We start from the raw sequence: 105,000 nt of genomic DNA on the forward strand, positions 1-105,000 counted from the left end.
TGGGAAAAAAGTAGAAAACAGACACAAATACAGAGAATAGTGCAGGTGCACTGTGATGTTGGTCTTTCCTTGGTGTTGCGTAGCTGGGCGCGTGCAGCATATGTTGTGATATTTTAATTGCATTTCTTTTAGTTTTGTTCGGGTGCTGATGTTTTCTGTGATGTTGTGTTAGCCTTTTGTGTGGTGTTGTGTAGCAGGGTGCTGTTGTTTTGCAATCTTTTGTGGCCATTTATACATGGTTGTGTGCACATTTTTGTGGTGTTGTGTCGTGGTGTGTGTGGTTTTGTGTAAGTGTATGGTGTAGTGCTATGTGGACATTTTTGCAGCTTTGTGTAATGCCTCATGGTATTGTGTAACTGTATGGTGCGTAGCTGTTCATATGATTTGTGCGGCATTGTGTAGCTGTTTCTGCAGCACTGTGTAGCGGTTTGTGTGGTGTTGTGTAGCTGTTTCTGCAGCACTGTGTAGCGGTTTGTGTGGTGTTGTGTAGCGGTTTGTGTGGTGTTGTGTAGCTGTTTCTGCAGCATTGTGTAGCGGTTTGTGTGGTGTTGTGTAGCTGTTTCTGCAGCATTGTGTAGCGGTTTGTGTGGTGTTGTGTAGCTGTTTCTGCAGCACTGTGTAGTGGTTTTTATGGTGATGTGTAGCTGTTTCTGCAGCATTGTGTAGCGGTTTGTGTGGTGTTGTGTAGCTGTTTGTGCGGCATTGTGTAGCTGTTTCTGCAGCGTTGTGTAGCTGTTTGTGTGCCGTTGTCTAGCTGCTTATACAGTGATGTGTGGCTGCTTGTGCGCCATTGTGTGGCTGTTCATGTGGCAGTGTGTGGGTGTTCATGCAGCGTTGTGTAGCTGTCTGTGTGCCGTTGTGTAGCGATTCCTGCAGGGTTGCGTAGCTGTTTGTGTGGCGTTGTGTAGCTGGGCGGGTGAGGGAACACCCCCCCCCCCCCCCCCCCCACTGCAATCACAGGTTGAGCTGCGCACTTTGACTGCGTTTCCTGAGCTTGATGAAAGACATGGTAATACTGAGCGTCCATGACCTTCAGCAGTGATTAGGGACAATTAAGTCCTGAAAGGCAGTTTAAACGGCTGGAGAATTGACTCACGCGCTACCCAGCCGCCGGAATGAGCGAGCGCGGGGGTCACCGTGTCACTTCCTAAATATAACAGCTGTGACTGACAGCGCGGAGTGGGCGTGGCTTAGAAAAAGGGCACGACCTCGTTCTCCCTTCCCCCCCCCCCCGTCAGGAGGCTGGCCGGCCCGACGTAGCCTCCGTTTCTTTTTTGCCGGCGCCCGTCGGAACCTCTCCTCCCGTTTGGCGGCGACACGCTCCGACGTTCCGTTGTTGTTGTTGTTGGCGGCGGCGGCGGCGGCGATATTAATATTAATCAAATAAAAACAGAAAAAAAAAGAAGCCGAATAAGGATGAAAATTATTAATATTAATTCCGCCCTGAAAGCGAGGGGGGGGGGGGTCTGGGTGGGGGGTGGTGGGGGGGGTGATTGAAAGTCGTCACGCGGCGGTTGATGATGTCTCCAGAGCCGCGCCCACGCTGGCTGACAGGACGGGGACGACGGCGCGCGGACGCGTGCGCGCTCTCTCTCCGATGCGCTCGCGCGGTGCTTGCTCAGACGATGGCGGCTGGGAGATTCTTCCTTAAGATACGGCTTATTGGAACAAATTACGCCTCTGTCGTTTTGGCAATATCCCTCAGCAACAAATGATTCATTATGGCCAGTCAACCATTTAACATACATACAGCTGTGTCAGGCTCATAAAAATAAATAAATAAAAAAATAAACTGGTGAAACAATCAGGGGTAGTGAAGGGTGGTGTGGTACGGAATTGATTTCTATGGTAACGAGTCATAGTCTAGCAACGGAGGTGTATTTGTCAGCATTTGGGATTTTTGAAAAAAATGAAGTTAGCGCACTCTTTTTTTTCTTCTGAATCGTCAAATCAACCGCGTTCGTTTCCTCCATTCCATTCTCCAAAAGTGTGGAAATTAGAAAAGGGTCTCTTAAACCTTTAAGGTGTAAGATCACAAATGTGTGATTGGAATGTTCTTCACTGAACATTCTAACGCTGATGTCACAATCAATGCTGGTAATTGAAAGCAATGGAGTTCTAGAACACTGACTTGAAAATTTTGAAAGAACACTCTTTAAAAAAAACCTACACTTTAAAGGGCTGATAAGCTCTGCGGTAGTGAGTTACAATCTTGCTGTGGGGTGCGTGCCATGCTGTGTTTGATACTCTCAGACAGCCGAAGCTCACAGTGCTTCTTGGGCTTGTATGAAATGGGCCCTCTGTGGGTATTTGTAAATTAAGAGTGATTAGCTGGGAGCGGGGCTGTGTAGCCTGGTTCAGAAACAGGGCATATTTAATGAAGCGCTGGGGGGGGAACCGGAGACGAGCTCCGACCCGGGACGGATTTCGGGAATCCGAGGGAGCGGCCGAAGCACCTCGCCTCTGCTCTGAGCCTCGCCCGTCTAAGTCCTTGTCCAAACATTCACCTGCGCGAATAAGAGGAGAGGTTTATGCCTGGCGGAAGGAGGGCGACTCCCCCCCCCCCAAGCTCAACCCCAACGTTTGTTTGAGAAGAGGGCTTTTTTTCCTACCCCTGTCCCCCTCCCCGCCCCCTCCAACCCGCTGGAGGAGATTTGGAACTGAGGCGGGAGGTTCGGTCCACAGCCCCAAAGACTCACCGGATTCCCGCCATGTAATTTAGCGAAGGAGAGGATGGCTTCGGTGCAGAGACAGCAGCGGGGGCGTCGGGCTGCGGCCCTGCCGGGGTTGCAGCGTCTGGGGGGGGGGGGTGGGGGGGGGGGGTTGTGTGTTTTTTTTTCTTGCTGCGTTTCAGCGCTCGGGAGCCTAATTAAAGTCGTTGACTGAGTAAACACACCTTGTTTCCCGAGGCCCAAAATATCCGAGGACTGAAAGGAGAGCCGATAAGGACCGGCGGAGACCGCGGACCTCTCAGGCCGGAGTTTCACATCCCCGTTCTAAAAGGAGACGCTTTTACTCCACAGCGTGAGTCACGCTTCTCATTTGCGTAAATGCCCAGAACCGAGCCGATGATGTTTTTTTTTTTTTTTTTTTTTTCAGAAGGCAAAAAGGATATTTTTTTAATGAGTGCTGCAACACAGGCCTGTTTGGAAGAGGAGTAGAAAGGGGCCTACATTTATAAATGTGGAACAAAAAACATAGGCAATAGAGCGTGGATTAGGTTTGATCACACGCAAGTAAATAGGTAAAGAGTCTGTTGTCATTGGTTCAAATAATTGTCCTGTGACATCAAATTGAAACTTTTCTTTCCAGTAATGTGACTAAATTTTAACTAAGAGCCTTCAATGGCAGGTTTGCTGATGAAACACACACACACACACACTCACACACACACGTCCTCCTTGAGAAAAATCGTCCTCACTATGAAGATGTGTTACTAATGTGCGAGTCTTGCACTCCTGTGCCATCGGTTCAAGTATTTTTTCCCTACTAGTAACAATTGAATATTCCCTGGAGACCTGCATGCTACTAGCTAGCTTCAGTCACTCAGACGTCACTGAAAATGCTCCACACTGCTTGTGTTTCATCGTATTTCACGCTGGGTTGGACTGGATTGAAATAACTTCAAACATACTGCGATGTGCATCGTGGCAGTAGTTCACATGTGCGCGCGTGTGTGCGTGACCGTGGACATGTCCATGTCGGTAAGATCGCTTGGGCACTGACGCGCGTTCACTTCGGAAACAAACTAACTCTGGGGTTGAGGAGCAGTCTAATGTTTTGACGAATAATGACGTCAAGGATTCCTTATTTGTGTGCTCTGAAATGGGACCATGCTTTGTGTGCGTGTGTGTGTGTGTGTTTTTGGTGTACGAGTGTGTGTGTGTGTGAGAGAGTGTGTGTGTGTGTGTGTGTGTGTGTGTCCATGTGTGTGCATGCACGTGTGTGTGTGTGTGTGTGTTTGGCCCTGATATATCGGTAATTGCCAACAGATGTAGCAACGTCCGAGGCCAAGATCTATTTGTTTGTGCAGTCTGATTTTTCAGACTAAACTGGTATCAGACGGCCCCAGCTGGATTATATCAGGCTCCGCAGCTCCACTGAGGCTCCACCTGGCAAAACAAGATGGACGCGTGCGACGGCTCCCCCCGCACCTCTCTTTACAAACGCGCGTTTACCGAAGAGGCGCGTACCGGGCGCCGCCATTGTTTTTAGTTCCCGAACCGCCACGGCGGACTGGTGACTTATTAGACGCCAAAATAAAAGCGCGCCGCCCACTTTCCTGCGTGTCTGAAAAGGGGAGCGGGTGAGATATGTACTTTGGCTGAGCAGACGGGCGGGGCTTCATCTACAGTTTAGAGGCAGCGAGAGGGCAAAAGGGGAGGAAAAAAAAACTTTCCCTCCGAGCTCTGGTTTAAATAAAAAGCAGTCTCTCGTTGGAAATGGCTATTAAAACCATTATTTTTTCCGTGCAAAGTTTTTTTTTCTTTCTTTCTTTAAACTGGCAGGTGGCTTGGAGTGAGAGATCTTTGCCTTGCCACATATGCATCTCTATTTGATGCGTTTTCTCACAATAAATGGATCATAAATTATAGATGCAGTTTTTGCCGAGCTGCTTGCATTCGCGTTTTGGGTTCGGACGGTTCAGTGTTTTTTTTTTTTTTTTTTGGGGGAGGTGATGGTCGTGCTGTTACCCGAGGAAAAGGAAGCAGCACGCTGGTTCATTACTCTGCGCTTGCCAGGAGTTACCGTGGCAGCCGGCAGCCCCTGGAAAGCGAGTCTTGGCTCCGGGTTCGAAAGCGTAGCGTGTCTGACTGGCTAAACAAAGAGCCGTGTGTTCCGCACAGGAATGCTAATGATGGGGAGGGGTGGGAGGTGTGGAGGGGAGAGGGCAGCCTGGGGTTCACACACTTTTCTGGAACCCGAAGCTGGCCCCTTCCCCCCCACAGGTGCGTCACTTGCGACCGACCCTTGACCCAGTTCGGCCTTCCTGACAGGTGAGAGGGTGGGGACCAGCTTAAAAGAGGTCACCCCTCCCCCTCATTCATGGGACCCCAGTCCCTGGGCCCCCACTGCTGCTGCCAGGTGGGGTGGCGGGAGAAGGGCGAAGGGAAAGGGGGGGGGGGCGTCTGAGGGGCTTGTTGGCAGAGTTGGGGATGGGGTTCTTAAGTTCCTAATCCACCCAATAATCAGTGGATATTTCCCCGATTCAGCTCCTGTTTTTGAAGTCCACTCTGATTGACCGAAGAGGGGGGCCATGTTGATGGTAAAAGAGCTGGCCGATCTACCCCGGCCGTGTAGGGGGCAGAGAGTGCCGGGGGGCGGGGGGGGGGGGGGGGGGGGGGGGGGGGGGGGGGGGGGGGGGGGGGGGGGGGGGGGGGGGGGGGGGGGGGGGGGGGGGGTAATAGCTGATTCTCTGAATCCCATCAAATTAACTACACACCCCTGCCTCACAGAAGACGCCTCATTTAGATTTGCCCCCAGGGCCTTGCTGTGAGTGAAATGACCGTAGGCTTTGCAGGTCTCCAGCAAGTTCTGAAGCCGCGAAAGTTTGTCTGAAAGCTTAGTCTCCCTGCGCCACCGGGCCTCCTGGCCTCGCAGGATTACCGTCGCGCATCGCAAGAACCGGGCGCTGGTCTCGAAAACCGCGTGAAGAAAAAAACACACACCACTCCTCCTTAATTTCCCTGACCCCGTTCGGCTTGGTTAAAAGGCTCGAAAATACGGCGGGAGACCGCGAAGAGGCACGGCCCGCCCTGGCCGTCAATCCGTCTCCCGTTCGTTTATACCTGCCTCCCCCGATCTGACATCGGTAACGTTCCCCATGCAAAACAGCATCAATCTTTTAAGAGGCATAAAAATTGCATGCGTGCGGGAGAGGCTGTGTGACTGCTGGCATTATCTCCGCCGGTCCTGATACTTCATAAATAAACCCGTCGGCGAGACGCGCACGCCACTCCTGAGACTCGGGCGGAAGACAGAAACAGGAACAGGAACCGCTGTCGCTGTTTTTAAGTCTTCGCCGTTTCCGCCCGCGTCTGTGTTTTACCTCCGTAGAGAAGGCGCAGACAAGGTAACTCAATCCTGCAATTAGTGTGCGCAGAGCAACAGTGGACATGTACTCTGTTTACTGCATTTTGTGTTGATCATTTGGGCCTGAATTCTGCAGGTGCTCAGTCAGTCTTGTTTGAGCTCTGAAAATGTGGCAAGTTTTTTATTTTTTTTTTGTAAAGTTTTATTCAAGAAAATAATTCGTCTAACTGTAGCATGTTAAACTATTTTATTACTGGTCTTTCAACATTAAGCAAAAAAAAAAAGGGGGCCTGTACGTTCGCCAGCTTTACCTCTTCAGCTTCCCAGTTGCCGGACGGGGGGAATTTCCTGACCGTGGAAACAGACGGGAAAACTTCCCAAGAATTTTCTAATAACTGCATGAGAATGGCGGGTGGACTGAGAGCCAAGGCAAACGGGAGGGCCCCGTTTTAAGAGTGTTTATTTTTAAAAAGCGTGGCCGAAGTAGAACCACCGCTCGGGTTACAGGTGCGCCACTTAACAAACGCGCCTTTCTTCTGGAGAGGGGCCTGCCATCTTTTTTTTTTAAAGCCCTCTGCTTTCTTAAGCATGCCACGGAGAGTTGGGGTTTCGCAAAAGATTTATTAATTTTGGTGGGGGAGGTTGGGGTTGCACCTCTGCTGTTGCTCATCCAAAATGGTGGCTGCCGGCGGCCTCGACGACCACAGATCTCTGCATATAGCGCTTTCTGAGTCTACTAAAAACACGAAAATGGGGAGGACAGGGCTGGGCTACATGCTGGGTGACAGCAGTTACATGCAGAGAGGGGTAGCTCCAGGTGCACCTGCCCTTTTTGCCCCAATTGCCTGATATACCCCTTTTGATTTTATTTTTAAAATAATGATAATATTTTTTATATTATTATTATTATTGCTGCCATTCATTTTCACTCATTTCTTTTGGTAAAATATATGCTGTACAAAAACTGGGTGTTGCAAGGCAATGTTTCTATGTCGGCGTGTCCTTTTCTGGCTTTGAGCACCTGCCCCTCAAAAGGTCTACGCGCGACCCTAGGAGACGGCAGGACAACAGTTAATTGCGTCTGTGTACAATGGCATTAATAGACAACTGGGAGGATCCGTCTCCTTCACATCAGCACTGGTTTACAACGTGCTGCAGACGCGCACGTTTAGCCACGAGCTCGGAAAAAACAGGGCCTGCGCTGCAGCCGTTTCTCGCAGTATCGTTCGTGCATATCTGAACCGAAAAACGCGGTTATTATGATTCAGATTTTACTTGAAGGGTAATAACAACGGCGTTCCACGATATACGAAAAAGAACAACCGACGTAGTCCCTGAAATAAACGGTCTGTTATAATTTTTCTTTTTACTTTTTTATTTTTTACAAACCATTCTTTTTTTTAGAATGCACCTGGTGGCACGCGCGTGGTTCTCCGTCGTAAGCGCTGCAGCTTTTTTTATTTTCATTTTTTTGCGTAAAAAGACGCCTTCTCCCTGGGTTCTTTTGTTCTGACAGCTTCTTTGAAATGGCCGATGTCACCTCTGAGCGCAGGAAGAGCTGTGGGGAGAGAGAGGGACCCAGGGTGATGAATTTCATTAAGAAATTAATAATTTTTTTCTCGAATCCGCTGGGTGTCTGGCTGTTTGCGGTTCGGCGCGCGCCGTCTTCAGCCCCTCGCATCCTCTGAAACCCCCATTATTTACTAAACAGGATTTATAACAAGGGAAGAATGATTACCGTGAAGACTGGAATAAATCCTCCTGGTGAAAGAATATCCGTCATAATTGATGTGTTGCAAAGCAGATTACACACATTAGTGCACACAGTTTTAAATATGACAGCTCCAACTTAACATGACAAATTCCATAATGTGGGGGGGAAAGGTATTGGGTATTTCACTTTATGGGTATTAACAAGCATTGGGAGTCGTAAGAGAAGAGGTTCCCATTTGTGTCACCTCCTAATCCTTAATTGTATTTTATTTGTTACACTCGCAGGGCTCATAAGTGTCCTGTAAACAGTTGCTGCTTGGTGACTCCCCTGCAACCTAATCCAAACACGGTATTAAACGCTTAAATACATGCCTCAACTGCCAGTGACAGCTAGCGGCAGTATTCGCAGGTGAATATGTATGCGATTTATATTTGTCTGTTTATTTGAATGCCATTAAAGCTGCTTAGGGGGAAGGGAAAAAAGCAATAATATAATCAGAAATGTAAAGTATTACATGCTGCTGCGTGGAACAAATATACAGTATCTTTTTTCTCTTTGGCACCAGCCTAGACAAGCATCTGTAGTCATTGAAATGTGCTTAAGACAGAGCCTGTAAGACTTTATTTTAAGCTGCTACTGCTGTTGTTACTCAGGACAGAGGCTATTGTCTACGTGTAGGACTTCATTGTGTTATTTTACAGATAACAGGCATTTAGCAGATGCATCTGTCTACAGAAATTTGCAAAAGTGTACATGTAAGGCTTCAGAAGACAAGGAGATGCCACGCAGTCAGTCAGTAGTTAATACATAAACCTACAACGTAAAGTTAAGTGCCATAGCAGGTGTCAGGGGAAGGTTGTGTATGACCTGCTTTAAGTAGCAGTTGGGTTTGAGGATATAGTGCTAGTTGTATAGTGTATATTAGTGTAGTATTAAACTCATGATAAATGCCCACTCAGTCAGGTATTAGTTGAGCCAACAAGCAGTAATAAAAAGATAATGTGTATGTAGTCTACCTTTGCTGTATTGTTTGATAATACTTGTTATATATTTTGTCTTGTGTGTGTCATTTTAAGACATTTAAAGCAGTCTCTTTTTTTGCTTTGCTTTTATTCTGGTAAAAAAAAAAAAAAACAGTGGACTCGACTGCATGTTTATAAGAAGCAAATGCCTTACAAAATGTGTTGTTACCTACACACCCAGTCTTCCAGCGACCTTCTAATTAACACTTCATCTTAATCACTCTCAACATGACAGGGGTAATGAAACTTCGTCACATATTTCATGTTCATCACAACACCATTTTTTTTAAACAAATGTGTTGTTGAAGAAATGGAAATGTAACATTATTACATATGTGAACATTATTCAAATGAATTAATTCAGAGAGGGCACCTTATTGAGTCACCCTGGAAAATTATAAGAAAACAGGTCACTGACTCATTGTAACTGAGCTATGTGCATATATATTGTTTATGTTGTTTCCACTCAAATTAGTTGCAGTGTGCATTCTTTGTTTTTTAGCAGATTTTCCTCACACTTCAAACAGTGAGCTACTGCTGTACATCTAAGCAGCCTGTACAATATTCTCATACTACTGTATAACCTACTACTGTTGTGAATGTTAAATACATGTTCTTCGAGCTGGTGTGTGGGAGCTGCTGTTAAATTTTGATTAGCACTAAACTGATTTTGTTAAGCTACAACGTAATTTATTGTGCTTAATCACTTCATTTGAATTCATTCCATTATCCGTGTTTATTATGTCTGATGTTTGGAAATCCTGTAGTTTCGCGTTTTCCGGCAGTGGCAGGACTTAAATTTGTGTAAATACTGACCTCTAGTGGCCAATATAAATTTCCAACCCCAGAGTTCGAAGACGTTTTTGTTTGTTAATGTCATTTTTTATTGTTATTGGAGAAGGACAGTTCCTTTTATTTTGGATCCTGGAGACGTTTGTGAATTCATGTACTTATAACCAACTGTTTTGGTCACTTCTTATTTTGGAGATGTTTTGTGGAGAATTGTCTGTATGTATTGCAATCGGCACAACTAACAAACCAACCAACCGTCCAGCATCAAATTCAACAGGTAATTTAAAACCATATTATATTCATGTTGCCTTGTTTTTCCCCCTTACCGCTACTCTCCGAAATGAAAAGGCGCGTGACCGCAGTGATTTCCATCCACAGTTTGGACAGCAGAGCTCTCCTGTCATTTAAAATATGAACCCTCCGGGAGCAGCATTAACTGACAGAGCCCAGGACGTAGAGATCATAAATATGTATCCTCCTCTTTCCGAGTTCTGAGGCTCATTAGAACATCACCGTCTTTATGTGCATGCACAGGTATGAGGAAATTAAATTTTAAACTTTTTTCTTTCTTTCTTTCTTTTACCACCAAGACTTTACCGCCTGTGACAGGGGAATTTAAATCTTTAAAATCGGTCCAAAAAAAAAAAAAAAACGCAGACATACTCTGCAGAGAGTTGGCGCGTAATAGGGTCAGGTCCCTGCATTTAATAAACAATTATCTATTAATTATGAATGAGTCCTATCTCCAAAGGCTTTTGGGCGAGTGGCTGGGTGGAGATTGAATGAATAATGCAAACGAGATGCCTATCAGAGAGCTCAGGCAGCAGGCCCACGCAGTGCCAATTATCTCAGCGCGCTAATAATCATCCCAAACATGACATTTACTCAGCTACCCTGCGTGGAAAAGGGAGAGAGATCAGAAAGGGAGATGGGATTCAAGGCCCCCATATATTAAACTTTGTATTTGCCCGCGTCCTCAAGTGTTTTAGGGGTATTGAGTGCGGAGAGACCGGTCGCTACAGACCTGTTGCTCTCCACGTTTTGAATTACAAATCGAATCGCCCGTTTTTTTTTTCTTCTCTCGCCTTCAGCCGGACTCGCCAAGGTCACGCGATTTTTTTAAACAAAAGGTTAAGAGAGGAAGTATCAGGGCCTGGAGGGGGATTAGCATAGTTTTCAGAGAGACTTTAAATTAAACAGAGACAGGCGCCTGCAAAAAAAAAAAATGGTCTGTTTTTCTGCTCCATTTGAATACAGCCCCTGAAATATTAAGGAAGGGATTGGATCTTTGGCCCCCTCAGATCAGAAAAATACCAGCAGAGCTAAATCTATTAAGTGTCAGGCGGCTGGTCGGCCGCCTCTTCCCGGCCGCGCTCCCCGGGCTGCGTTATAATAACCCTCCCATTATGTTTCCCTCAGGCGCGAGCGCGCCGGCTATAATGGGATCAGCGCCAAGACCCGCGGAGGAGCGAGGAGATCCGCACTGTTAGACCAGGGGCAGGGTGCTCTCCACTGTCTCTCTTTATTAGTGCCTGCTTCCTTCCACTGCAGTACGCCACAGATATACTTTCACATCACTCACACTCATGCTCAGACACACACGCGCGCGCACATGCACGCACACGCACACACACAAATATATACGTGCATATACCGCATATATGTACACATTCACTCTGACAGATATATGGGCAGGCCACACACACACATGCACACATATGTGCTTGATTGCGTGCTCACATGCAGATTCATACAGCCAAATGTGCAAACACGTGTGTGCAGCCATGTATACACATGCACGCACACGCACACACACACGCACACACACTCATAGGTCACACTAATGAGAATGGGCATGGGGTTGCACCAAAAGTAGTAATGTAGTATGTGTTTAATAGGAATATGTTTTTCTTTGAAAGTGAAAGAATTTGCATGTTTAAATAGCTGATTCCAGCACAAATGCTTACCGGCTTTACTACAATGTGTGCAGTAATGAACCAACATCGCAGATCATTTCGAATGACTCTCTTTTATTTATTAATGTCTCTCCGCCAAGCCTGTGGCTCGGTAAAGCAGTTTAAAAATACTTTTAATGGTGACTGTATTGTGGAATAGAACCACGCTCTGTGGAGACACCTTTGGTCTTGCACACCCATCTGTTGTGCATTTGAAGGAATCTGTTCAAATAATTGGCAGTCAATTTGTTTGAAGTTATGTTTTAGCATCTGGTTCAATCCAATAAATCACATTCATATTATACAATTCAGTCCAGCTGCATGTTTTAATAGCATTGTGTACCTTTGCTCATGCTATGGCTCCAAGCCAGGATGAAGTAATTCTGACATTGGCCTACTGGTTGGGTGTGGTCCACCTTATTCAGGCCAAAGAACCAAATGTAGATTTAAAAGCATGTATTAATCGCCAGTTTAATTTTTACACACTATGGCAGTGCTCTGTCTATGGCATTGAGCCTAGAGGTCATGCGCCACTGTTTTTAAAAAAATTAGAGTGAAATCAATGTTGTCAAAGTTTAAAAATCTCTTATTTTCTTTACCATTATATGCTGTAGCGTCCAGTGCATGTTTTTTTCCCAGCCCAAATGTCAATAACTATTTTAAGGAGGACTGTCAGTATCTACAGTACATCAGAGGAATCCATGCCTTTTTGCATGGGTCCACCAACTTAACAAGAAAGGCTAAAGTATTAACATGTGCGATGGCTAACTTTAAGAGCACGGCAAGTGCCAAGTTAAAAATAACTTAAAGGGGCTTTTGGATACGCAGCGGAGGGATATTGAACTGGTTAATCTGTGGTTTCTAAAAAAAAATAAAATAAAAACATTATAGAGTTAGTTCATGAATGATGGTGTTGTGTCTGATCTGACAGCCAGTGCATCCTGTAAAGGCACCGAATTTTGTTTTTGAGGGCGGACATCAGAAGGATTTGCGGTTGGAAACCTCCGCCATGGTCCTCCCGGTGCACTTTTCTCAAGCTGCGTTCAAGCCTTCAGTTTTTTTTTCTGTCTGTGATATCCCAAATAAGGCGCAGAGAGCCTGTGCTTATGTGGCTGGCTGAAGAAGAAGCCATTTGTTTGTTGGATTCAAGAATAGAAAATTACTGGTGGGCACGGAGTGTTCGGTTCTTATTAAAGGGAAGAACAAAGGCTGTAGAGTCCAAGTGAGAGTCCCAGTGGCTAAAAAATGTACATTACATTGCATTCATTTCTCAGGTGTTCTTATCCACAGTGAGAGTATGAGAACATAATTGCTTTCAGCTTATTTCTATGAGAAATAATGCCGGACCTGCCTAACAACTCGGACCAGGGAGTGTTTGTGTAACATCTCTAAAGCACTAATGCGAGTTAACTACGATATCCGAGAACCAAAATACGAATCCTGAATATATACAGATCACACATACGTTTGCACATTCTGAGTTCTTTGTGATGTAGTCTACGTCTCGTGGAGAATAGGTGTGGGTGTGTGTGACTGCACTAATAATAAAAAAATCGATATTTTCCTTCTCTAATTGCACTGGTCCGCTATCTGCACACATCTTGTACCACTTTGAGGTTTGCTTGTCTATATCTGATAATGAGTGTGCGCTTCAAACCTGTTTCTTCATTGAGGTGAGATGCAAACTGAATCTTTCAAAATATTATCAAAATCACAGCGGCTAATAACACTGTAAAACTCTTAATTGGGAGAGGCTTTGATGAGAATTGCAGGGTATCTTTAGAATTGCATTAACATGTTTTAGTCTAGACTGTTTGTTGAATTATTAATGCATTATTTTAACTTTGACACAAAAAGGGCGCCTGTAGTATTTTCTCTCAATACTAAAACAAGTCTTTGCTCAGTTTTAATGGTTTCAAGGAGGTGACAGTATAAGAAGGGGAAACAAGTGGTACTGTTTGTTCTTATTTCACTTAAGCAAATGATTTGATGGTTATTACACAGAAATGCCACATTTACTAGCCTGCAGTTAGCAAACATTTGTATCATCTTCAGTATGAAAAATCAGGATTTATTTCCATATTTGTTTCTTTAGTTCTGATTTAACTGCCACAGATAATCCTTTGCATCATTCACTGTGCCACCACTTATTTATGGATATACTGTACGCCAGCCTCATTACTAATAAGTCTTAGAAGCTAGCCCTTCAGTACTGATAGATTGTTATTCATCATATTATTCTAGTCAGTCACAAGCACACAGAAGCATTAGGCCCTGCTATAGCAAAAAAATAAAAAATAAAAAAAATAAACCAGCTGTCTTAGGATATACTGTAAGCAGTCTTTATTATGGTGGAGGGGTGTATACAAAGTATGTCTGTCTGGAGGTACCACGTGTTCAGTTGGTTCCGTATTCCATATGGACTGTGACCTCACATCCTGTCACTCATAACTGTGATGCGCGTGGCCTGTTTATCAGAGGCAGACTTCCTTTGTCTTCAGATATTTGCGTTAGCATTTCTGCTAGCCTGTTTACGTCTATACAGGTGGTCTAGAGGAGGCTTCTATGAGCATCTCTGTCAGTGGTGCATTTCTGATTAATGTTTGATGGCGCGCCAGTCAGTTACTATCTCTCTGACCTTACGACAATGAAAACAAAGCAAAAATAAATGAGAAAAAAATTAAATTTATGGCTGAGCAATTTGATAAGGGAGACTTATGTAATTCTTCTTTGTTGCGCAGATATAAATAAGAATGTTATTAACTTCAAGCCCATCTCATGTAATTATTTTTTTTTCTTTTAATAAAATGGCATTATGTACAAGCTCGTACCATCCGCCTTAGATGTTGTTGTAGTTGCTGAATAATTTACGATTCATTGTCTGAGTTTATGGGATTTCGTAAACTAATTCACAGCTCTCCGTCTCATGTGTTTGTTAAGAACTGCGTATGCATTTGGCTAATGTTGCATGTGATTAAGATTTCCACTGTTGATACTTTAAACAAAATACATCAGGCATCCATTGTCAAAGTGCATTGTTAATCAAAAAAACACTGCTCAGAAGTAATGATTAAACTTCACATTTGAATTGCGCAAAGGAAGAAGGGTTATAATGTAGTAAGTGTAATAATTTTATATTTCTGTTTTGTTTTGATACTAGCTGTATTTTGATAACGAGCTGGCTATGAATAAAAATGCTTAAGTTTGTTTTAATAATGATTTATGGAAGCTCTGGACATCCTTAAGTAGTGCCATTCTATCTTTGTTTCGCTACACTTAGATTCGCCGTACAGACAAAGGACCACATTGGACCACTCAAGCATACCTTTTCAATCTCAAATTCAAAATGATTTGTTTGGATTACGCCATACTCCAGCCTGATATTGCAGATTCCTCCTATCCTCTATTGAAAATCCTCTATTCTATCTTTTCATATCAGATGGATTTCTTTGTGTAGGAAAATGTTGTGTTGTATGGTGCTAGCACAAAAGGCAGAGAAATTGAATTTATGAAAAAGGGGGTTTATTGTTTTGTTTTTTTTTCCCAAAACCCCATGCATGATAAAAAATAAAAGGTTACAGTAGATATTGTAAGAAACTTTAGAGAACAGGGATTAAAACAAGTATAAATACATAAACATATATATATATATTTTTATACACGTATTAAGGCAAATCATGCTTAGAAGGCCTTGTTTAGTCTTGTTGCTAGTATGAATGTTACATTTGCATTGCTGTATGTCTTTGGCTGAGAAGGAAGGCGATCGGTTTTAAATAAGGACACAACAGAGGAGAGACCACAGAAGGGAAAACCAACAGGTCCAGTTTAGAGGCTGTAATCTCCATTTTCTTTTAAAAAAAAAAAAAAGGGTATTTTTGTCTCTGAAACCCTTTTAATCACTGTCACTATTTACAGATAGTCTTGTCAGAGTCCCAGGGCTAACAGGAGCGCACACCACAAGGCTGAAGCTCTCCCTTTTTCTGTTACCATCTTGTTTGCCATCAGTGCTGGCGCTGTCCAGGAGGGGGTGCTGTGCCATCTCTCAAAACTACCATAGAGATGAGAGAAGACTGGGAATTGGGAAACAGCAGTATGTAGGAGGAGTCTGACAGCCGACGCCCCACGGCAGGTGGTGGGCGGGGTGTGTGTGGGAGTGGGTTCGTTTTTTAAATTTTCATTAGAGGTCGTTAGAGGTCGTCGCCGTCGTCGGTGCTGAAGCTGTTCCGTCGGCTGCTGCCCTTGGAGGCCGGCGGGGACGCGGCGGACAGCAGCGGGTCGGCGCCGAAGGGCGAGAGCGGGTCGTCCATCAGGATCTCGTCCAGCCGGTGCTCCTCCTTCAGGGTGGCGCTGAAGAAGTCCGTGAAGTGCGACAGGGGGTCGGAGAAGGTGGTGGAGCCGTCGCCGTGGTCGACCGGCGCCGCCATCTGCGTCATGGCCGCCCGCTGGACGTAGTCCCCGTTCAGCTCCTCCGGGTACAGAGGCTGTTGCTGTTGTGGCTGTGGCTGTGGCTGTGGCTGTTGTTGTTGCGGCTGCTGCTGCTGCTGTTGCTGTTGTTGCTTGAGCAGGTGTGAGGACAGCTCCACCGCCCCCAGAGAGGAGGCCATGTTTGGCAGCCCATGGGCACGAGCCTGGATCTCCAGCTCCTGAAACAAGCCACACATTCTGGGATTAGTCTCGGTACAGTTTACTCATACACACCAGAAGAGCTCCTGATCCAGACTACAAACTCGGGGATTAGTTTCAGTACAGTTTACTCAAAATGTTACATAATTTAAAAAAAGAATTAATTTTAAAATAGACAAAGATAGTGTTAATGAAAGTGTTCATGACACATGAAAAAACAAAAGCAAACAGCTTAGTTCTGCTTTTGATCCTTTGTGTCCTCTGTATGTAAAGAAACAAAGGACAGAACTGGGAGATGTATGTCATATATAAGAAATATTCATAAGTCATTAGGAGAAAGCTCTGGACCTCTAGGGAAACATGCATATATGTAGAGTCAACATTTTATATCTGACATCTTACTGAATTTAACCTAAATCGCGAACTATCTAAACGTCATCAGCGATTGTCCGTTATGTGAGATGAGCAGGGAAAGATGCGGGTTAGCTTTAGTTCGCTCGCACGCGCACACACACACACACGCGCCACCGCAATCCTTCAGTGCGTAAGTCGCACTCACAAGCGCACTCCTAAATGTCATTTAAGACCGAGCACGCCCTCGACTGCGATCATTAATCAAAGCGCTGCGGGTCAGCGTCGTGGCGGGCGGATCTTCGCCAGCGAGAAGCCCGAGACGCGGCGTTTGCTGCCGCCGCGTGACAGCCCAGGTACCCCGAACGGCATCCCTTCAAATCCCCAGGACAGCTATTAACCTTTATGCCTCCGTTTCTCTTTGCTGCTGCGGACTGTGCTAAAACAGTACAGTGTCGAAAAATTAATAAAAGAAAGAGCGGCCATCTATATTAATATTATTATTATTATTAGTAGTAGTAGTAGTAGTAGTAGTAGTAATATCATTATTATTGGTATTATTATTATGCTGTTGTTGTTATTTTATTATTATTATTACAAACAGAATATATTGAGGCATGGTTGCACTATTGTAAGTGCTCATTGAGTTTAAAGTGAGGTGGCTGAAATCATACTGAACTCATACTCTTCTCTGCGTGTGGAGTAAGGTTGGAGTAATCATCAGATTTTTCCCGTAAGCGTGGAGTAGATTCGCGGCTCTGCCGTGTTCGCGACGCGTGACACTGGGGGCTCTGGAGGGGCGTCGCTCATCCCGAAGTTGACGTGGCGTCTCTAATGCCGACGAGCCGAAGGTGTGCTGACACGGGGGTGGGGGTTGGAGGGGGGGTAGGGGGGGAAGGGCCGGGATGCCTAAACACCGCATGCAGTAATTAATTTTGCGCATAATTGGGATGTCTCAGCGGGTGAGGAGCTCCATAATGTCTCCTGTACAAGTATGTCAATAGCCGCTACATTTTAATGCATAATTTCATAGAGGGGAGAGGCGCATTACTCTCTGACAGTGTCAGGCAGCGTAATCTAATTTGGGCCCTAATTCCTCTCCTGATGGAGGCTGTGGTTTGGTATTTATTAATCAGGTAATTACTGCAGCCGGGGCACGACTGGGGGGGGGGGGGGGGGGGGGGGGGGTTTACATTGATGAGAACATTGCAGAGGTTTCTGAGTGAGGAGGGGTTCGGTTAAGTTAGGGAGGGTCAGCGGGGTCTCCCAGGATGGGGGGAATTTGGGGTGGAAGGGGGACTTGGATGGGAGTTAGGGGGGCAGTTACAAACATAGGAGCGGTTATCAGGGAAAAGGGGGGGCGGGATTTGGGAGTGGGGATTGGGAGGCATGTTGGGGCCTTTTTGGGTGGGTTTGGTGGGGTTCAATGGGTTAGCAGCTTCAAGCAAGGAGGAGGGGAGTGGATAGAGGTTTGGGCATGGGTCAGGTGGGGTTGTACAGGCGATGGACACACACTCATCACTTATGTAACGAGTGTGTGTGGGGTGGACAGGGGTTTGTAAGCAGGTTGAGTAGGGATGTAACAGAGGTGTGGGGGGGGGGGGCAGGGTTTGTAAATAGGTTTGGTGGGGATGTAATGGGTGTTTAGGTGGGGTGGACAGGGGTTTGGAACCAGGCTGATGAGGATATAATGGCTGTGTAAGGCAGTGGAGAGGGGCTTGTAAGTAGGTTGCGTGTGCATGTAATGGGTGTGTAGGAGGGGTAGATGAGGGTTTGCAAGCAGGTTTGGTGGGGATGTGATGAGTGTGTGCATGGGGTGCATGGGGTTTTGGAGGCAGGGTGGATGAGGATGTACTGCGGGTGTAGAATAGGAGGCAATGTTTTATTTTATTTTTTTTGAGGGGAGGGGAGGGGAGGGGAGGAAGGGTTTTCCACCCACCTGGATCCTCAGCAGCAGCCTCCTGTTGGCCAGCTCCAGCTTCTTCTGCCGGGTCTCCAGCTCCCTGGCATGCTGCTGCTCCTTCTGGAGCCACTTAATGTACTCCACCGACGCCTTTAAAATGGTGCCTTTGTTCCAGCGCATATCACTGCAGGGATGTAAAGATAACCTTTTCACAAGTGCGCGCGTCAGCAGAAAATTCCCCCTTCCAAAGGGCCCCTCTCCTCTTCTTCTCCTTTTTTTTATATTAATAAGAAATGATGATTTACAATGCTATTATTCATTCGCGGACATTACCCGCTCCTGAATGGGGAATTATAATAGAATAGTTAAGTATATCTGCAGAAAAGTCGATTCTCTGGCCCCCGTGTACGGCAAAAAAATTAATCCCGGAGTGAAAATTGGTGTCAGGAGAAGTAAAAAATGTGACTTTGGGAGGGAAGCAATATACGGGGTAGTTCTGATACCATTACTTTTCTTCTTTTTCTTTTTTTAAATAAAAAAAAGAACGGCTGTTAAAATTGTCCCTTTCTTTGGAGTAAGACGTTTGTCTGATCACAGCTAATAATCTGCTTTATCATGTCCTAATAGCATGACCGAATGGGTAACCTTCCCTTTAATTTCTATCAGAAGTTCAATTGCTGAGAAGCAGTGGCTTCGGGCGCCGGCTCCCCCCCCCCCCCCCCCCGACACCCCGCCCCCCCCCCCCCCATCCCATTCGTCCCGTCTTTGTGCGTAAACTTTCATTCAGATAGCCGCCTCGTTTCTGTTTGAGTTCATTTTCGTCCTTCAATGGGCTCTGAGCATTGCACCGCGGCGCACATTAGCGAGATAAGACGCATCGCCCGCCCGGACACCGCGTGGAAAAAAAAATGAGCACAATGCCGCTGTCTGTGGGGTACGGCCGATGTGTGATGTGTTTCATTGAAAGGTTCGCTGAATAGGACGAGTGCGAAGAGTGGGAACGGTTTCGTTCGATTCCATTTATTTTAATAAATGTTTTCACCTGCCCGAGCGCACCAGCGTTGGCACTTTGGCCAAAACTCGCGGGAAACAGCGGTGGCAGGGGTGGGATTCGTGGATATGGATAACAAACGCCGAAAATAAACAATACTGTGCCCTATTATGTTACCCGTTATGCTATTTTATATAAAGAAATGTGTTTCCCCACCCAGGTACAAAGGATTCCGGATGTCTACTTAATGAAATAGAATATAAATAATAAAATACGTACGAGCCATACTTACGGGTCATTAGACTTCGGTATCAGCGTCCCAAGTTCCTTGATTCTATAGTTGATGTTGTATCTTCTTCTTCTTTCAACTGGCGAGGAGACAGACAGTTTTCATGTTACCGTAGTTCATGGGAACAGGTGACCTTTGACCTTCGGTCCTGCACAGGGCCATTGGTCCTGATCCTCGGAGTGGTTATGTGTGATGCTAGGCTGCCATGCCAGTGTACAGCAGGCTATGCCTAAGCATAGTGGTTCCCAAAGTGGGGGGGGAGGAGGGGGGGCACAGTGCTGGGTCATGTGTGTATGTGTGGGAAGGGTTTGGGGTACAAAGAATGTTTTACTGATGTTCACTGATCATGCAATGGGTGTGTGTCTCTGTTGGACTTAAATTACCAAAGGGGGCCCAGACCGAAAAAATTTTGTGAACTACCACCGGCTTGTGTAACCCAGTTCCTCACATGAGCATCTTGTGATGAGGAAGCCCTCTTTTATCAATAAAGTTTTTTCCCGGAAAAATCTGCCAGCACAGCTTTGATTAACTGAATGCCACTCACTGATTGGATTGGATCACATGACAGATGGTACACCGTACAAAATCATTCAAATCCACTCGGACAGTACCAATCCAGAGCCGGGTCTTATCATACTGATTAGAGAGGAATCCAATTAATGTCCTGTCCCCTTGACTAATTCCCCATAACCCCCCCTCCCCCAAACGAATGTCATCTTTCTAAAAGATCATAGTTACAGCTCTTATTCTTTCATGTAAAACTAACCCTTTAATGAAAGCTCGCTTATCACTTCATAAAATCCCTATGAGAAATGCAATAGTTTTCTTGGATTATACGTTCAACCAATAAAACTGTCCTTATATAAAGTTGAGTTGTATGACTTGCAGTCTGTTAAAGCCCAAACTGGAGACTTTAAATGCCCTAGCGAAATCTACATTGCAGTGTCATAATACAGCACTAGGTGGCAGTAAGGCAACCCTTTGTCTTTTACTAAGAAAAATTCTCAAGGCAGATACACAAGACAATGTGCTAATGGATTACAGTAAGCATATTTACATAATGCCAATTAGTACGCATTGTTACCAGTTTGACTATTTAAAAAACACTTTGCTCTGCTAAGAAGCTTAGTAGTTATTTTGTTTATAAGACTGTATGAGCATAAACAGTACTTCCCAAAATTTTGGGTGGAGTAAGCTTACTCTGCTTATAAAAATAAAACAGAAACTGCATAATATGAGTAGTTTAAAACTACAATGATAAATATTTCATGAAGTGATACACATGATTATAAAGTGGCAATGTTGAAATCTTAGTTTTCATGGAAAAATAATCTTACTTAAATTATGGTTGTCCTTTTTCTGTCTTTCTTTGGCAAGAACTCTAGTGTCCAGTTCTGTAAGACAAGAAAAACAGGAGGTTGGCATGAGAAAAAAAAAAAGAAAAAAAGAAAAAGCATAACCTAAAGTACCCCTGCTGAACAAGGCATTAAACTGCACATACTGCGATTCTTCTCAACTCTCAGACAAACAGCGTATATGACCCCTGACCCCTGACCTCTGTGGCAGTGAAAGGCCTTTTCTGCTCTGGAACCACGGCACAGAATGCAGGGACAGACTGCTCTGTTTTTTCGGGATCGCTACACATTTGCTAACACTGAAAACCGCCCCTGCCCACAAATTATCTCGGCTTCCAAAATTTGCTGATGCACCACAAAGGGGGAGAAGAACCCTCCAGCCCTCGAATCCACATACTTCCAAATGATATAATTGGGACCTTTGATTGGATTTCTCAATTCACTTTTGTTGATTAAATAAGGTCACTTAAACTCTGTGTAACGACCCATTGTCTGGCCGTGCACTTGCATTAAAAAGACAGTAATTCACTTATGTTCTAGCTGGAGTGAAAACGATCTGCAGGCATCCCTTCTATTTCCTAAATCAATTAGGTTTACTCCATGCATGACATTCATATTTTTTTAAAAACGGGCACAAAGTGTGCTTTGTGTCTGTTCCAACAGACACGGACAAGTAGTACATGCATCCCCACACTGGCCTGAACCACTGATAATGAAGTGTGTGTGTGTGTGTGTGTGTGTGTGTGTGTGTGTGTTAAGGGGGGTACCATTCCAAGTCAAACACTAGTTTTTTCATAAGAAATGGCTTGCACTTGGTTGTTGTTGTTGTTGTTGTTGTTTTTACCTTTAATTTAATATACTAAGGCCTGCTATTTTTGTTCCATATGTATGTTGACATAGTGGTCATTTCAGGTGTCACTGACCACTCAGACCATAGACTCTCATTCATTTTGCTTTGCGTGTACTCTAACTCCAAGCTGCACAAAAATTTGCAACACATAAAATTCAAAACACTCATGTACTGGAAACTAGATGGCTCACTTTTGTTCAAGCATGCACCCTTTAAGTTTACCAAAATGTTTTTTACCATGTTTCCTAGCTACAAACTTTGTTTTCCGTTTCTTTTCCAATGCACTACCATTTTTTTAAATAACCAATTTTAATTTCTGAAATTAAACCAGAAATTACACCCAATGCAGCAGCATTGCATAAGAGGTAAGGGAAAAGTCTTATCACCAGAAGGTTGCCAGTCTGATTCCCAGGTGGGGTGCAGCCATTTTATTTCCTTGAGCAAAGTATTTAAGTAAGCCAGGTGTTAACCTGAATCGTTTCAGTAAACACACAGCTGTATACTGAGTAATTAAAAATGTTATCTGTGTAATCAAGCATCTCGTGTTGTTAGCAGTAAAGCAAGCGTCGTTTCATGTCAAGCAGCTCTTCGGATTTGATTAAAGAATACCGACTGAGACGCAGCAATCGCGATTCTGCGGGCGGAAAAGAGCAAATACAAAAACAAACACACACATAGCTAGCGGATTGTACGGGGACGTTTTGGCACTCGCAGCATCGGCACAATCAATTTGCGACGAAAGTACAGCTAAAGATCAATGACGGTGTCCTGCAATGTGGGTAATGGACCATGGAGAGCAAATGAGAGGGATTCCCTTGTTGATAATCAGTCAAGCTCCGCGCGCCAGTCAGCGTTGCCGAGCGCGTGCGCTGGCTGCTGATCCCAGAGCAGGGGTACAGCGCCGGCACGGCCGCGCCCCGCCCCGCCCACTGATTGGCAGACAGGGGAATACATTATCGGACCGCGAGTTTTAATAACGTCCCAGTGATTTATGGCCGCTGAAAGGCTACACGCTTGTAATGCCCTTTGTCTTCATTTCAGTCACTTCCCAGTAGGTTTGTCTTCAAAACACTCATTAGACGGATGGCCGATGCTTGTAATGTCCTTGTTATTGCCGTTTTTTTTAAAAGGTAAGCAATAAAATCAATGAAATCATCTGAAGACTGAGACAAATACTTGTTCAAAAAGTAAACGATCATTTAAACTGACAGTTACTATGAATGTTGCACTTCATTTTTTTTGTGTGTTGGTTAATTTCATACTTTTCTAAATGTAGCTGCTCAGCAAAAGCTTGAAATGTGCGAGACCTGCGCAAAGCCCTGTCCAAAGACCCTGGCCTCAGAGCGGCGGCATCTGCTAGTGAAGTCATGTGATGTGATGCGTACCTGTGACTTCCTGTTTTATAGTGGGGTTTGTGGGACATGAAGCACGTGTCATTCCGTTATTAGCGGCAGGCATACCTTGGTCACCGCCGTACACATCCAGCATGCCGCTGTTCAGAGAGACCTTGGGAAGAAAGAGAGAGAGAGAGAGAGAACAAGAGAGAGGACGTTAGTCTGGGGTGTAAGGATCTGCCAATAACTTCAAGCATTAGCATTTCTCTTCATAAATACTGTGTGGTGATTTAGTTTCTGTGGGTTGCCAGATTAAAGAAAATGACAAACACTTGAATTCAATTGTGGGTCAGATGTAAGGACAAATACTGACAGAATCCAAACCAAAGGGTAATAATTGTACACATCAAACAGAACTCTGTAAACACAGTTATTATCACATCTACAAAACAATAACAAAACTTACATTTTCTAAACCAATGCTATTTTTCCCCAAAAAAATGTTCCCCTTTAAATAATTTAAATAAATTCTGGAGGTGTGAAAAATGCTTTGAAGTCAGAGAGGCTGTGGATGTCAAAAGTTGACTGCTCTCATCCTCCAGTGACCAGTTTTTCCCGCCCCAGGGCCTAATGGTTTGAGTGACGGATGAGCGGAACCCTTGATGTCTCTTTCCCCAGGGATAGGGTCTGTAGCTCCGCCCACTCTGCCGAGGTCACTGCCTTTCTGTTACCAATGCCGCCATCGTGAGCTCCCTGACACTCAGACGACCTGTGACCGCGGTCTGCTGTTGTTCTGATTAAAATAGCGTTCGGGATGAAAGGGGCTCCTCTTCAGACGACTCCAAAACGACCGCTCATTACTTGTGCTTTCCCCCACATGTGAAGCTCCCGTTTTTTGGTCCAGCCTTAAATCTATGATCTTAATTTTCATCCACTCAGGAGGGGGGTCTGACTCCCTGTAACATGGAGGAGTCAGAAGAAGAGAGGAGCTTTACTTAAGATTGAATTCAGCATGCGGCTTTGCCTTGGAGACTCTGTGCAATATCTCCATTCCTTTCCTGTGCGATATTAGTTTTGTCTGCGCTGTCATCCTGTATGTTTCCATTTTGTTTGCACACCCTGCTGTATGTTAGGTTTGTTTGCTGCATATCCTTCTTGTGTAACAGTACACTTTTGTCTGAAGGTTAACACAGTCTTGTAACTGGTCCGACATGAAAATGACACGTGAGCTTCTTTCAGTATTGAATTTGTGGACATCCAGTTTGTTCATCCTCTCGTGTCCAAAGCCAAAAAAACAAGCTCAGCGAAGAGTGAAACGTTTCAGACCGTAACGCCACCGTCGGCAAGGTTACACCCATCACTTAAGCCCCTCCCCTTCTGCGTTCAGGTGTGCTGATGCGGCGAAAAAGATGCCGTGCGCTGTACCCCGCGCCTAATTACGATTAACAGACCCACCTGAGCGTGGTGTCTTTTTGAGAACCCCCCAGGGAGCGTGGGTTCTGCCTGAGAGCTGTTCTGAGCTGAGCTACACCCCCCCCATCCCCCCTGCCCCCCTCCCACTCACCAATACTGAGAATCTTTCTCAAATGCATGCTGTCATGTTCTCCTTCTGAGTTTCTTCTAAGACTCCTGCTACTGCAAAAGGCTCAGCTCTAATTGTTCTCTGGGATTACGAGACCCTAGATGTGATAAGTGCCTCTATTTTCCTGCTTGCAACTTGATTTGCTTCATATCGGGTAACCCGCTGGGTAACAATGACACTTAGCTCTCCAATACACTGAGAAGTGGCTAGAGTTTATCTTGGTGTAGGTTGCAAACATTTCCATGTGTGTACATAGTGTAAATATCCCGGGTCAAATGGGTGGTTTGTAATTTTATTCTGAATTGGCCTGGAAAATGAAAATATGCAGCAATAAAAAAGTCAATAAATATGGACAGGGAGTGTTTTGACTTATCACATCTGGAGATAATGTTTGAATATCAACACTGTCCTGACATTGATACCAACTCACTGGGAACACCTAATTTGTTTAAATTTTCTGTCTTTTAGTTTTATTTTGTTATACTGTTCTGTTTAAATTCAATGACATGCTCATAGGTTTCTACTAAAAGGAGAAAACAGGCTTCAGAACTTAGCCTTTTGACCTGCAGTGTCATAAATACTCCTAACGCTAATTTGAACCAGTTTTTGTCACACTACAAGCAAGCATGGGCAACACATTCAGAAGAAAGGGTACCAGAAGGCTCCTCTGTGTCTGCATAGAGGAACCCTGTCTAGTTCAAGGGTTCTTTGTCAGGCCAAATTGTTCAATTTTGGGATCTTTCACACTTTTCACACCTAACTTGCCATAGAGGGTTCCATAAATAACTAAAAAGGGCTCTCCTATGGATACGAGCCAAAGAAGCCTTTTTTTTCCCTGAGAGTGAACTTATAACCCATCACTGGCATCTCAAGTTTAATTTATAAATACCCTGAGGGGAAAATGTCTTAACTCTCAGTTCTTAGGGCATAAGTTAACTATTGCCCTCAGAAATGATCCATTGATTATACTAATAAATTTTTTTTTAAATAAATGGTGAAGTAACAGTTTTGCCAAGTGTAAGGAAGAGTCTGTGATCTCAAAAAACCAACTGAAGCATTAAATCAATTTCAATACTTTCTGTCAGGTTAAATCTGCCTAAATCTTATAAACCTATTTGTTCTCCTTTTTCATGATTATCGACTGTTCATTCACAAGAACGTTATATTGTCTCTTAATAATCATTTTATTGTTGTTTTTCAAAAGTGTCTCAGCCCCACGATAGCAAGCTATTCCGCACTGCACTCTGGGTGAGGTCCTATCCACAGCCTCACTAAGCAGTGAGTTTGGTATTACTGAGCAGACTTACTGTGGACACATGCTGGAATTGGAAAAAAAAAAACGAATCACTAAACATGTCACTTTGGCCTGTTGGTAAGGGTAGGCTCAGCAGCATGCTTCTTACCAGCAAAACAAAATGCTAACGCACACGCAAACAAATTAACACACACAAACACATGCACATACGCATGCACGCGCAACATACGCAGGTATACACACATGCACACGTGCACACACGTCATACATGCATGCACACACACACACACACAGTCACCTCTTTTTTAGGCTTCATTGCTGCTAAAGTCCTCTATGCATTAAATAGAAAGAGTGGCAGTCAAGCCCCAGACGAGTAAACACACCTTTATGTGACTTTGCCTAATTAACAGAATAGCACAGTTCAATACAATCATGCATGTGGACAGTTGTCAAATTAACATGCGAAAAATGGTTGTGTGTGTCAAGTGAAGAGTTTTCTCACATCCGAGGATATTCGCAGGTGACACTATAGATGCCGCTGAATTCATTATATCGCAGAGAGGGACTTCAACAGATTCATCACATTGTCTTTCTGCTCATGTTAGCGGTATAGAGTAATGGTGTCATAAAACAGGCCTTGCTCTGTTTCTAATTAATCCCAAACAAATAGAACAGAACTAATAAGTCATAAGTTACACTTCTGTAACTGTGTGATCACTAGATGGGCCAAATGGCCTGTTCTCACTGCCAAATATTTGAATATTCTTCAGTTCAAACAATACTTTGGCACCCCACCACCTCCCCCCAAATGTACTTTCTGCAATTTTTATTCTACACTCCCCTAAATATTTGGCTTGAACTAAATTCGTGAAATGTGTTAATCAGTACTGCAAGTGAAAAGTGTTGAGTAATAATTTTTTTTCCCAATACTTACATTGTTTTGCATTAGGATGTTGGGTTCCATGCGTCCCAACCCGTCATCTTGGAAACCGGATTCAAGGCTAATTAAGTCGTCAATAACTTCGTCCATCGGAAACTAAAAAGAAAAATAATTACAGCGTGCACTTGTCGTTCTTGTTAACAGTCTTCTAGATATTATACTTTTTTCTTTTTTACTTTCTCTGTTGCTGCATCATCGTTAATATAAAGTTCACATGTATGAGGATATGACCGAGAGCGGGGGGGGTGGGGGGGGTGGGGGGGGGGGGGTATATTCTGGAATCCTAACCCTAAAGGGGGGCTGGGGGGGTGTCAGGTGACTCACCTCACTGTCGTGACTGGCGGCGAGCGTCAGCAAGGTGACGGGGCTCCCCGGGGTGCTGCCATCGGCGTGCACGGGGGGCAGGTGCCCGTTCCTCATCGGCGGCTGCCCCGGGTGCGGGTGGTTCACCGGGTGGCCCTGCCCGCCGATTTTGGAGCCCAGGGTCAGGTACTGCTTCACCTGCTGCGCCTGGGCCTGGTGGAGGTGGAACTTGGGGTTCTCCAGGTGGCTCTGTACCTGTGCCAAACAGACGCGGTCAGTTCGTACTGTCCCCAAGGACGGAGTGTAGCACAGTGGGTAAGGAACTGGGCTTGTAACCGAAAGGTCGCAGGTTCGATTCCCGGGTAGGACACTGCCGTTGTACCCTTGAGCAAGGTACTTAACCGAAATTGCTTCAGTATATATCCAGCTGTATAAATGGATACAATGTAAAATGCTATGTAAAAGTTGTGTAAGTCGCTCTGGATAAGAGCGTCTGCTAAATGCCTGTAATGTAATGTAATGTCCCCGACACAAGCCTTGTGCTCAGTTCAGCTCACAACTCAGACAGCCACAGTTCCACATAAACTGTTCTTCTCCATGGCCGGAATTCAATCACCATGTGCCCTTACCTGTGACTCACAAATAAATGCGGGAGCACTATTTCCTGAATTCCACGACATTGCATTATCTTACTTTAAATTACTTTGTCTGTCCAACTTTTGAAATACACAGGCACTTTTAAGTCAGTTATTGTCAGACATTGATTGAATCCAGGCAAATATGTATGGACAAGCAAAGTCAACTATTGACAACTGTTATCCCACAAGCACAAAAGCCATTAATACTTGCTAAAAAAGAAAAAAAAGCATTGCTCCTCCTGAGAACCAATAACTATCCTGAGAGCTTCAACTTCATCAGGCAGCAAAATAAATCTGGATTCAGGGTTAAAAAATATTTTTGGCAATTATTTACTGTAACCTGATATGACCTGTTATCCTGAACATCACTTTCACGTGGTTTTTGAATCCACAAACACTGACAGAACTGTACAAATCAAGTTGTCTTCACAGGTTTAAAAAGTTGATTCTTCAGACAATGACGGAAAATGCACAAGCCACTTTGCACGATTTAAATGAAAAGCTGATGTAATGACCTACTGCAACCAACCAATCGAAATAAGCTAATTATAAAATCGCATTAATTTCACATTTTCATCTCCAGTAAATTTTCCGGATTATTTTTCTTGTTCATTTAAAAAAAAAAAATGGATTGAAAACCAAGGCGCTCTGTTAGCATCTGTTCGAACTCGACGTGTCTTTTCGGAGTCCTTACATTCGAAACTCTGGCACTGTCCCGCATCTTGTAGTAGCTGCAGTCGGTTAAGTGTGGCATTCTCAGCGCAAATGTCTTCAGTTTGGTGTTTAAGAACTTTTGTAGGATCCCAGGGTATGGCCTTCTTCTCAAGCTGGCCCTTAGCGACTGCCCATTGAGAACCTCAGCAGGGCATTTATAAACTAGCCAGGCACGCTAAGTGACCTAATTAGTTAAGGCTAGGTCATCCCTCTATTGTGTGCCATGATAAGCACTTCAAACAGAAAACTCAGAAGATTACTTCAGTTCGTTCGGAACAGGGTATCTGAACTTTGTATACAGCATTAATTTGCTGGAACCACCCTTTTTTTCTATTTTGCAAGAAAACGGGCCAATCGCAAACTTGCCCTTTCCTTGCGGGGCAGTCAAACACAACAAGCCGGTTGTTCTCCGTGGTTTTTAAATAACCTCGCAGCCATTTTTACCACGGCACATTGTGGCTCATTGTCTGGTGTGTAAGGCTAAAGAATAACTGAAATGAGCTGTTCTCTAATCTGATTTCAGTCTGCTGTATATCTTCAACCCTATATATAGAGGAAAACTGTTTTCTCTTGTCTTTCTGTGTTCCATGTCATCAATGGGTGATCTTCACAAAGCGCATCATTGTAGCAAGTTGGTAAGTGCCAGTGAATGATTGCTGAAATATTTTTGGAAGCATCACAAAAAGAATGGCAACATCTTGCTTAAGCACACAAAGACACACACACAAACACAACCAACACAAGAAAAGCATTGATCGGTCTTGGCCAGAGAGTTATCTTCAATCAACAGCTGTCTGGCCTAGTGTAGCTGCCACCATCTTATCAAGTTGTTGATTTGTCTCTTAATGGTTTAGAAAGTGAATTAGATCAAGCCTAGATTGAGCCTATAACCTTCTGGTGATGAACCTAGTTCATTGACCACTGTGCAAGACTCCTAATGGACATGCAATGCAAAGCTCGCTATGACGACAAGCCCCTCCCTTCAGTTTCCCTTGCTGTTATAGTACAGTACAAAATGTTAAATAAAGGTAGCCATTGTGATGTCACTGTACTATATGTAAAACACCGTTGTGATGTCACAGTAATATATCTGGAAAACTATTGTGATGTCACTGCACTATATTGGAAAGGCTTTCCATTTGCATTTGCTACTGGAATTTCTTGAAGAGAGCAAATAAACAAACATGCATTCACTTCTGTTTGTCATACTTGGACGAAAAGTCAAGTGAAATTTTTTTTTACAGTCAAAGGCCAAACAAGCAACCTGCCTTCTTTCTCTCCATTAAGATTTCTCCGGCACATTACGGGACCAAATTTTTTTGTCCTTGGCTTACATTTTCTGTGAACTGTCAATGCAGGAGACATGCTTATTAAGCAGTTAAGAGTCTAATTGAATTAACTGATAGTTCTTCAATGAGTAATGCAATCTGAACAATGGCCTGTCTGTGGGTGGAAACCAATAGGAATCTTAACAACAACAATGGCAAGATACAGTTAAATGCAAACGTATTGGGACAGGGGCACAGTTTTTGTTGTTTTAGCTCTGTACTCCAAAATATTGTATTTGAAATAAAAAAATGAATATAAGGGAAGACACCCAGCATGTGTGTCTATGAGTCGCAGACTTCAGCCAGTCATCAAACACAAAGGATTTGCAAAGTACTAAATGTGATGACTTCACTTCAGATTATGTTAATTTGTCCGATTACATTTGGTCCCCTAAATTGGGGGACCATGTATTAAAAAGGCTGTAATTCCTGCTGGGATCACCCAATATGGATGTAAGCCGACAGTCTGCACTTTAATCTCATGTTCATTGTTTTATTTCAAATCCACTGTGTGTGTGTGTGTGTGTGCGTGTATGTGCATGTGTGTGTATGTGTGTGCGTGCGTGTGTATGTGTTTCTGTGAGTGTGTCTGTGAGTGTGTGTGTGTGTGCGTGTGTCTGTGAGTGTGTCTGCATTTGTGTGTGTGCACGCATGTGCATGTGTGTGTGCGTGTGTGTGTATGTGTGTGTGTGTGTGCGCGCGTGCATGTTTGTTGGATATGTACACAGTTTGTTGATTATACAGCCTGTAAAAGGGAATCCACAGAGGCCTCAGCAGGTGTGAAATCCGTCTTCATTGGCTTCCTCTACGCACTTGTTGTTTAATTATGTGTGGCTGTTGCTGTCAAATAAACACCTGTGACATTTTACTCCTTTCGACAAATATTTCACAAATTAAACAAATGGTGTGAAAGAATTCTCGTGGCGGTTTTTCAATTAGTGTTTGTGGAATGTGATTTTAACTGCTTCCAAAGTGTGTTGCAGTATGAAGGGTAGAACAATAACTGTTGCATCTTTTTCATAATTTCTTTTTTTTTTATCAAGTTTCAGTTTCACTTTCAAGTTTTCATAATTTCTGGAAAATTTGAAGTGCCAGGCCACAGGAGCATTGCGACACCGTGACTGTCCTCAGCTCAATTTGATAAAATAAACTATATTCTATATTTAATATATGAATTCTATATTAAGAAATCAATGCAGAGAACTAGCTCTAATGAGTATGTTGGAAAATGGTTTGTTACTCAAATTCAAAATCAATGAAATATCAATGAAGTCATAACCAAACTTTGAAGTTCCCATTACTCTTCCTGTTTTTTCCCCCTTTTCTTTTGATTGTGGTCATTTCTAGTAAGTTATCTCACAACCAAGGAAACTTCCCCCCAGTGTGTGATTCACACAGTATACATGGACAGAACTTTCAATATTTGCTTGTACGTGATTAAGCATATGCTGTCTGCCTAAACACAAATATGAAAATGCTATCCTTTCTAAAGCCTCCCTGTCAGCAGTTTAGATGCATGTTGCCTTTGTGATTTAAATACTTAGTGGCATCTGACAAGTACACGCTTTCATTTCAGTCCCCACACCTAGATCTCCTTTTAGCAACACCTACTAACCTTGTTACATCTGCTTGCTCTGTAAATCACACAATAAATTAATCACAAAATATCAAGATAGAAAAATAATAATGATCAGTTTTGAAGATTCTGCTGACTATATTTGGTCAATTTAGCAGTGATATTGAGATATTTTTCACAGATTCCTGACTGGATTTAATTGACATCTGTTTTTGACAACTTTGACATAACATATTATGGCTGAACTAGTAAAAACATAGTTAAACAAATTAAAAAACCGACTCTAGAATGCACACAGCTGTACTTTGTTTAACAGTGAAGATGTTTTAGTCTCAGCAATGAAAGTTATCTTGATTGTGTCTTTCTCCTGCATTGCTGAAAATGCGTTAATTGCTTAAACCATGCTGGGAACACAGGAAGTCATTTCACTTCTCGTTATGAATAATATTAATTATCTTGCAGATGTATGCAGCTGATATAAAATGTGTTAGAGCCACTATTAATTTAGCGAAAGCATCGATACGCTAGATGTACAAACAGGATGCAGTCTGAAGCCACAGATATCTTCTGTGGCTTCAGATATAAGATATCATATATTTGGAATCAGCAGTGTGCTTTACAAAGGGTAGGATGCACAAAGATAATAGAACAATGTAAACAGGAAGGAAATACACTATCTTCAAAATCAAAGTAATGATCTTAGTGATTCTAATGATCATGAATATTAGATACTACAAATATTCATTCTAAAAACAGATTTTAATGCATTTTTCAGTTTAGAGTGCTTAAATATTTTAAAACCACAAGCCTCTAGAATGTAATGAATGCCGTCTACAAATCTTGCACTAATGATCCGAACACCATATCAAGTGCATAGAAATTCAACAGGAAAAGTACTACATTTTGCTCACAGCAAGGTTACGACATCCAATTTCTATCATTAATAATGCGGATACCGGTATGATCTTTAAATTGAATAGGGCGGCACACGCTTGAATTACCTTATGGAGGTGAATTAAGGTGAATTATCGACTCTCAGCTCCACGTGCTGCATTTCAAGTCCTTGGGGAACGGTTAATGGTGGCGAGTTAAATAAAAATATTGCTCAACTGCGTGTCATTGCTTGTCCGCCTGTTGCAGTGGTAGTTTCACTTCAGAAAACACTTCGTTGTGAAACAGTGAAATTAATGATTTTGAAATATAAAAGTCATCGTCAACACAACCTTGATCTCAGCTCCAGCTTCCTCTTTGGGTTTTCACGGTATGCTAGGTATACTTTTATGGTATACGCTTTAGTCCTGTTATTAATGCACATTCCTGTGCGTTTAAAAGCATTGAAAGTTGTGTGCTGCATTTAAACGCGCACGTTCGCGTGTTAAACAGTACTGCGTTTAATGCTGCGTCATCCTCCGGCCTTGCAGCGTCTGCAAATCGAACGGCTTTGCGTGTAACCACGTATCACAGTTCCTCAACAGGATAACGGAAAAAAAAGGCACACATTCTCAAGATTCGTGATGATCGTCAGCAGAAATAATCTCTCCCTTCGAGAAAATCAAAGCTGCTCTCAGCTTAACTCCAATCAAGAGCATGACATTCTCTAATCACATAACTGTGCATGCTTTCTTTTGAATTTGTGTTTGCGGTGGCACAAATTCGTACAGTGCATGGCATGTCCAACAACACGCATCATTTCTGATTATACAGTCTCAGAGCATGGAATCACGCAGTGAACAGGCTTATCTGTGACTGCATTGTGTGACCTAAATCACAGTCAGTCACCACCACTCTCATTCAGTTTCTCACTGGTGCTAATCGCTACCGACGGTGCAGGGCATCTCAGTTCAGGTTAATATTGCTCAGTGTTAATTTAGCAGGGTTTACATGATTTGAACAGAGATCGAACTTGCTCCTGCAGAGTAAAAATGCACTCTGTTAGTGTTGATTTAGCACTGAGTATTCGACGGTGACACTCCCCCTCCCGTCTGTGTTGGTAGCACCCACTCCTACACTCCCGGCCTACGCCACGTTCTCTCCGATGCGGTAAAGACGTAAAGGTGGCGCGTTACCTACCGGCAGCAGCTGGATTTCCGTCAGAGAGATCACTTTCACCAGGCAGCAGCAACTCATCGCGTCCAGTTCGGTGGCGACAAGGCGACAGCGAGAGAGGGAACGGCGAAGAAGAGAAAAGGACAACGGAGCACGTCGGAGAAAGAGAGAGGGATGTGGTCACAGCGGGACAGGAGAGGTGGCGGAGTTACTCAACTCCATCGGGGGGGTGGGGGGTTGGGGGGGGGGGGTTGCCGTGGGATGCGTTTCCTGAGTGGCCCTGCACGGAGAAGAAGGAACGACACAGCAACTTTGGGAGGAACAGGCTTCCTACCAGCGCGTTCTTTTTTACGCACCCCCCGGAGAGGGTCCAGCAAGGGGAGGCCAAAAGGCCCAGTGAAAGTTCAGATGGGGTTGGGGGATTCGGGGGACTGGGGTGGGGGATGGGGTGTGGGGGGGGGGGGTGGGGGGGCAGAACGTGTTCCTCCATGCCCCCATGTTCCTGACACTCGGTCCGGGCAGTCTGACTCGGCACATTCCCCTTCTGAGTACCTGAGGTATCTCTCGAACACCCGCTTCCTGTTTCTGTCCCGCTCGAGCCCCGAAAACGGGGGGGTGGGGGTGGGGGTGGGGGTTGGGGGGGGGGGTGCTCGCTGGAAGCTGCAGAGGAAGAGCGCGTCCCGAACGCGGCAGAACAATGCCGTGGCAGAGGTCACGCGGAGGTCAGAGTGCAGGCACGCTCGGCCTTCTTTTCGGAAAGGAGATGTGGAGCCAAAATGGGGGTGGAGGGCTGCAATGACACACTAACCCCCCCCATACCAACACACACACTCACACAGCGCCTACAGTTACTGTAAAAACTATCCACAATGTTGAAAGCAAACATTAAGCAAGCATTACGGGAACAAGATCTTAAAAAAAGAAAAAATACACATCACTAAAAACAAACTTGCGAAAAACATCTTTTCTTTTTTTTTGTATGAACTTAATACAAATTTAATGTGCAACATCCCCTGATGGATGGTTATCATGTAGTCAACAACATCATGAGGACACGTCCATGAAATTTTAAGAACCTGTGTACTGACTTTTCTGGTTCCTTGAATATTTCTGACATTTTCCTGGGGCACAGTAGTTAACATGGATGACCAATCTGCCATCCCACTGCTTTTATAAGTGGACTAACACAACAGAATAACGGGAACGCGACTGCAGAATGGACATCCAGGAAACCGGACAAGTGCTGTTGGAAATGTTTCATGGCCGTTCTATCCGTATATGTTCTGGGAACCAAAATGACTTTTTCTGCCAAGTCTCCATTCTTGGAAAACTGATCTTTCACCGCAGCAATCATACATTAGGTTTTCGCAGAAATGATCTTTTTGCTGTTAAAAATAAATTTAAAAAAAAACAGAATTTCCTGCATCTTCTCCTATTCCGCTGCACAAGTTGCACAGTCAAGAAATCCAGCTGTGTGAGCACATGGGATTACATAATCCACGAACGCAGCAAGTCTGGCCCAATTTACAGTTTGTCAATACGCGAGCGTGATGGACAGCCAAATTGCTTTTGACACACATAATCGAGCCTGTCGCAGACGATTACGCGTGCGGTTGACGAGGCCAACTGTACGGCACATTATAATGACTGCACTTTAAACGCATCGGTAAACATGGCATCTCGACAAGGCAGCGACAGCACGCGTTAATGTTCTATTTAGCCGGCGATCAACTTGCATCTTTTCCGTCTTACAGTAACACTGCATGTCATGCATTCTATGTCTGTGACATTTTAATTGGCCGTATCCTCAGACACCAAAGAGACTTTTATGTTGTTATTATTGGGTTTTTTCCCCCGTTTTTTTTTTTTTTTGCAGTAGGAAATGCTTGAGACAAATTCTATTTAGTGGCTGTGGCATCACCAGGAACCCTCTTTGAACTAAATGGCTTTTGACTCTGATTCCGCCATTGAATTAAAATTATTTACATTTGTGGACATGACATTTTAATGACTCCTGTGTAATTGAGTGAAACTCCAGGGGGGGAGGGGAGAGGGAGGGGGGGGGGAGGACATAGCCAAAGAGAGCATAAATCTTTTCTTTCTTTCATTAAGTCGCATGATATACCATTCAGCTCGTTAGCTTCCACTGATGATTTATTTAATCGTTTATTTAGTTTGGTTAGTTTGTCAGTTGCGTTTTTTTTTTTTTTTTCTCGTATTTGATTTTTTTTTTTCTTTTTTCCTTTTTTATTTGCACGGAGGAAGTTTTAAGTCTGAATAACAGACGGGGGGGGTAGGGGGGGGGTGGGGGGGGGGGGTGATATCAGGATCCCCGCGTGGATCTCCGTACCGCAGAGGCCCTTTGGATGGTGTTTACCCCCGGTGAAGAGCCGGCCCTGGTTATTTCCGCGCTCTGTCGGGACCGGGCTCACCTTTGTTAGTTCCACATACAGCATCTATAAAACATGAGAGACTTCCTGTAAGAGCCGGGGCCCGCTTCTGAGACGAGACTTCAAAGTTGGGCGCCCACATCTGAGGGCTGTTTTATCCGAGTAGAAAAGGAATGCGTGATATCTGCCACGCTTTAATGATTTGTATATAAATTAAAGATTACAGCGATTTTAGCCCTATTTTGTGTGCCAAAGAGTTTTTTAGGTGCTCGGCTGAATCGGATATACAGACCACTGTATGACTAATATCTTTAGTTGTACAAAATCAGGGACTGTACGCAGGCCAGAATATTGCAGAAAATGGAAGGTATTCATGTTGTGGCTTTCTTTCCAAAATTACTTCACCGTGGGTCTTGAAGGGCCTCCTCAGTCTGGCAGAGTACACTAATGTAGACAAATTGTGCTCAAACCCAAACTTTTATTTCAGCAAATGTTTAGCATTTCTTCCCAGCCGTATTCAACAGATTGTCTCTGAGTAATGAGTAATTAAGGTCTGTTCACTTAGAACATTTCAAAACCAAAGAGCAACTTTCAAACCTCTTTGAAAATCATCTCTCTTTTTTTTTCAACGCCGTGAGACACTAAATCATAATTACCCCTAATTCCCATTTGTCACATCTGTTTCTGCGACTGGTTTGAACAAGGGAGGTGTCCCCTTATTGGCCACTTGCCAAAACCAAAGAAACGCTCGCAAGCAAAAAAAGAACTGCAGACATGACCGCCAGCCATTTTATGTAAAACGATTTCAAACGCACTAACAGGGTCTATCCCAATCCTTTCAGAAGAGATGCAGTTAGAAGGAATAAAGTAATATGATTTTCCCTTCTTAAATCAATTTTGAACTCCCCGACATGAATCACAAAAGGGCCCTTCAGATGGCAACCTGAAGGCTTCACAGACTTCATTAGTTCCCAGCTCTCCAATTAGCACGGAGATGGATTTGACCGTAAATCAAGCGCGAGCTCGCCAGCGTTCTCTTTGTGAGCAGCATCGCGTCACTCACAAACCGCTGAATCCATCCACGGTACCTTTTTTATTGGACCCAACGTGCCGCTTGGAATGTCTTCCCTGTTTCTCAGAACCCAGCGCTTGCAGCTTGGCCATGTTCATTTTTGTTATAGGACTTATACGGCCGACTCTGGGAAAAAGCCACCAGGAAAGTTTGATTCCATTCTTGGGAATTTCAGATGTTTTCTCTGTGCGCCAATAACCTGATTAATAATTTTTATCCACCTCCCTTCAGTTTTACTGAATCGGTACACAGGGGGAGCAGTGGCTCATGGGGAAGTCTCAGTGCAGTGGACGCAGCTTGAAAGACTCCTAAAATAGTCTCTTAACTGTGTTTTCAGCCCTCTTTAATCTCCAAGTTTTTTTTATAGGTGAAGAAGACGAACTGTGAAAATTTCACACCTGGAGCAAGGAATCGATGATAAAAAATTAGGAAGTGTTCAGCGTGCTTTTGATTAAAGAACAAGAGCAATCTCAGGGGGTAGGCTAAATTGTGTGTAGTGGGCCAGTAGGCAAAGCTCAGGGAAAAAAATGTGAGTGTATATTTCAGCAAGACTATTTTTAATTTTTTTTAAATACAGAAATTCAGTTCGTGAGCTCCTCTTTGGGAAGCCGTGTTTGGTGATCTGTAAAGTACATCCAGACGTTTTCTGAATTAATCAGAATTTTTAGACTAAACTCATTATGAATTCTTTTATCACTCAACATGTTGAGATAAAACTAATATTATTCAGCCACTGTGCGAATAATTTTGTTCATGCTCAAAGGAAAATTATCATTATCAGTAGGTATCAGAGCAGTCTTAGTAATTGCACTGTATTACACTAAAAATTACACAGATATTAAGCCATATTCATGAGTTTTGGAGAACAAAGTGTTCCCAGTCTGTGTTTTGTAGAAATCATACCAGACATTTACCTACACTGTAATTACACAGACAGTAGTTATATAAGTGGTATAATAATGCTATAAAATGTTAATATATGATTACATTATTACCATTACATTGTTGCTGTTTTTACACAGATTCTATCGCATATTCTAATTACATGTTTTGTTTAGCATGTTTTGTCTTAGTATCCATGGCAACAAACCAACTCACTACCCTTTGTTTGATGCAACTCTTGTTTCTGCGTGCTATTCTGTGGCCTTGTGGTTAGAGTGTGTCCTGTACAAAGTGCTTAGGCAGTACGGAGATTTTGTGTGGGTTCAGGCTGAACATGCAGTAAATAGCTCTTTTCCAAAACTGCTGGATTCAAATGTAGCTCAAGCCTTCACATGAATGCACCAGTCAAAATTAAGGTAGTAGCATTCCACAACTTTCAGTTTTTAGCAGAGTAAAATATATTTAACTTTTTTTTTTTCAAGTGTACACAAAGTGCATTTGTAGGCTAAAGTTTGCCAGCCACTGTTCAAAAGCTTTTCCTGGAGATGTATTAATTACACCCTTAATTAGATTTGAGAAAATGAAATAATGCAATAGCTGTTTAATGGGAACTAAGCAGAAAATTGGATCAGCTTTGACCTTACTCGAACCAATGATACACAGTTTAAACTGGTACAAAGGCACGTTTGTGATGCGTATCTCTAAGACATGCCATTTGGATGTAGATGTTGTGACTGATTAAGAGCTGAGGCACTGCCCTTGTGTAGGCTACATCTCGGCTCATTAAGCCAGGGCGCAAACAGTATAGCAGTGAGAGAGCACTTGGCTCCTGTGCCAGGCCTCGTACACTGAACGTCTTCTTTTGAGTTCAAGCGCTCGGGCAAAACTGGGCCCTCTTTCACGCTCGTCGCTGAAACAGACCAGCACAATTTGAAGCGTGCCATATCAAATTATCTTGTGCATTAAATTCTGGCTTGCTCCATTTCACAAACATGAGTTATGATTTGATGACTCAATCCAGCATTGAATCGTCTTGCATAACTGTGCACACCCGCTCTGCTATAAAAGGGAGTCGAATCGCATGCCAAAAACAGGATCAGACTCCTCATATAGACCCGCAGCGAGGTGAGGTTACCCTTTTTTGGATCACATAACACACTGAAATTGACAAAACAGTATTTCCCAAACTCTCATGATGAAACCTTGCCGCAGTTTCCATTTTCTACCACCAGAGGCCGCCAATTCCCCGTTCCTCGTGTTTCCTAGTGAAGTTATTATTAGTCTCACCTGTTCTTCTCTGAATTTAAGTTCCTTGATCTGTTTGTAATCGCCTGGTCTCAGTGTTTCGCACTTGTATCTGCGCTTTCCTTGCCTTTCCTTGTTTTCTTGTGTTTTTTCACGTTCGTGTTCACTCACTTATTCCTCACCGTGTCACCGTCCCTGCACTGACACTGAGCCCTGACCACCTGTAGCTTTTGTTTTTATTTTATTTTTTTGAGGTCTTCGATCACTAAATCATGGCAACACTGGAGAGGGCATATGTTTTTATTATTAGGACTCATCATTGGGGGTTATGTAAAACATGATCCTACTCAGCAAATCAAAGATTGCCAGAGTGGCCAGAGTGAAGAGATGAAGCCAGGCAGAGTTAGGCAGATAAGTTAAATGCATAAGAAGAGCTTTATTCACTTAAGAGTGGTTCATTAAATTCTGCTAAATTTTAAAATGGTGCTGAGCCCCTACTATTTGCTCTCTTTCTAATAGTGTCACCATACTGAAATATTAAATTGAATTATTTTTAATGACTTCCTGGGGCATGTGACAGCAGCTTAAAAAAGGACCTGGCAGCAGGTCAAAGTCAAATATGATATAAAAAATATATCGCAACAGCCTCTCTATTATAATTCTGCATTTTCAACTAGGTAGTTTTACAAGTTAGTGGTTAACCTGGCAAAACTGTGCTTGTGTAGCCAACAAGAAAAGGTTGAGTGAGGAAGACTCCAGGAGGGGGGGTGGGGGGGCAGCAGCCCCAGTTTTCACCCCCGCTGAGGAGCTTGTGCAGCGGCACTATGCAAACAGGCCACCGGGTCTGGGGGTGTCTGCTCTGCACCAGCAGCTGGATGCAGCTTATATTAGTGGTAGGTGCAGTTCATCTTTCAGTACCTCTACTAAAACCCTTCGGGAATTTCCATCCATTGATCCATTATCTATACCTGCTTACCCTGGGCAGGGTCGCAGGGGGGTGCTGGAGCCTATCCCAGGAATACACCCTGGACAGGCTGCCAATCTATCGCGGGGCACACACAGTATTCCTTCGGGATTTCCCCTAGGCTCGTTAAACCCTCCTTCCCACCCCCCCACCCCCCAACCCCCCATCATGCAGACTGACTGGTCATCCTCTTTCCCACCTGCCTCTCCCACAGAGTAAAACAGAAGGCCACTCAAACCGCCAATCCCTCAAACTGTGAGACCCTCTCCACTGACACTCATTTGTAGGGGGGGAAGTGCTTATCAAAAAGACATGTTTACAATGTTGAATACGTAACATGCAAGTAATTTCAAACAGGGAACACAGTAGCTCCCAAGAGAGGTCCAGTGCAGCTGGTGCTGGTACTTGAGGGATGGCATTCGGAAATGCTATAAAAACATTAACAAGTCTGGCTAAGTTGCGAACTTGCTTCGTGAAACCAAAAATCCTGGGTTTTTCACAAAATATCAGCAAACTGATCAGGTTAACTCGTACTCATTAGCTATGTATGTGAAACAGGGCCCTGGTATAGACTTGAGTTAAAACAAACAAAGCAATCATGGGGAGCACAGGACCCCCATAAATCTGTTTCTTAAAAAAAGAGGCAGAAAACCAGGCAAAGGTCATGGCTTCACAAAAATCATGCATGCACTGATGAGGAGTAAAAATTGATTATTGTAGCACAATAGTCTCCCAATTATCAATTAGTAACAGCAACTGGTGGTCGTATGTCATTGGCAAGTTGGCTTTTTGAATTTTTCTTCTCGTTCATTTGAACCTTCACTGGAGCGCAGACATGGGCGGTCTCTGAAGCACAGAGGCTTTCAGCTGTTTGTTTGGGACACAGTGAGTGCTCTCTCTTAACCGCCCGAGCCTCTCCGGTCCGGAATGAAAACCGAGCTCATTCATGCACTACTACAGCGCTATAAATACCCTGAAACAAAAGCGCTTTTGTGCGACCGTGCAAATCCTTCATCGGCGGACGGCGGACGGAAGCATGAACTTTCTCTGGAATCGTGCCTTTTTTTTTACCTCCTGACATTTTTTGTCCACTTTTTCAGATATGATGAACTACAATTTTATAAGTTAATAATAGAAATCTTAATATTTTTTTCTCTAAAATTCATTTCGAGATCAACTCGCCAATTGTCCCATTGGCTGCATATTTGATCAATATAATTCCCCGAGAATTTGCTTAATCGGCTGCGTTGCATTTCTAAACCGGCTAGATGTTAGAAAAGATGAAGATGCATGGAGCGGCCACGGTGCTGGAGACCCAGAAAAGGCTGAATCACGGATACAGCAGGGGGAGGAGAGGCCTTTTCTGCTTCGGTGATTTGAGTCCATATTTCCTAACTGCCGCCATGATCGAGACACCAGATAGTCACAGAGAAAATCACAACTGGATGGGCGGACCATGATAAACGAATGGCTCCATTACCCATTCAGATAGAGTGTCCGCTTTCTGAATTATGCTCCTCTAGATCTCTGAAGATTGATTTGAGACAAAGTGTGCATGCTGTTGTTTTGTGTGTGTGTGTGTGTGTGTGAGTCTAAGATATACTGAGGCAGGTGCGCTTTTTTTTTTTTGTCATTTGCAATAGTTGTTGACAGAGAAACATCTATGAAACAACATTGGAATGGCTCATTTACATGACTCTAAGATGAGTTAACGCCATACACTAATATGAGATAAGTGGGAAGGGTTATTTTTTTTCCCCATTTCAACTATGCGTCTTTTCTTTCGGTCTATTTACAACAACGGGAGAAATTTGAAGTGAATGTGAATGAATGAGAATGCTGTTTAACAACGACTACTCATTAATTAGCTCGACAAAGGACACTTGATGTTTAATGAAACGGAAATTTAGCAGGGTGCCCTCGCCGAGACGCGGCGTTCTCGATGACACAACTGCGGAGCTATTCGTGACCGCGGCGTGAGGGAAGTTTCGGTTAGCGCTGCTCCGGGGGAGCGCGTAGTCCCGACATTCCTGAGATTTTTTCGGTTGTAAACTTTTTTCTTTTTTTTTTTTTTTTTGCGCGGCTACGGCGTTAGCATGATCTGATCTGGAGAAGAAAGAGCCCGCGTGAGGCTAACGGGGGTAGACAGTCCCTCTTTCATCACAGCAGGCAGCCCTTTGGACCAAAAGAAAGACTTAAGGTTCGTTAGGGTATTAATTGCTTGACATGGCATTCCCAGGTATGGAAAATCCTTAAAAAAAACGTTTCACTTCTTTTCTTTTCTTTTTTTTTGTCTCCAAAGTTCTGAGGTGTTTGACAATCTGATATGTGGAATTTTCATTCCTAGCAGGACACCATGCAAGAAAATTTGCGCCTTTTTTTCCCTTTCTGATGACAAAGGTAATCCAGCTCTAAAACCAATGTTGTGTTGTCTCTGGAGCAAGGGGTTTCCAATCTTATCCAAAAATTGCCAGTGTGGGTGCACTAAGATACGTGATTCTATTTATCAAAATCTTAATTGAAGACTACGACTAGCTGAATCAGGTGTCATAGTGCTGGGCTAAAACCAAAACCTGCACCCACACCAGAACTTTCCGGATAAGACCGGCAACCCCTCTCCTCTGGAGGAATGTGCAAGAAGTCCAGTTTCTGTCAACCCAACAGTCTTTTCTCCGATTGTGCCCCAGGGCCAATCAGATTAAGCAGTGCTCGATATCTGCGTTTCTGGGCTTAATCACACGTGATTTAATGTCTCGGGGCCCTGAATCGCGTCCTCTGACGTCCAGGCATCTCGTGAATTCGGCCGGCGGTGCCTGCGGGCGGGGAACAGTCTCTCAGTGTTCCCGTGTGGAATGCCACAGCACACGCTGGTGCTTTTTGGGCCGCAGGACAGCCAGAAGCCAGATTGCTGCTCTCTTAACTCTGCTAACGCTGCCCTTTGCCTGTGAATCTTCACAAGGCTTTTACCTTTGCTAAAGTTGCGATATATTTCTTGACTAAAATAAGCCTCATCTTTTTTTTCTGAGGAGCTATTGTGCTTCAAAAAGCAGAGATGCACGCTATTGTTTTCAGGTCAGAGTCCATTTGGACCCCGTTCAGCAAACATTTTTGAGCCAGCAGAACCATTATCAAATGATTTAATTTTAATAAAGTTATGATATTTTAGCATGTAGCACTTTTTCCACAATAGTTTTTAATTGTGAGTCCTGTGGAGGAAGTATATTGTGCTATGCAGACAGGCACTGTCTGGGACGCCCAAGCACGGGTCTTGCGATGGATTTTAACACGACTTCCTCCATGCGCATAGGAACTGAAGACGTGTGCAGAGGAAGTGAAGACGTGTGCAGAGGAAGTGAAGACATGCGCATAGGAAGTCAAGACATGCGCATGGGAAGTCAAGATGTTTGCAGAGGAAGTCACAACATGTGTGGAGGAAGTGTCATGCGAGCCGTGCATGTGAGCCGTGCCCGGCATTAAGGCCTGCCTCAGTCACTCAACAACTGTGTTGTGAAGCTAATGCTAACGCTACATCTAACCTGTCAAGGTAACATAACATAACATAGCATAACATAATGACGAGAACAGGCCATTCAGCCCAACAATGCTCGCCACTGTCCTACCACTAAAGGGTACCCAGTGCTCACCGTTAACCTAGAAACTAGACAGTATTTACAGTAGCAGCGTATTGAGCCCGGTCTTGAAAACCCCCAGAGTGTCTGCCTCTACTGCTTGATCTGCCAAGCTATTCCACACTGTGCCTACTCCCTGTGTGAAGTAAACTTGCACCTGGTCACTGGGCAGGGGGATAGAGTGTAAAATAAATTTTTTTGATTACCCTTATCCCACCACACCCCCCACCCTCATGATCAAAAACAAGGAAATATCATGAAATATTAAAAATGAAACACCGTTCATCTGTCGTCAATATTTAGCAGGCTAATTCACTACTTCTAAGATTTTGAGAAATGGCAGTTTAGATTTACATTTAGTCCAGAAGTGCAGTTTATCTATTCAATTTTTTTTAATATATGAATTTATTTTCTATTTAAATCATTGTTTTGTAAAGTACTTTGGGCTACATTTGTGGATTAATTCCATTATATAAATCAAGGTATTATTTTACATTTATCATTTATAATCTTATTTTAACAAAGTGTCTATCTTTTTATTTATTGACATTATTTATTTCAAGTTTCACGCTGTGAAAATGCTTGCGCCCAGCACGAGGATGCATCACATTCCTACGGGTCACAGTGACGCCGCTGCACAAGACCAAACACCCTGACCAACACTGCATCCTCCACTTTTTTCTCTTTACTCTAGTTTACCGCCATTTTGTACACGCTCTTATCCAGAGGGGCTTGCAATGTAAACACAAGCGTATAGAACAGAGATCAGCGTGCAATAATTCTCCAGAGGAGGAAAGCACACCCCAAAGAGAGACAGCACGTGCAACAAGTGCAGACTTGATTGACAACTTGTCAACGACCCTCCTGAACTTTTAACTAAAGTTACACAAACAGGAGCAAAACTACTCCAACGAGCTCAATCCTCATCCGTGATTTCAACCTTCAACGAGCCCTTCTGAGCTTGTACAGAGCTAGCATCATTGCACATCAAACCATTTTTTACCCACGTACATTATTTCCATTGTTTACAGATCCAACACTGAACACATGCCAGAATTAAACCAAACTCGCCATGTCAACCAGCGCAAAAAACACTAAGTAGAACAGCAGTACAGAATAAATAAAGAATTATGCTTTCCTAATAAATCTAATTTCTCAGCCAGTTCCTCTGCCATATTCCACCGTCCCTTCTACGCAGGCATATCGAATTAACTCACCTGTCCGTACCAGTTATATTCCAACATTTTGACAACGAGGGAGACAAACTGCTCTCAATTTTTCTAACAAAAAAAAAAAAACTCTTCTTCGCTCTTCTTTCTTCCCTCCGTCCACGCAAAAACCACTTTCCCCTCCCGTCCAGGTCGACACACGTCCAAAAGGGGGTCTGCCTCCTCCAGCACTGCACGGGCTCCAGGCCTCGGCTGCACGAGCCTTCGTGGAAGCGTTGCCCTTTTAGTGCTCGGACCTGTTGATAATGAACCTGAACCTATTATTTTGAGTCAATGAATTGAAAGAAATGGGGTTTAAGAAAGCAAGCCACAGGGCCAATTACCGGCATTCTTTGATGTATTACTCGCCGGTGCTCGCCAAATCACTCCTTGCGCTTTTGTCTTGATCCCTTGTGTTATTCATTAATTATCGTGGCGGGGTCGAAGGTCGGGTGGCTAATTGCGCGGACGGCCTAGCGTGGTGGGGGATTCTCAGAGCACTGCCACCCTCCCTGGCTGTGCCCAGCCACCTTGCATTATGCCAATTAATCCAATTCTTGGCATTTTTTTGTCCGGCCTCCCAGCTTCTCTTTCTCTTCATGTTTCATAATCTCTCTCTCTCTCTTTCTCTCTCTCTCTCGTTCCCCTAAGCTCTAACGTTTTCATCTAGAGGCTTTTGGGGATGTGGAGGAGCTGTCACGTTTGTCTTTTTCTGATCCTCTTGGGGGGAGGCTTTGGGGGGTGGGGGGCGTAGGGTGTGTTATTCCATCATTCTGGCCCACTGGACACTGGTGGCATCAGCCCAGAACCGAGATGGTCAAATAAACCCAGAACCCCCCCCCCCCCCCCCCCCCCCCCAAAAAAAACACACACCGCCTCTGCCCCTTGTCATTCTGAGACCCATCCAGAGCCCACCCCCTACACACACATACACACACACACATGCACAGACATGCACACACACACACACACACACAAACAAACACCTCCTAACACCCACTGCAACAACTATGGCCTCCTACCCCTCTTACTCCTTTGTAAGCATCAATACTCGATACTGACTGACACCCACTCACTAGTGGTGGATAATTCTTCTTAATAATAATATTTCCCAGTGATTACCCGTGCTGTGGAAGTGCTGTTTCTATTGTTTGGTTTTGGTGTCATTTGCAGTTTAGTGAAAATGTTTTCTGGCCTTGTTCAGCCGCATGTAGTGTTATGGACAGCGCATGCCCATCAGGCAAAGGCTATTCACTGTCTGTTGCTCAGGCTAAGGGGTACGGCCTGAATCACAGTGGGAGTGAGTACAGTAGCGGGGCACCTGTTGACAGTTGGCCGCTGACATGTAGCTCGAGTTTTGAAATCAGTGAGTCATAGAATGTTTCGCCACCTCCGGATTGCTGATGCCACAAGTTTTGCCAAGCTTTCCATTTTCTTGCTAACGAGGGTGTTTAAAACACAGATGTGCGGATGTACAAAGTCGGTCAAGAAGTCATCTAGCTATATCTAGCCATTTTACATGCTTTATGATTCATTGATATGGTAGCAAGGTCCCTGTACTATAAAAGTGGATTCCTGTCTTTGACTTGGTTCTAGTGTCTCACAGATAACTTCTGTCCCTCTTCTTGTACAATTCCCTTGGTTTTCCTTTTTCTGTTATATTTCACACACAAAAGCACACTGAGATACTGTTCTAGTGCTCGGATGGGCCCACAGTTTGGTATCCGTTAAGGCCCTGTTCTATTGTATGGATTGAAACCATAGACGGGTATTTGTTAAGGCACTGTTCTAGTTCATGGATGGAATTCATGGTCTGGTATCTGTTAAGGCCCAGTTCCAGTTCTATTACATGGATGTGCTCCACAGTCAACAACCTATGGGAGCAGATCAGGCTAAAATAAAAATAAAAATTTTTTAAAAAGCATGAAATTTTAAAAAGCATAAAATCTACAGCAGACCTTGAGCAGGTCCTTTGGGATGAACAAGATCAACCAGATAATGAAGAGTTAACACGATGAGTCAAGTCTGACAGTAAGGAGTGGGTGTAGAGCCACAGAGGAACTCCTTGTGAAACACAGTACAAAAGAATGATTATTTCCTGAATGGTTATCGGCAAGATTTTTCACCACTGAGAGAGGGGGGGAGATGCACTCAGAACAGCAGCAAGGTGTGTAGGGGCGGCGTTGAAGGAGAGTCGGACAAAGGCGGGCGTTTTCCTGGCATTAAGGGTTTGCCAATTGAATGATTTCTGCCACCCAGACGCCCGTTAATTCCGCAGTTCCACCGGAATTTCGTTATCAAATAGGCGAATTGTCGTGAGAATGTCGTTTCCTGCCTCAGCGATAAGGGCACTGCACTGCAGAGTCTTCTGCCCCTTCCCAGAGAGGCGAAGTGAAACTCAGGAGAGGATCTTAGACATACAGCCGCAGACAAAGCAGCCGTATTTAGCGTTTACATACTGTGTTCTGTCATCTGAAACATTCAGAATTACACTATTGTTATTTTACAGATCTGGAGTCAGTTATAATGTGTTCTAAACTTTGACTCATAAAGAAATTCTAAATTCTGACCTCACAAGCCCAGGTTGGAGAAGTGAGCCCAAAAAAACAATTACATTCACTAAATTATACATTTCTGAGTTTGAATTCAGGACAAATTCTGAAGGAATCAGTCCTATGTAGTCAGTATGGTTCTGCATACATTCAGAGCTTGCCACAGGCATAAACACTTAATGCAGTTATTTGGGGCGACAGCCATTCCTAGGCCAGACAGTTCGATTTTCTATTATTATTATTTTTGGAACACTTTGGGGCCATACAGCATCCTTGTGCAGAGCCCCCAAAACCCTAGGGCCGGCTCGGCATACATTCACTGAGATTATATAACTGGAAGGCTTTGGCTTTAAAGGTGATCGATATTACAATCCTGGTGAATAAATGTCAGGATTTCAGGAGCTTATAATTAGCTCAGTTAGTGATGTTATTTTACTTTAAGCTTTTATAATGCTTTGGCATATTGTAATAGTTCAAAGAAATCAAAGCTATTCACAATCCAGAGGTTTAACCCTTTGGGGGCACGAATTAACATTCATGTGATTCAAAAAACCATGGACTTGATTCAATAAACAATTTTGTTTCTTTACAAATCTGCCTAAAAAGTCTAATTGTCAATCATTGTGAAGAAAAACAGAAATGGTTGCTCTTAACTATATGAGTAAGTACCTACTTAAATTACTCCTATCCGAGTAATAAGGTCATCAGGTATAACTTTAATGTTCTTTTGCAGTGCTGATATATGGATGCACTGCTGTTTTTTATTTATGATCATTCATAATTCCAATATAATATGGGTGGCAGTGTAGCATAATGCTTAGGAAACTTGGCTTGTAATCGACAGGTTGCAGGTTTCACTCTGAGGTAGGACACCACAGCTGCGACCTTGAGCAAGGTACTTGAATTCCTTCAGTCTATAACAAGCTGATATAATGGATGAAAATGCAAAAGGCTGCATGAGTCACTCTGAATAAGGGCATCAGCGGATTACCTGAAATGCTCTGTAACGTCTCCCTTTGTGGTAAAAGTATCACAGAGCATCTCAGGTCACTCTAAGATGCAATAACACGAGCATATTAAATTAAATTAAAGGCGACCTACTGTTGACTGTACTTTCTAGGTTTTTTTTTTTTTTAATTTAGTTTAACTTAATTGAGATTGCTGTACAGACTGTTCTCTCTACATAAAACATATGGGGAAAAAATTCTCCACAAAGTAAAGGAATGCTGAAAGCTCTTCCTGTCTCTTGGTGCCACGGAAGACATCTCTAGAAACTACACAAAATGGGTCCAAACTACAGAAGACTCAGACGTATCAGTGTGAGTGTGGGTTTGCTGACCCAAACAGCAATTATTAATAGAAAAAGGACATTTTTGCACCTGTAAAACAGGTTATAAAACCTGTACCCGAACATATTCTGTATGTTAACATTTTATTGAGATTCACAAATCTAATGATAAGTACTGATTCCTCTGTAGTGCTCAGTTGCCTGCAGTTTTATCCTCATGTGACCCAGTAGAAAAAAAGTTCAAGTCTTTTCAATTTTTGACACAAGACGAGTGTCTTGGATGACAGAAAAGCATGTTGTGTAGAAAATATTGTCAAAATATGATTTTGTTTTTGTTGAAGGTCACTTGTAGTGTAGGTGTGAGCATAATAGAATATATGGTTCCTAAGTTAAAGCCAGAGACTCATGTCCTCTACAGGGGTACAAAAATGAGTCGCTGGCTCTTGGGAGGTTAAGTTTAGTCGCTGGCCTGTGAGAAAGTGAAGGGGATGAATTCCCATGATTCAGGTGGGTGGCTGACACTGCGGTGATTTGAAACGCCATGATTTGATTCGATTCAATGATTCAAAACCAGGAGGAGGGCATTATGAAGGGATGTCGGTCGATGCCAGTTTTTAATTGCCGTTCTAATTGAGTTTAAAATGCAGAGGCGTTGGCCAGGGGTACGGCTAACGTGGTTAAGCTTGATTAGAGCACACGATGTACCAGAGATCAAGCCTGTGCCACAGCGATCTGCTGGACACTGGGGACAGCCTGACCGGCTTCATCTGGCAAGGGCTTTGTATGGGACAGTACTGTTTTAAAGCAAAAGAATCTGCCTTTTGTTGTCTTTCAGCAGAGCACGCTGAATTAAAACATGGATTATATGAAAATTATATTTGCCAAACGATCACTGCTAATCACTGGTGACCGGCTGATAATAGACACCTTGTTTTCCTTGTTTTGCTCATGAATAATGGAATGTTAGTGGAATTAACTCCCAGTAAAATTGCCTGATTTGCTTTCTAATGCAACATGTACCACGTATGTTTATACTTCCAGCATAAAACAGGAAAATCTGCAGTCGTACATACAGTATCATATCGTATCTCATAAATATCACTTTTTTATTAATACACAGTTATATTTCTAGTGTTAATTCACTCTGGACCCAAATATACTTTTTTAGAGCTGACCTAACCCTAACACTGGCCATTTTACTGTGCACCAAGTAAATACCAAAGTATTAGTCAAGCCCCGTCTCTATATGGCCCAGACAAAAATGACTAAGTCCCTTGGTACAGATCCCCTCCGCTGACATGAAGCTCCCCCTTGCACAGCTGTGCACGGCCTGGCGTTCCCTGCCTCGTAGTTTCCCTTTGAGTCGCATTAGTTCCTGGACTCGGTTTCAGTGAAAGAGGCCGCCGACTTCACTCAATTAGCCCTAATAGGATTAGCCGCTGGTATGGGCCGGGAGGTTTAAATGGGAAAGGAATCTTGGCAGACACCTGCCGCAGGAACGGCAGTAATCTCATAAAGTCCAGTATGCGGGGCCTCCTTAATGGGCCGTTGATTCCAAGGGGGGGCCTGCAATTTATTTTTTTTGCGGGCCCCTTGCACAGCTGCCCAAAATGAGTGGTGCCTCTGTCCTGGGCCGGCACGGCGGTCGGGACGCGTCCCTGAGTACAGGGGGTGATGGAGAGGAGGGGATGGGGTACACGTTGAAATGTCCAGTGTTAATTATATATCACGCTACATATATATATATATATATATATATATATATATATATATATATTCATTGCTATTAAATATATTTTCAATTATATTTATGATATATATTTCATTCTATTTTTTAAGCGTCATTTTAGGAGGACAAAAAACATGCATTCATTTCCGCTATGTGATCTTGCAGGTACACATGCTACTTTTAAAATGTTAGCCAGCACTTTGACTCACATGTAGTCAGGTAGATGCACTTATGTTCTATCACACTGTGAGTCACACTGGGTGACTTACTGTCTGATAAATCAGTGTAGTGTAATGTGAGCTTTGTGTCTTCACACAAATACGAGGTCTGAGCTGTTTTCCTCTCTCTCGACTGTTAAAAACACCTTTCAGCTTCAGTTACCAGCGTCAGGACTCAGAATGTTGAATGCAGCAGTGCATGCGCTCAAAAAATTACACTCATTGGATGATGACTTAATTAATTTGATGTTTTCCCGTTTACTGATTATGGGAGGGGTTAACTGTGCGTGAGATTGCAGCTGTTATGTCGATGTCACAGTAAACAGATTGGATCTCCACGCCAAGCGCACTCACACAAAAAAAATAATAAACACAACTTTTGTATTCACCTCCTTAATCGGTCTTATTCATTACCGTGGTTCACAGTTTGCTTCAGCCTTACATAGTTTTAAGATGGAAAAACCATGTGTTGTGACAAGCAAAAATGAAGATTCTAATTCAAACTCTAATTTTTTTTTTTTTTTAAATGAGTAACACACATAACCTCACAAATCCATAATTATATTGTACAACCTGGTTATTCTTGGCACTCTTTGAACAGGTCTACCCCTGTAGTCACTGAAGGAAATTTGAAATTTAAAATTATTATAATTTTTTATTGTCTTATTGTAAAGCCTGTGGCCTGATGATGATGATGATTATTATTATGATTATTATTATTATTATTATTATTATTATTATTATTATTTGAAGCCAGTGTAAGATACAGGCAAGAATATATTTAATAAACAGAAAATATCTGACATCTGCCATGCAATATTACTGTGCAACAGCAGCTAGACAGAACAGGCAAAGTCTCAATAACAGTTTAATCAGGAATTGAATAAGAGGAAGATGACAAATATTCTAATGACATAGTTATTCTATAAATGGCGTATATTATGACAGTATGGATATCATTAGAATACCGCAAAAGATGTCCTTTTGTTTCCCTAATTTAATTACATTTTTATGTTTAATTGTTTAAAACAGTTTTTTATCTGTTCGTAGTGCACGTAGTTAAAATTGTGCTAGCGGGATCAGAGAGAAACCCTATTTCCCCCACTATACCCACCCCCTCCCCCCTCAAAACTGTGGTGAAACAGTATTGTAAAGCTTAGCTAACTCAGAGGTTGCAGGTTCAAGTCCCAGGGAAGACATTGCTGTTGTGCCCTCGAGCAGGGTACTTTCTGTAAATTTCTTCAGTAAAATATCCAGCTGTGTAAATGAGCATCTGGTAAATTCCAAAGTGTATGTACGGTAATGTCATGTCGTGAAAGTCGAAAATGATGACTGGTTATAAGGTCCGTTTCCTGTCACGGCAAAATTGCACGTTGAATCAGTTCTGTTTTTGGAGTCCACGCTTCAGGATGTATCACAATCTGTCTATTTCTGCTGCAGAAAAGTTGCCAGACAGACGACAGTCCATTCGGAAGTCTATTCTGTTCCTCCTCAGTTCCTCCAAGGCCGGCCGCCAAAATTTCTCTGTCACGTTAATCCTATTAGGTCTTATCTACCATGGTGATCTCTCACATTTCTGTCCTCAAATGACCCTCGATACAAGGTGAATCTGGGAACTGAAACCACTGTACAGTGTTGACTTATCAAGCCTTGCCCTGTGAATGTTTTTTTTTTTTTATCGTACCCTTGTAGACAAAGAAAGAAACCATTCCTGGAGCACACTATATTCTCTATATTACTCTGTATTATTGGACCTTTAATAAGATATAAACATGAAATTATTTCATAGTACTAGCCTGTCTGGAACTCTCGGTTCCATGATTGGACAAAGAGCAGTACACCTTATGGAGATGTCTCCCCAGCACATTCTATCGCCATGGGAACAAGAGTTGTGGACATTTTATTTTTTTCATATTCAATTCACGATTAGAATTTCAAGTTCAATGCCTGAACTGGCTGACTGGAAATGGAATTGACAGCCAACCTTTCATTTACATTACATCACATTTCGGAATTTGGCTGATGCTTCTATCTAGAGACTCTCACAAAAGTCCATTCAAAATGGTTTAGGCACAGAGCTGAGATGAAGGTAAAATTATCACTGTCACAGCTGATAGTAACAGTCAGCACGTAAATCTACAACACAATGCTCAGTGCCATAGTAGGCATAAGACGGAACTTGGGAATGTGGTGCTTTTTGTAGCATATGGGTTTATAGTGGATATAGTGCTAGATGTAGCACAGTGAAGGCTAGTAAACTCTTGATAAATGTTCAGCTAAGCCATTAGCTAAGCCAGGTTTCAGCATGTACAGAGACAGGTGTATTTTCAGCCTGTGGCTAAAGATAGACAGTGACCCTGCTGTCCTGGCTGTGGTTTTTTCGGGGGGTGGGGGGCAGGGTGGTAGACAAAGTCGTAACCAAGAGGAGGGACACTTTAGGGAAGCGACAGGGGCCCAGACGGGAGCTTTGTGGGTGCTGTGTCCTCCGCAGCCAAGCGCCAGTGAGGTTACACCAGAGAGCTGAGCCTGCCAAGATGGGTGGTCCCTTCCAGTCAGCAGTGACCGGACTCTGGGCTGTAAGGTAACCCTCATCCACCCCCCCCCCCCCCCCTCAGCCCGGCTTCCTCATCCTCTCAACGGCCTGCCCGCCACAACGCTGCACTGCCGTCCGCTGCACCAGATACAAATCCAGCGGTTTTTCTTTCTCTCTCTCTCTCTCTCTCTCTCTCTGTCTGTCTCTCTCTCTCTCTCTGTCTCTGGCGCTCTCTCTTTTTCTCTCCCCCTTTTTCTCTCCCCCTCTCCCTGCGTGTTCTCCAGATGTAACAGGTCCCCCTCTCTCATGCTGTCGGGAGGAGAGCTGAGGTGGGGAGTGGGGGGCAGGGAGGAGTTGGGGGTCCAGCCCGTGTGCCGGTGGCGTCCCAACGGACACGGTGCACCGCCATCTGAGGGACGGAGTGCAGCGGGGAGACAGACGAACCGCGTTTATGAAGAGGCTTAGCGGCCTGTGAGCGCGTTCTGCCCGTTACTCCGGACAATGCCGTCGAACAAACCGATGGGGGGGAAGAAGGGGGCTCGTAATTAAGGACCCTCGGAACACAAAGGGCCTTGTGGGTGGCATGGGCTCTAACGTCCCGACATCGGTATGTGCGCGTTAATCACATTATGAGGTTAAGCATAAGCAGCCTTAAGGCTCTGGGCCCTGCTTGTGTCTTCGGCTACTGCCTCTCAAATGTTGGTTTGGGATGATAAATCTAATTTAATTTTTTTTTTTAAAGGACTGATGCCTGTACAGGGTTGACCTCTTCAGCTGTACTCTCCAGCATAACACCAGCAAGAGCATAATGTAGAGTAATCCATCTCAGTTCATCTATAAATATACAAGTTGCTTTTTGATTGGTTTCCCGATAAGAAAACATTAAATAACAGCTGCATTAAATTAAATATATGAGATTGGGGAGTTTTTTTCTTGTTTGTGTGATTTACTTCCCATTGGGAATTTTTGTTACTTCACTTGCTTGAGACCTGGTTTTCACCCAGTTTTTCTTCTGTTTCTCTGTAAAGTGTCTTTGTGACAGTTCTCTGCAAAAAGCACTATACAAATAAAATTTTTAATTTAGTGTGTGTGTGTGTGTGTATGTGCGTGTGTGTGTGTGTGTGTGTGTGTGTGTGATATGCTCACTACCATGTAGAATCAACTCTAGTGTACATTTAACTCTAATAGAGTACATTAGGCCTCCATTGGACACATGTAAACTACTAGAGCCCATTAGACACTAGGAGATTAACAGACTACTGCTGCTGGACTGGGCAGAAACAGAGTGAAATTAAGCAGACTGTATGATTTAAGAACACTTGTCTCATAAGTGTCCAGCGCAGGCCAGACGTGTGAAGCAGTAGCCTGTAAAGAGAGTTTCGGATAAAGGGGGGCGAGCTCTACCTTCCAGGGCGGCTGAGGCCTCTGCCACGCTGGGGGCCACTGTCCATAAAGGGCCGGTGTGATGGGGGCGTGAGCTTGCGGCAGGGGCCAGGGGCCGAAGCCGGGCCCGGGGCCCCAGAATTCCTCATCCTCCTCTTCCTCCACGCAGTTCCTCATCAGCTGTAGGTGGACCCCGCCCACGTGGGTATGGAACATGGCCCCTTCCGTCTAGCCCGTCCCGTCAGACTGTACAAACACAATGCGCGTTAGGGGGGGGTGGAGGGTGGAGGGGGGGGGGGGGGTCACTGCCAGGGATTTTGGGCCCCAGCATGGCAGAGATCACCCCATCCCTGCACAATTATAGGTACATTTTTTGAAGGCCCCAGTTTGTCAGAGGGCCCTTGGAATCGTCCAAAGTCCTGTCCACCCCCATCCCCCATAGGGCACTGCTGGATCGTGAACGGTGAACCCAGTGCAATCTGGGACACACACTGACACTGGCACAGAAACTGGCACAATGCTATAAAATATGAAGAAACCCAAACCCCATATAGCTAACCAATACTGCCGAGTCACATAACAGCACTTCAGTTCCTATCATGCAACATCACTGATTTTATTCCTTAAATGTGATTGGCTGGGTACATCTTTTTATGAGCGAATAAATTTTTTTAAGGTCACTTTAAAGGCCTTTTTTTAATGCTATTGGCAATGCCGGATATTTGCCAAATGGCTGGTTTGTTGAATGCTGTGTACTATATTAGGAGCTTTTTTTGCCAGAACCTCCTTCAAACAATCTATTTGTTTTTCATGTTTGCGGAAATCCACTGAGATATAATTAAAGTGAACTGAAATGGTAACAAACAACAGCATGTTCCCTATAAACCATCTCAATTACTGTAATACACTCAAAGACAGTTTATCTACAAACCAGATCATCGTGCAGTTTATAGGGGGGAAATCTCTTCTGTTGGCAGACATTTAAATGTTATCATTTACAACTACCGAGATTGACTAACAATACCGAACGTGAAATTATTGCTCACATGCTTCTGTATAACAACTAAGCGTGGTCAGTCAGCCCCATTCTATTTACTTTACCGTGAAAAGGTATTTGCCCCTTTTCTGATTTCCTCTATTATTGCATATTTGTCACGCTGAGCTGTTTCATATCTTCACACAAAATATAAGGGAAACTAAGTAAACATAAAACATTTTTTAAATAATTATTGCATTTATTTAACGAATCATTTATCCAGCTCAAATCAGTTCATTGTAGACTCTTGACGTTCCAACCCTTATGAGAAAAATCACTCGTGAAATTTGCCTTTTCATATTTGTAAATTACAATGTCACATGTGAACCGGACATTTTCACACGTGACTGGATTTTCTCACATGTGAATGAAAATTGAAAATAGGTTGCAATGAGTCATTTGCATATGCACCTTTTCACATCCTGACTAAAATATGAACTACAATTTTCACATGAGAAAACAAAACATGTGATTTTTCATCTTAAAAGTGGGTTATTTTTATAGTTCATGTGTACTTTTCATGTTACATTACATTTTAATTTGCAGACGCTTTTATCCAAAGCAACGTACAAAATGAGCATTCTGAAGGGTACTGGGTGTCCACATGTGGTTTTTCAACACGTGGCTTTTGAAAACATGATTATGATAAATCAAAACTGAAAGAAATCACTGTGAGGTAAGACTAAGGAAATATGGGAAATGTTGAACTGAGTGAAAGCAGAACTTCAATGGTGGAACAACAGCACATTTAACACAAATTACCCTTCCAATATCACTACAGTTATATGCAGTATTACAAGTGTATATATAAACTCTCATTTTGATTGTATGGATAAGAAGCCAGCTTGTGTTCATTGCATACTGTTTGCTTTGGTAATCGAAATGTACACAGGAAGAGAATGTGGAAACACGATCAATAACATTGATCAGTGACTATTACAGCTTAACAAGTCTGTGTGATTGCAGGGGTCTTCAAATCGTAGTGACCAGCCACTGAGGGGTGTAATCTGCCTGCATGTCTACTGTTAAAATCCCTCTTCAGAAACAGATGTGCCAACAGCCATCACACACATTTACTTTCTCTTTCATACAAAGTCACATTTTCAGTGCCAAATGAAGTACTGTTTTTACCAGCTTATGAGTCCAAAATGTTGAAAGCGTGCTCTATCTGAGTCAACACCTAGCATTTCTCAGAGTAATGTCTGAACAAGTCTTACCACCCCAGTAAATTCACACGAGTTATCACCTAGTTATCTGCCAGGTGGGCTGCCAGATCCGTGTTTTATGAGTGACACACATGGACAGACTCACTCAGATAAGTGCGGGGGGGGGGGGGGGGGGGTGTTTGGTATTTGGGACATAGGGTGACCTGGGACATCAGCCCACTGTGAGATACACCTCACCCCTACCTCACCAAAGAACGCCCAGCACGCAGAGCTAGCCTGCGTGGGAATTATTCAGAGCACTTTCGCGGGGTCACGGTCAGGGCATACCGCCGCTTCACGTTCGCCAAACAAGGGGCTCAAAACGAACACACGTCCCGCAACTCGAGACTGAGGACCGTCACCTCCGAAGCAAAAAACCCCAAACAGGCAAACAGGAGCACGACGGACCGTCTCTTTAAGATGAAGGTGTGGCAGGGGAGCACTCAGAGGCGAGCACAGCCTGCTCTTCGCAGGTGAAGAGATTAGCAGGCCTCTCCGCCTGCCAACAATCGTGTGCTGGTGCGAGCACTTCAAAAATACAAAAAATTATTCAAAAACTGATTAAGTCTGTGTGCTGCACTGCCCCCTGCAGCTGTATAAGTGCCCAATAGTAGACACTGTTCACATTTCTGGAATAAATGGAAAGGGAAACAAACTGAGCTCTGCAGTCTTGTCTACATTCCAGGCACAAACACTTGTCTTAGAACACTTGTTTGAAACAATGGCCTGTGTCTGGTCTCCCAGTCTATGCCTTCTCTGTGCAGTGTACAAATACCGGCCATTCTTGATACAGATTTCTCTGCCCTAATGCTAATGAACACTTAGCAGATTAATTAAAAAACTGACATTTGACGGGAAAAGCAGTCGCTCTTTTGACCTCCATTGACTCAAGTGACTTGTTTATCAATAAATCACCCAGGACAATGATAATGGTCTTATTTATGACTGATTTGGTTGGTCAATTCACAAAATGCTTCAATTTGAATGGACGGTTCTAGAGATTAAGATCAGAGAATTGTGTCCCGCACAGGGGACAAAAATGGCGGGTGTTAGAAGGTTAAAGCATACACGTTTGAGAATAAGTAACACAATTAGACCAACATTGTCTGTATTTTTGGGTGTATCGGGGCCAAGATGCGCATGTCAGCCCAGGATGCCTCATGCTGCGGTAAGCTTAGGAAACGCGGGTGCAAACTGTGGCCATTGATTCTTGGAACAGATGCTTGTTTGATTCTTTTCCGCGGTCACTGTCTGGAGAGCTATAGAGTTGTCCTGTGGAGAGAGGCGATTGTATCTGGAGAGAACACGGGGTTTGAGAGACAGTTAACTATGCTGAGACTGAACACAGACCGCAAGCGCCCTTTGAAAGATTCATCCCAGCTACAGAAGAGAGGTTTTCAAGGTAAAAAAAAAAAAAAAAGAAAGAAAGCACCCCTCCACACTTTCCGCGGCCGAAGCACCAAAACGTCTTTTCCCGAGTCGGACACATCTGAACCCCTCAGAAGATCTACCAAAAAAAGAGCGTTGTCACCGTTAAGACAGTCTTTCCCCGTTCCTGCTGCGGGAAGTGTGTGTTGTTTTTCTGAGTGGGTCACAGACGGGTGACCCCAGTCTGCTCATTAAAACCTTCCCAGGGACGTTTCTCCCTGAAGCCCTCGGCCTCCGGTTCCTTAGGTAGCTGCTTGTTTTGATCATGCGCTGGTGACAAAAAGCAAACAGCGCCTCTCTCCGCCCATCTTTCAGCAGCCCGTCAGACTTTCAAGTAAAAAAAACGCCGCCTATTTACTTGCTCTTTTCGTGGCTAATTCTCTCTTTTGTCCCGGGTGCCTCCTGTGAAGCGCGTAGCTCGAAAGCTGAAAGCTTCTCCTCTCGCCCCGGACTTGAAACGCGGAGAGGATAATGAGGAGGTCACCCAGCGGCAGGCCGCCAGCCAGCCGACGCGTTCTTTTCACCCTTTGCATTTTCCCAAATATTAACTATATTAATAACGGTCAATGTTGCATTCATTCACAATGCGTGATCATGTTCATAAGACTTGACTGTTCAGAAAACATTCCAATTATAAGTTATTTTTGAGTCGCGTTTTTTGAGCTGTGAATGCAGTTCAGAATCACTTCAGAATATTTTACTTTCCTCCACTGTGCATTACGTTACCAAAATACGTTTGTTTCTACATAGCCATTGTAGTGGCGGCTACGGCGTAACGTTTATGAATGTACACATTGTTACATTGAAATAGCAACTGTAAAACATCTTTGCAGCCATATTTTCAGCACTGTTGTCCACGGAAGGCACACCATTAAGTGTCCATAGTCACAACTGTAAGTACAGAAATACCTAGTTCATTCATTTAGCCTACCTTTCCCCCTCAGAGTTCTGTCTCACCCAGTGAATGGACCAACACACTCAAAAGAAGTCACGCCAAGGAGGAATACAGAACAAGTTAAAAACAATTTCACTCCCTGGCAAAAGTATGAAACAATTTTTTTGCGTCTGTTCCATGATTTCCCCTTGACCTGTTACCTCCCTGGTATTTCGCAATCAGCTTGGATGGAGGTCAATGGGAATGCACGTGCGCTTGCGTAATTGCGCGGGGCCAGAGAAGCCGACTTCTTTCTGCTTAATGAATGGATTAAATCGCTGTCTACCTCAATAGGCAAATAGTGGACATGCATGCAGTATTCGTGGGGCGAGGGTGAAGGATTTCCCTCTGATGCTCTGCAACCACGCTGAAGTTGGCTCCCAATTCGGAGTTACTCGCTCGAAATTGTCGGTCTATCTTAAATCATTTGCGCCGTGCAATTGTATGCTTTAAACTAATCACATTCCAAATTCCTATGCAAGACAATACAGGCTTATTGAAAAGGGGACATTTTGGATTGCATTTGCTCCCCCAAATTTAAATTTTTCGAACTTTTGACTTGTGTTTATGACAGAGCAGGTCCTGATGTACCTCTCTAAATTTTCTATGTAAATCAATAGGCTACATGCCTATTGAAAAAAGTGACATTTTTGATTTTTCTCAGCAAAATTAAAATGTCGAAGCATGTCGTAGCCTTTGTAAATGCACAAGAAAGACCACGAAAGCATAGGATCGCTTTGCGCAAGAAATCTGAATGTGGACAAGCAACTTCAACTCTGTATAGGCTGTTTTGGGACGTAACGCATAGTGTTGTGTTTTTCGGTTGGCTTAGCGCTAATTACTGTCCAGCCCCTGAAGGGTGGTTAACAAATAGCGTATTTAACTGTCAAAGAACTGGGCAGTATTAGCGTGCACACCGCTAATGTGAAAATACATTTCTGAAGAGCAATCAGGGTGCGCGCGCTCCCTCTCTCTCTCTCCGCCCTTCAAGAGAAGGGCATTATAAGTGCTCTCCTTGTACCACTTGTATTTCTATATTTTCTTTCCGTGGATTTGCACACCCCCAGTGCTTAGCCGCCCTCAAGAGACGGAGATTCCTAGCGAATCTCGTCGCCTCCCTCTCCCTATACTCTCATTACAGTTCAGCTCAGTGCCGAGAGCTAGACCTTATCAGTGACCTGAGCATTTTTCTCAAGGTAAATTCAAGAGCAGGAACCGCATTATGTAGATCATTAGACAGCTCAGACCCCACTACATAATGTGAAGATAGTGCAGTTTTTATTTCAGTGCGAGTCTTAGATCGTGTGGATCCGTAATGTACTCTGTTATTTTAATGTCATAAGTCTGATGCATGCGTTGCCAACTAAAACCGTATCTATGGCAAATTGTACACACGTGGTGCATATATTGCATATGTTTGCAGTAACGCACACACACACACACAGACGCATTCAGACACACAGATGCACACTCACTCACACACACACACAACTGCCGATGTCCCATAAATAAGATACTCTGGCATATCCGTTCATTCGGCTGGGGCTGGCATTTTCGAAAAATTACCACCAGAGGTCCTCAGTATACCGCATCTGCATGAGACATGAGGCTTTTTATTCCAGCATACATACTTATTATTGACAATGATCACAATGCTGAACCCGGTTGATTTGATGTGAAAGTCTAAAATGTAGAATTTATGAAATATTGAAAGAAAACCATAATATTCATAAAGGGGGGAAATACTTAATTTTGGGGAGGACCCCTTTGAATTCCTTAATGGGTCCCTTGGGGTCTCTGGAACCCAAGTTTGAGAACCCCTGGGGTAGATCTCTTGGCTCAGAGCATGATGGGATTGCTACTGCTATAGCATCATGCACCAGACACATCTGAGAATTCACCAGCTCATGAACATTCAACAGGAACAGAGAAACAAATACAGTCCTTCGGTTGACCGGCTCAGGTATTGTGACAGAAAAACCCCGAAGCCCCTTCAGAGCTGGAATTACCCATTGCTGGGTTCTGGCAGAACGGTTAGCCGAGCGTATCGTTTAATATCGCCGCGCGTAACTCAACATTTATATTTGTGCTTTATCATTGTGGTGTAGAAATTCCCCCCAGACTGCCCTGCCCTCTGACTCAAAGGGAAATATGATCAGTCATGTGTTCTGTAGTAGCTGCAGTCTTCTGCACGCTACGACTGCCGCACTGCTCGATCCGTTCTCCTGAGATAAAAGGAAGAACTTACTGCTTAGAATCTTGAATAGTTTTAAAAAATAACTGATACCTCAAAAGGCATATTTTTTACTGTGATAATAATGTGATTAAGAGCCGGGCAGACAAACTAAACAGGCTCTCTCCACGCCTCCCTCTCTTCCTCTATCACACTGCACACCTCCCTCTATCCCCCTGCACACCTCCCTTTCTCTCTCTCTCAGACTGCACACCTCCCTCCCTCTCTTACTCTCTCCCTCTCTCTCCCTGCACACCTCCCTTTCTCTCTCTCTCAGACTGCACACCTCCCTCCCTCTCTTACTCTCTCCCTCTCTCTCCCTGCACACCTCCCTCTCTCCCTCTCCTCTCTCACACTGCACACCTCCCTCTCTCCCTCTCTCTCCCTGCACACCTCCCTTTCTCTCTCTCTCAGACTGCACACCTCCCTTCCTCTCTTCCTCTCTCCCTCTCTCCCTCCCTTTCACTGCACACCTTCTTCACTCCCTCTGTTCCTCTCTCCCTACACACCCCTCTCTCTCTCTCTCTCCCTGCTCACATGACAGTATCATTCCCCTCCACAGCCATTGATACAGATCTTTAATCTTTAAACCTCCTACATTCTTAAAAACACTCTTCAGAAACCACAAAGTCTTGTGGTTTCTGTTGACATGGTGCCACTTCTGCTTTTCCTCATCCCTCCAAGGCCATTAATTGAATGGAACTTTAGGCTGGATGTATTGTTCATTTTGTCAAGTCATTCCCAGAATGACACAATCACTCATGTGCCCTCTGTGGCACACAGCCCCACCGCCCCCACCGCCCCCATCGCCAAAAAAAAAACCAGACCACCCGACGCCCCCGCACGCATTTGGGCGTGTGCAACAAAACCCGTTTCCCCTCCAAAACACACAAACAGCCCGCGTGACAGTTATGCAAGAGCACCGCATCAGAAGTCCGATGGAGTTTCCTATAATTATAAAGCAAAATATCTGGTGACATTTCAGAAAGAGGAAGAGTCCATAAAAAGGAGCAGAGTAGGACTTTCCTGCTGTGTCACGATTAGAGGAAGTCCACAGAAAACAAAAACATTCGCTGCACGCCGATGTAGGACTGCAGCTTTGAAAACAGTTGTCACGGTAGCGACTGTGGTATCACTGTGGAACTTGGGTCAGAATCTCACATGCTAAGGAACACACCAGCATGGGTTCCTTTGCTGACCTGAGTATTGCCTGGGTCTGTGTGATGTGAGGTGTGGTCCCAGGAAGAAGTGTGAACCTTACATTAATTGCTGCTGTAAAACACTTCAGTACAGAGTTGAATGTGACTGGGGGTCTCCTCATGTGAATTTGCTGGGTATTTCATAGAATCCATATAGTTTGAATAAGCCAGCATAATTCAGAATTAGATCAACCATCTATTAAGTGTCTGATATTACTGTGTGATTGAACTGACACTCTAACTACATACATGTATGTGTGCATTTGTGTATGTTAGTGTCTGTGTGGATGTGTGTGTCCGTGTACAATCGTGCCAAACTTCAACTGTAAAAATTGAATTCAGCAATTTCCCAATTAAGTGGCAATTTCATAACAACGGACATGATACAAACATTGCTTGTTATTTCTGTGATAATTAAACACAGGCATCATCAATGTCTATGTAGGTGATACGTTACTGTACATGATGTGCTAATCCATTCAAAAAAAGAAAAAATATGTAATTAGAAAAAGTGATCATATGATCATAATGTTTGATACTGTAAAACATTATATGGAAACTGCTTTGAAGTCAGAGATACAGTATTACTGTAATGCAGTATGTATGAACGTATATATAAAAGCATGCAAAATTATATAAACATAAACCCATCTCAAGTTCATCACCAGAACAGAACTTCGCAAAAAAGTGATAGAAAAAGAAAAAGAAGAAAACAACAGATACAGTCTAAAAAATTATCCTCTATGATATATGTCTATGTTGCTGAAAAATATGTCTGTGGTGCTGAGAATAGGCTTCTGAGACAGGCAACCATGAGAGGTTCTACTATTTTGGCACATTCAGCTAAAATAATAACAACAGGATGGCATGTTCAGCTGAAATAATATCATTGCTCTCTAGAAATAGGAAATGGATTAAATACGCATTTAACTGTCATTATTAAATCTAACAGAAGGTGAAATTTACTGTACTATACACACTTCCTTCACTAAAGACCGTAGATATTGTTTGTACACTTGCAAAAATAAGTGCATATATATTTTTATAAAAATGCAGCAAGAACTTATTCACTCTAATACTCAATTTGTATTGATATTTGAGTGACTCAGCAACATATCCACGGTGTCTGATTATGACATTAGCCGTTAGCATTAGCTGACACAAGCAAGTAAACGTGTTACCTTTCATCAGAGGGACAGCGGACATGGTGGACCAGGAGCGGAGTCTATCTCTGGCTGTCAGCATTTTCAGCACTGTGAAAGGCCTAAATATAAAGCACAGCCTGTTTCCTCTTTTCGCTCTCTAGAGCTGAGCGCAAAGGGAAGTCGCTCTGCCACCTCCTTCTTCGCACCTGGCTGTGAACCATGCTTTGCATTGATTCTGATTATTACCAGTATTTTGTACATGTCGAGTTTTCGTTTCAATTTTTTAATGGACTGTTTTTTTCAAGGGTGTTTAGATAAGGCAGCACAGGCAAGGGAATTTTTTTTTACATCAGACAACCTGATTTAGGTTTTCCAGAGGGTAATTTTAGGAACAATAGGCAAGTGCCTATCGCACATTATTTTTCACGAAATAAACTGCAAATGAATATTCCTTATACAAAAATAAAAGTGTCCTTATATAATATATTTAATTTAATTATTTAATAATATTTAATTGATTAAATCACTAAACATGTTGTTAAAGCAGAACTTCAAATCAACTTGCATTCACGAATCAACAGAATTAAACTCTGTAAGGCAGTTTTGTGTGTGTGTGTGGGGGGGGGGGGGTTCCAGCTGTTTTGTGTTTTAATCAGGAAACTAAAATTAAAATGTGTTGTGTGCATCATTAATTGGACTCATAGTAATTTTGTTGTTCTGCAATAATTTAACTACTGAGACTAAATCTGAGAGCTAAATATACTTCAGTGGCTGCCTCTGTGCTATTTGAAGTAGTAGGTGATCATAATAACAAAAATAGGGAATATTTTAGTTTTTTTTAAAATGACAGACTTTCACATTGAGGCAGACGCATCCAAAAATATCCACATTTGGCTGAGTCATTTTAATCAGCTGATACAGGAGTCCTCATGACCACCGCACACTAGCAAGGTTCTCCTTCTTTAACATGCTACAGGATCCTACTTTCCATACTGAAGACAGAGAAGAGCACAGCTGTCGTGAAACAGAGGCTTTATATATTTTACAGACACTGAAGGCATGTGATCTCAAATATACAATGCAAATTGCTCTATTGATTTGACACTGAAAGTTTTGTATGTGTGCGTGTATATGTACAAAACTGAAAAGGTGCGTTCTTGGTTCTCCTGACAAAACCGTATGAAGCAGAATAAAGCAGAAATCATTCTTCCTCCAAGATTTTATTCAGAGAGTGTGTAAGTACTGTGCAGGTGGAGATTCACGCGGTGGGGGTCACGCTCAGTAAGGGTGATCACGAACATACTCCATGATGTTCTTCAGGGCCAGCCAGGTCTCGGAGGCGGTGGGGACAATCTGATTGGCTGGCAACAGGAAACCATAGCGACCCGTGTCACGGAGTTCGAAAGCGAAGGAGTACTTGATGCCAAGGTTGTAGGACCAATCAATGCTGCCCCCGCTCGCTTGATCTGAACAAGGACAGGAAAGAAACAAAACATCTGTTTCAGAGATCAAACAGAAAGAATCTAATTCATTTTAAAATGCTGATAGATGCCTTTATTGTTAACATGCCTTTGTGTTAAATTGGGGAGCAAATGGAAGAGGCTGGATCTGTTTATTAGTAGTTCCTTAAAATATTGCCGGGTAGAAATCGGACAGAACCCCCCCCCCCCCGCCCGCCCGCCCCCCCCCCCTCAAATCTAGTCTTCTGAAAAGCACTCAGGAATTCAGACGCAAAAAGCTCTTCATTAGGATGGTCTGTCTGAGTGGGTGGAATGCCTGATTAATCAAGCCTCAAAGGCGCTTGATGTCTGGACGCAGTGACACCCCCCCCCCCCCCCCCCCCCCTCGGCTGGAGTTCGGCTTAAACCCGTCTCACGGCTTGTCGGGGGTCACCGGGAAGACCCGATGAGGCGCCCGCCGTCTGTCCCGACAAGAAGGGCTTCTGTCTACGCGTGAGGCACTGACAGGGTTTCCAAAAGACAAGGATACCCATGTCTTAAGACATGCGCTTTACTGAAAGGTCTGCTGTCAGTGTCTGAGGCAATGGGTTAAGGCTCCTATGTAGATGTCTTAACCCTTACAGTTAAGTCTTACTACAGAGAGATCCACTGCCAAGCAACATGGAGCCAAAACCAGAACTGTTTAGCTGCAGCTCAGCTATTCAAGAACATCTTCTTTGAATCTGTGAGGTCCGATCCTATCTGCAATTTTATTTTGTCTGGCAACAAAAGGAAAATGTATGTGTAAGTAAGACTGACCACTTTTCCAAAGCTCTTGAACACAATCCTAATCTTGCCTCAACAATAACACTTACTGTATTGTTTTCCTAAACCTAACCCTAGCCAAACCCTAATTTCAACCCTAAAACCTCATTTTGGCCCTAGAAGTTCTCTTAAATATCAATAATTTATCAAATTTTTTTTTTTTAAAAACAACAACTTAAATATCAATTCATTTAATCACAGTAGTCACCAGGAAAAATCAGCTTGTCATCATGTTAAAAGTATTAAATGTCCCGACCATAATGTTTTAAACTGTCATTTCTGTGTAAACTGTGTAATTGCATCTGCTAAGCAAAAATATAGATTTTTTAAAAAACCTGTGTGTGTGTGTATTTGAGAGAGAGAGAGAGAGATGGAGGGAGAGAGAGAGATGGAGGGAGGGATGCAGGAACAGGCAGGCAGGTTCCCTGAGGTAAAGGCAGATACTCACAGATGATCTTGCAGATGCTCCCCACCTTGTAGCTGGTTCCAAAGAGGGCACTGAGAGCCTTGACAGCCGACCTGCCGACCGAATCCTGAGAACAGCGAACAGGACCGGAGCTTAGACTCATACCCATCGCCAGATATGAAACCTTGGGATTCATATCTGGGAATCAATTATCAGTGGACAGTTGGGTACATTTTACACTGAAAGGGTCCATTTGATGCCTGTTGGTCTCATATAAACTCGAGCTGAGCTGAAGTGAACACTGGACATTTTACTGTACTGCATGTTCTTTATAGCGCACGTTTGTAAGAAATCGGTTAAAATGTGATGGGGGGAGGAGGGGCGCACCAGTTCGGGGGCGTCGGGGACGTCGTTGCAGGAGTACCCGTAGGGGTACATGAGGAGCTGGGAGTAGGCGTGGATGGAGATGAAGGACTTGAAGTTGCCGTGGCTCTGGACGAAGTTCACCACGTTCTCCACCTCCACCTCCGAGTGGGGGGAGGGGCCGTGGTAGGAGTCGGAGCAGGGGTTCCGGCTGGCCCCGGGGCCTGCGGGGGGCAAACAAACACGCGGTGAGCACCGAGAGGGGCCGCTTCCGCTGACGCCGCTGACCGCACGGACCGTCGGTCGCGGCTCACCGCTCACCGCGCTCTACGTACCACCGAAGCCGGCGTCCCAGTTCCTGTTGGGGTCCACGCCCACGCATGTGGTCCCGGGCAGCCTGGACCGGGTCTTGCGCCACATGCGGTTCTGAAAGAGATCAGGTGACAACTGCTGTTACCAAGGCAACCATTGAGCCCGTAACAGAGAGCCTGAGACGAAAGGCGCTAAATAAATGCGATCCGATATTAAGATGATAATGATGATATAGCTGAGATATCTTGTATATAAATGCAATCCATCATCATTATTGTTGTTGTTGTTGTTATATTTCTAATTGTTGTTAGTAGTCACGCAAACACATTACTTATCGTCCTGTCTCACTTCTGATACTGTCCATAAAGACGCGCGGTTGGTACGTACACTGGTGTGGGTGAAGACGTAGCCGTCAGGGTTGGTCACGATCATCAGGAAGACGTCCATTTTGTTCAGGAGTGACGTGAGGGACGTGTCCCGACCATAGTCCGTGGCAATCTGTGCAGTTAGAAGCCATTTACAACTGCGTCATCTTGTTAAAAAAATGTGTATTCTGTCAGACTGATTTACACTAGAAATTGTATATCAAATACAGATTGCTGTATGGGCAAAATACAGAGTAATGCAATCTAATCTTTTTTGTGTGAACTTCCCTGATTTTCTGCTTTCTGTTTCTTCACTTTTTTCAGCTGTAGAAGAGGCCATGGGTGTAAAATAGCCAAGAAATATTTGATAAAGTCACATATTTGGAAGTATTTTTCAGCTGCATGCACTCTAGACTGTAGGTAGGATGAAGTGTAGGTAGACCTAGTCTGAATTGCCTTTATCTTTATCATGAAGCTGTTCTATGTTCTCTTGATCATCAGAAAGTTATGACCACACTCACATTCAGGCTGATAGTATTTTAGGATGGACAGTGATCGGTTAACAGTGAGCCAATGAGCACGACGTCGTCACTGGTTAATATTGGGCCAGTCAGGGTCGTTACTGGTTGATAGTGGGTCAATGAGGGTTGCCATTGGTTGACAGTGGACCATGAAGGACAGTCACTGGTTAGCCCTGGTTAACAGTGGGCCAGTGAGAGTTGTCATTGGCTGATAGTGGGCCAGTAATCTTACCTTGTTGGCAGTCCACACCCCAGTGGCCTGAGAGACCCACTCTCTGGAGTGGATCCCAGCGTCGATCCAGATAGCTGGACGATTGTCACCACCGGTACTGAACTGCAACACAGCAAGTACAGCAAGCACACACACACACACACACACACATACACATACACACGTACACACACGAACACACACACACACACTTTGCCCATGATGCATTCTAGGAAAAGTTCAACTGCAACTCGAATTTAAACCACAATTTTTTCTGTGATTCATTTCGTGCTCTCACGTGATGCAGAAATGCTTTAACATCCGAAAGTGCTTGAACTGTACATCTTAATTTCGTTCTGAGAGAATTTCTTTCATACCTTGAGAACATACATGGGGCGGTTCTCATAAGAGGAACCGATCTGTAGTTTGGTGACCAGGCTGGGGTGGTCAGCAACCAGGGTGTCCATCCACTGGTAAATCTGTGGCAGAAATAAGAGGAATTTTACTCATTCCAGTATATAAGACTGCAAAACTTGCAATATTGCAACATTTACGGGATACAGTGTCTCCATTACTCTGTGTGTGTGTGTGTGTACGTTTCTGGCTGACTGTTTGTATACACCTGCATTTGAGTACATAGGTTTGTGTGTGTGTGTGTGTGTGTGTGTGTCAGTGACCGTGTGTGTATACTGTGTGTGTGCGTGCGTGCATCTGCACAAGCGAGTGCCTGCGCGTGACATAGTGTGTGTATTGTACGCCTGACTGTTTGTGCATATCAGATAAGGCCATGAGCTCACTGTCTCCAGAGTGTGGTAGGCCGCGAAGTTGAAGCTCTTGGAGCCGCGCTCCCGCACGCTGTCCGCCTCCATCTCGGCCTCCTCCTCGTCCAAAAGATCCTGAAACGCACCCAGGGAAACGCCCGCCCTCTTACGTCTTCAGCCTTTTCAGCTCGACTCTATTCTGCGCCGCGTGACTCGCTCTGTCGAGCCCCGTCGGTGGAGACGAGAGGCCGCAGAAACGTCGAGAGAGAGAGAAAAAAACGCTCCGCTTTAAAATGACAACGGGACTTGACTTTTTTTTTTGCGCCTTAACTTACCTGCACGTCTTTGATCATGACAGTGTACGGGATGTCGTTTGATTCCAGGAAAACTTTGACAGTTTGCAGGCTGGCGAAAGGCACTCGGATGTCCACCGGAAGATCAGAGGAGACGGGGTGAAGCCAGAAGTCGAGCTGTGAGAAGATCAGAAGGCACAGCAGTTGCGTTAAAACCATTGTGTTCTGGGCAGCGAAATGGATTCACTTTTTTAAAAAAATTTCCTTTCAGAATTTTGGGTGAATGTAATGTCTGTGATGTTTTATCATACTCTGACAAATAGACTTGCCTTTTGTTCAACCTCTCAGGATTACAGTATCTTTTACTTTGTAAACTATTCCTGGTGTCTGTACATTGTGGCAATACTTCATGTGTTGTCCAAAACAGAACCAGTTCACACAGAAATATCTACAATAGTTGTTGAACTAAGAAGAAAAAATGAGCTGTCATATTGGTTGATGGTTTAAACGTTGTTTCAGTTTAAAAGTATTTAAAAGGATACATTGCAGTTTAATACCACAAACCATAACCACTGTTTTGGCAAGTGCCCTACTTTTTGTTTTATCTCACAAAGTGATGTCAGAATTTAGTTGTGCAATGTTATGCTTCCCTTAAAAATAAGGATGTTAAAAGTTTTGTTTCTAGTAAATTGTTTTCTTATTTATCAGAAGAACTGGATAAATACCTGCAAGATCTCATCTTCCTCCAGGGAGGCCAGAAGGCGAAGCTGGTCCTCTGTTTCCACGGCGACCCTCAGAACCTGGTCTCTAAAAAAATGTTTTTTTATTTTTTTAAAGGTTGTATTCATGCCATTACGATTTTGAAGTTATGGGGTTTATCTAGATATACTGATCATTGTTAAACTACATATGTACAAATTTGAAATATCTTTGTAACACAAACAAAAATGTAAAAAACATGTTAATCAAGGTTCAGATTAAATCATTGCATCAACCGTTCACGTCTCCTGAAAATGGATGGTCTCTCTTAAATTAATAAGCCCCACAGGAATTACGCAATGTTAATCATACTTTTATAATTTAATGTAGTGATTTCAAACTAACTAAATTAGGCGCACTTGCATATTGAACAAAGAGAGCAGATTTGCGAAGCAGTATAGTCCATTTCTTTAATTTGTTTTACAAGTGGGCTTGATAAAAGCAACACATGTAGTTGTATCGCCCCCCAGTGGCTTCTTCTGTTAATTATCATTTTGTGATGAACAGGGAAATGCAAGATTTACTACAATATAACATGATTGTTTAAATATAATATTTTGTTAATTATAATATACATATGCATATAATGTGGAATTGCATGGTTTGCTAATTAAGCAGAATGAATGTTAATCATTCACCCTATAGCACATTTTGATTCTTATAGGTTAATTAAATGTCAGCTTTGTTTTAGCAATTAATTAATCATAAAAGATTGTATTGCAAGTAATACTTTAGATTCTCGGTCAGAATTTCCTGTCATGATTAGATTTTAGTATAACTGTATTTTCGCAGGTCTCTGTCAGGTATAGCTGTTGAAATGGTGCGGTAGAGTGAACCTACCCTTATTTTTATTTTTTTTAAACATGACCGTCCACTCATTCTGTACGACAGATTGTTCTTTACCACCATTTCCATGAAACGATGAACCCTCTGTAAGGAATAACATTCAAGAGTCTGTCAGGTGGACTTACCCTACAAAGAGCTGCCGGCAGTTACCTGCCACAAGGAAAGCAAAGAAAACGAGAATTCCCTTCATTCTGATGGGGGAGAGAAGCCACCGTCGCCTGGAACGTGCTCATTCTGTGCGTTCTGCTTCATTTATATTGCCCCCGACATGTGTCACATTCCCATGGCCGCACTGTACACAATCAGCATCGATATGCTAGACCTGTATGTCTTTCCACCCCCGAGAAAGTACAAAAAAGGGTATTTTTAGATAGGAACACAAAGCATGTCTTCATGGCTTATCCACTTCGAAACACGAGGCCTGTCCCAGGTGGTGATTTCAGTCCATTTCCCGGAACAGTTAGTACAAATTTTAGAAAGCTGGTCTTACGCAATAGCGTGCCCTGCACCTCCTATATCCTATTGAATAACATTTTTGCAACTGTTTTTTGTTTTTTTGTTTTTCTTCAATTATTTATTCACAGTTAATGCACTTTTTATATGAAGGTATACTTTCACAAGAAAGCAAATTTCAGCAACACAAATGAAATTACTTTGTTCATTGTAAGTAAGGACTATATAATAGGCCTATGTGTTGCTCATTGCCTTACATACTGGAACCAGTGTGTTATTTCAAGTTTTGTGCATAGGTTTTTGTTTCCACAAACAATATCTTGGTGGACATGACTAAAAGCCTGTGATATGTGTTCATGTTCAGTCACAGCAATGAGCAATGTGTCATACTATGACATGCAATGTTTATATAATATACATATCTTACATATTTATATTACTAATCATTAATTTAAAAATAAAAATGCCTCTCTTTTTCTCACTGTTACAATTTTTTCTACAAAGTCTTTACACTGTTTAATATTATACATAGTAATGACATCAGCATATTTATGGTGATGACATTTTGTGTTGATTATGCATATTTAACATCCTATGTATGTCTAGACTAACATTAAAAATGAACTTGTGCTATGAATCCTATGGTATATAACATTTGACTATTTGTTAAATACTCTATGCTAATGTATCTGCTAAGTACCACTCTTAGGCTAACTGTTATCTTCACACAAATGTTACACTGTAATTCACAGTATTTTCACGTTTCTATTATTCATTAAGCAAGAGCAAATTTGACGCGGGTTTGAGATGAAATCATGAAATGCGCATCATGGTTAAATGGGATTTGTTGTCATTCCGGAAGAATATCCTTCATTCAGTATTAACTTCCTGGTGAAACGGTTTCCATCGTCGGCTATCATTGGCGGCTACTCTATCCCGCTTATGTTAGCTTACTACACGGTGTTTGGAGCGTGAAAGGCTCATGGCTAGCACGCTAGGTTTGTGATGTAAAGTTCTTTATTCCCGGTAAAACGCATATTTACGAACGGGTGTGTATGCAGTTATGACATTATTATCATATTGCTTGCTAACATTGGCTAGCTATTGCTAGCTAACCGGCTTTAGCTAACACCTTGTTTATGTTATTGAATGGGTATAAGTTTGCTCTTCTGCACGCTAGTGAGTGGGCTTAGTGTTAGTTTTTTCTGGATGTTATGTCAAATCAATAAAAGTAAATCCCGGTATGATCCTTTTCTTTAAGATGTTAATGGCGATCTATAATCATAACACTGCTGGATAGCTAGCTAATATTAAGGTTTCTCTGAGAGTCAAGTGCACATGCAGGGCTTATTACTACAACTTTAACTTGGGTAGCTAATAAAGTTAGCTTTGAACTAGCTAGCTAGTTAAATTAGCTTAGCTCTTCTCAAAAAATCAAATAGTTTTTTTCTGTATGAGGTGATTGTGTAAGTTATATTCGGAATCCTACTCGTGCACTGGTGATTTTGGGATTTACAGTGCCGCTAGCGCCATGGATTGTTAAACTGTTCACTAGCAAGCTGGAAACTTGTCTGCACGTTTTACTTTTTATGCAACATATTCAGCTAACGTTAACTAGCATGATGACTTTTTTTGAGGATGTTAAGTTAGAGCGTTGTGTTGCGATAAATTTGACGTGGCTGTGTTTCGTGTAGATATGACGCCGGTGAAAGAGGCTATGCCCTCGCTCATCGACAGGACGATGAAGATGAGGAGAGAGGAACAAGCGCGGAAAGTAGTGCTCGCCTGGGCTGTACTCAATATTTCTCTCGCTGGAATGATCTACACTGAAATGTAGGTTTTAACGGTGCAATTCTGTGTGCATGGTTGCATTTATTATTTTTTAATTTGTAAATTTTCTGGATTGTCAATGACCGCGCTACTGTTTAAAGGCTATTAAGAAAGGTATGCAAAATATACAAGGTACTACTTGCCAGAATCATTTTGCCTTAACTATGATCTGTGATCCTATCTAACAGGACTGGAGAACTGCTTAGACGATATTATAATATCACCTCCTGGCCCCTGTGGTATGTAGGTGAGTGCATTTGCTATTTTATTGTAAACCGTTACGCCCTTGTGATCGTTCATTTAGTCTGCTGAAAATAGGTATGTGAGTTGTGGAAGGCCTTTTGACAGACTGCTGTCTACTTTTACCCCTGCCCCACCACAGAGCTGGTCCTCGCCTGTCTGTTCAGTCTCAACGCCCTGTTCGACTTCTGGAAGTACTTCAAATACACGATGGCTCCCTCCACCATCACTCTGACCCCCGAACAGCACCGTCTCCTGGGCCTGCACACTTCCGGTGAGTCAACAGTGCCCCTGAGGAGGTACACTGGGTGACCCGAGGAGGTTCCTCTGTAGAGATGACCACATCTATAAAGATAATTGTCCGCACTCTTCTGCTCTTTAAAGCCCAGTTCACACCGAAGATTCGCCACACAGCAAAACAGTTTTCGTTACAGAGACGAGTTGCAGTAGTGTGAGCTGCTTGCGTCAAGAGACTCAGAACGTTTGATGTTGGGTCCTACCATTGCAGGTGATTCAGCTAATTGCAGGTGGCAAGTTTTTGAATGTTGCAGATGGTGCCAGTTGCAGCATTGTGTTCTGAATCTTTGGTTTGAGCTGGGCTTCACTGTAATGACTGGTGGAGAGAGGAGCTCCATCAGTCAGTAAGTAGGCTGGTAATAATCAAAACAACAATGGAGACTGGTGGATAAACTCCATCTGTGCTTCTGAGATGTCTGCAAGGATGTTTAAATCCTGAATCTTTTTTTTATTGTGATTTTTGCCCACCTGCAGGCATCCTGGCCACGCCCCCTCAGATGCCGGAAAAGCAGGAGACACCGACGCCGTCCCAGCCCTCCCCTCTCCTGGGACAGAGCGTGCTCAGTTACAGCCCCTCCTGGCCCGCCAACACCAGCCCCAAATTCTCCCCCAGCTGCGTGACTGGCTACAGCCCCTCCCTCCAGAGCCCCTCCCCCACGGGCAGCGGAGGTTCTTACTCCTCCCCCGTCACCTACTCCTCCCCGAGCAGCTTCGGCAAGGTGCGTCTGCTCCGCCCCGCCCTGTCCTGCAGCGCCTCGCCTTCTGACGTTCTATAGCCAGCTTTAGAAAGGGGGTTCACTGTCTCCACACCTGGGGGGCAGTGGTGTCTGTTGGTATTCAGTGTGTTTCAATACATAAATGTTAAATTTAAATAGCTGCTTGGTTAAAGTGTCAACACACCTTGTTTCCAAGGGCTAAATAGGCTTCTTGTCGAAAGTCAATCACAAACACCAGCAGAACTGTTGTCTTCTGGGACTGAAGTTTTCTGAAGGTTCCTGATTTGGAAGTGCACTGAGAAGGACAGTTTTTTCTTTCAGCTTTTGCTGTGTTTGTTAGTGGTTTGTTTCCCTGGGCTTATTTAAGGCCTTTTCAGTAAATATCCAGTCCTGTGAAATTATATAACGAGGTGTTGTTATCCATGAGTGTTTGTTAGAAAGCCTTACAGTGAATGTAGTGAAAAGGCTTATGCTTTCCCAGTTTTCTAGACTAGGAGGATCTCTTCTGTGTGCTGTTGGCTCAGCGCTAAATCCTCTGAATATGACATTCTGCGTAGAGCTGTTTGATTATAACACTGAAAGGGGAGGCCCCTGTGTCTCAGTGCCCGCCCAGTACATGATTGACAGGTGTGCGTCTGCCTCAGGTGCTGAGCTACAGTCCCTCTCCCGGCTCCTCGCCCTACCCCAGCAGCATTGGGCCCGTCGAGGGGACGAGCCTGCGGGCCAGGTACCGCACCTCTCCCTCCGTATTCAGCTCCCCCGGTGGTAAGGAGGACTACGTGGCCGACCTCAAGACCCTGGAGAAGTTCCTGCGCTCCGAGGAGGAGAAAAGCCAGCGGAGCCAGCTAGGTACGCTAGCGCTAACGTGACACTGCCGCGCTGTATACACTGCGACATATATGTAAATATATATACTTTTCAAAAAATATTATGCAAATAATATTTCACATCAGGGTTGGGAACCTCTGCTCCGGAGCGTATGTCCGTGTTTATATCTATATCTGACTTCCTCCTCCTGCAGGAAGTCCAGAGTTCGTGACCCCTTCCCACAGTCCCACGTTCTGGAACTACAGCCGGTCGATGGGGGACTACGCTCAGAGCCTGAGGAAGTTCCAGTACCAGCTGGCCTGCCGCTCCCAGGCCCCCTCCGCACACAAAGACGAGACCGACCTGGGCTCCAAGCAGGCAGCGGAGGAGGTGACAGCCCGCGACCTTCAGTGCTGTAGACCAACAACCTTCAGTGCTGTAGACCTCCAACCTTCAGTGCTGTAGACCAACAACCTTCAGTGCTGTAGACCTCCAACCTTCAGTGCTGTAGACCCTCAGCCGTCATTACTGTAGACTCCCAACCTTCAATGCTGTAGACCCCCCAGTCTTCAGTGCTGTAGACACCCAGCCTTCAGTGCTGTAGCCCCCCAGCCCTCACTGCTGTAGACCCCCAGTCATACTGTGTTTGCGCTGTGTTTGTGTTTTTTATCATTGGTACAAGAACCCTGTTGGGGTCTTCAAATTTGGCTTTAAAGCACACAAGCTTTCATGTGCTGAATATGGACACCGGTACCAGTAAAAGGTTCATCATAATGACAGTTGCCTTCCATTTTCCTTCTTCAGGTATGGGCCCGGATCACAACCAGTCACCTGGTGGTGGATCGCATAGACGGCTGGACCGCCAAGCTGAGAAACGTGAGAGTTTGCCCCTGCCCTGACTGCTGAGTTGTCAGTAGAATTATTGCCACTGTGTGACGTAGTGTTAGCTTAATACTAAAGGCCAGTTTTTAGTTGGGCGATGTTTGATTGGCCAATGGATATCGCTACATTATCACTGCCCCTCAAGTGTGATAATAGCTGGTGGCAACGATCATGCATTGCCTAACCGTAAATTGGCCTTAACACCGTGCTGGTAGTCCGCATTCCCGAAAACTGCCGCAGTGCATTCTGGGAGAGAGTTACAAGTACCCCTGCCGCTTAATGCCAGCTTCTCTCTCCTCCTGCAGTGGATTAATGACACCATCCTGGTCCCTCTGGTCAGTGAGCTGGACTCTGTGAACGCCCAGCTGAGGAGAATGGGCTGCCCGGAGCTGCAGACTGGAGGTAACCTTTACATTGCTCTACGCTAATGGCACTTATTCAGCGCAACTCAAAGTGCTGAACATAAGTGGTACCATCAGGAGCACAGGAGATTTCCAGAAACAGGGTTGGTTATCACAGCTATAGATCAACTAAATGGTAAACTCCTGCATTCCTTCCTCTCTGTCTGCTAACTAACTACTGGAATTCTCTGGTTCTAAAAGATGTTTCTGGTATATTACTGCAGTTTGGGAATATTCACAAGGAGCCATTCTGAAAATCAGAACATCCATTGCCACTTTATTGTCATTTGCCACAGCCCTCATGAATATTAATAAGATGCATCAAACTGGAATGTTTCCGCAGCTGAGAGACAGGAAGTTGAGTGTTAAGCGCGCAGAGTTTGGTGTTTATGGAGTCTGTGGTGCCTTTTGTGCTGAACAGGGGCGGTTAGAGCTGCGGTTTAGGGTACCGTGTTTCACAGCCTCACCCTGTCTCCCCGTCCTGCTCTCTCCTCTCTCCCGTGAAACAGAGGCCAGCATAAGCAGCCTGAAGCAGGCGGCTGTGGTCAAGGCTTCCGCCATCCCCACTCTGAACACCATCGTGCAGTACCTGGACATCACGCCCAACCAGGAGTACCTCACCGAACGGATCAAAGGTCAGGATAAGAGCTATAATTCAGCTTTCCTTATTTTAATCTGTGTTCGGGAGTAGGTTAATGCAGCCCGTCCTGTAGGCCTTCTCGTGACCTGGTGTGGTTGATCTGTTCTGCGGTGCATAATGGTGGAGTTTTAGCTTCCTGTGCGTCACTGGGCGCCAGACAGGAAGTGAGAGGCGTGTCTAACCTGCTCCTGTGTTTTCACCCAATCAGAGCTGGCCCACAGCGGCTGCATGAGCTCCTTCCGCTGGAACGCCGGAGGGGAGTGGAAGGGGAGGAAGTGGGACACGGACCTGCCCACCGATTCGGCAGTGAGTCCCCGCCCACTGCAGTGTCACTCAAAAATACGCGTTTTATTTACTGTTATTTTCTATTACCTCCTCTGTCTGCTTTTGTTCACTGAGCTACTCTTTGTCTTCATGCTTAGCATCTTCATTCCTGTCTTTCTCTCAGTCGTCACACTGCTTTCCTGGAGCCTGCCTTTTCTCCGAATTCCAGGGCTTATGGGGTTGAGTTTTATCCCTGGGAATTGCAGCACCCCCCGATCACTGTGTGATAATCATAGGCCTGAGCTCCAGCAACGTTTGTCTTCAGATTCGACTTTCAAGTGTTTATTTTTGTCCCAGACAGTTTGGCTGGTTTAGAGAATGACAAGATGAATGTGCTAAACTGTGTTTGTGAAGGAGGAAAATCTGACTCATCTAACTGTAATTCGAAGGAGGACACGGGAAAATTTCCATTAAATATCTTCCCAGGATCATATTGTCATTGCAGAATTCCTGTAACCCCCTTCATGATGGTCCGTGTATCGCTGAACATGTGTAACACTTTAAGGTGTAGCATCACAAATATACGATTAGAGTGTTCTTAACTGAACATTCTAATGCTGATGTAACAGTCATTACTGGTAATAGAAAGCCTTGGAATTCCTGAAAATTAGCTTGAAAAAAGAAAACATTCCAAAAACTTGATACTTCAAAGGGTTAAGCAGGCTTGACTTCCTGTTTCAGATCCTCATGCACGTGCTGTGCACGTACCTGGACTCCCGGCTTCCTCCTCACCCCAGATACCCCGATGGGAAGACCTTCACCTCCCAGCACTTCAGCCAGACACCTGACAAGCCAGGTAACGCGTAGCAACCAGAGTGGTCCTCCAGCGGTCTCCACTGACGATTTGACCATCCACACACCCCAGGCCTGAGATACTTAAACCAGGCAACCAGCATCGCTGGTTTTCTCTTCCGTGTAATTGTTAATTAATTGGTTAATGAGCTATGAAACAAGTAAAATCCTGCCTAAGTCTATTCTTCTATTAGGCAGTACAAAGGACCACGATTCACAAACCCGCTAACGGGTGCCTTTCCTCCCCCCTACTGTGTGCATTTTCGGAAAAAAAACAGACGTGTCGAACGAGAACCTCTTCTGCATCCACCTGAGCAGCGTTAACCCTCCTCACTACCAGCTGATCTACCAGGGCCACGTGTACAGCCTGCCCAAGGTGAGAGCTCGGCCTGGGGGGGATCTGTGGGCTACACGCGGCCTCTCCCTGTGTGCACCGTGTGTGTGATGATGCAATTCTCTGCGTCATGCGCTCCTGTCTCCACAGGTGAGTCAAGGGGGGAGGGGCAACGCTGATGATTGATGAGTCACATTTTAATACGGGCTTAAACAGTCTGGGGAAATGCATGCATCATCCTGTTAGGTCAGAGTTTGATTCAGCCATTTTAGATCGTATTTAAATCTATGCAATGCCAAAGTAGGTCTGAGTGTCAGCTCCTCACGTGTGATACAGTGTGCTTTTGTTTCAGGGTGATTGCTGATATGACTTTTGCCTGTGTTTTGTTGACGTTTCTTTACAGGGCAGGAACAATCTTTTCCACACTGTTCTCATGTTTCTCTTCATCATTAAGACCAAGGAGTCGGGGATGCTGGGGTGAGTGCTTTGCTGATACTGCCACGTTTATCTGCACTGAGAAAACAAATGGTTCCCAGGGGTTGTTTTTTTTAAAAGAATCAAACTTAAATTTATTATGAGTTTGTGACTTGGTTATACGGGGTAAAATTGAGTTGACACTTCATGGTATAGAGCATAAATCCCAAACCATGGTCCTATAAGACTGTAGCATCTGCTGGCTTTGTTTCAGCATGCATGTTATTTATTTAAATCATCGATTGACTAAAGACAACACATTTTGTGAGTGCACGTGTGTGTGTGTGTGTCTGTGTGCATGTGTGTGTGTGTGTGTGTGTGCATACATGTGTGTGTCGCTTGGGATGACGCCTCAAGCATTGTTTTTACTCCCTCTGACAGGAGAGTGAACTTGGGCCTCTCGGGAGTGAACATCCTCTGGATATTTGACTGATGTAGAGCTCTCAAAGATCATCGCAGTATACCTCACCTCAGACTGACTTAGAATCGGATAGCTCTTTCAAAGACCCCTCAGATTCCACACCAGCACACTCTTCACTGAGCAATGATCACAAACCGTTCTCTTTTGATGGGACATTTATTAAAGCAAATGACCTAAACAGGTGTGGCAGTCAAGCCTGGCACAAGATGGTCAAGAGACAAAGAAAATGTGCTTGTTGGATGTATCTGTAAATTTGAAAGTGCACTACTAGTACAAAAGAAGTGCATTATTTGCATTCTCGTTAGACAGCATGTTCCTTAAAAACAATTTGAATGCTAAATATTTAGGTGTGTGTATATCACTCTTTTGTATTGATTTGAGGGTTTCTATTTAGCCTCTCAGGGCTCTACAGTGCATTTGCTCCTGATATTTGATGCGTGCTAACTGTAAAAACTATTTAAGAGTGCATGTACTAATTGGGATTACATTAACGTGCTCCTGAATCTTTCAGTTTAGGAGCACACGTACTCCCTTTGAAAGAAATGTTTGTGTGGAACACTGCCTCGTACGCGTGCGGAGTTTTGTTACTACGGCTGAATGCTTCTTCAGTGCCAAGGTCATTTCCTGCTGAGAACTCTTCAGTGACGTTCACTGCGGAGAGCTGAGGCACGGTCTGACGCATGCAAATCTTCCACCTTTATTTCCACTGCTTAGTTACGGTGCATTCAGTCCTAAAGCCTGCTTTTAATATTGCTGCTTCAGCTTTGATGTGAATTCTTCACATCAAATCTAGATTTATTTTTCCCCTTTTTTTAGGCATTTGCAGCTGTGTAAAATCTGTAAGATGGCCATGAATCGGTGGCTGTGCTCTCCGCAGTAGATGTGGAACAGTATGAATGTTGTGATGAACGAATTAGCTTTAGTTTTTTATGCGGACGGCTCTGGTATTATCTGTTTAAGGGTGGAAGAAGTGGCCTCAAAATAGGATTTACAAATTCCAGTTGTTTACAATTTACCAAAAATGCGGAATGTAAAACTGTAAAAATTTTAATTGTATGAATTTGATATTGTGGTCATTTTGAGTTGAGAAAAAGAATAAACATGTTTGTATGAATTGGTTTTGGGGTGTAAAAGAAAGTAGTTGCTCTTGTTATTCAGGAATCCACTGACCGAAATGTGACAATGTCTGTAGACTGAATGGATAAATTTACAGGTTGTTTGTTTCCTTTTCTCTGTCAGAGTCAGCTGCAAAATCCTGATGAACGAAACAGGTTATCGTGGTATTGTTGCATGGTTGTATTTTTACCACAGGAAAGGATGTCTAGCTGTCGAACTCTTAATACTTGCTCTACCAGAATCTTCCACTGAGTGGCAGTAGATATTTTATATGAAAAGGACCTAGAGCATTTGCCTCTTCACAATACGGATTGGAACTTCGGGTTATTTTAGGTTAAAGAGTTTCACAGGTCTTTATTTTATAAACTTAAACTGTGGGCTTTGGCTGGCTTTTAAAATGTAAGAATTTGAATTACTAACATTGTTCTTGAACCTCATATCTAACCAGATAATATTTCTGGAACATAGTGAAAGATTAAGGTGGTATTAATAGAAAACCTAAGTTACCCATCATTTCACATGAAGACGCTGGAACCAAAAAATGAATAATTTGCATTGTTATGCTGGTGAGTGGTTCTGAATTAAGTGAAGGCACAGTGTAAACTTGTAATTAAAAAAATAAAATAAAACAGTAGATTTATTAATCATGAGGTCATGCAGTAATTCACATTTGGATGCTTACTCCTCAATTTTTGAAGAGAATTGTCCTTTAAATACTAAACTGGTATTTTGGCAGTTTACATTTAATTATTGTGTTCAAGTATGCCCAAACAGAATACTGGCACAGCTGGGTACCTTGTACACTGCCAAATTGTTTTTGTAACATGTCACTGTTCTCAAGAATAGCGTGGCAGTTATTTAAAACTTCAATTGAAATAAGTATTTGTCTCTCATGCAGCTGTAATAAGTATATACACAGTGTTTATTAAACAAAAATCATAAAAACATGAATATTAAATATTCTGTCCATGTGTTTAAGAAGCAAACTGTCTTTGAGTCGAGCAGAGGGAAGGGTGAATTCAAACTGAATCACTGGAGTGAAAAGCAGCTTATAGTTCTGGAAACCAATTTTCTAACCCTGCTAGGTTGTGCTTTTTTTGCACTACCAGTTACTTGGCATCAGCAGGGCAGCAGAATTAGCATGAATGGTAGTCAAATGATTGTAATACCATTAACACCGAAATGCCTTTCACTAGATAAAATTGGAATTTGGTCGGGGAGGTATAAAATGTTAGACCATAATGGAGGCATATAGTATATTTCATGTTTTGAAGGGCTATGTGTGAAAATGTCTAACTATATGTGTTGACATTCACTTGCCCTTACTGTGGCTACCAAGGAATGTAATAATTGGTTATAACACCAGCGCCAACTCTGACAAAATCTAACTGCATGTTCTATATTCTACATGTATTATTTTAGTTATTTTTCACACAATCTCGGTTTCAAATGGTTATGTAACATTTTAGTTCATGACTATGACAACTGGTTATACTAATATGTAACCCTATAAACAAATATGTTCTTTTTCATATGTGATTGTAATTTAAGTGTTATGAATATAAATTTCATGAATTTCGGATTAACAAAATTGAGCCTTTAAGAAGTTCTGTTTGAGAATCTGTGCTGTTTGTTAGTGGGGGGTTTTCTCTTGTCAGCGTCCCCTAAGGTTCATATTGTGAACTTCATGTTCAATAATGCGTGTAAGGGCGCGCGATATGGTTCGGGATATGTAGTGTTGTTTGAAACGTAGGCCTGTGCGTTTCTAACTTATTTGGAAGTAACTGATAATTTATCTTTTCTATCTAAGAAAAGTAATCAATAAATTTTGATCCAGCATTCTGGGCGAATCGTTAAAGGCATTATTTGAACTTTGTTTCCAGCACGGTTCCAGTATTTTTCCAGTGCAGTGGAGAGACTACATCTACCACTGTCCTTTGCGTCTACGCCGTCCTCCTCAACTCGTATCCGTTTGTGTTGGAAAAAAGGACTTTGTGAAATTGTAGCGATGTCAGTACAGGTTGTTGCAGCGAAAATGGCCGAGGTCGAGCTGAACGACATTCCCACCAAAGAGTTGGTACCTGTATCCCCAGTGACACCAAAAGCTGAGGATAAGGGGCTAAACAAAAATGAAACGAATCCCGTCGCGGCTACTTCGTCTGTGGCTCCTGCGCCGGAGACTGTGAGAGGGGACCCTAGCCCTTCGCCAACCCCTTGCCCGAACCCCGTGAAGATGCCGCAGGCGTCCGCTATGAAGCGAACAGACCCACAGCAAAACGGGGAAGCTTTCCTAAACCGCGATGGTACGGTAGCCGAAGCCCCAAGGATGAAAAAGGTTAGTGAAAAATTTTAATCGTCCCCCTGCTTGTTAGTCTTTCCTGCTGGTTTCTGTAATTGATTCGGGATTTCTGTTACGTTAGCTAGCTTGCTAGCACATGCATTGTGTGACGGTGCTTTACTGGCTGCCTAATGGTTCTAGCCGCACGGATTTTAAACGAAAATATGGACTGAGGTAATGTCACATTAATATGGGATTATTTTTCACATTGACAGCCAGCTCGCTGGTTGCATCATTGTGAAATGCTGGAGCTATTTGCGATCTGCGCGATGTTGAAAACTTGATCTTTAGCTGGCGTTAGCCAACGTTAGCAGTCGGGCTGCCTGGTGATGTGTTCGCGTTTTGACCGCAGTGCGCTGTCGTGGCGCTACGTATGAGAAGCTCGCAGTTTGCATGCTCGCTAGCAGCTAACGTTTTTAACGCTGGAACAGTTGGTGCTGTGGAAAGACCAGCTGACTGCTGATAAAACTGCGACGTGCGTGCCTCCGACGCATTGTGCGAGTGACAGAGGATGTGCTGTAGATTACCTGCCTGTTAGCTTGTCTTCTCGCATCTTTTTGGTTTCTTACTGGCGACATGGTGAGAACGTTTGTTCTTGAACAGAGTAAGGGAACGGTTGTGTTTCCGGCGTTAAAACAGTTGCGACCAACACCAAGTGACAATTTTTGTTCACTTGGAATTCAGGCCATAACCCCTATAAACCGGCACGAGCAAATGTCTGACGCTCACTGTCTTTATCCCAATGTTCTTGTACCTCATTTGGCCTACTCTTGCTGAGGAGTTGTGGCAGTTTGAATAGTTTAATATAGCTCTCGTGTGTGTATTAGAAAACTATATCTTGGTCGGGAAAAAACACTAATATCTAATTGAAATGGAATCTCCATCAACATTTTAATCAAATTGGAAATGTGAGCTAGGCTAAATGATAATGTGAACAGAAAAAATACAAGAAAACGTTGCCAAGAAGCGATGGCGAGTGGACGGGAAAAAAACGTCTGCTTTTTAGGACCAAGCAACATTTCTGTCACTTCTCAAGCATTTTTACGGATGTCTGTTACCCCGCATCGCCCCCACCTCACCTTACACGCACGCACAGATCCGTCTGTAATCACGAAAACGGTGGTTACAGACTGCTGGAATTGGGAACAGATACAGAATTCCGCAGACGCTCATAAGCTGATAGAAGCCAAGAGGCCGATTAAGATGGTAGTAGAACTATGCGTCAGCTCAAGGGGACGGAACGCTACACGGGTGGCGAAAGACTCGGGCAGATGTTTTTATCTGGAGTTATTTACGCTGGGTCTCAACAGATCGCGTGCAACTTAATCATCACACAGGATCTGGTGCGCAAACCTTCCATCTAATGCGACTTTTTTTTTAAAACTTGAAAGTGATACATTGAATAAACTACACAAAGTCAAGTGTAGGTTATAATAAAGTTTTGTTTTAGTTTTTCTTGTTAGTTTGTACTTGGCACTGTCAGGTCTGGAGGCTTATTGGCAAACGGCCCAGTGGGCTGTCCGAACCCAAATGTCAGTGAGGAGCCCGCTGTGAACCCCACTCGCGGAAGCCAAAGTGTGTCCTTGTCAGTGAGGGAAAAGGTCTTCATCATCTGTCATGCCTGTGTCACTTCCTCTCCTCGTTACCATGGTGATGGGGCAGTGTAGTCTAAGACAATGTAGCTTCGAGTGTGGGATGGCCAAGTAATTTTCGGGAATTTCCTCTTCATTCACGCATGGTGTGGATCTCTAATGGAGCTCTTCCAAGGTTAATTGCACTGTTTAATCTGTCCCCAAATCCCCTTCTTCTGCCCAGTTTTGATTTGGCAGTTGTGCTTCTCATTGCTATGGAAACTGCTTGTGTGCAAGGAGTATTACAGGTGAAGTTTGTTCACTTCAGGCAACTATTCTGAACTGTGAGGCTTACGCAGTTCTATAGGAGAGCTGTTGCCTATTGGATGTCAAGCACCGTCATTGTGATTTAAGCCAATTGGCTGTGAGCACCTGAAATATCATTGGGCGGGGCTAAAGAGGAAACCAGGTCAGCCATGGTCTTCTCACCCGCCCCCCCCATCCCTGGCAGGACCACCTGTGTCACTGAAGCCTTGTGGTCGTACTTGGACAACAGCCTAGGCTCACAACAAGCCAGGGCTGTACAGTGCTCCCATTTCAGGAAGAGTTTCTCCTGAAAATCAATGTGTGCTAACTGTAAAAATTATTTAGGAGCACATTTACTAATTGCAATGCATTAGTGTGCTCCTGCATTTTTCAACTTATGTGCTCTTTGAAAAACAAGGCTAGCGTAGAGCCCTGTGAGCACTTTTCATATAACAATATTTTACCAGCGTTTGCCAGCCCCAAGTGTTCCACCGCGTTTATCTGAGCTCCTTTCCCTCCTGATTAATTCACCGTACGTCAGACACACTCTCGCTCAGAATGGTATCGGAAGATATCGTCAACAGAATCAAAACTCAAGGTCACCTTTGCGATAGGCTCGACTTGGAAAAGGTTGCATGAAGCCGTCTCGCGAATATTAATGAGCCATACATGTTACATATTTCCCACATCATTAGAGCAAAAGGTAAATTCTGTGCAGACATTCGGATTAATCTTTTAACACTGAGAGTAGTCAATGTGTGGAATAGCCTCGTCACGTAGTAGAGGCAGAAACTGGGGGGATTTTCAAGACTAGGCTCGATGCAGTGATAGATACTATCTAGTCTGTAGGTAATCAGAGCACTAATTTAGTCAGGAAAGTGGCGAGCGTTGTTGGGCTGAATGGCCTGTTCTCATCATTATGTTATGTTATGACATTTTGCATTGCGTGTGGGGTTTTGCTGCCCGAGTAAGCCTGGTCGAACCGAGGGCGGCTTCGCAGTCAGAAGGAAGATGTTTAGAGTGACGGGCCATGAGAAGAGGAGCGCCTGCACTGCTCTTGCGGTTATCTGCGCTCCTGAGCCGATTATGATCTCTTGCGGTTATCTGCGCTTCTGAGCCGATTATGATCAGATATCGCAATGAATCCCAGCACACACTCAGAGCTTTTTCAGATGGCTATCTACGCCAAGGCTTTTGTAAAGGTGTTTCTAGGGCGAGTGAGGGTGTAATGATCTTCGGGATTGCGTTTTATTTTCTCTCTCTCTCTCTCTCTCTGAGGATATGGTAACTGCTGTCGGAAAGAAAGTGTGTTTGTGTGAAGCGGTGCAAATTGCCCGTTTGGAGTCAGGTGTCACGGTCGTTCTTCCAAAGTGCAGAGGTCAGGACCTATCGGCTGGTGTTTGACTTTGAATCCGAATCCATCGCTATGATACGGCCGTGTTGCGTGGGTCTAAAGTGACACGGGAGTGCGTGTCGAGAGGTTTGTTTTGTGGAAATTTCTGTTTGATCAGTGCCGAGGAAACTGCACCTGCATTGCAGTTCGCAATACCTGCAAAACAGCACCAAGAGATTTCTTCTCCAGAATAAACAGGAATGAATAAATGTGATGTGTGGATATGACTTTATGCCCATTTCTGTATAGATGTATTATGCGGAGTTTCTGAGGTGCTGGTTATTGAATATTGGGTTGTGTGCTGCCTCAGTGGGCTACATCCAGCCTGCATCTGTTGAACCCCTGCCCTTAAGGTGGCGATTCTGCTGTTGTTTGGCCTTCGGACTTAAAAATATTCCGAATGGCGTTTTTTTTTTTCTTTTCCCCCGATCTCCGCTCCGCCACTCTGGGCTGGGCGTAATCCTCTCGCTTTACAGGAGGGGACAGATGTTGGCCGCGGCCGCCCGGAGCGATCTCGGCCATCGCGGCCTCGCCGGGGCGCCGCGAAATTTGCGCGGCCCGGAAAAGGGATTAGTGGATCGGGCCGGCGATAATGCATTCCTGTTTGCACTACACCCACCCCCCCCACACTCCCAAAACAACCCCACTCCACCCTCTGCTGCTGAGCTGGTCCTGCCAACTCGCGATGGGGCACAGGGGTTTCACGAATACTGTAATGTGTGGGGCTTAAATAGGCTATCAATCACTGACTGATTTGAACAACAAAAAAAAAACCGATTTCTCTATCCTCGCGTGTGTGTGTGTGAGCGCGCGTGCTCAGCCTGAATCACTGTGCGCAGTGGGACTGTGTGTGTGTGTGTGTGTGTGTGCACGTGCGTGCGTGTGTGTGTGTTGGGTCCACTCGGTGAGATAAAAAGTCACCTGGTTTACTTTCCAGTGTAAGGGTCACCTGCATCATCTTCATGTTTCTGTACCTGCTGTACCTGAAAGGGGGGTGTGGGGGGGGGGGTCTGTTTCTTCCAGCAGATTACTCTTCTGCAGTGGCGCTCTGTAAATTGTTATTGTGGTCAGTTCTGTGGGTAAACCCTAGAAAGTGCCAGAATGTTGGTGGCGTAGTTGTGGAGTGTCCCATTAACCCATAACCTAGAATAATTTGGGGGCATTTATGACTGGGCATAGCCATTTTACTATGTTTATATCTGACATGGCTGTGAAACTTAATTCCATTCCACCTTCATGCGTTGATAGAGACACTCAGTCTCTCCCACAGGGATTTCGCTGCTCAGGAATCATGGGGAAAAAAACGGGCATATCGAGCAGTGAAAAAGGAGTTGTGGCTCAACACAACTGTTCAGTCTGAGAGCCCTTTCACAGCACAGGTTCATTATTGCTCTGGATTTGGGGAATATAAAGTCCCCATCTGGACCCTTAGAATTAGCCTGGATAATGGGGTCAGTTGTTTCTCTTCTGGAAGAGTTTTTAACAGTAATATTTTAGCAGGTGACACAGCCCTGTTAAAATAAAGGCTTTTTTAGAGTCCTGTTTTTTTGTAGTTCCTGTAACCATCTGAATAAAACTCTCATAATTCTATTTTGATACTCAGTTTAAGTCACTGTGGTACTTCACAGGCTTTTTTCATATAAACAGTTTCTGTGAGTTTTTTATTTTTGGAATTGTGTTAGTTTTCCAAGCGGACTGGATTGAATGGAAACTGAGGGCGGAGAGGGGCATGAATGCGCCTGTGTCTGCACCCCTGGCAGTGTCCTCTGCAGGTGTGACCCCCTTGTGGTATTTTGAGAGGGGGGGGGGCAGTTCTGTGGCCTCTTTCTAGTGATGGGATGGGACTGGAGGGGAAGAGGGGGGGAAATATTTGTCAGCATGGTGTAAAGTTGGCAGGAATCCCGGGCCCCTCTGGAATGCGAGAGAGGAATGTTTCCTAAGGCCCCCCCCCCCCCCCCCCCTCGCTTCCCACCCCAAGGTCGTTTCTGTGGCAACGACCCACGCACGTCTCCAGCCGCCGTTCCCATTCCCCTACTTAGGACAGGCGAGAAGGGGCCCCTGGCCTAGCGGACGGGCCCCAGGCCCAGCTGACGGGCCCCTGGCCTAGCGGACGGCCCCAGGCCTAGCGGACGGGCCCCTGGCCTAGCAGACGGCCCCAGGCCTAGCGGACGGGCCCCTGTCTGAGCTACCGCCACAGATTCCATGGAGCCCCTGTCTTGGCCGTTATCCGGAACAGTCTCCAAGAGAGGTCTGTGGGAACGTTTCTCCGGTGCCGCGGAGTCCAAACAGCAGCGTGAAGAGACGTGTGCAGTACGGCTTACACACGCACACACACACCCTCACACGCAGGCACACACTCGCACACACACACACAGCACACATGCGCACGCATGTACACACACAAACACTCTCACTCACGCGCACATACACACACACACACACACATGCACACTCGGCCTACACTTCTTTATGTCTCTTTCTCTCTCTCTCTCTGCCTCTAGATCAGCCACCATTTTTGTGTGCAAGTTTGTCCCTGAAAGATATTAGCGCAGAAAAATGGGGGCGTTTTCTGACTTATCCACATCCTGTTATTGCTCACTTCCTCGTTTTTTCTCTCTCTCTCTCAGTCTGTCTCTCCCCTTCCTCTCCCCCCACCCCTTCCTCCTGGTGGTGATTGAGTCCTGTCTCTCCGCGCGGAGAGCAGGGCGTCCGTCGTCGCCGTGAGTCACGCTCGCGGCTCTCGTTCCTCCGTCGCTCGGTAGCCGCTGTGGGAAACCTCTCGCAGCCCGGCCCGCTCTTTCCGCTTCCTGTGAGTGCCCGGGGGGACTCATTGTGTGCTTTGGAGGTGTGAACCGACTCGAGCTTTCCGCCGCGGTTGTGCTACAATAACAGCACCCTCCGGTACCTGGCAGCCAGCCGTCACCTTTGTTTCGGCGAGAAGCGTGCTCGGCCGCCTCGCCAACGGCAGGCCGGCGGGGGAAGAAATGGCCCCCCAGAGTTCCCACAGCCCTTGGAAGTCCTCTGAAACGTTTCCATCCTGGGATAGTGCCATGCGATTGGACAGCTCACCGGTCTGTTCATTCATTTCAGTGCCGAACGTCATCGATCACTGTAGATACAAAACATTTTTATTTTAGGGTGTAGTGTTCTTCATGCAAAAATAGCCCTGAAGGTAGCTCCTATCGTTTGACGGTCTCCCTGAAAACCAGGGATTTTCAGACCCTGAAGATTTCAGCCAGAGAACACAGGACCTGGGTTTCTGAAAAGCACATGCATCAAAAGATTTTGCTCTCTTTGACAGCTGATGGCTGGAGAGAATGGCCAAAATGCCAGCGACCCCAGATGTCAGATTTAATGTCTGACAAATCTCATTTTCCTGATTTATCAGGAAGAAATTGGGAACAGTCACATTCATACCAAAAAAAAACAAAACAGATCCTGTAAAATCATTTGTCCTTGAAATGCTCTTGAGGCCCGACTGTGTCCACGGAGAAGCGGACGGCTCTGACCAATATGGTGTGTATCGGGCCTGGTTGCCATGGAGACGGCCGGGGTTAAAGGTCACCCCGCCGAGCCCTCGCGCTCATTGCTCATTCTGTCCCGCTCCTGCGCGGCCTCCTTTCCCAGCGCGTGCATGCGGGGGTCACCAGGCCTGCCCCCCCCCCCCCCCCCGGGACCTGTTAATCACCGCTTGATTGATAGATGAAAGTGGTTAATAGCACAGTTAAGTCACGTCGTTACACAGTTAAGTTACATGATTTTTTTTTGGGGGTGTAATCTGGTTGGGAAGCTCTGTGTTTAGCCATCAGGAAAAATAAAGTCCTCTCCTGGAGCCTCATAGTTAGCCTGAGTATTGGTTGCAGTCTTTCTGTACTGTTTTAACGGGAGTTGCAGCCCAATGTCTCTGTTTTCCCCAGAAAAATATCAACTTTTTTAAGTACAGCCTTCTGTACTATTAGTTCATTTCTGTGTCCGTTTGTTTGAATAAAAACAGTAAGGGCAAATTTGCAGCTTGTCACAGTTCAGATATCGGAGGTTCTGAGGGCCTCATTGTGTCACGCAGAACAGAAATGCGATATGCAGTTAAGAGTGCTCACCCCCTTCGGACCCCCGCCACTCGAATCCGGGCCTCTCTAAGTATGACAGAGTAGCATCCAGTCCACCCAGAAATAACACGCCGTCATATAGTGGCCTAGAAACGGCCTGTCGCCACGCCCTTGAGTCCCGAGACATGTACACTCCGAAACGGCTCCCAGCGAGCCCGCCGCTAGTGCCCCCCCCCCCACGCTGCTCGGGATAATCCTGTGTTCATTACGGCGTCACGGATCTTCGTGTTTCCTGGGAAGCTCCCCCGCGCCGCGTGACAAAGCCTGAAACACAAGCAGAGAGGAGACGGGCCTTTACCTCCCAGAATCTCACTGTTTACACTCCGCTGCGCCGTGTCTTTAAGGAGCCATTCTGGCTTCGGCAGCTTAATCACTGCTTACGCGCTGACCCGCAAAATGAAGAGGAAGCGGTTTCAAACTGTGACTCAGCTAGACTGGTCTCTCTCTCTCTCTCTTTGTGACTCAGCCAGGCTGGTCTCTCTCTGTCTGTGTGACTCAGGTAGATGGGTATCTCTCTCCCTCTCTCTCTGTCTCTGTGATTCAGCCAGGCTGTTCTCTCTCTACCTCTGGGGGGGGGGGGGGGGGGGTGTCGTTACTCAAAAACAGAGCTGGGACATTTTCGGCTGTGGTGAATGGGGGGGGGGGGTGGGGTCGGGTTAAGGGCGGATGTTGGATCACAAAGGCCTTGCTGAGAGTAAGCATCTGTCTGCCTGTCTGTCTGTACTGCAAGAAAGGCCCAGCCAGACAGCACAGAGAATGAGAGCGATAGAACCAGAGAGAGAGAGAGAGAATGCAGGGAGCTGGAGGTGGGTGATATCAGAGTTGGCAGCCCATAGCATCACACCGTTTTAATGCTGGCCCAGCGCACCACAGCCCTCTGCCAGTCGGGGTCACGCTAGCATTAGCGTTAGCCTCAGGGGTGCGTGTCACGTTCGCGTGTGCAGTACGCGCACTTCCTTGGCTTGCCAGGATACATTTCGTGTGAAGAACATCCATGACAGGCTAGTGAGTGAACAACGCGGTACTGGCGACCTGTTCTTTCACACACACAGCAGTACTACCATGTCCAAGCCAAGAGAACTGTCCTTACACACACACACACACACAGTGGTACAGACATGTCCACACTGACAGACCTGTCCTTACACACACACAGTGGTACAGCCATGTCCACACTGACAGACTTGTCAGTCCGTTCTCATGGAACAAGAAGCCAAAAGTGCAGGCAGTGTAAAAGGCGACTTAGCCTGCCTTCTGCGTGCGTCTAAAGTAATTACACCCCTGGGGAAAAGGGACAGGGGTATTTCTGGAATACTGTGTTCCCGCAAACCTGTAATTCCGCAATAACTTAATGTGCGCTTGGCCGCGACGCGGGGAGAATGCTGCTTTAATTGCAGTCTGCTTTTCTCTTTCTTTCCTTTGTTTCGTTCTCTGTGTTTTTTTTTTTTTCTTTTCTTTTCCCTTCCCTCTCTCCCCTTCCTCATAATGTTTGTGGTTAGCCGCTCCTGTTGTTGTCCCTGTTGGTTCTGGCTCCAGACTTGAGTTTTGTTTATGTCCTGCCTGTTAAATTTATTATTTGTTTTGTAAATTTTTTTTTTAGTTGTTGCCGATAATAACATCTCTTTGTTTCTCAAAGCCTTAAAGCTGGCCTTTAATACAGCTGAAAGGACTCTTGCTGTGCGGCGTGTTTGGATGTGGTGTGGACTGAAGGGGACATGTAGGCACGAGATGTAGGCATTCAGTTCATTTGAACGCAAGAACGGATGGAAGAAGAAGAAAGTGCGTATAAGATGCGTAGCGGCGCTGATGCTGGGGGATGGATGACGGGGTCAGCGGGGTCGCACTGAGAGCTGATTGGCGCAGGATGAGTCCCAGGCTTGGCTCGGTTCGGCTCGGCTCGGCTCCTGCGGGACCGAAAACGAGCTCTATTAACGGAGAGCGTCCCCCTCTGCGGCAACGCCACGCTGACCCAATCAGTTCTGCTCCCTTTTCCAGGTGAGGATTAGCACAGGTGAGCAAACGTCTGGGCCAGGTTGCACCGCTATAATTTAACTGCACCAGTGCTAGTTTCACAGGCTTGCGTGTGATGCCTCTGGACTGGACTCTGAGACTTCAGACTGAGGACATTAGGACAACATTAGGACAGCCCGGATTAATGTGGAATATAAAGACCGTGGAGATTATTGGACCTGTGTAGCCTAGCCTGTGCACAGGGAGGAGAGCGCAGCCTTTTGTTTTAATTGTCAGACCCTTTCGCTGTTGTTTGTCAGACACGCGAGGGCTTGAATATTCTAATCTTCAAGGCCGAAGCAATCGGTGGAGGAAAGCTAAGACGTGTGTGTACGTGCGTGCGTGCGTGCGTGTGGGCCTGTTGCCATGCAGAAGTCGGTGTGACCGTGCAGTGCATGCTGGGAAACTTCCCCCGGTCTGTGTGCACCCAGGGAGACAGTGAGATAAGAGTCTGCTCCTCTACCAGACCGATCGACAGTGCAGGGCTGAAATACTAATTCCTCTAAAGTCTGAGCTGAGCCGCTGTGTTTGATGGCACAGAGAGCTTTTATTGATCCAGGATTGGCTGGTGCCACAGTGTACCGTCGGCGACTTGGCGGGTTGAACCAATAATTGTGTGGTGCTGTGGAGAGGCGAGCCGGTTGATTGGCTCGGACAGTTTGGTGATTGACAGCTCTTTGTAGGTCCGCCCACTCCAGGCTTCGTTAAGCTTCGCTCTCTCATCGCTGCTCTCTGCGGCTCGGTCAGATTTCTGACCTTTGACCTGGATGCAGTAAGATAAAGGACACGTAAAGCGGCGCTTGTGCGGTGTGGGGTTTAGTAAGTGTTTGAGGGAGCGTGGGCAGTTAAATGAAAACCCTCGTCTGTCTGTGTGAGTTAGCGCCTGCGGTTTTGACGTCACTGACTCTCTCGCCTGAGCGATCGCCGCGCTCGGTGTCCGTTGCAGACGAAGACCGCGAACGCGTCCGGCCTGCGCGCCGTGTGTCGCGAGCGAACGGGTTCCCGCTCCGCGGTGACGCACAGCCACTAGCCGCTCTTCCGATCAGCGGAAAGTGCCTCGCTGCTCCTGCACTTCAGCGGAAGCTGTGAAATGAGTTATTCCCTGTCGCCATAAAAGGCAGTTGAGCTTCACTGCTGGAAAATGGCGGGAACGACGCAGTAAAGAATGGCGGTAAGATGTCCGGCGGGGACCTGGGGAACGGAGTGCCGACACAGGGGCGGGGTCGCCCGAAACGAAGCCTCGTCTTGCCCTACCCCGTCCGTGAGTCGGAATTAGAGGGGTAAAGATATCCCCTTACTGGCGTCTGAGTGGATGGGGGTGTATTTTTACCCCCTTCATAGTGATATAAGTGATTGGGCCGTGGCCAGTTCAGTGGGCCTCCTGGCCACGGCCAGCTGCCAGCTGTTCAGCGTGCCAGGCGCAGTGCCCAGTACCCAGCCGGCCAGCCTACCCAAGGGGGCGAGCCGTCTCTTCAGCCTCCGGCGAGCGTAAGGTCACGGTAGTGCCTACGCTTCCTCTGGATTTAGACTATCGTAGACATCAATGTGCGACACATCCTCCAGACCATAAGTTCGCAAAAGAGCACGCTATCAACCGACCCTGTATAAATAAAGGTTAATAAATAAGTTGGGGTGTAAATTTCATTTCAGATGAGTCCATTGAGGAAATTCATAAAAAATGTACATCATTTTCCTTGTAATATTATAGGATGTTTTTTAAATTCTGCTCATTTGCTGAATTGAAGTGAAACTGACCCCAGTACTGGTGGTTATTTTCACAGATTGAGAGGTTTGGCATTTCTCTTTGCCAAATGGGGTTGCAGGTTTGAGTTTTAAAAACACTGTGTTCTTTGATTCAGTAGACGGTGAAATACAGCTAACTGCGCACAACCTATTTATCTGTGTTTCCCTCTCTATTGGAAGATCTATCGGTGTGCACGCAGCCCCTTGTGGGGTCAGTATGTGTTGTTCTGTCCGCGTTGCGTAAGGAGAATCCTGGCGGACGGGAGCCTGCGATGCCGTAGGCACCGTGCGAGAGTCGCAGTCCTCAGCTGCTCAGTGGGTAACCCAGCTCAACACTAGGTGACTTATTTAGAGCGGTAATGGCATTCTCTGCTACGCGGTGCGGCAAGTCCAACATCAAAGAGACGCCTTCGCTTCGTGCTTGCTCCCTGGGAGCAGGTGCATTGTGGGTATTCCCCCACCCCACCCCTCCCCCCTGCGCTGCTCTGCACCAACCCGGCCGTTACCCAGCGGACCTGGGTCACATCGTTATTTCGAAATCCTTCAGATTACCGGCAGATTACCGGGAACGGTCCGCTTTGGCTAATAGGCGGAATAAAGCTCTTCTTTCATATGAACGTTTTTGTGTTGCTGAAAAGCTCCAGGGTTTATGCGGGATTGCGTTTGGATTTTGCCACCGTCCGTAGAGTTCCGGATGCGTGCCTGACCCAGGTCTGGTCCCTCAGAAAGTGGGCCTTCTCTGGCATTAGTGCCACGTGCGGCAGATTCTGGAGCGCAGAGGTGTGCCCCCGTCTCCTTGGAGTTCCTCCAGTGGCTACAAAGAATTTCGGCTGAACCGTGGTCCCGTGAACGAAGCCCCCTCGCGTCCCCCGTCCTGGTCCAGCTCCGGCGATCTCATCCTGCCGTTTACCCCTGAGGTGCACAGCGAGGTGTAAGAAAATAGTTTGGTTTTTCTGTCTTGTCGGTTGCCGTGGCGACGCATGGTTTAGCTGCTCTTAAAGACTACAGGCCCCAGCGTGCAAATACACCTCTCGGAATCGGTGACAGCTGATGGCTGTAGCCGATTAAATAAGATGGATCGGCCTGTGTTTGAATAGCCAAAGCGACTCAAAAAAGAGGAGCCACAGCCGAAATTCCACTGGTTCACGCAGCTAGGTCAGGACTGCTGGAGGTTAAATACCAAGGACTGTAGACTAACGGTGTCAATAGTGCGAGGTTGTAAACACCCATGTACATATATTGGTTGTTTTCTGAAAATATGCTGCACATTTGCACAGATTCTAGCAATTAAGTCTAAATTAATATTTGCCCATATAAATCTTGTTATAAATATTATAGCATCACAATGTTGTGGTCATAATTCAAATGCTACCCAGTATTGACATTAGCAAATAGGCTAATTTAGTCTTTACGCTACTCTGAGCTTGCCTGGCAGAAAAGGCTGCTAATGTTAAATGATAAAATGTTAAATGTTAACGGTGATTGTTAAATTTTAATGTCCCGGAAAGTCATAAATGACAGGCTGGTCAGTCTAATGTGTTCTCAGTTAATTTACCATCCGCTGCTGTCAGCTAAAATGGCCCCTCCACCAGTCCTGTTTTCACTGTCGTCTCAGCCCTGGTTTGAGCACAACACTGAGAGCAGACGAGGGTGGCGCATTTTCAAAATTTAACAGAGTCAAAGATGTCCACCGTCAACACAAATGTGTTGGATAACATATTAGCCGTCTCCATGAGGTTCTAAGAGTCGGTCGATCAGGCTTATCACCCGTTCTGGCCTCAGAGTTTTGCCCATTGAGTCTGAGAGACCACAGCAGTTGTCAGCAGCTGTTTTGAACTCTTCAGTTTCTTTGAAATATCTTTAGATGACGGCTTTTTAGAAGCGTCTCACCGGTTGGCTTTTTGATGCGAGCCGGCTTTAAGTCCCACAGACCCACCGCACTGTGTGCCTCAGTTTAGCACAAGCACTTCGGACGATTTCTTTTTTTGGTCCTGGTCTTATGATTGTCTAACCTGTTTTCCTCAAATAGGTTCGGGTCACTTTTGGCCTCATACGCTGTGGCATTAAAACGTGTTTTGAAAAACTTTTCGGCTCCTTAAAACCTGTACAAGTTGGAAATTGGAATCTGACCCTTTTGTTGCTAAAGACCGAAGCATGTTGGTCAACTTGACTACCAACTATGTGTCCGCTTATATATATAATATATATTATGTATATTTAACTTGTTGTTCCCTTACAATAACAAATCAAAGTGCAGTGGGCCTCCTTGCTGTCAGAGTTCTAACCCTGACCAGGGTTCTGACTGATAGGGTTTGCATAAGGTTGTTCTGTCAGACCCCAGACTGAATCCTCCTCTTGGATTTCAGCTGTTAAGAGCCATGAGAAAGCAAAGGCACCCAAACGGAGTTGGGCGCATCTGTGTTTGTGTAGTATTTCATGCGCACACATGAGCTATTGTTCTGCTGACAGTACAGAAGATTATCTGGGCTCCAGAAGGATATGATTTTATGCTTTTATTTGGGCTGGTAAAGATATTTTCCAGCTCTGCGAGCGCCTTCTGGCGTAATTGTTGCTCGTTACAAATCCCACGGTGCGCCGCTCGCATTTTCAAACCGCTCATTGACTGTTTTTTTTTTCTCGGGCGCAGGGACAACCGTGAGCGTTTAATTGGTTCAGACCCCCTCTGTCAGCACTCGACGCGCGGCGTTTGTCATCGCGTGTGCAGTGTTTGTCATCGCGTGTGCGGTGTCTGTCATCGCGTGTGCGGTGTTTGTCATCGCGTGCGCGGTGTTTGTCATCGCGTGTGCGGTGTCTGTCATCGCGTGTGCGGTGTTTGTCATCGCGTGTGCGGTGTTTGTCATCGCGTGTGCGGTGTTTGTCATCGCGTGTGCGGTGTTTGTCATCGCGTGTGCGGTGTTTGTCATCGCGTGTGCGGTGTTTGTCATCGCGTGATTGCGCACGCTGCAGCGCACGTCCAGGTGAGATTTAGGGGGAGGTTGTTTGTTAGCGAGGCGGCTGCAACGGTAGCGTTTCAGAGGAAGGGTTATGTCACCACTTTCGCCCTCCGTATGCGACGGAAGAGCTACTTTTAAAACCGCGAAGATCTCGGTCTCAGATCGCCAGTTCGTCTACGAATCGAACGCGCTGCCACGGATAAAACCGGCCGTGTAAATGAGCTGGGATGCAGCCCTGGAGCAGTCCGAAGCAGCGATGCAGAAAACCGCGTGGGCCGCTTCCGCTCACGTCCCACTCCGTCCAGACCTGCAACAAAAAGGCTATTATTGTGCGCTGGTATAGACGGCGAACCCACACTTCCAGTCAGCCGTAGGCCCTGGGAAAAAAAGCGACATGTTGGATGAATGGTCTTACATGAGAGAATCGGTCTCACGTGCTCGTCAGCTGGATCGCGGCGATGGCTTGATGCTCTTTCGTACATCGGCTCCCTGTGCCAGCCTTCACAATCGGTTCACAGTTAGTGTGTGTGTGTGTGTTCGGGGGGGGGGGTTGTATTGTTTTTGAGTTTAGCAGCCTCCAGGAAGCAGTGTTTTGACGAGTCGTTTACAGGAGCTGTGTTAATCGGCGATTCTCGTGCGTAGTTTGCTTTCGCATGCGGGGCTATAGCGGATGTACGCTCTTTTTTTCACGCTCTCTCCCTCCCCTCTCCGACCTGGATGAGATTTCGCTTCTATATCCGACACGAGCTGTGATGCATTAGTGGGATTTGTCCTTTAATGAAGTGGTTTTATAAAAATGTAGGCTATTTATTTTTCCTGAGAAAAGATCAGAAACGGCTTTTAGCACACGTGAAAACAGACTTGCCGATTGTTTCCGTGATGGGTGATCAGAGGTTGAGGTGGTGCTGGCACGCACAGCTTTTCAGTGCAGTGGTGCTTCCGGCAGGCTGGTGCTTAATCCTGATTGGTTGGTGGAACCTGGGGCAGGCAGCCCGGCAGGGCGGGGCATAATTAGGTGTTTTGCCTAATTGGCCAACAGCGTCACCCTTGGTTACTGCTTATTCGAATCGACTACGGAAGCGAATTTGGCTTTTTTGTGACTCATGTGTTCTTTGTTCTTCTATGAATAAATAAATGTAAATAAATTGAGGAAATTATGAGAACTTTTCTCCAGACGACTAACATAGCTTAGGCTACATTCTTTTTATGTGCAACCCTTTTAGCTGGTATAGTTACTGAAGCAACTCAGTCTTGCTCGAGGGTACAACGGCATTGCCCCATTTAGAAAATGAACCTACGAACGTGAAGCTGCAGGAGCAGTCCCACTATTTATTTTTTTGTTAAAAAAAAAACATCCCGTTTTATAAATGAGTGTAATGCTACGGCAGAGGTGTAAATGTAGGCCTACATCTCTTGCTGCAGAGATGTAAATGTATCGATTCGGTTCACGTTTGTTTTGATGGGCAGCTGGCGTTGGGTAGTGTGCCGTTTTAAAGCTGAGGGTTCCTTGGCCTACCTGAGAATTTCTTCACTCAGGAGAGTAAACGTGTCCGTTCTCACTTGTTAATGATTTATCCTCGTTCACCAGCCATACGAGTGCTTCAGCTGCCTGAGTTCTGCAGTAATACCGGGCCATACAGTAATATTGACCATGATACTGACGCAAGACTACGGTAATAATGACTAATACTGGCTAGTGTCGAAAGTGAAACTGATTATTCTGTACTATAATTCTAAGGCTTTACACTAGTAGTAATAACAGTAATCATGTCTAGGGTTTACAGTAATACTAACCAGTGTCTATAGTAATGCTAGGGAGGTACACTAATCAGTATCTACAGGAAAGCTCACCTGCATAAATACTGTCTGCAAGAATATCATAATACCAGGGCCTGTGTACAAAAATATTGACCGGTTTCTACAGGAACACTGCCCACTATCTACATTAACACCAGGGCCTGTATGCAGTAATATTGACCAGGACCTACAGCAACACTGATCAGTGCTTACAGTGATAAGTAGTGTAATGGGGCTTTGCCCTGTCCGTTGCGTACAGTAACTCCAGTGCTTTGCTGTGATATAGCGCAGGCGTAGCGTACAGTAACTCCAGTGCTTTGCTGTGATTTAGTGCAGGCGTAGCGTACAGTAACTCCAGTGCTTTGCTGTGATTTAGCGCAGGCGTAGCGTACAGTAACTCCAGTGCTTTGCTGTGATATAGCGCAGGCGTAGCGTACAGTAACTCCAGTGCTTTGCTGTGATTTAGCGCAGGCGTAGCGTACAGTAACTCCAGTGCTTTGCTGTGATTTAGCGCAGGCGTAGCGTACAGTAACTCCAGTGCTTTGCTGTGATCTAGCGCAGGCATAGCGTACAGTAACTCCAGTGCTTTGCTGTGATCTAGCGCAGGCGTAGCGTACAGTAACTCCAGTGCTTTGCTGTGATTTAGCGCAGGCGTAGCGTACAGTAACTCCAGTGCTTTGCTGTGATTTAGTGCAGGCGTAGGGTCAGATGGCTCCCCCCAAAGCGGGCCCGTCGCCCGGGCCTGGCCTGGGCGGGCTCGCACAGGCCCTGTCAGAGAGCCTATCTGAAGAGAAGGACGGTGGCGGACTCGCCCGCTAGTCCCAGAGGGGCTTCCTCCCACCAGCAGTGCGGCGGCGGCGCCCCCCCCACCCCCCCGGGCATCTTGCGCCACACGGTGAGAGCCGGCGCCACACTGCACACCGGCAGCCTGGTCGAAACCCCCGGACACGCCCAGAACCCACGGTCCCCACAAAAAACACACCCAAAACCCACAGTCCCCACAATACACCCAAAACCCACAGCCTCCAGCATCCACAACACACCCAAAACCCACAGCATGTACAACACACCCAAAACCCACAGTCCCCACAACACACCCAAAACCCACAGCCTCCAGCCTCCACAATGCACCCAAAACCCACTGCCTCCACAACACACCTAAAACCTACAGTCCCCACAACACACCCAAAACCCACAGCCTGTACAACACACCCAAAACCCACAGCCTGTACAACACACCCAAAACCCACAGTCCCCACAACACACCCAAAACCCACAGCCTGTACAACACACCCAAAACCCACAGCCTGTACAACACACCCAAAACCCACAGTCCCCACAACACACCCAAAACCCACAGCCTGTACAACACACCCAAAACCCACAGCCTCCAGCATCCACAACCCACCCAAAACCCACAGTCCCCACAACACACCCAAAACCCACAGTCCCCACAACACACCCAAAACCCACAGCCTGTACAACACACCCAAAACCCACTGCCTCCCCAACACACCCAAAACCCACAGTCCCCACAACACACCCAAAACCCACAGCATGTACAACACACCCAAAACCCACAGCCTCCAGCTGTAACAGGACCCCAGTGACGGTCCACCGCTTTTGGACTGCGCTTTGTTTACACACGCTTTGCACCCCCACCTTCTTTCGTGCCTGGTGAGTTGACAGCCATTGCCTTTGTGTCTTGGGAAGTTTAGACCACATCAAAGACCACATGTTTATTTCTGTCCTTCCTGGCTGGCTTTGGTTTTTTTTATTTTATTGGCTGAAAGATCAAACTTCTGCCTGACAACCTATTGAAGCTGCCTCACGGGTTATTGACTTTTCTCATAAAGTTATATTTTAATTGTGATGGGTGTACTGAGTTCAACTTTGTTGTTCTTTTGGAAGCTGCAGCACACAATGTACTGCCCTCACCTTGATGTCATATTTTGATATTTTAATTCACAAAAATGATCAGTTTTGAGTCGATCAGTATGTGGTTACACACTAATGTCTGTGTAACCACCAACGCTAAACGTGTGCTAACTGAAATTTTTATGCTTATTTTTAAAAGGAAGAGGACAATGCGTTTTTCTTGCCGGTTTTAAAGAGCTAAAATCGGAATCTGTCTCAAGACTGACCCATTAGGATGTTGATTGGTGGAAAGCATCAGGAGACGAGTCTGGATGTGCCAATATAAAATGTCGACTTTGCCTTTTTGGTGGTTGTGGAGGGCTTTCATGCAGCAGTAATAAAGCAAGTTTCTGGTCTCACCCTTATTTGTTTTTCTTCTGGGATCCCGAATGATTAAATCATTTACGGTGAACGCAAATTTGGCTTAACGATCATCCAAATATTCGTTAACATTTCGACATGGAGTAACTGAATAACTTCACTGCATTATTTAGTACATTTTGATCCATCTCGTTTCACCTCGAACACTGCAAATGATATGCAGTTTTTGACTTTCAGCCTGAAGTGGAACAGTCCAGTCTTTTTCTATTAGTTGGTTGGATGTACAGTGGCCGTCCGGCTTTCCTGTGGAGGCCACATAGCCTAGTTCTCACTACTGCTGTGGAAAAAAATTTTTAAATGATCTTTTTATGTTATCAGGTAAGTCTACTCAAAACAAAATGCATTTGCCGTGATGATGTCAGAGATGGTAGAGAATCCAAGGGATGTTTTCGGTTGCCAGATATATAGTCAGTTTTGTTGTAATTTGGAAGCCTCTGCCAGGACACTTTTTTTTTTTTTGGTGGGGGTGGGGTCAAAGGGGAAGAGTTGCCCCCACTGACCCACCAACACCTCTTCCTGCAGCAACTTAGTTTTCACAAGGAGAGCCCAGCCCTGTCCTGCTTAGCTTGTGGAAATTGGCACGAGACTGGCACAGGGTGGTATTATTGTTGGCATCTTCCTTCCACTGCCTCTCCCAACTCGCTCTTCCTCTCCTGGTGACTGTATCCTCCACTCATTCTCCTTGGTTTCTACAGCCTGTTCTGCCCTCCACTGGCTCTCCCAACTCACTCTTCCTCTGCGGTTGGCTGTATCCTCCACTCATTCTCCATGGTTACTACAGCCCGTCCCGTTCACCATTCACCCTTCACTGGCCCTTCGAAGCCCTGAATGAAGCTTTGTGCCAGGCAAGCTCGTCTGCTCACCGACTCCTCGCACCTGGGTCTTTAGCCCAAAGGACTGCCCCCAACGTGGGACCAGTCCAACCGCCATTAGGGGCGCAGGAGAACCCTCTCCTCGGCACAGCCCAATTGGGGTTCATCGCGTCTCGCTAACCGCGTTGTGGGAGGACCCGAGCCCGCGTGTCCGACCCGCCCTCCCCTTCTTCCCAGCCCCCCCGCCAGCGAACCAAACGGGTGTGGGGCGGCTGCGTCTCCGCCGGTTTCGGCTTTCAGCCCGCCCCCGTTTTCCCCGAGCGAGGGCCCATTGTTCCGCCCGTCAGAGCGCTCCGTGATGCATGGGCCTCTTCCATTCAGCCGAGCGCGCTCAGTCCAGCTCGCGCCGCGGAGCCATGAGGAGGGTGTACAACCTGGTGAACGTGACCCGGACGAGAGAGCAGGTGGACGGGGTGCAGTCCCTCCGAATCCAGGTACCCGAGCCCCATCTCGTCGTCCTGCGTCTCCGTTCATCTGGGCAGGCGACCGTAGGCTATTTAAAAAACTTGCGCACTAAAGAGTAGGAGCGGGCGTCTCGGTGATACTGGTTGCTCGTACCGCTGCAGCGCTGGTGTTTTTTTTCTGGGTCGAGCCGTGAGCCGAATAAATGTGTTACGTTTGGCCGCTTCGCTCCGCGCTCCTCAGACACAGTAACTTAGCCTCTGGACTGCCCCGTCGGGAAAAGCGTTCTGAAACGCCAGCGGCAAACCTTAAGCAAATACCCTCCGCTCTGAGGGGTTGCGGTGCTGCGGACCGCGAGTGTGCCTGCTCGCGGCTGCACGGGAATTTACGGCCGCGTTTTTACCCAAAGGGGATTTCAAACCGCTGGAAGTGCGGTCTTAACGACCGAGGACTTCGCTAAATGCGGTGGTTTAACGGCCAACTGGGGAGCGTTCGTGTCAGGCGAGCTTCTGCGCTTTTATGTGCTGAAATGCCTTTTTTTTGTGGGGCGGATATCGTTTTCTTTTCTGTTGAAGTGAAGCAAACAATCCTTTGCTAGAGGATTACCAAGAAAAAGAAAAAAAAGCCTTTGGAGAGCTCGTGTGGCTGCTCACCGTCTAGTTCCCACGGAGACGTACGACGAGACTTAGCCTATGGGGTTTGACGGTACCTCAGAACGGGATCTGTGGTGCTGACCAGGGCCCTGCTTGTCTACTGATACTGCTCCCCCCCGCTCCCCCCCCATTAATTTAAAAAAAAGATGCACATTTCGGTCTGACAAGGTCACAGGTTGCGGAAGTGGCGTTTGGACTAGCGTGGTCTTCTCGGTGTTCAGGATTCTGCGCCTCGGGGTGCTTTATTGTGCTTGAATTTGCTCTTTTTGCCAACATGCTAACGTGCTCTTCAAAGGCAGCGTGGTTTTAACGGTCGTTTCGGCGCACGCTTCACCCCGCGCGCTAAGTCCAGCCACTCTACATGCGGTTAGCCCACTTGGGCTCGTTGCATCGTTCCAGTGCCATGGAGCTGGTTTTCTGGCTGCGTGCTAATTGTTCGGAGGCTATGGGAATGTTGGACACTGAAGCAGTCCTATTGACTGAACTTTGACTTACAATGCAAGGGTTGGGTTAGAGAGAGTGTGAGAAACCGAGATGTTGGTTTTGTTCTTTTGTCTAGCCTTTTAACTTGGGTATGTGTTCTCCTTCTCATTCTTAATCTTTGTCCCTTTGTTTGGTTTTTACTGCAACTGTGCACTTATTTGTTTTAGAACTTTGTAAATGTTAGTTATTTGCCTACACTGTGATATGCAATAGATCTGAAGCATGAAAGCTTTTTTTGAATTGAATTTAGAGACCAAGGGAGAAAGAGTGGCTTTTTTAGAGGTTGACGTCATTGAAATGACATTGAGCACTTCATGACAGGGCTGCCCAACCCTGTTCCTGGAGATCTGCCGTCCGGTAGGTTTTCATTTCAACCTTAATTTGGTGCACCTGGCTCTACTGATTAGCAGCTCAGTGAGATCTCTAGCTGTTGAATGAGGTGTGCTTTGTTTGGGTTGGAATGAAAACCAACAGGAGGGTAAATCTCCAGCAAAAAGGGTTGGGCAACCGTGTCATCACCCCAGTATTCACCTGAGGTGAGACTCACCCTGCAGCGTAAACTGGGATCTGTGTGTCTAACCGAGGCCTGCTCACGCGTGCGATAACTGACCCCAGATCAGTGAGCCGTGGGGCCACTCCCGCTATCCGCTCTCTCCAGCTGGGCCCGGCACTGTTCCCAGCGCAGTCGCGTGTCCTCCCAAACCGCGAAGCCCCTCAGCACCCACCAGGACCCCCTTCTCGCATCGCATCTGCGCGAACCTGGGCCCCATCACGCCAACCGGGGCATCAATTTCCACAACATCTGCTGTGTTTGTTTCTGAAGCCGCGTGGGGCCTTCAAGAGGGGCGGATGGAGGGCTGTGTCTGGAATACTGGGGCCCAAAGGCCTTTCAGAGATATTCAGAGCTACAGCAGCCAGCAAGAAAGCAGAGAGAAAGAGAGGGGGGAGAGAGCGAGGGAAGGAGAGAGGGTGAGGGTGAAAGAGAAGGGGATAAGTAGGGACTGAAGAGGACTGCGAGACGGAGGAATTGAGAGAAAGGCAGTGCACCTGAATGAGAGTGAGGCTGACACACACACACACACACACACACAAGCATTCTTATCGGCGAGGAGAAATCTCATGCTTTCCCACAGTCATTTCCTGCAGTGACTTAAATCCGGTTTTTGAGGCTCAGAGTCCTAATTGGCTGAGCTGGTTAGGTGCAGTTCTAATTGGTCATTAATGGCCGTGGGGCGAGGAGGTTAACTAAAAGAGGAAGGGTTGGGGGGTGTGACCTCGCTGTGCAGTGGTGCAGAACAACCGTTTCTCTAGCCCAGGGCACTGCTGTCATGTCCACCCTGAGATCGCGCTGCCCTCCAGTGTCGCCATGGCAACACTGC

General features: G+C 45.0%; 4 protein-coding genes across 10 annotated transcripts in view; 2 read left to right on the forward strand and 2 right to left on the reverse strand.

Moving 5' to 3' along the window:
• Window positions 1–15,375: 15,375 nt before the first annotated feature.
• On the reverse strand, window positions 15,376–64,031 carry tfec (transcription factor EC). 4 transcript variants are annotated; one of them, XM_035426967.1, is made up of 9 exons: window positions 63,904–64,031; window positions 54,709–54,933; window positions 27,314–27,547; window positions 26,984–27,085; window positions 23,339–23,384; window positions 21,011–21,067; window positions 19,677–19,752; window positions 18,430–18,577; window positions 15,376–16,159 (listed from the first exon to the last, which is right to left on the reverse strand). In XM_035426967.1, exons 2-9 carry the CDS (start codon window positions 54,901–54,903, stop codon window positions 15,704–15,706), a joined length of 1,314 nt encoding a protein of 437 aa, XP_035282858.1. In that variant the 5' UTR covers window positions 54,904–54,933; window positions 63,904–64,031; the 3' UTR covers window positions 15,376–15,703. The 4 variants fall into 4 exon arrangements, with proteins under 4 accessions (XP_035282858.1, XP_035282856.1, XP_035282859.1 ...); XM_035426965.1 differs by having other exon boundaries at window positions 23,264–23,384; XM_035426968.1 differs by lacking the exons at window positions 54,709–54,933; window positions 63,904–64,031 and adding an exon at window positions 33,619–33,779 and having other exon boundaries at window positions 23,264–23,384.
• Window positions 64,032–65,068: 1,037 nt separating this feature from the next.
• On the reverse strand, window positions 65,069–71,249 carry LOC118232210 (carboxypeptidase A2-like). The gene is made up of 11 exons (XM_035426970.1): window positions 71,094–71,249; window positions 70,089–70,170; window positions 69,406–69,540; window positions 69,107–69,205; window positions 68,687–68,788; window positions 68,331–68,432; window positions 67,600–67,710; window positions 67,236–67,326; window positions 66,925–67,124; window positions 66,580–66,664; window positions 65,069–65,333 (listed from the first exon to the last, which is right to left on the reverse strand). Exons 1-11 carry the CDS (start codon window positions 71,156–71,158, stop codon window positions 65,146–65,148), a joined length of 1,260 nt encoding a protein of 419 aa, XP_035282861.1. The 5' UTR covers window positions 71,159–71,249; the 3' UTR covers window positions 65,069–65,145.
• Window positions 71,250–72,300: 1,051 nt separating this feature from the next.
• On the forward strand, window positions 72,301–80,698 carry tmem209 (transmembrane protein 209). Of its 2 annotated transcripts, none has more exons than XM_035425716.1 (15): window positions 72,301–72,419; window positions 73,116–73,254; window positions 73,440–73,498; window positions 73,634–73,765; window positions 74,263–74,507; window positions 75,149–75,353; window positions 75,526–75,701; window positions 76,116–76,187; window positions 76,499–76,595; window positions 77,104–77,229; window positions 77,443–77,540; window positions 78,240–78,354; window positions 78,629–78,726; window positions 79,088–79,161; window positions 79,540–80,698. In XM_035425716.1, the coding sequence occupies exons 1-15, from the start codon at window positions 72,404–72,406 to the stop codon at window positions 79,589–79,591; spliced, it is 1,704 nt and encodes a 567-aa protein (XP_035281607.1). In that variant the 5' UTR covers window positions 72,301–72,403; the 3' UTR covers window positions 79,592–80,698. The 2 variants fall into 2 exon arrangements, with proteins under 2 accessions (XP_035281607.1, XP_035281608.1); XM_035425717.1 differs by having other exon boundaries at window positions 72,314–72,470.
• A 1,929-nt stretch (window positions 80,699–82,627) lies between these two features.
• The window catches only part of ahcyl2b (adenosylhomocysteinase like 2b), a 43,098-nt gene continuing 20,725 nt past the window's right edge, over window positions 82,628–105,000 (forward strand). The window contains exon 1 of one of the 3 annotated variants that reach the window (XM_035425714.1): window positions 82,628–83,030. In XM_035425714.1, the coding sequence (XP_035281605.1) occupies window positions 82,704–83,030 (327 nt within the window). In that variant the 5' untranslated portion in view covers window positions 82,628–82,703. Of the gene's footprint in view, window positions 83,031–102,370; window positions 102,518–105,000 lie in introns of those variants that run through there. The other 2 variants (XM_035425713.1, XM_035425715.1) reach the window with 2 other exon arrangements.

Source organism: Anguilla anguilla, chromosome 7 (genome assembly GCF_013347855.1).
Source record: "Anguilla anguilla isolate fAngAng1 chromosome 7, fAngAng1.pri, whole genome shotgun sequence".
In the NCBI taxonomy this organism is placed as follows: domain Eukaryota; kingdom Metazoa; phylum Chordata; class Actinopteri; order Anguilliformes; family Anguillidae; genus Anguilla; species Anguilla anguilla.

Excerpts from the sequence above, each read along its gene's own strand:
- tfec (XM_035426965.1), bottom strand. The coding sequence starts at position 54,903 with ATGTTCCATACCCACGTGGGCGGGGTCCACCTACAGCTGATGAGGAAC. Across the intron at positions 23,385-26,983 it reads ACATCCTAATGCAAAACAAT|GTCTCTCTGAACAGCGGCAT; the intron begins GTAAGTATTGGG and ends TTTCTTCCCAAG. Across the intron at positions 19,753-21,010 it reads AAAGGACAACCATAATTTAA|TTGAAAGAAGAAGAAGATAC; the intron begins GTAAGATTATTT and ends TCTCCTCGCCAG.
- tmem209 (XM_035425716.1), top strand. Across the intron at positions 73,766-74,262 it reads CCTGGGCCTGCACACTTCCG|GCATCCTGGCCACGCCCCCT; the intron begins GTGAGTCAACAG and ends GCCCACCTGCAG. Across the intron at positions 79,162-79,539 it reads AAGGAGTCGGGGATGCTGGG|GAGAGTGAACTTGGGCCTCT; the intron begins GTGAGTGCTTTG and ends TCCCTCTGACAG.
- LOC118232210 (XM_035426970.1), bottom strand. The coding sequence starts at position 71,158 with ATGAAGGGAATTCTCGTTTTCTTTGCTTTCCTTGTGGCAGGTAACTGC. Across the intron at positions 70,171-71,093 it reads TGCCGGCAGCTCTTTGTAGG|AGACCAGGTTCTGAGGGTCG; the intron begins GTAAGTCCACCT and ends ACATTTTTTTAG. Across the intron at positions 69,206-69,405 it reads TCATGATCAAAGACGTGCAG|GATCTTTTGGACGAGGAGGA; the intron begins GTAAGTTAAGGC and ends GGTGCGTTTCAG.